Here is a 144,179-nt window from a genome sequence, read left to right on the forward strand (position 1 = left end):
CTTAGGCAGTGAATAGTTAAAAAGGTAAAGGTAGTCCCCTGTGCAAGCACCAGTTGTTTTCGACTCTGGGGTGACGTTGCTTTCACAATGTTTTCGCAGCAGACTTTTTACGGGGTGGTTTGTCATTGCCTTCCCCAGTCATCTACACTTTTCCCCCAGCAAGCTGTGTACTCATTTTACTGATCTTGGAAGGATGGAAGGCTGAGTCAACCTGGAGCCAGCTACCTGAACCACTTTCTGCTGGGATCGAACTCAGGTCATGAGCTCCGACTGCAGTACTGCAGCTTTACCATTCTATGCCACGGGGCTTTTCGACAGTGAATACTTAGGCAGTTTTAATTATTTTGCTCATTGTGTATAGCATACTGTTTTTGTTGCATTGTTCTTCAGTTTCTTAATCCTACTTTATTTGTCTGTATTATACCATTTTTCAAGTGCATTCTCTATTTTTTTGTAATCCAAAATTTTACCTGTATTATTTGTTCTAGATGTCATTGCATTATTTGTATGCTGTTCTTATTATATTGGGAGATATTTTTTTAAATCTTCTTGATCCTATTTAACTGTTCTTAAATTTGTGATTCATCTATCTCAGCGGAAAGGTAACTATCAATGAAGTAAATAAATAAAATTACTGCCCTGCTGTTCCATTATCATATACAGATTCACCTTCTGGATTTCATCCAGTATTTTATTTCCATGCAAATAAAAGCGCAGTTACAGTGGACATTTAAAAGAGGAATGAATTAATAAATGTTTGCTTCAAAAGATCAAGGTCATTGGTTAATATTAGTTTTCTGATAACCTAGGTTGCAGTTAATAATTATTAAGCTCATCTTCCAAAAAAGAAAAGTAAGAGTAGGTGATTTTGACCTATGTTAAGCCTTAATGTCAAAAACTATTTTCAGGGATTGGGCATGATGTTCCCCAAGAGATCTAACATGGGTGGTGAGAACTTGTGGTACAGCTGGTATACCTTTAGTGACTTACACGGTTTTAATTTGCATAATCACAGCAATTTTATGATCAGGATATTGATATTATTAGATTTGTTACAGTTTTGTAAGCTGTGTTCCCAGTTTTGACTAAAGGGAGAATCCAAATTATTGCAAATAAAGAAAGAACCATAAAGTTTTATTCCAAAGATTAATTCCAAGATCCAGTAGGGACTGCATTTGGCATACATTTGCTAACTCCTGAATTCTATAACTGCATCACTAGCAGCAGTTCTCAGAAACAGTCCTAGTTTTATGGCTAACTTAGATTTGGGATTCCATGAAGGATGATAGGCATACAAATCTGACCCATGGGTGAAATGCACAGGTAAGTTCTTCAGTGCAAGGTAAGTGGAATTAAACAGGGATAATGTGATGGACTGCTGGTGCAAGAGGCAGCCATTTATATTTTTCAGCTCAGGCACCAAAAATATATGGAGGCCACTACTTAAAAAAAATTCCTACAGAAAAATGATGTGGCCATTTATTGCCTGGTCTCTAATCTACCCTTTCTGGGCAAAGTGATTAAGAGAACAATAGCAAACCAACTCCAAGTCTTCTTGGATAACTCATCTGCTCTAGATGCTTTTCAGTCTGGTTTCAGGCCCAGCTATGAGACAGAGACAGCTCTTCTAGCTTCAGGTGATAACCTTCATCTGAACATAGACAAAGGCCAAGGCTCTGTGTTGCTCTTACTAGATTTGTCTGAAGCCTTTGATACAGTAGATCATGCCATCTTGTCGAGACATCTGGAGACAGAAGTAAGTATCAGGTGATGTGCATTGAACTGGTTCAAATAATTCCTCTGAGGCTTCACTTCTGGGTTTTAATATTGGTGCATGGGTGTTAGGGCTGTCATGTGCATATGTACTATCATATTGTCTGCCTAGAAACTGTGGTTTCAGCTGATTCCACAGGAGGTTGTTTTTCTATGGTGATCATGTTGCTAATGTGATTGTTGATCGATTTGCACTGGGAACTAAGATTCCTCATGTGTCTGGGCATGTGCAAAAGTTTCATTAAGTGCCATTAAGTTGCAGCTGACTTATGGCAACCCTAGCAAGAGGCTTTTAAGGCAAGAGAGAAGCAGAGACAATCTGCCATTGCCTTCCTCTGCAGTCTTCCTTGGTGGTCTCGCATCCAAGTAGCTTAACTTCTGAGATCTGAAGAGGCTGGGCTGCACCATGCTGCCTTCCCTTCCTGATTCCACATGACACAGGATAATTCAGTTTTCACTATTATTAGCTGTGGTTTTCCTTTCATGTCAGATGTGGATTGCAACCCCCTCCTCCTTGTCATACTGCTGTAATGATTCTCCACCCACCCTTTCAAAAAATGGTGTGTGCATGCTGCTGCTTAAGAATAATGCAATACTTGAATCCTTTGGTAATGCTAATTGCTGGAAGAGGCTGGGTGTCCCATTGTGGTCATTGACATTGAAAAAACTAATTGGCCTCCAAGGAGAAGGGGGAAAGAGCACTTCAGGGTCTTTTTGTTGTTGTTGCTCTGTTTAATGATAATCAAAAGAGGAGAGAGAAACACTTGCCCCTTCATCTCTGAAACAAGTACAACTTCTATCAACTATTCCTTTAGTGAGAAACCTACCCTTTTATGAAAAATTATACCCAGGCCATTAACTAATTTCTTCCTCACACTCCTAGAAGGCAATGGGACAGGGATCCCTTCTGGGCAGAAAGAAGGAGAAGTTTAATGTGTAATTAATGTGTTCCTCTGTGTTTTGGCTTCATTTCTGCCCTGGGCGAGACACTGCTGCTGACCACTCCCCCCATCTCTCTAGTTAATGAGTTTGTTCCTGTCTATGCAGCTCCCCCCCCCCCCTCTGCCCACCACTGCAATGGAGAGTGGGGAAGTCCCTAATGGATATTTTGACTATGATTGATGAAGTATTTTTTCAGGTTTGAAAGGTTAGGTCAGCAATGTATTTTGTATTTTGAATAGTTTTACTTTATGGTACATTTTAAGAATTTGTACTGCTGAGGAAGGCCATGTCTTCAAAACATGTGGAATCAAAACATTAATGGAATTTTTAAACTTTGTGTTTTCCAATATATGATGAAATATGCATAAAGGGTAGCTAAGACAGACCTACAGATACCCACGACATGGTCACCGTGCATGTCAGAATGCTGTGGTTTTATATTGCTGTAATGTAGTAACTCCTCTATGACATTGCTCTGATTCTCTCGTTAAAAAAATTAATCCCAGTTTTATTGGTGTCAGCAACAACTCCAAGGCCATTCACTAAAAATGCAAAGGGAATGAAGGGGGCATTTCCTTTAATTCATGCACAAGGTGTACTTTCCCTTCTAGACACATGAAAAAGATCTTCTTGACAATGCCATGGCAGGAAAGAATCTCCTCCCCACATAGGTTGTTATGGGTTTTTTTAAGCAGGTTCTTTTTAGCAGGAAAAAATAGGCTGGTTTGTATAGGCATGGAGGCTAATGTGTGGTAACAAAGGTACAAATAGAATTGCTGAAATGAAGAGAAACCTCTGTGCAATTTGGTCTCATCTACCCTATACCTTTCTCTCAATCCTTTCAGCACAACAAACACAAAAAAACACAAAAAACCATCTAGAACTGAGCTCTCTCCCCAGAAAGTTGACCCAGTAACTATAGGAGTTTTAGATCTCGATGGAGACAATATCTGCTGTAACTATCTCTCTCTGTATAAAAGGCAAGCCATGTTACTGATGATTCACCTTGCCTTCCGTTGGCTTAGCCTTGTGTTGCTCAATCTTGACAGAGAGTAACCCCACCCTCCATACCCAGGAGAGATGAGGATTGGGCCACTGGGGAAGCTGCCTTTGACAATAACTTACTTTTCCCTCAGTGGCTGTTGCTAGGCAACCATAGTATCCCAAGTTTGGTTCAGTAAAAGGCAAGGAGAGGAGGCCCTTTCCAGGCCTATTTTGGCCTTTGATGGAGAACTCATTGGGGCCAGTCCTGACTAGGGTTGTCCTGGTTGGTGGGAAATTTCTGGAGATTTGTAGTAGAGTCTAAGGAAGGCAGAGTTTGGGGAGGGGAGAAGCCTCAGCTGAATATAGTGCCATAGAGTCCATCCTCCAAAGAAGTTATTTTATCCAGGGGGAGAGAGATATGTTGTCTGGATTTCAGTTGTGATACCAGGAGATCTTAAAGCTCCACCTGGAGGTTGGTTACCCTAGGCCTGGCAGCACCATCTGGGTGACTTGATGCCACCTGACTGTTCAACAATAGGCCCCCTATGACAGCCAGTGTGGCGGAGCAGTTAGTACTTCAAAGCAGAGTCTGCCAGACCCAGGTTCTTGCTGCAGGAGCTGACTGGGTGATGTCGGACCAGTTAGTACTTCAAAGCAGAGTCTGCCAGACCCAGGTTCTTGCTGCAGGAGCTGACTGGGTGATGTCGGACCAGTCACATACTTTCAGCCTAACCTACCTTACAGGGTTGTTTTGCCGATCAAAAGGGGGAGAAGAGAATGCTTTGGTCCCCACTGGGGAGAAAGACTACTTTTCCTAGGTAGAGGCTTCAGGGAGGCAGGAGGATATTGAAAGCAGACGTCAGAGGGGCAGAAAAAAGGTGGGTTGGCTGGGAAGGTGATAGGGTTGCCAGCTTCAGGTTGGGAAATTCCTGGAGATTTGAGGGGTGGGGCTTTGAGAGGGTGGGGTTCGAAGAGGAGTCAGACAGGTACAATGCCATAGATTCCACCCTACAAACCAGCCATTTTCTCCTAGGAAACCATTGTTGCCAATCTCCAGGTGAGTGCTTTCCAGACGACAGAGATCACTTCTCCTGGATAAAATGGCTGTTTTGCAGGGTGGACTCTGTGTCATTATGCCTGCTGAAGTCACTTCCCTCCTGCTTTGGTCCTCACTGTGGAGAAAGACTGTACTTTTCCTAGGTGAAGACTGCAGGGAGTGGGGAGGAGATGGAAAACTAAAGTCAGATCACTTCCCCTACATAAAATGGCCTCCTTGAGGCACATACTCTATGGTATACCATAACACAACCATGCCAGGCCAGAAAAGACAGATCATGCCACAAGCACACACTGATGCTAAATGTCACAAGGCTGAATATGACAGGAAAAGGCAGTGACAACACACTGCAGATGAAAGGAATGCTGAGCTTCAATTAAAAAAAACTTTTGAAAGGTTACAGCCAGTCATGATACACGGCATCAAGATAGCTAGCCTACTGATCTGTCTCTATGTAGGGCAGTTTCAAGGGTTCACATAATGTGGTAAATGGTCTACTGTAGTCACAAAGTGTGCACACTAATAAAATGCAAGTATGAAAATGTTCTTTCTGGGCTGCGCAGAGGTATTTCAATTCTCTGCAAGAGGTGTCTTGTGTGAGCAAGTGTGCCTTTCATTCAACTTGCTTATGACAAGGTACATAAATGAAAGTGAGAGGACATTTCCCTTTTTCATATATTGCTGTAGAATAGTTGTGATTCCAGTGCAAGAAATCTCAGTTTCTCAACACTTGTCTCAAGATGTGAACTAGGTCTCTCCCCATCCGGTCTTAGCTGAGAGTACATAATGGCTAACAGAATGTGTCCTACTTCTGACTCTACCAGCAGAAGGATTTCTCCATCATGTATTCAACACAGCCTGTCCCTTTCTATCATCTTCTGTCAGATATTAAGAGGTACCGACTTGTTGTTTGCTTTAATGGTAGTCTTCCTTTTGTAATTTAATACCTTTTGTTCTTGAAAGGAACACTATTAATCTTAAGTTTTACAGTTCTGCCTTCAATGTTATCTACCCTCATACGCTGTTTTCTTTGAGTACATCTCCAATAGATACTCAGTGCCTTTTTACTATAGAATTTTCTTACTACCTGGTTTATTGTAGAGGTGACTATTCCCTCCAATCAAAGTGAACATTTAAAATAAAACTCTTACTTATCCTAGCCTGGCATGTAGCAAAATAAGTGTATAAAGCCACCTAACAAGGCTGGCCTCTGGCTCATAAAAATAATCCCTCACCATATGAAAACCAAATGCTTCATAAAACCATCATGCTGATTTGAAAAACAATTTTATAACTAAAGAGAGGAATGCCCAGCCAGTATAATTCATTACACTGAGGAGGCTTTAATAAGCCAGCCAAAAAGCACAAGGGAGTTCCCTTTTAGCTATAATCGAACGCAGATGCCATAATATGGCACATGAAACCTCTCACAATTCTAGTTGTTTCAATTCCAGTACAAAATTCTTCTCAGGGGTCATTCCTTTGCGTACCAAGTAGACAAACGCCTGTTACAGGGGTTGAGCTGAGCTGAGCCCTGGCTAGGCTCAGCCTGAGCACCAGGGCTAAGCGAACTTTGCCTAGTTCTGACACTAAAAATGACCCTGAGATGCAGTTTCAGCATATAATGGGATCTTCCTCCTTGACCCACAAACAAATCCAGGCATTAGTAGGGAGAAGGCCTGTGTTTCCAGCTCTTCAGCCGTGTTTGAGTTGATTCATTTTCATCCTTCTACTTTGGACAATTGTATTTAATTAATAAAAGCACCGCTTTTGTTCCCAATGGGGACTCAAAATGTTTTATAATGTTCTCTCCTCCTCAATTTTATCCTCGCAGCAATAGCTCCATGAGGTATGTTAGGCTGAGTGACTATGACTGGCTTAAGGCTACCCAGAAAGCTGCGGTGGCCAAGTGAAGATTCAGATCTGTGTCTCCTAGTTCCTACTCCAGCTGTATATAAGCACTTCACCACAATGACTTTTATCCTAGCAAAACCCTTGTGAAGTGGGTTAGGGTGGGAGTGACTAACCCAAGCCTGGATCTCCCAGATCCTGGTGAAGCACTCTAACCACCACACCACATAGGCTCTCACAAGAGGAGAGAAAGCAAGAAGATAGCAGAGAATTCAACAGACTTGCATACTGTTTGAAGTTTGTATGATCTGAACTCTATCAATATATGAACAGGTCTTGGAACAAAAATATGCTGAAAAATTTTATACAGGAGCCATGAGAAAGCACCTTTACTACAGATTTCCTATTTTCAGGAAACAGAACCCCAGATTATAATGCTTTTGTCGTTGTTCAGTTGCAAAGTTGATCCTGACTCTTTGTGATCCCATGGACAAAGTCACTCCAGGCCCTCCTGTCTTCCACCATCCTCCGAAGTCTGCTCAAATTCGTGTTAGTTACATCAATAATGCTGTCCAGCCATCTCATCTTTTGCCATCTCCATCTTTTTTTGCCTTCTCTCTTTCCCAGCATCAGGATCTTCTCCAGTGAGTGCTCCCCTCTCATTTGGTGGCCAAAGTATTGGAGCATCAGCATCTGACCTTCCAGGGAACAGTCTTTGTTGATTTCCCTTAGGACCGACTGATTGGATCTTTTTGCAGTTCAAGGGACTCTCAAGATTCTTCTCCAGCACCACAGCTCAAAAGCATCTATTCTTCTGTGCTCAGCCTTCCTTATGGTCCAGCTCTCAAAGCCATACATTATCACTGGGATATACCATCGCTTTGACTATACGGACCTTTGTTGGCAGGGTAAGGTCTCTACTTTTTATTATACTGCCAAGATTTGCCATTGCTGTCCTCCCAAGGAGCAAACGTCTTTTAATTTCATGGCCACAGTCACCATCTGCAGTGATCTTGGATCCCAGAAATGTGAACTGTCACGATTTTCATGTCTTCTCCTTCTATTTGCCAAGGACTGATGGGGCCAGATACCAAGATCTTAATTTTTTTAATGTTGAGTTTCAATCCTATTTTTGTGCTCTCCTTTTTTACCCTCAACAAGAGGTTTTTTAGATCCTCTTCACTTTCTGCCATTAGAGTGGTGTCATCTGCATATCTGAGGTTGTTGATGTTTTTCCCATCAATCTTAATTCCAGTTTGTGCTTCATCAAGGCTGGCATTCCGCATGATGTACTCTGCATATAAATTAAATAAGCAGGGTGACAATATACATCCTTGTTGAATCCCCTTTCCTATTTTAAACCAATCAGTTGCTCCACATCCCACTGACAGTTGCTTCTTGACCCTTACACAGGCTTCTCAGGAGACATGTGAGGTGGTCTGGTACTCCCAACTCTTTAAGAACTTGCCACGGTTTGTTGTGATCCACACAATCAAAGGCTTTAGTGTAGTCGATGAAACAGAAATGGACGTTTTTCTGGTACTCCCATGCTTTCTCCATAATCCAGCAAATGTTGGTAATTTGATCTCTAGTTCCTCAATCTCTCCAAAACCCAGCTTGAACTTCTGGTAGTTCCCAATCTACATACTGCTGAAGCCTAGCTTGCAGGATCTTTAACATGACCTTGCTGGCATGTGAAATGAGTGCAATGGTGCGATAGTTTGAACATTCCTTGGCATTACCCTTCTTTGGGATTGGAATATAAACTGACATTTTCCAATCCTGTGGCCACTGTTGCATTTTCCAAATTTGCTGACATAATGTGTGCATCACTTTAACAGCATCATCTTTTAGGACTTTGAATAGCTCAACTGGGATACCATCATCTCTGCTTGCTTTGTTGTTAATAATGCTTTCTAAGGGCCATTTGACTTCACACTCCAGGATGTCTGGCTCAAGATCAGTGATTTCATCATCATAGTTGTCAAGGACATTGAGATCCTTCTTGTATAATCCTTCTCTGTATTCTTGCCACTTCTTCCTAATCTCTTCTGCTTCTGTTAGGTCCCTACCATTTTTGTCCTTTATCATTGCCCTCTTTACACAAAACGTTTCCTTGATTTATCCAATTTTCTTGAAGAGATCTCTTGTCCTTCCCATTCTGTTATTTTCCTCTATTACTTTGCACTGTTCCTTCAGGAAGGCCTCCTTATCTCTCCTTGCTATTCTCTGAAAAATCTGTATTCAGTTGGGTGAATCTTTCCTTTTCACCTTTGCCTTTCGCTCTCCTTCTTTCCTCAGCTATTTGTAAAGCCTCAGACAGCCACTTTGCTTTCTTGCATTTCTTTTTCTTTGGGATGGTGCTGATTGCTGCCTTCTGTACAATGTCACGAACCTCCGTCTACAGTTCTTCAGATTATAATGCTACTGCCCTCAGATTTTATTATTGGTTCCTGAGGAAAATTTAGTGTGTATACTGAGAGGGAAAGTGGGTTGAATGAAGTTTGGAACACACAGCTGCATAGGTATACAAAGCACACTCTGGTTGTAAATGTATTTTTTTTCCCTGTGCTCACATTGGATGTTCTGCCATGGCAATTGATTTGATACTCTTTTACAATAGGAGGAAAAGTTCATGCTTTGTACATCACAAAATTCCTTGATATGGGTTGCAGCAGTGGCAAAACACAGCTGTGCTCATGACAACTGAGTCAGGTACACATTCACATTGGGAAGGAAGAGATCAAGAGCTTCTGAGGAACATGCCTCATTCCAAGGCCTCTGTCAAGGGCTGGCTTTGAGAGATTTTGCTCAGCGCTTTCTGTTTTCAGTGAGGTGATCTGAGGGTATGGTAAACTCCACAGAGTAAAGGGTTATGTTTGGGCCCAAGACATACCCAAAATACACATCTCCGCAAACATGTAGCCATAATGGGAGCTCTGGCAGCACTCAAACAACAGGGAAGCTAATGAAGGCAGTGACCTGTGTGTAAAAGAAGTTTCAAATGCATCTGTCCCACTTTTACTTTTAATGAAATTCAAGCATTTAAACTACAAAAACAAACAGATCCTGGGAGCCCAGAGCTCTCTGGCTGGCAGGATAAAATTCCTTATTCCCAAATCCGATCTCATCTGCAGTGAGAGAAGGCAGTTTAGAAAAGGCTGTAACATCTGGACAGCAGCTGACGATGACTCTGGGGACTCAGTCATAACATCCAGGAAGAATGTACTTTTGCAGAACTTGGGACAATATTATTGAATCCCAGACAGAAAGTGATCTTTCATGTGACAAAGGAATGGGGAAGCCACCACCGACGCCTTAACGGATCTTTCTATTTTCTCTCTCTCTCTCTCTCTCATTATATATATATATAATGATAAAAAATGCACATTCTTCTCTTTTGTTTGACTGTGGAAAAGAAGGCCATCCAAAATATCTCCATATTTAGATACAGCAATATTTCTCATGTGTGTGAGAGAGTGTCTGGCAGTTTTTCTTCTTTTGTTTTTCAGAACTAAAAACAGCTGCTTGAAGAACACTTTCTTTCACCAGATCTGATTAGTTTAGCACCTGCACGCAGAGCCCAGTGGAGTGATATACCCTTTTAACTAATTTACTGATGACATTTTTCTTCTCTGCTCAGTTCTACCATTTGGAGGTTCTGGACTGGATCCAGTTAGCTTTTCAACTCAGCCTCTCCTAATCTCCCTCCTTAGTACAGTCCCTGCCTTTCATCTAGGCAGGTCCCATCAACCCTATCATGGCCTTTTTGATGGTCAGAGGGAACTCTCCCCTCCCTTATTCACCAGCCAAAATGCTGGTTGGATCCAGTCCTCCTCCTGTGTCTGATATATTTCTGCCTTGAAAGTTTGGACAGAAACTGCTGTGGAAACAGCTAGCACTGCTTCTTCTGCTTTTGTGAGGTAAATAGTGTCAATGCATTGGCACTATATGGCGAGTTCTCAAAATCTGCGTCAAGAAAATTGGGGCAGATTTGTTATTCAGTTGCGCAGTCGAGTCCAACTCTTTGTGACCCCATGGACAAAGTCACGCCAGGCCTCCTGTCTTCTAACATTCTCCAAAGTCTGCTCAAATTCGTGTTTGTTACATCAGTAATGCTGTCCAGCCATCCCATCTTTTCCTGCCCCCTTCTTCTTTTGCCTTCTGTTTTTCCCAGCATCAGGATCTTCTCCAGTGAGTGCTCCCTTCTCATTTGGTGGCCAAAGTATTTGAGCTTTAGCTTCAGCATCTGACCTTCCAAGGAACAGTCTGGGTTGATTTCCCTTAGAACTGACTGATTGGATCTTTTTGCAGTCCCACGGACTCTCAAGATTCTTCTCCAGCACCACGGCTCAAAAGCATCTATTCTTCTGCGTACAGCCTTCCTTATGGTCCAACTCTCACAGCCATACATTACTTCTGGAAATACCATCGCTTTGACTATACGGACTTTTGTTGGCAGGGTGATGTCTCTACATTTTATTATATTGCCTAGGTTTGCTGTAGCTGTCCTCCCAAAGAGCAAACGTCTTTTAATTTCATGGCTACAGTCACCATCTGCAGTGATCTTGGATCCCAGAAATGTGAACTGTCACGATTTCCATGTCTTCCCCTTCTATTTGCCAAGGACTGAAGGGGCCAGATGCCATGATCTTAATTTTTTTAACGTTGAGTTTCAATCCTACTTTTGTGCTCTCCTCTTTCACCCTCAACAAGAGGTTCTTTAAGTCCTCCTCACTTTCTGCCATTAGAGTGGTGTCATTGGCATATATGAGGTTGTTGATGTTTTTCCCGGCAATCTTAATTCCAGTTTGTGCTTCGTCCAGGCCGGCATTCCGGATGATGTTACTCTGCATATAAATTAAATAAGCAGGGTGAATATACATCCTTGTTGAATCCCCTTTCCTATTCTAAACCAATCAGTTGCTCCATATCCCATTCTGAAAGTTGCTTTTTGACCTTTACACAGGTTTCTCAGGAGACATGTGAGGTGGTCTGGTACTCCCATCTCTTTAAGAATTTGCCACAGTTTGTTGTGATCCACACAATCAAAGGCTTTAGTGTAGTCGATGAAACAGAAATAGACGTTTTTCTGGTACTCCCGTGCTTTCTCCATAATCCAGCAAATGTTGGCAATTTGATCTCTAGTTCCTCAATCTCTCCAAAACCCAGCTTGAACTTCTGGTAGTTCCCAATCTACATACTGCTGAAGCCTAGCTTGCAGGATCTTTAACATGACCTTGCTGGCATGTGAAATGAGTGCAATGGTGCGATAGTTTGAACATTCCTTGGCATCACCCTTCTTTGGGATTGGAAAATAAACTGATCTTTTACAATCCTGTGGCCATTGTTGCATTTTCCAGATTTGCTGACATAATGTGTGCATCACTTTAACAATACATTAGATTAGATTAGATTAGATTAGATTAGATTAGATTAGGACACCATTTAGTGAGGTTTGGAGTAGGCACTCCCCTTTCAGAACCCTTCTATTTATTCTTCAGAAGTGTGCATTTATAACATGTATTAAATAAATTTTATTTATTTATTTCAAGCATCATAAACTTTAAAAATGCATATAAGTGCACCCACGTTGGTTCAATTCATAAATAAATTGTTTCAAAATCAAGGTAAACAAATACTTATTGGCTGTACTATTTGGGAGGTAAGGCAGCATGGTATAGCCTGTCATGAGATCTTGGAAGCTAAGCAGGGTCGGTACTTGGAAGGGAGACGTCCAAGGAAGATTCTACAGAGGAAAGCAAGGGCAAAGCACTTCTGCTTCTCACTTGCCTTGAAGCCCCCTTACTGGGGTTATCATCAGTTGACTGTGACTTGGTGGCACTCTACACAGACACATAATGCTGTCTAAAAGCAACTTCATCAGGCAATAGCATGGGATGGAATTAGTAGTCCTACATATATAGAGAGTGGGCAGTGAATTAGTATACAAAATAGTGAAAATGTTTTTAGCAAATTAAAAGAATGACAAGTTTGGGGTCTGGTAATCGTCGGTTTGGGTTGACTGGGTGGAAAATAACACAAATGTAATAAAAAGCACACAAAAGCTTACATTCATAATAAAACTTTGTTGGTTTTAAAGGTGGTACTGGATTGTTCTATTGTTTCAGACCAACACGACTGCCCATCTGGATCACACAACTGCTGTATTTTAGCTCTTACTCTTTCACTACCTTATCCAAATGGGGTTGCCAGGCCCTTACCAAGGGTGGGGGATCTCCTGCCCCAGAACCCTTCCCCTAATGCCAATCAGCTGGCCTGCAGCAAAAGAAGGCCTAGGCTTGTGTTGCTCGCAATGCTTTAATGTCACTTCTGGCACACACTGGAAGTGATGTCATTTTAATGCTGTTGACACAGTGACACTCTGGTATTTGGGCAAAAATCTATGGTAATGAGTTTTACCATAGAGTTTTTGCCAGATACCAGAGCATCCCCATGTCACAGGTGATGTGATGACATCACTACTGGTGCATACTAGAAGTGACATTACTGGCTGCCATGGGGTATTTGGCAAACCTGGATCCAAGTAAGCCATACTCATCCCACTATGGAGAAGAGATCAACGCCCTCCAAAACTAGCCTCACTACTGCTCAAGCTTCATGGAGTGAACACTCCTTGTATTTATTAGTAGTGTCATTTATGTTGTATTTATGTTGTGTTATTAATGTGGAATGCAAAAAGAAAATTCATTCCAACCAAAGTAAACATTACATTTGATCTACAGAGGGAGAAATTGCAAAAGGCTATTAAAGTATCACAGCATTCCAAGTGTGTCTCAAGGAAGCTGCACCCACACATAATTGAATATTGTGCTTTTGTTAGGCTATAGCAATAGCTTGCAACTGGACTGGCTTGTCCGCATAGGGAGTCAATTTATGAATGATTGCTTTGTTGCATTGATAGTGCAGCATTCAATGATGTGTGGACACAGTCAAAAAGCAACTTGTAGGATCACTTCAGTAATCCAGACGATGAACACAAAACATAATAAAGTACATTGGCTCCGCAATAGCTTTCCTAGGTTTACTTCTGTAGAGTCTTTGCAAAGAAAGCAGACCTCTATTCTAAAGGGCAGAATAAAAAACACTCAGAAAGCAAGTTATTTATCCTAAGAAGTTTTTAGATTTTGATAACAACTCCATTTATTTAAGACTGAGCAACCTCCTGTGGTCTCAAATACTTTCCCATACAGGACACCAGCACTTTGCTCTTGCAACATACGCCTCAGTAACTGCCATCAGCAACAGGAGAGAAGGAGAGGAGGAGAAAAAACAACTTTTCAATCACTTTAAGATTCCAAAGCAATCAAGCTTCATACTAATGCATGCCACTTATTATTCCAAGTGCTCCACAGGAGACAGATGAGAGCATTCCATAGTTAGCACAAATGATTCCTGTTGCAAAATTGCCACCCTTTACAAGGGAAACTGCCCCCCCTCAACTATTCTTTCTCTTGACTCCATTCAATACTATATTATAGATGTTAAAACTGAGAAAGCTGGAGCTCATGTTTACTTTTAGTATGGAAGACAAAAGACTTACCTACTCATAGTTAACACAACCTAAGAATGTATTTATGTTTTATTTGTGCATTTATTTTATTATATTTCTATCTCACCTTTCCTGCAAGGCAGGGCTGCTGAGGCTACCACAGTCTAAATCCCACCCCCACAACCCAAACCCAACATCAAATGAAAACTAAATGCTGTCAAGCATGCAGTTTTCAATGACGAGTCCAAGTAGCTGCCATGGTGACCACCCGTTCTAAATCAAAACAGCCCCCACGGACAGAGAAGTGTGTGTGTGGGGGGGGGGAACGCCTGGCCACAGAAACAGAAAACGAAGGGGAAGATTGGCTGGGTGAGGTGCAGAAAGGGGAGGACGGATTTTGGTACAAAGATGGCAAACCATATGTCCCCAAGAGCCTTCGTTCGGAGATTCTGCAGTTCTGCCATTCTAACAAACTGGCGGGGCATTTTGAATATGTGAAGATGCTGCACCTAATTAACAGGCAATTTTGGTGGCCCTCTATGAAAAAGGACATTTCAGAGTTTGTGGCTTCCTGCCCTATTTGCCTGATGGCCAAAAGGAGGGGAGGGAAACCACCAGGCCTATTGAAACCTCTGGAAACGGCCACCCGACCATGATCCGTAGTGTCCATGGACTTTATAGTAGAGCTACCAGCCTCACAAGGGAAAACTAATCCTGGTAGTAGTGGACACCTTTTCAAAACAGGCGCACTTCATCCCGTGTGCACAGTTGCCAACAGCCAAAAGGCTAGCCTATTTGTTTTTCCATCACATTGTGAAGATCCACTCGTTCCCAGACAAGATAATTAGTGACCTGGGCCCACAATTCATTGCCAACTTCTGGCGGGAGTTTTGCAAACTAATGGGTATGGAACAAGGTCTGAGCTTAGTGTACCATCCACAAACCGATGCTATGTGAATCACCAACAGTCCAATTGGGTGGATCTATTGCCATTTGCTGAGTATGGTTATAATAACAGTGTTCATAGCTCGACTAAAGCCTCCCCATTCCAAATCGTGAATGGGTATGAAGGCAAGCCCATCCCGTTGTTACCAGGGGGGAGCAAACCAGAGATCCCACAACATTTGAGCAATGGTGGGGATTAGAGAATCTACCACCGCTTCCTTCCTCACCATCGAGTGGAATTCTCGAGCTATCTCATCTTCTTTGTCCCCAGAACCAGTTGGTCCCTGGGCCCCGGCCGACTCTCCCTCGAGCAAGGGGGGGGGGGTCGGCTTCCGTGCAGGCCGCAGCGGTGCTCCCCTCCTCTCCGGGCTTGGACGCTTCACTGTTCCCCACCTTCATTCTCACCCGGTGCATGTGCCTGGTCAGGATGGCATCTCTGCGTGCTGAAGCCTCATCCATCGTTGTGGTGGACATGTGCAGCTGCCACTGACGGGGAGTGACTGAGAGTTGTTGAATGTGGAGAGGTGAGCCTTTCCTTGCGACTCTCCGGGCGTCCAGCACGTGCCACAGTAGTGTTGGTGCTTTCGCCCCTTCTTCGGGTTCTGGAAGTTCACTGCTCACTGGAATCTTTTCAGCCATCCGGTTACAAAGTTGCCAGGGCCGTTAAACTTCTTGAGGATTACTCTCAAAATGTCAAGCATGCAGTTTTCAATGACGAGTCAAGTGGATACAAAACTACGTTTATTGATAGACTGATATGCTCTCTGGATACAGGTTCTTGAGAGTAATGCCAAAAATACATTGCTACATTACTTTTAAGACATACTTCAAAAGATTCCCAAAGGTGGGGGCAAGCAGGGCGCTCTAACACATAAACTATCATAAATGTCTACATTCTCACAATGTTATCAGTATCTTGTCCTTGCTTTCCCCAGATGTCTCACACTCCTAGACAGGAATGTATGGGCAAGTGTTGATTACTCTTTCTCAAGTTAGTTTCATTTCTCTCTATTCTACTTCACAAGCAATAAAGCAAGAAGGGGGAGGGGGAAAGAATAACAGAGCTAACATACCTTGGTCCTCCATGATATTTCACAGACCAGCTTTATGGGGGACCCTAAAACAATTAATTACCAGTGAAATTCTACCATGCTTGACAAATGCATTACTTGGAGCTATTAATGGATCATATGCTCCCCATACTGTTCCTCACCTAGGGTTGTTAACTCGTTTGTGAAATTGCCAACAATTATAGGGGTAGAGCTTGTGGAGGGTGGGATTTGGGGAGGGGATGGACCTCAGTGGACTCCACCCTCTGAAGCATCAATTTCCTACAGGGTAACTGAACTCTGTATATGCAAGAGATTTTGGAGCTTGGGAACCATCTTTCTTCCAAGGAACTTATAGCACTGTACATAGTTCTCCTCCCCATATTATCATCACAACTACCCAGGGAAGTAGGTTAGGCTAAGACAGAGACTGTAAGCTATATATTTGGGGTACTTCTCCCTTCTTTCTCCCCTCAGTAAAGGGGCTAGTGAAATGTATAGCCGTCCACACCAGCAGCATCTTTTCTAGCTTCACAAACATCACCTAGGACAACCACAGCTCCACAAATGTCTCACCTTCATGGGCTTCTTCTAAGCAGCACAGAAAAGCAGTTTAGCTTGCTCTAATCTCTATGAGGGAGATTAATAGGATGCGAGCAAAATTAGGGTTGCCAGACCCCTCCCAGGGGTGGGGAAGCTCCACTATTGCAGGACACCTCCGCTGACTGGTAGGGGAAATCCTGCCAACTGGCTCCAAAAGTAATGTGATGATGTCACTCGGAAGTGACACTCTATATATTCAGCAGCTTGATTCAAGTCCAGTAGCAACTTAGAGACCAACAAGATTTTCGGGCTATGAGCTTTTGTTGACTCTTGAAAGCTTATACCCCAAAAATCTTGCTGGTCTCTAAGGTGCTACTGGACTTGAATTTAGCTTTTCTACTGTAGACAAGCTACCCTCTGAAATTACTGAATATACTGCTGAAGTCAGAAATAAGGACTGATTCTTCACCAGCAGTTGCTCTGCCCCCAGCCTTCTGCTTTCCCTAGCTCAAGCAATCGATTCCCTACCAGTTGCCACGCAGGTACCTTTTGATCCCCAGCTACCTCCCATTCCCCTTATGGTAACCGGATCGCCAAAAAACCAGATCTAGTTGCTGCAAGGGGAATGGGAGGTAGCTGGGGATCAAAAGGCACCAACGCAGCAACTGCTGGGGAATCAATCACTTGAGCTGGCTCAAGCAGAAGCCTGGGGATGGAGCACCTGCCAGTGAGGAATCAGTCAAGGTCTTTCTTCACAAGGGGGTTGCCCTGACCTGGATAGCCCAGGCAAACCTAATCTTATCAGATCTCAGAAGCTAAGCAGGGTTGGCTCTAGCACATAATTGGATGGGAGATGTCCTTGGAATGCCAGTAGTCAGGGGGCAGGCTTTATTCAGCCACCTCTGTGAATATCTTCCAGGCCCCCGGTAGGAGTCAGTTACCAGAGGTCACCATGACTTCCAAGTGCACACGCACGTACACACACACACACACAAATACAAGGGGGTTAACAAAAGTGTTTGTTCTCATCTGTGTCTTCTGCTGTCACAGAACACTTGTGATCATTAAGTACTTGAGCCTCTAATTTCCTAAGGGCAACATTAACTGTGGAAAGCCTGGCAAATGTGTGAGCTGTTATTTTACGGTGGCAAACTGTTTGGATACAATGTCAAGAGAGGTTATGTACTGTTCTCTCATTTCCTGGTAGCATGAGGTTATTGCATGATAATGTGGCTTCTTTTGGTCATTCCATTTGTCATGTTTCCGACTTAGAAAAACAATATAGTTTCAGCAGACTGTTAGCTACTTACTGGGAAACAGGATCAAATTAAAAAACACACACAAATAAAAACGGGTCATGAAGTACAGATGTGTGTGGGTAGAACACAAAAAAATTATAGGGCATAGGGATCTTTCTGCAAACTTTAGTAATCGTGTGTTCTGAGAATTTTATTACGCAACTGAGAATCAGCATAGCCCACTGGAGAGGGTGAGACATTCTGCATGGGAACAGCCAAGTTCCCACTTCCACTTTAGCCAAGAACTCACCAGGCAACTGACGTGTTTTTTTGGCATAGTACTGAAGGCTTCTGAGAGGACAGCCCTTCCCTCATTAATACTGAAGTGTCATTAAGAAAAATAGCAGCTGAGATGATGACATTGGCAGCCACCTGGAAAGAAGAAAAAGATAAAAGATCAATTTCTCATGTTTTATCCCTCCATTCCTCCAAGCAGCTCAGGGCAATGTACTTCGTTCTTCTTTGCCCCATTGCATCCACCCAACAAATCTGAAAAAACCCCAACCTGTTGCAACAGCAAAAGCAAGTGAGATGAAAAAGGGGGAGAAAAACACAACTCTACATGAGAAAGGTAACCGAAAAGGATGAGACAAAGAAAAAGAAATTAAAATATAGCTACACAGGTTGTACTAATGCACAAAATATCATATATGATTTAATAATACATTCAAAAGTGCTAAAATATCATTTTAAAACCACAATCCCATGGTTCTGCATTTGAGTATCTAATCCTACTATAAAGATAAAGGTACAAATTATATCCATATAAAAGAAACAATACCAAATGCATTTAGGCTAAAAGCCTTCCTCAATGGTAAAATTCAAACCGAACACTCCATAAATGTAACATAAATGTAACAAAAATGTAAAACTCATCATGCACAGAATTGACCTAAAATGAAATGGGGAGGGGAGGAGAAAAATAATTGTGTGTGTGTGTGTGTTGATTCTTAAAAACTGAAATATTTTGAAACATATGGAACTGGGATAACTACCTTACATTGAGATGTTGGAATGGAGTGGAATGAGTGATGATAAATATTACGGAGATGCAACATGGGCAACTCATTACTGGACAGAATAGTTGCAAATAATAATAATAAATTTTTATTTATATCCCGCCCTCCCCGCCAAGGCAGGCTCAGGGCGGTTCACAAGACATGGTACATCCTATGATTACAATAAAATACAGTTAATCAATAAAATACAGTTAAAATACAATTAAATTACAAATTCATAAAATAAGTTAAGAAAATAAATTAAAACCAGTATAAATTGAAGGTGCTACAGTTCAATACATATATATAAAGATGGCTAGATGTCATTACCAGGATTCCACCTTAAAAGCAAGTTGGAAGAGGACGGTTTTACAAGCCCTGCTGAACTGACTGAGGTCCCGCAGGGCTCGCACCTCCTCTGGCAGCTGATTCCACCATTGGGGAGCCATTATCGAGAAGACCTGCTGTCACGGCTGGGGCTGGGTCAGGCAAAGTCCAGGGGCAGTCCGAGGTCTGTAGCCAGAAAGCAGGAGGGTCCGAGGCGCCAAATCCGAATCACTGTACAAGTATCGCAGGTCCGAGGTCCAGAAGCCGAGATCAGGGAGTCCAGAAGTCACAAGCCAAAGTCAGGGAGTCCAGAAACCAAAGTCAAGCCGGAGTGGATGCTAGAACATCAGGGAGATGACTAGTTGCTTCCACAAAGCCTCCTCCCAAAGCCTACAGCTATATAGCCCTCTGCTGGCTGTTGCCCATTTGGGCTAATTGCTGGCTCAGAGAGGCAGCCAGGATCCTGTTACAACTCAAGCATCCTTGCTCTTAGAAGGGCCAGAATCCTCTCAAAACTCAGGGCTCAGGGAGCATCTTGCTTGTGAGCGTGCCGCCCTCCTCCGATCCCTGAGGTCCTGACAGAGGCGGTCACGCACACGCGCCACCCGAGAGGGCGAGGCAGGGGGGCTGGGATCTTCTCCAGCAGGAGGCAGGGGCACTGGTGCAGGTGGCAGGGGCACAGTTTCTTCTGCAGGCTCAACTTCCTCTGCAGGGTCCCCAGCACCCATGACACTATCCTCCCCCCAGGGCCCCCCTCCGTCGAGGGGCCTGGGAGGTCGGGGTGGTCGTTGTGGAACCGTTGCACCAAGTCCAGGGCATGAAGATTGTCCACGGGCTCCCAAGACCGGTCTTCAGGGCCGTATCCCTCCCAGTCCACAAGGTACTGGAGGCCTCCATGATGGTACCGGGAGTCCAGGATCTGGCGCACCTCGTATTCTTCTTCATCATCCACCAACACCGGCGGTGGTGGCGGTGGGCAAGGAGGCCGAGCTGGGTCAGGGGGTGCAGCTGGAACAAGGAGGGAGTGATGGAACACGGGGTGAATGCGGAGGTGGGGTGGCAACTGGAGCCTGAAGGCGACGGGGTTGATTTGTTCTATGACGGGGTAGAGTCCAATGAACTGCGCATCCAGCTTGTGAGACTGACCAGGCCGGCGCAGGTAGCGAGTTGAGAGCCACACCTGATCCCCCGGCTGGATTGGGGGGCCTTCCTGCCTCTTCCAGTCCGCAGCCAATTTATAGGCTTCCTTGGCCCGCTGTAGCTGCTCTCGGAGCAAGTCTTGGCTGGCGCGGAGTTCTTGCAGGTAGGCCTCGACGGTGGGAACATTCGTGGGTGGCAGGATCGCCGGGAAGAACCGAGGGTGGTACCCGTAGGTTGCAGCAAACGGGGTCATTTGGGTGGAGGAATGGACCGCGTTGTTGTATGCAAACTCCGCTAGAGGCAACAGAGTGGTCCAGTCGTCCTGCTGGTAGCAGGTGTAACAGTGGAGGTATTGCTCTAGCGTGGCATTGGTGTGCTCTGTCTGACCATCTGTCTGTGGGTGGTAGGCTGAGGACAGGTGCACTCGAGTCCCCAGGCTGGAATGGAGGGCTTGCCAGAACCGAGAGGAGAACTGGGGGCCCCGGTCTGAGATCAGGTGGGCTGGGAGTCCGTGCAGACGAAAGATGTGTTGCAGGTAGAGCTGGGCTGTCTCCTGAGCTGTGGGAAGTTTCGGCACGGAATGAAGTGGGCCATCTTGGTAAATAGGTCGACGACCACCAAGATGCAAGTCTGACCCTTGGATCGTGGAAGTTCTGTGATGAAGTCCATCGAGATGGTATCCCAGGGTCCTGAGGGTGTGGGCAAGGGCTGTAACAACCCCGAGGGTTTGGTCGGGACGTCTTTGGCCCGTCGGTAGACGTCACAGGAGCTGACATAACGGGCAACATCGGAGCGAACTCGTGGCCACCAGAATTCTCGCGTCAGCAAGTGGGTGGTCTTATGCTGTCCAAAGTGCCCGGCGGGTAACGAGTCATGGGTCAGACGTAGCACTTCTGCCCGCAAGGGCCCGGGCGGCACATAGAGGCGTTCGCGGTGTAGCAAGAGGCCGCCTCGAATCGTGAACTCGCCTGTCGAGTCATCTTGGAGTGCCTGGAGGTGTTGCTGGACCCAGGGATCATTGGCCTGGCTAGCACGAATGTCCTCCATGAGTGTGGGTGAAGTGGAGGTGGCTGCAAACACTGAGGGCGGCAGGATGGGAGCAGCGGGCACGGTCTCAGTTGAAGCAGGGGCGTATTCCAGTTTCCAGGAGAGCGCGTCTGCTTTCCGGTTCTGGGTATGGGGGATGTAGGAGATCCGGAAGTCAAAGCGGGAGAAGAAGAGGGACCACCGGATCTGGTGCTGGTTGAGACGGCGGGTGGTCTGGAGGTGCTCTAAGTTCCGGTGGTCAGTGAGCACTTTAACAGGGTGGCGAGCCCCTTCGAGGTAATGCCTCCAAACCTCAAAAGCCGCCTTGATCGCGAGCAACTCCCTCTCCCAGATGGTATAGTTCCTCTCTGCAGCAGTAAGCTGGCGCGAGTAATAGGCGCAGGGCTGGAGTGGCTGAGACGGCTCCTCGCGCTGGGACAGCACTGCCCCCAGGGCCACGTTGGAGGCATCAGCTTCCACCGTAAAGGGAAGCTGGGGGTCAGGGTATCTCAGGAGTGGCCCGGTGGCAAAGCGGGTCTTCAGGGTGGAGAAGATGTTATCGGCCTCTGGGGACCAGCGGAAGGGTTCTTTGGGGCGGAGTAGTTGAGTCAGGGGTGTTGTCAGGGATGCATAGGCCGGGATGAATTGCCGATAGTAGGTGGCAAAACCAAGGAATCGCTGCAGGTCTTTGTGATTCTGAGGAGCCTGCCTGGTCAGGACCGCTTCCACTTTTTTCGGGTCCATGAGGATCCCCTGCAGTGACACAATGTGACCGAGGAACTCGACAGAGTGCAGGTCGAAGTCGCACTTCTCCAGCTTGGCGTAGAGGCCATGGGTTCGTAGGCGCTGCAGGACCTGGCGGACGTGCTCGGCGTGCTGGGCAGGATCGCGGGAGTAAATTAGGGTGTCATCTAGGTATATGATTGCGAAGCGGTCGAGCAGGTCCCGGAAGATGTCATTAATGAACCTCTGGAAGACAGCGGGGGCGTTGGTCAATCCGAAGGGCATCACCAGGTGCTCGTACTGCCCGTATCGGGTCCCAAACGCGGTCTTCCACTCGTCTCCGGGCCAGATGTGCACCAAATTGTACACTCCACGGAGGTCCAGCTTGGTGTAGATTTGGGCCCTTTTTAAGCGATCCAAGAGTTCAGGGATCAGTGGTAGAGGGTACCGGTCGTGGATGGTGATCTTGTTCAGGGCCCGGTAATCATTGCACAGCCGGAGCTCCCCACTTTTCTTCTTCACGAAGAGGACTGGAGCAGACAGGGGAGAGGTTGAGGGTCGGATGAATCCGCGTTTCAGGTTCTTATCCAGGAAGTCTCGCAGAGCTGCCAACTCAGGCTCTGACATAGGGTACAGACGCCCCACCGGGAGTGGTGCCCCAGGTACCAAGTCAATGGCACAGTCATAGGGCCGGTGAGGAGGAAGCTGATCCGCTCCTGTCTCTTCGAAGACATCGGCGAAATCCGCATACTTCTGAGGGAGCTGAGGACCACCACTCAGGATGCCGGCTGCTAGAGTGGTGGGAGGAGTCAGATGAGGACATGGGTCTCGGAAACATAGTTCCTGCTGGGCCCAGTCCACAAGGGGGTTGTGCAGCTGCAGCCTTTAACAGACTGATTATGAAACACACCTTTGTTTTGTCATCGAGGAAGTCCTGTGCTCTCAGTTCGAAGTACAGCTGACACTGTGCTAGGAAAACAGGAAAGTCTTCCACGGCACCCCCAAATCTGTCATGTGGGGGAACTGGGCACTTGGCTGGAGCACTGGCCGCAGGTTGTTGCTGCAAGTGCACCACTGCCTGTGTTAGCTGCTGTACCTGGGCTTGGAGTGCAGCCAGTAGTCCTGTGGTTTCACTTGCTTCAGCATCCATCCTGTGGAGTGGGTGTTTGTCGGGTGGAAGCAATCTGTCATGGCTGGGGCCGGGTCAGGCAAAGTCCAGGGGCAGTCCGAGGTCTGTAGCCAGTAAGCAGGAGGGTCCGAGGCGCCAAATCCGAATCACTGTACAAGTATCGCAGGTCCGAGGTCCAGAAGCCGAGGTCAGGGAGTCCAGAAGTCACAAGCCAAAGTCAGGGAGTCCAGAAACCAAAGTCAAGCCGGAGTGGATGCTAGAATGTCAGGGAGATAACTAGTTGCTTCCACAAAGCCTCCTCCCAAAGCCTACAGCTATATAGCCCTCTGCTGGCTGTTGCCCATTTGGGCTAATTGCTGGCTCAGAGAGGCAGCCAGGATCCTGTTGCAACTCAAGCATCCTTGCTCTTAGAAGGGCCAGAATCCTCTCAAAACTCAGGGCTCAGGGAACGTCTTGCTTGTGAGCGTGCCGCCCTCCTCCGATCCCTGAGGTCCTGACGGAGGCGGTCACGCACACGCGCCACCCGAGAGGGCGAGGCAGGGGGGCTGGGATCTTCTCCAGCAGGAGGCAGGGGCACTGGTGCAGATGGCAGGGGCACAGTTTCTTCTGCAGGCTCAACTTCCTCTGCAGGGTCCCCAGCACCCATGACACTGTGTATGCAAGAAGTTGTTTTTAAACAGCCTGTTCATTTTGAAAGGAATCCTGTTAAACAAAGCTTCTGTCTGGATTGTGGAAGAGTTATGATGAGAGTTATGTGTGGCTCAATCCCTGCCATTTTCTGGTTGTCTCTGCATCCTGTGACAGCCATTTTGTAGTTGGCTCCACCATTCTCTGTGTCAGAATTCCAGTGGTGCCTGCAGACTTCAAACAGTTGGGGACCTCTGAGGTAGAGCGAGTGACAATTTATGTTGTTTCAACTCCATTTGAATTATGCAGTTGTTATGAGGTAATTATCCTCTCCATTGAATCATCCTAGTTTGGCGAGGATGGGCGAGGCAGGGGGGCTGGGATCTTCTCCAGCAGGAGGCAGGGGCACTGGTGCAGGTGGCAGGGGCACAGTTTCTTCTGCAGGCTCAACTTCCTCTGCAGGGTCCCCAGCACCCATGACACCTGCTCCCTTGCTGTTTTTAGCTTGGCCTCCCTTGGTCCAGGGATTTTCAGAAGATTTTGAGAACTAGATCTCAGTGCTCTCTGGGGAACATATGGAGAGAGGCAGTCCCTAAGGTAGGCAGGTCCCTAAGGTAGGCAGGCAAATGACTTCCACAGTGCAATGAGAGCATAAGATCCAATGAAGTGTGGCGACTGTCTTGCCTGTAAACAGGCCCTATTCCTTCTTCATTGTTTAACCACTAAGTGGCAGAGAACTGAAATACTGGCATTTCCTAACTGGCATTTCAGCTAGTAAAAGCAAAAGGTCATGAAAGAAGCTGATCATATTATAAACTCAGTTAATCTGAATGTATTTAATATGCATAGGCTCAGGCAACAGCCAAGGCAAACTATTTGAATAACTGGATAAGGACAACAACGTAGCTTTAAAGAATGGAAATATAGTCATGGGCCCAGGTGTGGAAAGGAAACCATATCAATCTTAAGGAAGTTCTCCCATCTGAACAAATACATGCCTACATGTGAATTAGGGGTGCGGAGTACAAGGCTACAAAGAAATGTAAAAAAGAGGGTAGAAAACCAGTATGGTGTAGTGGTTAAGAGTGGCAGACTCTAATCTGGAGAACCGGATTGATTCCCCACTCTTCCACATGCAGCAGCTAGGTGACATTGGGTCCATCACAAGTTATCTCAGAGCTATTCTCTAAAGACTAGTTCTCAAAAAAGCTCTCTCAGCCCCACCTACCTCAGAGGGTGCCTGTTGTGGAGAGAGGAAATGAAGGAGATTGTAAACCACTCTGAGTGAAGGGTGTGGGGTATAAATCCAATCTCCTCCTCCTAGAAACTACGATGGTTTATGAGAGGGAGCACCAGAATGAAGGGGTAACACAAGCTGGTGAAAGCACAGTAAAAATGAGCCCTTAACAGGAAAGTTCTTGGTGGGGCACTGAAGCAAGCCAAGCCCCAGCCACTCTGGCAGCACCAGAGGGGGCCACATACTCCGATCCTGCCATAACGATAATAGTTATTAGGCTTGTGGCCTGTCATTTCCTCTGGTACTTTCACCATCTGAATCCAGCCTGGACTGCTCTGTAACAATTCAACAGGCAACATTGGGTAAGAAAATGTCCATAATTGCCATAATGGGCTGAGCCCAGGATCAGTGTCTCTGTCGGGGCCATTCTTCTGCTTTTGGGGACCATTTAATGGGCCAGTCTTCCCATGCTGCTTTGAACAAAGATAGACTATCTACCCTTTTGAGGAAATCTGCCATAAATGCTAGGATAACGCTGTGGGGTCAAAAGAGGGAGGCACTAGTGACTAGTCGTTTAACCTGCCTTGGGTGTCTGTTGGCCAGATGGTAGGATGTCAATACGATTAACCAATTACAAATTGCTTTCATTATGACAAATGGGTGTGGAGGAAGGGCTTATAACTTGCCAGGATTGTGGGGATGCAGTATGTGTCTTAGTTAGGGGAGTTTGACATTATATCCCATTGTCACATACCTGTTGGAGGGCAAGGCCATAGAACAGAGGGCCCTCACCCACAACAGTCTCCCTTGTGCAATGCTCACTCCCTCTTTTGCATGGAAGAAATTAAAATGGTGGCCTCAGGGGTTTAGCTATTGCCAACAGGGCTGGAGAAGAATGTCCTGTTCCTTTAAATAGAGGCTTAATATGGAGAGTTGAAGCTTTTCATGGCATGGAGCTAAATAATTTCACCCAAAAGATAACATTACATTGAACCTCTGTTAAAGGCAGGATGTTTTTCAGGAACCAAAAGTCTGAACTACTAGAAAATAACCATTATTGCAATTCTTTGTTATTGGTTGTGCAACTTCACTTTGTTGCTGCATATTATGATTTGAGTTGTTAATGGTATCCTATGTACGTCATTTTTAACCCTAAGATTCTGTGCACTGTGTAATAAATATTTGCATTTTATTTTATTTTCTAGTACCTCAACCTTTTGGTTCCTGACTTGATTTTTAGGTCGGGTCCTCCCCCCCTTTTGTCTTTCTCTCTCACAGGACATTTTTCTCCAGGCCAGCAGGCAACCCTGCCCATGAGCCACAATCAAGCCCTTTCAGTGGTCAAAAAGCCCCCCCCCCTTTTGTATCAGTGGAAAAGGTGGTTGTGTCCAACCCCACAAATATATTTGTTATAGCTTGGCTGGGATCCTTACATGCCAAAAGAGACCTAGAATACAATAGCCTTGGAGAGCACCAGAAAAAAAAGCAGTACCATTAGGCAGCCTTCTGGAGATCAGAAGCTGTTTACCCCATACAAATCGATAAATGCTGAGACTCAAGTGCAGAAGCATCTGAGAATGGCAAATACAAGGATATAGTTCAAAGCAAAGATGTACAGAAGAAAAGATATAGTTCAAAGGTGGGGTGTATTGGTTGAGGGCCAAAAGATATTCATGTGTATGATAAAATTGCTATTTTAAAACATACTGTGTTAGGATAAAAAGTAACAGGAGTGAACTAACAGTTTTAATATGTCTGAAGAAGATATTTCAAGCATAGGTAACTTTGAGCCTGTAAGAAAGGAAGCCAGGGGACAATTTGTCCTTCATAAAATTATGTATTGAAATTATCTCTTCATTAATATTATGAAATAAAATTATAATCCCATCCCTGAGGAAATTCATGAAACAGGAAGTGGAATACCAGATGTCCTGTTGCACACACATTTTTAATGGGATCTGATGACATTGGAACATGCTTGCATACACTGAATCTACTGGAATCTACATGATTAATATGAACTGAGTATTTTATAATTGGACTGAGTTTCAATGGCTATATATTGAAGATTGTAGTATTTGCCTGTCTTTCTCGTAATAAATATACGTTTTGGTCATAGGAACACTTTGGGTTTATGTTGTTAGTCTCTCATTGTACTTTCTATCTGAATTGGGCCAGATCAGAAACATCCAGAACAATCCATACACTCTCCCCTCACGTGTAAGTACATTTCAGAGAGACACATGCAAGCCTCTTCCCCTCCTTCAGGATCACATGGTGTAACTTCTTGTGTGATCTGGACAGTCTGTAGTAGATACAGACTAGCCACTATTTCCAAGATTGAGGCTACCCCAAAAAATGCCACCAAGATTCAGCCTTAAGACTGTCCACAGCATCAATATGAAGCAATAACCTGGTTCATGTTTGGCTAAATACACATCTTTGCACTCATCTTTGTTCTTAGCCCCTGTAGGATGAGTGCTTTTCAGTGAAATCTTATAGTCCTCTAAATCCATCAACAGGCTTAAAACTCTGCTGAGGATGGTGCTGTAAATGAGTTAATGTGCCTCTTCTAGAATTAGAGGTGAGAAAAATTAACACTGAGCTCTTCCTTTTTTAATTCATGTGCAGTGAAGTTGGAAAGATTAGTAGTTTTTGTAAAGGAATCATGCCATTGTTAATCCTGGTTGTCAGAGATAAAGGTTCTCTGCCTTTCTAGTAAGAAGGCTCAGTGCTTTTCTCACTCAGACACTGTAAAGACACCAGCCAAGACATATTATTCCCTATTTGATTTCTGAAAATAAAGTATTTTACCTCTAACTTACTGGAAATAAGCTACTGAAACAGAATGGGTGAGAAAGGCAACTTGTCCTAAGCAGACACTGCATTACCATGAGAAAACCACAAAAAAGGATTTAAGTAAGCAAGCCATCACAATGTGTTAGACAGATCTTCATGCATAGTCAGCAGGTCTCTGTGCACCAAAAGGTAAATGGTCAGATGTATATATATTCTGGTTATTGCTGGTGGGGAGGGCAGGATTGTTATTCTTAAGGAAAATCTATATTCATAGCAACCCTGTCACTGCAGTCTTGGTTCATCTACACTGATCTCCTGTTTATTTCCAAGCCCAACTCAGGATGTTGATGTTGACCTTTAAAATCCTATATAGTCTGGGACCAGCACAATTAAGGACTGCCAGTTCCCATACTCCTTACTCCTACAGTAAGTACTGCTTTGGATGCCCCCACCTTCTGAGATCAGATAGACAGCAGCCTGACAAAAGGACCTTCTCAGTTGTGGCACCAAACTATGGAATGCCCTCCTCAGGGATACCTGTCTGTCCCCTTTTATCTATGTGTTCTGACAGCAGGTAAAGGCTACTTAGTTTTGTCTGGTGTTCCTTCAGTGACCCCTCCTTTCTTCCTGCGGTTTAATTGCTGTTTATGCATTTTTACAGATCTATTTATTTTTTGTTTTATTAGTGGTTTTTATAATGCTCTGCTTTTAATAGTTAGCCACCTTGGTGGCCCTGATTAGGCAGAAAGGTAAGAAACAAACTGTATAAATAAATATTTCTCTGGCAAATTCACTTTTGCTGAGATACTATCATATGTGTCCATGAGCTTCACAGACTGCAACTACTGAATGGTACCTGAAGAAGTGAGCAGTGAATCATGGAGGCTCCTCCCCTGCCACAAATTATATTAGTCTTTAAGCTGCTGCTGAACTGTTGCTCTTTTCTAGCACTCAACTAACAAAGCTACAGGAAGCTTGGAAACCCACAAGAAGCAGCAAGATTTCATTGAAGGATATGAACTTTAGAGACATACATTTCTAGATCTGTATTCCAGTAAACATTCTGTCCTTGGGCAAAGTAGCTGAGGTCTTAATTGCTTGGAGTACTATTCTAGAGCACTTGTCTAACATATTTTTTAAAAACCACAAGAAGAATTCAAATTATCTGTATCTATGGCAAGACAGGACCACAGCTAAACTGCAAGACAGATGCAGAAATTTACTCCAAGCAAATGCCAGGAGATGTGTGCCATTCGTGCAAAGATCAAACATAATTTAGTTCATGAGACCCACTTATATTCAACAAAATGACATTACTTTTAAAGGAGGGGGAGGAGGAGGGATAATTCATGCAATGTCTGAAGTAGGATGGACTCAAGCCAGCACATTCTCAAACTGTGGTTGCCAAATTGCTGTGTCCTATTAGCATTGCCAAGAGAAGTACTAGTGCTAAGGCAGCTGAAGGGATAGTAGAAAATGTTCTTAAATTCCAGAGCAGAAGTTGTGCAAGGGAGAGGTCATACATACTAGTTTTCACAGAAATGTCTAATCTCAGAGATATCTAAAGATCTTCCACAGGTAATGTGTGAAGTGCAGTCCCAGCTGCTATATCAGGGAAGCTTTCTGGGACCCAGGCTCAGGGAGACTGCTCGCTTCCTCCCACCATTTGGGGGGACATGGTGAGGCTGGACAGAACCCGCCCCTGCAGCTGTGGATGAAGAGGATGTGCAGTGGCTGCTGGGAGAGAGGAAGATGGGCAGCATCTTCCTGCCTCCCTGTGGTGTATGAGGAGATGGAGGGCTCAGTCCACCACCAAGAATGAGGAAGACAGACTTTTTCCCACATTCCCGTCATATGGAATAGGCAAGAAGGGAGGGAGCACCTTCCTGCCTCTTCATTGGTTGGCCTAGCTTCTCCAAGCAATGAAGCTTACCAGGGGGAAAACATAACAGGAGGCCTGGCAAATTTACCACGAGCTCCTATTCCACAATGAACAGATTCAGAGTCCCAGCCAAAAACTGTTTAGTCAAAATCAGACCTTTAAAAAAAGCAGGAACACACAGGAATGCAGTTTCAGCTGGCTTGGCATCAGGGGTATGGCCTAATATACAAATTAGTTCCTGCTGGGCTTTTTAAACCAAAAAAGCTCAGCAGGAACTAATTTGTATATTAGGCCACACCCCTGATGCCAAGCCAGCTGGAACTGCATTCCTGTGTGTTCCTGCTTTAAAAAAAAAAAAAAAGCCCTGATTTTGTCTAAACAGTTCTTGCCTGGGACTCTGAATCTGTTCATTGTGGAATAGGAGCTCGTGGTAAATTTGCCAGGCCTCCTGTTATGGCTTCCCCCGGTAAGCTTCATTGCTTGGAGCAGCAGCCAGGCCAACCAATGAAGAGGCAGGAAGGTGCTCCCTCCCTCCCTTGATATATACACCACATTCACACACTGCACGCACTGAAAGATTAGAAATTGGTTGATGATGGGAAGCAGAACTTCCATCGTTGCCCCTCTTTGTAGGGCTGATGACATCACAATGTCTCTGGCTCTTCTGTGCTCTTTCTTCACCTCTTTTGGGCCCTTAGTCTCCAAATGCAAGTGTGCCCAGTTCTCCGCAGCTGAGAACGAAACGTCTGGAAGGAAAACTTTCTCCAGTAGAACACGGCACTTGAGCCCGAAAGATTCTACAAACCCTAATGCCCAGTTCTTGCTCCATACCTGATATTCTTTCTGACAGTCTTATCAGTTACGCCAGGCCCATTCACTCCAACTGTCTTGGGCTTTTTTTCTGGGTTGTTTCTCATCATCTTGCCATGGTGGCTGATGGGGGAAGGAAGAGGCTGACTACATTGAGAGGTTTGAGCACATTGCAGTTGTCATGCTGAAACAAAGCAAGCTGTTCTACAGCCAGAGTATGGTGTCCTTGCTCTTCAACCCCCTTCTGTTTTTTACGCATTCTTGCAAGTATTCTCTCTTCCTAAATATGGATTAACAAATATGTAGCACTAGATGGCTGCATAGGAAATTTCATGCTAAAGGTGCTGAATGCACAGGGGATTTCAGGGACAGTTGCAGTGTCCAAATAAGCCGGGGAAATGACCACCTTAACAGGAGCAGCTGCAATTGTTGTATGAGACTATTGTATATGAAACTCCCTCCACAACAAAACCAATAAGAAATGTGGAAGAAATTTATAATTATCCAAATTTTTAAAAATGCAACTATGAGGGCCCCAGCCTCTTTACATTTCTTTCTAATTGCACTCAGAAGAGGAATGGTACAAAAATAACTGAGAACAGGACACCTAGGCAGCAAAAAGGAGGGCTAACTTCTAGTTCCCCATAATATATTCATCAACAGATAATATAAAAGACAAGGCACATTGAGCTACTATAGCTCTTCTTGTCTGAATGCCAAAATTCCTTGCAGATCTTGAGGCGTGCCAAAATCACGACATTTACATCATCATATGGTCAGCCTGGGAAAGGGTATGCAACAGAACTTAAACCCTTAGAGTGGAATGACATGTTTACAACCCAAAATGGAGTTCCCAGTCCTACATTTGCCTTGTAATGCTATTATGAGGAGTGAATTGCATGGAAGGGGGAGGGGATACAACCCTATGTCACTTACTCCACCTGCAGTTTTATTTGTCACCCCCCCCCCCAGTCACTCTCCCAGAGAAAAAAAACATTTAAACTCGGGAGGGGGAGATAGTTAAGGCAGGCTTGTAGGGCAACAGTGAGGGGAGGGTTAATTATCACTCCAACCCTCCCTACAGATCCAACCCCTCCCCCAATCCTGGATTCACCTTGCTTGGCAAAAGCAGGATTGGAAAGTGTGTTTACACCTCTCATTGGGAATTGGAACCTTTCTTCCAAAGAAATCCCTGCTGGGCTGTAGCTGTTCTTTATCCAGGAAGACCTGCTGATCTGTCTGCACCAAACTGGGACTCTGCCCAGGGCTCAAACCATGGCAGGCAAGCTCTGTTGTCAAACAGACTGATGGGCTGGCTATGGCTCAGGGGCTCCATGTTGTGCTCTGGCTGGAAGTCATTCTCTCTGTTCCCATGTTGTGGCTGCTTGTCTGAATCACATACTGACAGACAGCTCAGTTCATGATACAGCCCTTTCCCATCCTGTCCCTCACAAGAGAGTCAGATACCATCTTCCTCACTTTAAAAAAGTTAAGCAGACCATAAACTAAAAGAAAAATATCTGTGAACTCTAAACAATAGTCCATTATCCACATGCTGAAGTTAAAGGGGAAGGAGCAAAAACTGATGTGGCTTGACAATACCACTGATTGAGTTCTGAAAATAATCCTAAGGGTTTCTCCCTACTCTCCTCTAGTTTTTGTTATAATGAATAATCAGTGGGATTGCATTCAGGAATTAGAAATACCTCACCTTGGAAGCAAAGAAAGGCATAGAACGTCCACACAGCTAAGAAAAAGCAACTGAGATTTCTTCATAACTCTGAACTTACACTCTCCCACACCAACAGAAGCCAAGTCAGTAGTCGTTGGTGGGGATGGGGAGACATGGGAACAGTGGCAGACTGGCCAGGGTTTCAGCTTGCCCGATGGCAAGTGGGCCCTGTGGGCCCCTGATGAAGTGGGCCCCTTAAACATTATTAGACATAGGGTTGCTGTTAGCATCAGGCACTTTAAGATGAAAACTGCTGATGCAACAGTATGTAACTCCAACTATACTAGCTAATGAGAGGCATGTGAAGCTAGTTAAGTGGGGTGTAACATGATTGGCCAGCTGCACCATAAGAACAAGGAACCTAACTCTTAGTTTTTGTTGGGTTGATGAGGAGGAAGGACGTGTTGGAGAAGTGGAGAGCTATTGAATTCAGAGACTGTTACTCTGTCCGTTTGCCTGATGATGGTAATGACCCTGGTATGTGTAGACTATTCTCTGGATTTGTGACTGTGTACTCCTGACCTGGATGAACTGAACTAACTGTGCTTTGACTATCTTGGACTGCCTTTAACTACCCTTTTGCTGTAACCCCAATACAACTGTTTCAACCGGCTTACTGGAGTTGTGTCTTTGTAGACTTTTACTAGAGGCTGCACTTATCAGCATACTCATACTGCAGAACTCCCACGCACTACTGACATCGGTTGTGGGCCCAGCGTGGTCTACGGGAGAGTGAGCTCTGTCTGCTGCAGCACTCGCCGGAAGTTCTACTCATGAGTAAGGGAGCAGTTTGGGGCGTGGCACTTTGTTTGTGTTATAGGCAACAATGGAGTCCAGTGTTCATATCTCTGGCTTCTTGATAAAGAGGCTTAATGGAGAGAATTTTGGGACATGGTCAGAGAAGGTCACCCTATTGTTGAAGTTCCAGGGGCTGTGGGAATACGTGGCAACTCCGCCAGACATAACCACGCTACATGCAGAGGATGATGCTGAGGTGATAGCAAAGCATAAGAGTAATGACGAGAAGGCGTTCGCATTACTTGGCTTGACCTTGGAAGATTCACAACTCATCCATATTAAAGGGGCCGACACAGCCAAGTCGTGCTGGGATGCACTAAAGGCAATATATGAGAGAGAAAGTGTTGGGTCACACATATTCTTAATGAAAAAGCTCTTATCCACACGTCTGGAGGCAGGTGGTGATATGATGACTCATCTTGAGCACATGACTCGTATGTTACACCAGCTGCAGGACAAAAAGGTAATTTTTACTCCCCTGCAGCAAGCCTACATAATCCTATGTTCCCTGGACAGTACGTATGATCAATTTGTGGCCAACCTTGATATTGTTCCACAAGCTGAAATCACCGTGTCCAGCGTTACCCAACGCCTGTTAAATAAGGCTATGAGAAGGAAGGATGCAGCTCAATTCCATGAGGCTCCAGCCCATTCAACAATGAATGTTCCTGCCCGGGAGGTCTTTAAAGGGGCAGAGTGCAAGGCAGTAGTAGCAAAAACAAGTGCTGTGCACAAGTGTTACTTGTGTGGAAGTCACAAGCACCTACAGCGTCAGTGTTGTTTGTACAAGAAGAAACATTCTCCAGCTGTTACCAAAGGAGGTGGGTGCAATGTAATCATTAATGATTCCTCCTGCAGTAGCCAGCAATTTATGATTGACAGTGGTGCTACGGAGCACATTGCCAAGGACAGGAGGCTCTTTGAGACTTTTACTCCTACGCAAGGTCAGAGCGTGAAGCTCGCAAACGGGCTGTCTGCCAATGTAGCTGGGAATGGTCTTATCAACATCCCGAGCCTGGGGAGAAAGTTCCTTATGCTCAATGTTCCAAGTCTGAATTATAATTTGTTATCAGTTTCGGCTTTGACTGAACAAAATTATAAAGTTTGTTTTACAGCTACTGACTGCAATATATGTACAGAAGGAATGACTGCTAAAGCTAAAAGGAAAGGCGACCTCTATTTTCTGGAGAAGGAGCGAACGGTACAGCATGTGAGTACTAATGAACCACTGCATGATAATTGCATACATCTCTGGCACCGCAGGCTGGGGCACCTTAATTTCCAGGCAGTGAAGAAGACGCTTCAAGCGGCCGGAATTACTCCCAAGCCATGTGGGTGTTACATTGACTGTGAGGTATGCAAGGCTGTTAAGTCCAAAGCAACAGCCACAATATCTCCAAGCAAGTTTCAGACCGATGACATACTTGATTTAGTGTTCCTCGACCTGATAGGGCCGTTCCCAACGAGGAGTCTGGGCGGGGCAAAATATGCATTTTGTATCAAAGACCATTTTTCCAGGTATGGTTTCTGCTTCCTTCTTAGGTCTAAGTCAGAAACATTCCAGGCATTTCATAATTGGCTTCGCTTTGTGCACCGCAAGACAGGGAAATACCCTAAAACCATTCTGAGTGACAACGGTACTGAATTCTGCAACGAGAGAATGATTGCTTTGTGCAGGAGACACGGCATTGAAAGAAAATGTACAGCTCCTTACCGCCCCCAGCATAACGCTTTTTGCGAACGCAGAAATCAAACGCTAACCAATATGTGTATGAGCATGCTACAAGACAGCAATTTACCTATGTGTTACTGGGGGGAGAGCATAATGTGTGCTTCTCATGTATTAAATTTGTCTTGGTCGTCAGCTACAGGTATGATTCCTGCAGAGGCATGGTACGGCAAGAAACCTTCCTTAGAGCATGTCAGGATATTTGGGATTCCAGCGTATGTCCACATCCCAAAGGAGCTCAGGAGGAAAGGGAAAAACAAAGCTAAAAAATTGTTGTTTGTTGGTTATTCTAACAATCATCGAGCTTTCAGGTTTTGCCATGCTGGAGAGAAAAAGATAACGACTAGCGCATCGGCTAGCTTTCTTGAAAAATCTGTTGGCTGGCAACAAACGTCCTCAACTCTGATCATTCCGACAGTAGTGAAACAAGAGCCGCTTCCCGTTCCTCGGAGGGGGAGGAGGAGCCCGTCGCTCAGCAACGGAGGCATCAAGGAAGAACCGTTAACTCCTACATTCCCAGGGGCTGGTGTTTCTCTGCAGCCTGAGATGGCAACACAACAGACAGTGTCTGGTGAAGCTGTAGAACCAATTCTTCGGAGGTCCACTCGAGAAACGAGGCCACCAGATCACTACAGCCCAGGACAGACATGCGCTGTGATTGCTGAACCCTCGAGTTATGAGAGTATACAGCATCTATCAACAGATGAGCAGGCTGGATGGCGCGCTGCAATGAAGTCTGAGCTAGAGTCCCTGCAAAGCCAGCACGTCTATGAAGAAACGACTCTACCTCTCGGTCAGAGACTCATTGGGTGTAAATGGGTGTTTAAGCTGAAGGCTGGCATAGATGGTACTACTCAGTACAAGGCCAGACTTGTAGCCCAAGGTTTTTTACAGGGGGGGCAAGACTATGACGAAACCTTTGCCCCTACTCTAAAGGCTACATCACTGTATTGCGCTCTTACTATTGCAGCCAAACAGAAATGTTTAGTCAGGCATCTTGATGTGAAAACAGCCTACTTGCATGCACCACTGAGGCACTGTATATATATGCAAAAACCACCAGGTGTCTCAGATGATGATGATAATGCTAATACTTGTTGGTTGCTTAAGAAATCCTTGTATGGATTAAAGCAGTCTAGATTCGAATGGAACCAGCATTTGGTAGATAACCTTAAAATGTTGGGTTATAAGCAAGGCGTTGCAGATCCCTGTGTGTTCACGAAGGGAACAGGGGAGCAACGTTCTATCATATTAGTGTTTGTTGATTATCTGGCACTAATATGTAAATCTGCCAAAGTAATGAGTGATACTATTGATGCTCTAAAATCTAAATTTACTGTAAGAGATCTAGGAGAGATCAAGCAATATGTTGGATTGGAAATTGCAAAAGTAAATGATGGATACAGAGTATCACAGAGGGCAAAAATATCCCATTTGCTAAAACAGTTCAAGATGGAACAATGCAAAGGGGTACAAAATCCTATGCTATCAGGTAATGAATCTGACTGTGAACAGAGTCCACTGTTCGATCAAGGAATATACCAATCCCTGATTGGAAGTCTGTCATATCTCGCAAATTGGTCCAGGCCGGACATAGCCATGGCCACTAACGTTTTGGCTAGAGCTGTTAAAGATCCTAGGCAAAAGCACTGGCTAGCAGCCAAGCACATATTAAGATACCTAAAGCAAACCATAGACTTAAGTTTATTCATAACACCTACTGGTGAACTTACTATGTACGCCTATGCAGATGCTAGTTTTGCAAATGATCCTAAAACTAGGCAATCTACAACAGGAATGGCTATCTTTCTGGGTGGCACCTTAATTGGGTGGAGATCACTAAAGCAGAAACACGTGTCTCTGTCCACCTGCGAGGCAGAATACGCAGCATTAAGCGCAGTGTGTACTGAAATCATATGGTTCAAGCAACTGTTGTTAGATTTTGGTATATGTCATATGAATCCCATCATTGTGAGGGAAGACAATCAGGCAGCTATCCAGTTAGCAACCTCTCATGGAGTCAAGAGTAGATCTAAACATACAGATGTACGCTTTCATAATGTTAAGCAATGTTTAGAGGACAAACTGATAGTGCTGGAGTACTGGGAAACTAATGCTAATATCGCAGACTTGTTTACCAAGATTCAAACCCATGTAAGGCACAAGGAAAGTTGTATATCTTTGGGTCTTAGAAAATGAAACAGTAAAGTCATGCTGTATGAATGTTAAAATGAAATGTTTTATGGTGACAAAATGTATAGTCCATGTCGTTACACAAGGGGAGGATGTTAGCATCAGGCACTTTAAGATGAAAACTGCTGATGCAACAGTATGTAACTCCAACTATACTAGCTAATGAGAGGCATGTGAAGCTAGTTAAGTGGGGTGTAACATGATTGGCCAGCTGCACCATAAGAACAAGGAACCTAACTCTTAGTTTTTGTTGGGTTGATGAGGAGGAAGGACGTGTTGGAGAAGTGGAGAGCTATTGAATTCAGAGACTGTTACTCTGTCCGTTTGCCTGATGATGGTAATGACCCTGGTATGGGTAGACTATTCTCTGGATTTGTGACTGTGTACTCCTGACCTGGATGAACTGAACTAACTGTGCTTTGACTATCTTGGACTGCCTTTAACTACCCTTTTGCTGTAACCCCAATACAACTGTTTCAACCGGCTTACTGGAGTTGTGTCTTTGTAGACTTTTACTAGAGGCTGCACTTATCAGCATACTCATACTGCAGAACTCCCACGCACTACTGACAGTTGCCAAGTCCAATTCAAAAAATATCTGGGGACCTTGGGGGTAGAGCCAGGAGACATTGGGGGTGGAGCCAGGAACAAGGGTGTGACAAGCATAATTGAACTCCAAGGGAGTTCTGGCCGTCACATTTAAAGGGACAGCACACCTTTTTAAATGTCTTCCTTTCATAGGAAATAATGAAGGATAGGGGCACCTTCTTTTGGGGCTCATAGAATTGGACTCCCTGGTCCAATCGTTTTGAAACTTGGGGGGTACTTTGGGAGAAGCACTAGATACTATACTGAAAATTTGGTGCCTCTACCTCAAAAAACAGCCCCCCAGAGCCCCTGAAACCTCCAGATCAATTCCCCATTATACCCTATGAGAATTGATCTCCACATAGGGAATAATGAAGTGCTCACCAGACGTTTCCCTTCCCCCCCCCCCGCCCCATGCCAGTTTCTGGTGACTCTGAAGCGAGGGAGTGGCCTGTCTACTCACGAGTTGCTGCCAACTTATCCAACTTATCCAAATTAACACAGACACACCATCCCAAGAGGAAGCCTTTCAATCGGAGACTGAAGCCTCCGGAGGGAGAAAGGCACCGCTGGCCAGCTGACTGGGGGCGGGAAGGAGCCTGGGAAAGTGGAAGAACTCCCGCTGGGACCTGGGGATTGGCAAGCCTAATTAGACAATATATTTAAAATGTTAATGACCTTTTTGTAGCTTGAAAATATAATAGAAGTTATAATATGAGTTCTTTATCTCCTGGCAACCAGTATTTTTAGACCCAGTCTGCCACTGCATGGGAAAGTCCTTTCACAACTTGGGCCCTACTAGCTCTTCTCCTAGGGTTGCCACTTGCTAGCTCTGGGCTGGGAAATTCCTGGAGATTTGAGGGTGGAGCCTGGAAAGGGCAGAGTTCAGGGAGGGGAGGAACCCCAGCAGGCTATACTGTCAATGCTCCAAAGTAGGTAGGGTTGCCAATCCCCAGGTGGGGGCAGGGAATCCCCCGTTTTGGAGGCCCTCCCCCCGCTTCAGAGTCGTCAGAAAGTGGGGGGAGGGGAGGGAAATGTCTGCTGGGAATTCTATTATTCCCTATGGAGATTTATTCCCATAGAAAATCATGGAGAACTCATCTGCAGGTAACTGGGGCTCTGGGGGTCTGTTTTTTGGAGTAGAGGCACCAAATTTTCAGTATAGCATCTAGTGCATCTCCCCAAAATACCCCCCAAGTTTCAAAACGATTGGACCAGGGAGTCCAATTCTATGAGCCCCAAAAGAAGGTGCCCCTATCCTTCATTATTTCCTATGGAAGGAAGGAATTGAAAAGGTGTGCTGTCCCTTTAAATGTGATGGCAAGAACTCCCTTTGGACTTCAATTATGCTTGTCACAGCCTTGATCTTGACTCCACCCCTAATGTCTCCTGGCTGCACCCCCAAAGTCCCCAGATATTTCTTGAATTGGACTTGGCAACCCTTGTGCACTGATCTAGTAAACTTTACGTCAGTTGTAATTCTGGTGGCCGCTCCTGGAGTATAGCAACCCTATTTCAGGATCACCCTATTTCAGGTATCTGCTCTGTACCCAAAGCCCTGCTGATTGGCCAAAGTTTTGCCTCTAGCTCCTTCCCTGATCAAACTTGTACCTTGTTCAGAGCGCAGGTCCTCCACACACTTAATTCTCAGTCATGGCTCCTTTACCGCTTCATGAATAGGAAAGCTATGGGCAAAACAACAATAAGCTGCAGCCTTCTCCTAATTTCTTTTGCAAGGGCTGCTGGGAAGGTGGAGATCAATCAAATCAGTCCCTCAGCTGTATCTCAGTCCATGTCAGCAAGGCAAACAAATAGCAAGAAAAAGAGAAAGAATCCTCTTGGCCCCCCAGCCTATAGCATTGTGTGAGTCAGCCCAGGAGGACTTGGCTTACTGTATTGGATCCAACACACCCCACCCCCTTTATTTATTTACATTGGACTTTTGGTATATTTATAAGCTGCTTGTGAGGAGAAAAGCAGGATTAAAAAATTGTCTGAATGAAACCATTTTTTAAAAATCAGGACAATGCCACAGCTGCGGCAAAGAGGGCAAATTACATCACTGGACTCTGTCCCCATCTTCCATGACTTTGCATTAGACCTAGACAAAATGAGCGCTGTTTCAAAGCCTGATCTCCACAAACGACTTACCAGCCTGTGCTGCGTAATTCGTAGTTTGCCGAAGTGCTTTAAGATTCTCCAATGAAAGAGACCAGTGAAGTGTGCTTTAAAGGTTATTCCATTATTCACAATAGACCAGCCTGGAAAAAGCCATGAGATTTTAGATTAAAGTGGAGATTTTTGTGTGTGTTATATTATCCAATGTTTGGTGTGCTGGATGGAATACAGGACATTTCGGGGTGGCTGAAATTTCCTGGAGATGCACCAAGCGTCTTGCCACATGGAGCACAAAAGAAGGGTTTTGATGTGCTTGTGGAGAGTCTTCTACCCAAAGGCTACAGCTGTGTATTCCCTATGAAGTTACATGTATAATTCTTTGGGCACCCTGGCAATATTTCTCTTGCTTTTCAGCTTTTTTCCTTTCCATTTCCCTGATTCCTATTTTTTAAAAAATATTGCACATGCGGTCAAAGGGAATGTGCTGATCGTAGCACATTCCAAATGTGGCAAAAAAAGCTGTATGTGCGGAAAAAAAAAAGCACAAATTTACCCTGTTTCCTGCACTGGCACCATTTTTTTTGCACCTTCTGACACCTCCAGCTTTTATAGCACATGCAGTAGAATGAAAACACCCAATTCATAACACAGTTAATACAAAGCGACTTCAGGAGCATTCAGGCATGCATCATCAGCTGCCTTTCTTGCTTATGATGCTATAGGATTTGCAAGCATTCAGAATCACAGGTGTGTGCGTGCACACGTGAATGTGTGTGGAGAGTTCTATGAAAACTGGAAGGATCTGCTGGAATAAAAAGGCCACTGTAAAATATAGCAATTGCACACACCTGAGCGCATGCATATTTTCAGTTTCCCTGTGCAATGGTATAGTGGTTGGGAGTGGATTCTCTAGACCAGTCACTCCCAGCCTTTTCAGTATTGTGACTCACAAGTCCATATTTACTAGGTATGGTGATGCACCCAGGGCTGGCCCAAGGTTGTTTTACGTCCTACAAAACTGTGACCTTCACACATCTAGCCCATTTTCTACAGTAACCAACCAGATGTTTTTGAAAAAATACAAACATCACACAAAGGGCACAGCTGCCTCAACTATGAACCCCAACCAACAGGCATTCTGACACGCACAGCCTTTGCATATAGAGGTTACATTTCATCCTTTGACTGCCCTCTACTTCTTCATTACTTCCAATAGCTCCACCCAAGATTCTAAGAAACTCACTCTAGTAACCATCAGGACACTTTTTATATGATCAACATGTAGAAAGAAAAAATACCAAACACTAATATATGACATGGGAGGGAAGGCAGCATAACATAGTCTGACTTCGTCAGATCTTGGAAGCAAAGCAGGGTCAGTACTTGGGAAGGGAGACCACCAAGGAAGACTCTGCAAAGGATGGCAATGGCAAACCACCTCAGCTTCTCACTTGTCTTGAAAACTTCTTGCTAGGATTGCCATAAGTTGGCTCCAACTTGACAACACTTTACACACACACACATACACTCTTTTTCTCTCTCCACCCACCCACCCATCCATCATCTGACATGGAAGACACTACTTTCAAGGCCATATCTTGGTTTCCAAAATACAAAGCAGAACAGTGGAAAGGTCATAATGGCTGCCCCACGACCCACTTTCAGATTTTGTGACCTGATTCTGGGTTCTGACCCACAGGTTGGGAAGCACTGCTCTAGACCAGTGATTCCGAACCTTCTCAGTATAGTGACCCACAAGTCCAAATTTACTAGGTATTTACTAGGTACCCAGGGCTGGTCCAAGGTTGTTTTTATTTTTTTGGCACTCTAGGGAAATTGTGATCCATCTAGTCCATTTTCTACATTAGTCAATCAGATGTTTTTGAGACACCAACAAACATCGCAGGGAGCATGCAGATGCCCCCAATACGAACCCCAAGCAATTAGTATTTTGAAGTACACAGCCTTTATATGAAGAGGTTGCATTCCATATTTTGACCACCCTCTTCTTTTCTATCATCCCCTCTAGTCTCCCCTAAGATTTTAAGAAACTCACTGCGATAACTATCAGGACACATTGCACTTGATTCTTAATCAATATGCAGTGAAGAAAAAATACCAGGTAATATATGACATGGAAGGGGCTATGGCTCAGTGGCATAGCCTCATGTGGCATGCAGAAGATCCCAGGTTCAATCCCCAGCATCTCCAGTTGAAAGGGCCAGGCAGTAAAGAAGGTGCAAGAATTCCACCTGAGACCTGGGGGGCTGTTGCCAGTCTTGAATAGACAATACTGACCTTGATGAACCAATGGTCTGATTCGGTATAATGTGAGTTCATGGAAGATACAGTTTCTAGAGTCAGATCTTGAGTTCCAAAATATAGGTCAGATTCCACACTGCCTTGCCTCAGATTCTACACTGAAGTTGGTTCTTCTAGGAGCCATTTCACACATGATGATTTTCCTACAGAGATATTATTCTGCATAGGAAAATGTGTATCCCTATCCCCTGTAGTCAAATGTCCTGTTTTGCTTACTGAGATAGCACCTTTGGTTATATTCATCACATATTGCAGCATATCTTCTTTTTTCTACAAAGCAGAAATATCAGCGCAGGTAAATCACATAAAAATGGCCTCAGCAGGGGGTCCCACCTGGAGGCTGGCAAACCTGCTTTTCTGGGAAAGCAAGGTCACCAAGAACAAGTAAAAATGCCACATTACTCATATGAGTCAGCTGGTGCCAGAAAATCCAGAGGGATTTGGGCACCAGATTATTAGGGTGAACTGTGAAAACTTGCAATAAAGGGAATGCTGGACCCTTGGCCTGATTCAGCAGGACTCTCCTTATGGTTTGATTACTTTCTTGAAAGAAAGCAGATTTTTCTCTCACATTGTCTGTATTTCTTCAAACCTGCATCTGCTAGCACTCCTAAAAGGTTTCCAGGCAAGGGAGAAACTGTGGGCTGTTCCATTAGCAGCTACCAGCCAATCAGAACATTCCTAATCCTTTCTTCTCTCAACCCAAACCCCTTCCAGCAGATTGCCAAACTGCCAGTTCCCATTGACTGAGAATTGAAATCTAGTGTCCTTTGAGGGAATGCAGCTACTCTGGAACTAATCTTGAATTTGGCACAAAACCCCAGAATTCTTTTTGGTTACAGCAATATTTTATACTGCAAAGTATGTTTAAAAGCGCACTCCAAATGCTTTATTAAGATGTATGGAAAATAATTAGTGCGCAGACTTGGATTTTGTAATTTTAATCTCAGTTTCTCTTGGCCACAGCACATATTGAAGTTATTTGTACTTAACCTAGATTGTCTATAGAGTGCAAAAATCATTTATCCAGACCCAGAACTCCAGTCACAAACAAAACAGAAAGCAACATAGTTGTATGGATAGGATTATGAACGAATTTGTCTTTCTCAGGATTAAATTCTAATGGTTACTTTTGGAATCCCATTGGAATCCATGAGCTCTACAGCTAAAAACAGCCAATTGCAGATGTCAGCCTTTGACTACCCATAACAAGTTCTAAGGTTTCTTTCCTCATTTCCAAGAGACCTCCCAAGAATCAGCAACCCACAAGGACAGCATTAGTGACTTTTTTTTTTTTTGCTGAAAGCAAAGGGACCTGTTGTTGTTTAGTCCACTTTTACATGCTTGGTACCTGCAGAGATTTATAAAAGCTGTCTGAACAGTTGGAAATGGAGTCATTTTAGTATTTAGATTCCTTACCTAGATTTCTAATTTTCTTAAAGGTTAAATTCCCTGTTATCTGATGCAGTATCTATTAGCAAATAGCAACATATGCCCACCCAGAAGCATTTTTCATGTCATGCACAAATACACACACACACACATGAAACAATTTCCACTGGGGCTTTTTGCTTTTATGTACAACCTTACCAAATATGAAAAAAATGCAAAAAATTAATTCCATATGTACTCTGCAATAAAAGCTGGCATTTGTATCGCAGCTGATTAGATGAATTCAGTGTTTATAAATGTTCATTGTGTCTCATGGATTTTCTTTTCTTTTCAAAGCGAAAGCCTACGATTTATAGCCCTATCAGATCATAAATCACATTCTTTAACACAGGATGAACTCAAGAGCACCCTCTTGTGAGAAACAGCCAGTCACATGCCCAATCTTTAACAAGGAACTTGAACAAGTCAGCACTGGAGAACGTTAAATTTAGAGCTGAGCTCAAAATGGATTTGTTAAGTTTCATTTTCACATTAATTATTGTAAAGTCTGTTGGACTGATGCTGTGAAATTGCATCTATTTTTTGTCCACATTCTGCAAAAGTATGCAAACACCTTTCAAATAGTGGTTTGCAAGGCTTGAGGGGACTGTATGGTCTCTGAGCTTGACAGGACTGGGCTTCTCCTGGGAGTCAAGGCAATAATCGATTTCAAGAAGGAAACTGACTATGACTATGCTAAAGTTTGGGCAAAATTTCTTCATAGACCCTCTGAAAGCTTCCCCGTGCTCCTGTCAGCGCAGTCACATGGAAAGCTTACAAAGTAAATGAAAGGACTCTGCCTAATCTTTAACTGAGGCTGGGTTCCAATGTCTAGTGAGGCCTGGAGTTCTCCTGGAATTACAACTGCTCTCTTGACTACAGCGATCATTTCTTCTGGAGAAAATGGTTCTGTGGAATTACATCATAGCTGAGCTTCTGGTCCTCCACAAACTCTGCCTTCCCCAGGCACTATCTACAAATCTGCAAGAATTTCCAGCATTGGACTTGGCATCCTGAGGGTAGGAAAAGGTGATTTGGCTGTGGAAACAGCATCAAGAGTGAGGAAACTGGTAGGAATAGCATCTACCTTCACCACACCACTTGCTGCTGTCACTGTCTCCTACCTATGCCCCTCCCACTTTCAGCCCACCAGTCTTTTGGGGATTAAGCTTCAGTTTATTAGCTTTTATCTACTCCAAAACTACCTCCAGGCACTGGTTCAAAGTTTCTGCAGCCTCCCTAGAATCAGTTGGAAGTGCAAGCTAGAGCTGAACACCATCCACATATTGGTAACAGCCTAGCCCAAATCTCCAGCTGACCTCATGCAGCAGTTTCATGTAGATGTTAAAGAACACAGGGGACAAGTTAGAACCTTGCAGACCCCATAGGCCAAAGGCCAAGGAGCAGAAGAGCAGTCCTATATCACCACCTTTGGGAAACTACCCAAGCAGGTAGGACTTGGAACCACCACACAATAGTGCCTCCCAATCCTAGTCCAGATAGGTGGTACCATGATTGATGGTACCAAAAGCCATTGGGAGGTCCAGGAGAATCAACAAAGTCCCACTCGCTCTACCATCTCTTGGGGCAAGTTATCCATCAGGGTGACTAAGACTGTTTCAGTCCTATAACTCTGCCTAAAACCCAGACTGGAAGGGGTCTAAACAATTTGCCTCATTCAGGGAAGCTTGGAGTTCTCCAGCTACCACATATCTTAGTCTCCAGAATTTGAACAAAAAACAGCTACACTTTTAATTTCCCAGCCATTTTCTTTGCTTTTGAAAGACTCTTCCTCATCAAACATGCAAATGCCAAAATGGAAATCAGAACTCTTCTCACAGCTTTAATTAAATATCAAGCTGTGCAGGGGAGTCTTGAGCAAACAAGTGAATGACCACTTTAGATAGCTGCAGTTTTGGACCAGATGCAAATTGTTGTAATTGGTAAGGAAATTCAGGATTTATATTGTAAATCCTGTTAAATTCACATCCAGATATACTTTGATTTGGGTGCTTTAAATAAACAATGAGACCCCAATTAGAGGCTACTGCTGCAGAAGGCCAGATCAAAAGCATGACTAGAACCATCTAAAATTCCTACTACACTATCTCAGATCCAGGTTAGTCATATCTTCATGTTGATCAGTAGAAAACTCCATTAGGTAGTGCCTATAAATAGTGGGAATGTGCATTCAGAACCTAACTAGCCTTTGAAAACACATTGCTTGTTAAACTTACCGATTCCTCACAAGCAGTCACTCTGCCTCCAGGCTTCTGCAGCAAGCAACCAATTCCCACTAGTTTGACTTGTGGCTTTCTCCAATTTCTCTTGCAGCTTCTGGATCTCCAAAAAACAAGATCAAGTCACCACAGGGGAAATTAGAGGGAGCTGTGAGTCAAAATGCAACTGCACAGCGACTCACGGGGAATTGGTCACTTGCTCTGAGGAAACCAGAATCCTGGGGGCAAAGGGACTGCTAATGAAGAATCAGTATTAAAAGAGTAACTGATCCAAATGAAATTCTCTCTGACTTGCTGGTCTGAATAGATTTGGCCAAAACTGGCCATTTCCCCCCCCCCCAAGGAAGGGCCATGGCTCCCAGGTTCAATCACTGACATCTCCTCTACATATAATTGTTGATTTGAGCTGTTTGAACTCTTGGAAATCTGCTACCAGCTAGTGTAGATAATACTGACCTTGGGCTTAGTATAAGGCAGCTTTCATGTGATCCTGTAGTGACACTTTTGTGGCGACTCCTATGTTCTGGAATCAGTTTCCATTCCCCAGTGCTAAGTTTCCATTCCCTGGGGCTGGCAAAGGGTACAGGAAGAGGAGTGATGTGCCTAGCAGATGCCATCAGATCAGAACACTTAGTTTGTGCTTGCATTGCAATTGTCATCCTCATTGGTGTTTTGATGTATGGTGGTTTCCCCCCAGTTGCATTAGTATCTCACGGACAGCACTCATTCTATACAAAAAGAGGGCTCATTTCTGGAACTATTGCAGCTATAGGGTATTAGTCCAATCAGGCAAATGCCTTTCTTGTAGCAGTGATTATATTTATTGTATACATTACAGTGGAACAGTCTGCCTCCTCAACCCCCAAAATTTGTGAGTTCGCTTAGTCTCATGGGGTGGAGTCCCTGCTTAGTTCTGCTAGCTAGAAGTGCAAATGACAGGAGCTCTCCTGTTCTGAAACCAGTCGTTTACCATTGCCTGCCTCCGTGTCACAATTCTGGATTTACTGGGTGGTCTCCCATCCAAGTACTGACCAGGCCCAACCCTTCTTTAGCTTCTGAGATCTGATGAGATCAGGCTAGCCAGAGGCATCCAGGTCAGGGCATTCCTAATGTACTAATGTGTACCTATACACATTCAACTAGACCATTCACAATTCAGTCCATCTAAAGGATTTGTGTCATCAGTTTTAAACCCTTGGCTTCTTGGATGGCTAGACTGAAAGCTAAAATGTTGTTACACACTTCTATTATCAGTGTCACTGGATCCCAATGTATACTGAAGGGTTTTAAAAAAAAACCTGAGACCACCAAATTATTCTTAGGCATTCAGGACTTTATTTTTCACAGGTGAGTAGCCAAAAGCAGAGCTGAAACAAAACTCCATGTATTTATTAGATACTTTTTATACACAGTGTTCCACAGTTTTAATACTGGTAGCTGCCAATAACTTTGCTTTGGGTGGCTAGGGTTCTCCCTTTGAACTTGATGCTCTCATGCCTTTAAAAAAATGCCTCTTTTCATGAGAGCTATTTTGCAGTGTTCTAACCTGTTGCCACTGTTCACTGTTCTAGCCATGCCATACTAGATTACGGCCCCCCATCAATGACTGCTCATACAGCACAATCTCCAGAGGAACCAAAGTTAACCTCTTCTTCAGTAAGCACACTGTAAATTATTCTTTAAAAAAAAACAAAAACACAGACATGCACAGACATATATATAACCAGTCAGGTAGGACAATTGTAAAAAGTAGGATGGAGCGATATGAAAAAGTTAGAAAAAGACCTGCAAATGGTAGAAAATAATACCACCCAGAATTCTCAATTCAAAGGTGAAAGTACTAGAGTTCACATGTGGAATTCACCAGTTGTGGGCTACATCTCTCAAGTCCAACACATCATATTTCAAGACCTGATCAAAGCTCATCTTCCCGGTTTCTATTGGTCCAGGTCATATTTCCATGGAAATATACAGAACACACATACCATTCAGAAAACAGCATATGAAATGAGTGTGTGTTTGTCACAAGGATAAACTGATTTCAGTACAGAAAATGCAATTTTTCCACACAATATTTTACATAATTTACAGTTAAATGAGCAGGGGAAAGATGAGTATGGTAGGTACCATCTTTACTCTTTTTAGGGGAAGCACTCTCTCTCTCGATATATGAACACACAAACACTCCTCTTTGTAACCCAGCCACCATAAATGGTAAGAGCAATTTTTTTTTCAAAAGGTCTGCATGCACATTCTGTGCATGATATAACTGTATACATAAACTGTATACATAAACACTATTTTCTATTGACAAATGTGGCTTTTGTATATGAAAAGGCTATGTATATACCTAGGTTTCCATCTGCAATGAATCAAGTGAGATCATCGGCATGTTTTGGGCTTTGCAAATTAGATCTTTTGGGAATGTGGGTGATAACACTAACGTTAACAGCATGAAATGTTCACAAGGATATCAACATCTTCTGACTTTGGTCTTGAACAAACAAAAAAATTACAGTGGCTTGGATCTATCAATCTGAGAGCTGTGGGTTTTTGACCATTTCCACTCCCCCCCCCCCAGCAACCCCTTTCCCTCCCTCTTTTGCAAGCAAAGCTCTGCTGACAGAAGAGGGATGATTTTGCTCCCCCCCTCCCCACATCCTTCTCACAGCAGCCCATCCAGACCAATGCAGCTATATGTCCTGATCTTCCCAGGGCTTGAAAGGGACTGCTAGGGGGTGGGGGACATGGCAAAAATTTGTATCCATCAGCACCTACCACTGAGATCTCTGGATCCAAGCCACTGGTTTATCTCATAGCAAATGACCCATAAGGGAATTCAAGAGTTTAAAACAAATACATTCAAGAGTGGTTGACATGCCAAGAACACCAAGAGGTAACAGTAATATATGTCCTGAAACCAATGTTTGTTATGGAAAAAATATACTTTGAAGATTCATATTTTCTCCCGTGTAATATTTAGCACAGATGCAGCAAATAGGATATAGATGTTAGCAGCTTTGGATGCAAGAGTTTGCACACTGGTGATAAAAGAAAAATGCCAAATAAAAGAGAACCTTCACAGCTGTAGAGAGTGTATTCCAATAGCTGGTCCCCTGTGGCACATGAGGAGTTATGGAATACTGTGCTCCCTCTACTTACAGCACTTTACCTGTGGACTACCACAATATTTCATTATATTGTGGTACACATCTGGCAGCAAAGCACTGCCCAGGTGAAAAGCAATGATACTGTATTGTACAGATGTGGATTCCTACCTAACCAGCCACCTTTGTCACAACCCCACAAGACAGCTGCCAGAGAGACACACCAGCTAGGTGTGAGAGAATCTATGCGAACTACAAGCTAAATAACAGACGTGGCTTAAATTAGAAGATTTATTGTTTTCTTGGGAATTACCCAGTTTAGTGAACTTCATAATTAAATACTGTTTGATTATTTTTTTTGAGACAGGGGGACAGTACTGTAAAACTGACCCCATAAGCCAGTCAAAAATAGGCAGAGTAAGTTTGTATAAATGATTACACTTAACAAAAGAGCAACAAAAAGGAGAGACCCTAGCAATGCTGCCAAATAAGCTGTCTTCATAGGCTTCAGCAGAACCTTTCCTTTAAAATGGGGATCATTTCATTGCTGTTGGCCTATCAAAAGGAATCTGTCTGAAAAGCATGGTGTAGCTGAATAGATGAGAAAACATTTAAAAAACACTGAAGATACTGGCAATTATTATTTTTTAAGATGTAACCATATGGGCAGATGAAGCTATATATGCGTCTCTGGAATGGCAGACGCTGCTGTTATTGTATAATAGAATTTTATGAGCATCTGAGATGGAAGTGAACATGATGAACATTTGGTTCAGTTAGAAAAGGTACAGTTAACTGTATAAATCCACCAGTGCACACTTCAATACTTTATGACACCCTGCTGATTGTTTTTTTTTAAAGCAAAGTGCAAAAAGATTCAGCTGACTGATTGAGAACATGGGCAGAGAATCTTTCAACCAAAACATCCTGCTCAACAACAACAAAACGAGATATGAAACAGAGTTTTTGAGAACCCATCACAAAAGCAACTGAGCCAACCCCAGTGGCTGCCTGTTCATTTTGGGTTATCATCCTCAACTAAAGAAGGCATTTGCACTACCTGAACAAGATTAGAACACAAAGCCTTTTTTGTCTTAGTTCTGACTTGAGAGTCAAGTGCAGAAGAGGTTAAATTTAATCCAGTGAATGGCAAAGTGACAGCAGCTAATGATTTGCAATACACAGGTGAGCTCCATCTTAAACAAGGTTCTAGGCTTCTGGTTGCTGAAGATGTCATCCCCTTCCATCTCCTCCTCTTCTCTTGTCAACCTTCAAGCAGGTTATTCAGAACCAGACTCGGTTTAGTTTTCTTTGCTCTCAGGCACACTTCCGGAACAAATCTGGAAGCTGTCATTCTATCTCTTGCCAATCCCATTGGTCACTTTTGTTTTTGAATGCCGGTTCCTCCTCCTAGACGAATGGCCCTCACTGTTGCTGGCATATTTAGGTGGACTGTCTTCCATTCCTAGCAAGTGTACATGGAATTTGTTTTTGAAAAGGATCTTTTGCTTTTAAAAAACACAATAGCTGGGTCTGCTAATACATTTTGATACAATTTGCTTGAAACCAGCATGCCACCTAGTGGTTTAACTACTATCTTATCCCCCCCCCCCTTAATGGCAACTTGTTAATTGCAATGTAGTAATTATTAGTCTTCATGAACATAAAGCACTCCTTTCATTAACAAAAAGGGGCAGTTGGTGCTCAGATGTACTGGGACTCTCAAATGCAAGAAAGGAGAGACTATATGGGTCTCTATAGGGAAGGTTTCAACAAGAAAACCTCAATAGATGGAATAAAGATCTGGATTTAACTAAAACCATCCCAAACTGAAAAATATGCTAACTGGACACATGCGCAGGACAGCCTGAAGAATCAGAGGAAAAGGAGAGAGTTAAATTTCCTTAGCATTGCCCTTAGCTACAATTTATTCATAGCTACATGAGCCTATAAGATTAGAGTTCTAACGACAGTTAGGAACTGACAATTATGAAAATCAGCAGTTAGACTAGGGGGAAGAGAAAAGGTAGTTAGTAACAGACTTTGGTCTTAGGATTTTTTAGCAGAACTCTTCAGATTGGGAGGGAACAGGTTTTAGACAAATCAGACACATTTTCTAGGGCAATGCTCCCCAATGCCATGCCCATGGATACCATGGCACTTGCCAATAGATTCCCACTGACTTTTTCCTAAAGGCAATTCACCCCCAATGCAGAGAGCCAGTACTGACTTTCCTCCACTTCACTGGACTAGGAGGTGTTCTGGAAGAACCCAGGAGAGATCATCTTTGGATCTCTGGCAGAAACCATTTTGGATCTGTGGGAGAAACCATTTGGATCTGTGGGAGAAACCATTTAGAAAAAGCTGCCCCGCCCCTCATCATAGGATGATGCTTGACTGGAAATTCTTAAGTGCTGGCAGCTACAAGCATAGACAGCTTCAAAAGTGGATGGATAAGCATGTGAAGCAGAGGTCCATCAGTGGCTATTAGCCATGAGGCATAGAGGGAAACTGTATCCGGATCAATGATGCTCTGTATTCTTGGTGCTGGTGGGGGGGCAACAGTGGGAGGGCTTCTGGAGTTCTGACTCCATTAATGGACCTCCTGATAGGTTTTGGCCACTGTGTGACACAGAGTGTTGGACTGTATAGGCCATTGTACTGATCCAACATGGCTTCTCTTCCGTTCTTAATGTTCTGAAGAACCTCCCAACATTTTGTGATTGGGACTAGTGCCCATGGCAGCCATTTTGGGACTGCTCTTGCCTTTCCCACAGCAGTCATTTTGTGGTGACAACCACGTGTTTTCAAAATTCCAAAGGTGCCTACAGGTTCAACACAGGCATCTGGAGGAGGAAGAGGCTGACCTCCATCACTTAGGCCATGTTGCCACATTAAATGCACAAGGACATCCAATCACACTGACAAGAATGCTCAAGGGAAAACTGGAATGAAAGATAGGAACGATTCAGCTGAGAGTTCAGCTGAAGAAGAAACAAGGGGGGGAAACCCCATTCCACAGTCACCACAGCCGGCAGTCTGCCTGTATTCTAATGCTACAAGGATTCTTCAGAAATGAACAACTAAAAAGTGCATGAGCGCTACTGACAAAAAGGGACAGAATGTACCATACGAGATGGCAGTACCTCTAGTGAACTTAGAGTTTAGCCAGGAAGCATCTGGGATGTACGAACTGTCTTCGCTTTCCGACAGAGTCTGTGAAAACAAAGATGGCCATCAGTGAGGTCTGACTTTGCAATCAGTGTGTCTTGTATCCAGACCTACTTAGATATGCATGTTTATAATTGCTGGCAGTACTGAGTGAATACTAAAAGCCATGCAGCCCCCATGCAGGGTCAGTAGCTGAAAGGACAAGGAACCAGAGAGAGAGCAAAGTTAACTCTTGCACTCCACTGTGTAACACAAACCTTTCTCCCATGTTTGGGATACCCACATGCCCTTCCATCCAGGTATGGTGATGTTAATGGTTTACTAGCTATATTTCACATAACTGGAATTAATAATAGTTGTTGTCTATGTAATATAGAAGAATTTGGGCCTAACTGATCATTCTGCTAAAGTCAAAGAAACCTTCCTGCAAAAAAGTCAACCACTTTTTGTCCATATACGTTATATTTGATCCCATGATTACCAGCCACATGATGGAAAGGAGTGTGACTCCATGCTTTTTGGTGGAGCAACCCTTAGAGCACGGGTGGCCAACAGTAGCTCTCCAGATGTTTTTTGCCTACAGCTCCCATCAGCCCTAGCCAGCATGGCCAATGGCTGGGGCTGATGGGAGTTGTAGGCAAAAAAACATCTGGAGAGCTACCATTGCCCACCCCTGCCTTAGAAGGTCTATTCAAAAATGTCCCTTTTTAATCAGTGGCACTTACTCCCAGAGAAGCGTTCTCAGGATTGCAGCCATAGTTATCCACATCCTTGCATATAGAAAAAGGGCAGGATTTAGACTGGCACTGAATAGGCAAACGGACACTATTTAGGCAGGCCTAGGGAAGGCACTGCCCTCGTCTAGTGGTTTCCAAGTGCTTATTGGTGCTGCATTTCCCACTAAGCATACCTTTTCTCTCTGTCCATAGCGGTCTGCATACCAAACCATTCCATATAAACACAGGAAAGTTGTAATAGCCTGTAACAATGAAACAAGAAAAAGGAGAGAAAGGCGGGGAACTCAGTCAGTCAAAATTAAATGTGCTTTTGTAGAAAACTTGCAGGCTAAATTTTCATTACTATAATGCAACTCAAGGAAATAATTCTTTTTCTAACATAAGACACGGGGCCTTATTTCCACAGGAACACAGGGCAGTTTTATATCATTTTAACTGATGTGGATTCCCCCAAAGAACTAAAAAAATTCTGACAGAAATTCCCGGTCTTCTTTGCAAATGCAGATTGTTGTTGTTCAGTCGCACAGTCGAGTCCGACTCTTTGTGACCCCATGGATAAAGTCACGCCTGGCCGTCCTATCTTCCACCATCCTCCGAAGTCTGCTCAAATTCGTGTTTGTTACATCAGTAATACTGTCCAGCCATCTCATCTTTTGCCGTCCCCTTCTTCTTGTGCCTTCTGTCTTTCCCAGCATCAGGGTCTTCTCCAGGGAGCGCTTCTTTCTCATTTGGTGGCCAAAGTATTTGAGCTTCAGCATCTGACCATCCAGGGAACAGTCTGGGTTGATTTTCCTTAGGACTGACTGATTTGATCTTCTTACAGTCCAAGGGACTCTCAAGAGTCTTCTCCAGAACCACATCTCAAAAGAATCTGTTCTTCTGCGCTTGGCCTTCCTTATGGTCCACCTCTCGCAACCATACATTACTACTGGGAATATCATCGCTTTGACTATATGGACTTTTGTTGGCAGGATGATGTCTCTGCTTTTTATTATACTGACCAGGTTCACCATAGCTATCCTCCCAAGGAGCAAACGTCTTTTAATTTCATGGCTACAGTCACCATCTGCAGTGATCTTGGATCCCAGAAATGTGAAGTCTGTCACAACTTCCATGTCTTCCCCTTCTATTTGTCAAGGTGTGATGGGGCCAGATGCCATGATCTCAGTTTTTTTGATGTTGAGTTTCAAGCCTACTTTTGTGCTTTCCTCTTTCACTCTCAACAAGAGGTTCTTTAGGTTCTCCTCACTTTCTGCCATTAGAGTAGCGTCATCTGCATATCTGAGGTTGTTGATGTTTTTCCAGGCAAGTACTTTTTTCCCTTTCTCACAATACAAGAACTCGTAGGCATTCAATGAAATTGCTGAACAGTCAGATTAAATTGGATAAAAGGAAGTACCTCTTCACCCAAAGGGTGATTAACATGTGGAATTCACTGCCACAGGAGGTGGTGGCGGCTACAAGCATAGCCAGCTTCAAGAGGGAATTGGATTAAAATATGGAGCAGAGGTCCATCAGTGGCTATTAGCCACAGTATGTGTGTGTGTGTGTGTGTGTGTGTGAGTGTTGGACTGGATGGGCCATTGGCCTGATCCAATATGGCTTCTCTTATGTTCTTATGTTGTGATCCACACAATCAAAGGCTTTAGCATAGTCAATGAAGCAGAAATAGATGTTTTTCTGATACTCCATGCTTTCTCCATAATCCAGCGAATGTTGGCAGTTTGATCTCTAGTTCCTCTACCTCTCCGAAATCCAGCTTGAACTTCTGGTAGTTCCCGATCGACATACTGAAGCCTAGCTTGTAGGATCTTTAACATGACCTTGCTGGCATGTGAAATGAGTGCAATGGTGCAATAGTTTGAACATTCCTAGACATTACGCTTCTTTGGGATTGGAATATAAACCGATCTTTTCCAAGCCTGTGGCCACTGTTGTGTTTTCCAAATTTGTTGACACAATGTGTGCATCACTTTAACAGCATCACCTTTTAGGACTTTGAATAGGTCAACTGGGATACCATCATCTCCGCTCGCTTTGTTAGTAATGCTTTCTAAAGCCCATTTGACTTCACTCTCCAGAATGTCTGGCTCAAGGTCATCGATTTCACTGTCATGGTTGTCTGGGACATTGAGATCCTTCTTGTATAATTCTTCTGTGTATTCTTGCCACCTCTTCCTGACCTCTTCTGCTTCTGTTAGGTCCCTACCATTTTTGTCCTTTATCATGGCCATCTTTGCACGAAATGTTCCCTTGATTTCTCCAATTTTCTTGAAGAGATCTCTTGTCTTTCCCATTCTATTATTTTCCTCTATTGCTTTGCATTGTTCCTTCAGGAAGGCCTCCTTATCTCTCCTTGCTGTTCTCTGGAAATCTGCATTCAGTTGGGTGAATCTTTCCTTTTCACCTTTGCCCTAATCATTAGGCCCTAATCATTTAGATAAAGAGTACCAGGGCATCAGAAAACCCTTCCATGCTTATCTATAAGCCACTGTTCACATACAGTTTGCTAGTGACTTACTGAAACTCTTTGGGTTTTTTGATAATAAGTACTGAACCCACTGTGCTATGCTACTGATCTGAGCTGAGCAGTGGTCAATGCTTAGAGCTGACTCAGGATTGGGTGGCACACTGCCTGTGGTGCTCCAGCTGGCCTCAGTCCACCAAAGGACAGACAGATGTTTATCTCCCTTCAACTAGAGTCTATCATGCTCAAAGGCGCCAGTGTTATTACAAGCCACACCCCCAGGACATGTTGGCTTCTTAAAACTGCCCCATGTGCATTTAAAGGATGACAGGCAAAGACTTCTTACAATGCTGCTTCACATAAAAAGTCACTCTGCATATTATGAACTAGCCTGTGCTAACAGCCCTTGCTGGCAGAACTAATGACTGTTGTTCTGCTTGGCAAGAAACTTGCTCCCAGTTCCTCTGATCTCCATAGTACTGCAGCATTTAACAGGCCAAGCTTCTGAACCTGTGGCCATTTTGGGGTGCAATCAAAGAGAGCTTCCTGTTTGCCCTGCAGTGACAGAGGATGCACAGCAAGTGCATCCATGCAGCTAACCATTTAATTTCAGTGGGTTTCAGTCTAGAGGAATCTGCACTGAATTAAGCCGTTTGTTTTTTGTGGCATCAACTTGTCTCCAAGGGTAGTTTCCATATAAACCATGCTATGCTAGAAGTAGCCAGCAGCTGCTCTGGTAGATTTTGACTGACATCTAGCTATTGATAAATGATTTATTTATTCAAAATATTTATACCTCATCTTTCCATACTAGTATACTTGAGGCAGCCCACACAATATAAACAAGCAAGCAACACAATAAAATATAATATCAGCAATGAGGAATTAACAGCCAGTGGCAGATAATATTAAAATAAATAAATAATTTAATAGTATTAAAATAACAAATAAACTTCAAAAAAGCATCAAACAGCAAATAGTATATTTCAAATACATTTTTTAAAAAAATGTTGTAAGCTGCTTTGCGTCCTATCAGGAAGAAAAGCAAGTAATAAAAATTGTAAATAAGTGAAAAGCCTACTTTAAAAAATAACAACACAGCACCAGTTTGAAAAAAGCTTCATGGGGAGGGAAACTCTCTCTAAAAACTTGAGAGAACATCGTTGCTTGACACTGAAATGGTTGCTAAACTGGTATCAAGCAAGCCTCCTTGGGAAGGAAGCTCCACATTCCAGGTGCCACTACCAAAATGGTACTGATTATTCTGATGTTTCCTCCATCTTGTTTGTTTCAGTAGGGAAACAAAGAGCAACAAATGCCAGAAAGACACTTGCAACTCTATGGAAGTAGACCCAGCAACACTTGCTCAGTTTTGCAGCTGAGATGAAGAACATCACCACGTAAAAAGCAAAGTGCCACTTACCACACATATGAGCCACAGAATAACGTATAGTATTTGTGTTTTAGAGAAGAGGTCTTGACCGAATTTGATGCAGACAATCGCTTCAAGGAAACCGATTACCCTGGGGGGAAGAACAGAAGAAATATTGTTTAAGTTGAGCCACAGTAAAGAGTACCAAGTTAGATGGACCTGGGACTTGACTCTGTAAGAAGTAATTCCATTTGCTCAAATCAGCTTGGTGGGTTTGGCATCTGCAGTTGCCTCATGTTGAACGAGAAGGGAAGAGCTCAGTGGCAGAGGAAAGCACCATCACAGCCAACTTATGATGACTCCTTAGGGTTTCAAGGCAAGAGATGAACAGAAGACATTTGCCATGGCCTGCCTCTGCTTACCAACCCTGGACTTCCTCGCTCATCTCCCATCCAGAAACTAACCAGGCCCAACCCTACTTCACTTACAAAATCAGAACAAACTTGGGCTAAATCTGGGCCATCCAGGTCAAGGTAAAATGTGCAAGTATTAAAATAATCTTCCTCACTTCAAGGGCCTGGTATAACCCTTCAACAGAAAGGGGATTTTTTTTTCTTGAGTGCCTTAAATGTGAGTGTGGGTGGGGGGTGGGGAACCTTCATGACGTATGTAGAAACACTTTTGTTCCCTTCAACCAAGAAGAAAGGAGACATACAGCCATAATCAAGGCTATGAATGCATGATGAGGCTGGCAACAACCCATGGAATGTTGAGACCAGGTTTTCTGAGAATCTCATACTCCTTTTTTAAAAAGAGTAAGTTTCTGGCCCATACTATGTTGAAGATATTCTTGAGCATGTGTGGGCAACCGCCCAAATCTCAAATCCTAAAGGGGGCTGAATGCAGTTCCAGTGAATAGGAAAAGAGCAGGGGATAAGGACCCTGCACAGCTTCTTGCCTGCCCAAGACTGGTACATAGAATATAGCGGTCAAATCCAGCCTTTCACAATGCAGAGTTTGTACTGCAGGATTCAGAATGTCTGCTTTAGAGTGGGGCAGCAAACACATGGACTGGGCTGTTGCTTCCCTTGGAGCCTCTCCTTCTTGCTTGAAGTTTGTTTTGCAAGGAGAGGGATTTTACTGGATGTCTAAATTCATTTAACTTATGATCTGAGATTATGTTTAAAGAAGGAAGCCTAATCCTTCTTGTGAGACACTAAGCAGCTTTTAGGCAGATGAAAGCCTGTTTCTCTCTCTCACACACACACACATACAGCGCAGAGATGAATGTCATATTAATGTTCTCTGGGTCAGTTATTAGTAGGAGGGGCTCTTTAAACCAAAAAACAACTTGAACAGATACAGTATTTAAAAACCCCAGCTCCTTTCTTCATACATGGAGAACATCATGCAACTGAAGAATCTGCAAGTAGGAGCAGAAACAATTTTTTTTTGTTTCTTACATGTATTTATTGGTGAGAAGGAGGGAGGCTTTTGTCATTTAGTCATTTTTAGTTATTGCCCTCTGCCTTTACATAGTCTGCATACTGCTGTAGCTCAGCCTGGTGAGGTCAAGAATTTATCTCTTCCACTTGGATCCTCAGGTGCCTTTTCATAGAATCATAGAGTTGGAAGGGACTTCCAGAGTCATCTAGTCCAACACCTGCACAATGCAGGGAATTCACAAGTATTTCCCTGCACACACACACACACATCCCCAGTGCTCCAAGTCCAGAAGATGGCAAAAACCTCCAGGATCCCTTGCCAAACTGGCCTGGAGAAAAATGGCTGACTGACCCCAAAGTGGCAATCAGCATTTTCCTGGGCGTGTAAAAAAGGGCCACAAGAACTAAGCACTGATGCAACCCTTCCTGCCCTCCCTCTCATGACCGGCATAATTCACAGAATCAGCATTGCTGTCAGATGGTCACCTAGCCTCTGCTTAAAAACCTCCAAGGAAGGAGAGCCCACCGCCTCCCGAGGAAGCCTGTTCCACTGAGGAGCAGCTTTAATTGTCTGGAAGTTCTTCCCAATGTTTAGCCAAAAACTCTCTTGATTTAATTTCAACCCACTGGTTCTGGTCCAACCTTCTCGGGCAACAGAAAATATTGTTGTTCTCTTTCATCAGGCCAGGCAAAACTGTGGCTCTAATTATGTCAAAAAACCAAACCAGAAACATAAGCTGAAGGCATCCAAAGTTTTTCCACAGATCCCTGTTCCATTTCACTGAGACTCATGGAAGATTATTTCCTGGAAGACTGTGCCCAAGAGAATTAGTAGGAGCACCAGTGGAATGTATTGCTGAAGGCACCACAATGTCTGGGAGTTGCCCCTGATTATCTTTATTTCTAGTGATGCTGATAAACTCTGGAATGGAGGAGGATGAAAAGCAAACTGGCTGCTCAAAAAGTTTGCAACATTTTCATTTTGGATACATGCTGCTTCAAACTAGCACCCCAAATGCCCACTCTTTACTCAGCAGACTATTTACCCCTCCCTGCAGCCATGAATCTGACTTTTCCAAGGAGGCAGGGAGAGTAATTGACCACAGCAAATAGGCTCTGACTGGACAGTGTGACATCCTGCTGTGATTTATGGAAACTGTGGTTTTCTTGGTGACCTACCATATGTTTAGAGCTAGCCTCTATGTCCAGCCATTCTTCCATCCCCCTGAAACGTTTTGTGGTTCAGACATGCACTTTTTACAACTGTTCCCTTGCAAAAATATACATCAAACATTTTTGACCGATTGATGGGGCATGCTTGCAAAAACATGGGCAGTTTTGTGTTGAATTCTGGTGTGTTCTCCCATAATTACTCATTTTTGCAGTTTTAATAAATGTAGAAAAGATCACCAAGCAAGTCTCAGAAAAGGAGGTCTGCTCTTTTGCATGTGCCTTTTTTCTGGCCTGAAAAGGAACAACTGTAAACACCCATTAAGATTAGACTTTGAAGATAGATCGGGCATTGAGGAAATGATGACAGGGAAAATGTTCCTAACTAAGCCAAGTAAAGTAATTCAATTGGTCTGTTTATTTTTGCCAAAGGCCAAAAGCAGGAGTAAATAAGTCCCTCCATGCTTGTTATCTCCAGGCTGACCTTCTCTCCAAGGACAGACTTCACTGATCTAAATATTGCTATTTCTGTTACTTTGGGATCTGGACGTTTTCTTTTGAAAGGCAAGGATATTGTACACAAATTTGCTTCCTTTCCTCTGCTAAGCTTGGCAGAGTAGAATAACACACACTTGTGAAACCCGCAAGAAGATAGGAGGTCATCTAATTCACCTCAGACAAGATCCCTTTATGCAATATTCTTTCCCTGTCCCCAACCCAAGAATACATGTTATAGAGTGCTATCAGGAGAAAGCCATGCATACCAGGGTAAGCTATGCCATTAATAGGTACAGGCAAGAAAATCCTTCTGTAAACACCTGCTATAGTTTGAACCACTGAGACAAGAACATCTAATCAAATGACAGGTCTGTCTTCTAATACCCCAAGGATGGGTTTGGTATTTTGCAGAAATCTGGGAACATTTTAGGTGCCGGGAGGCCCCTTCATTGTTACTGCATCACTGTCGGAGCTGTAAAATGGCACCAAAGGGAAAAGCATAATCTTTTCTTTCTTGGTTAGTTATACATGAGTCACTGAACCTGAGTTCATTCAGTGGCTGAAGTCAATTTAGGGAGATTCTCACCCACAAATTTGGACCTAATTGTTCACAATAACCTTGAAAGGCACAATTCGTATTTTATTCAAGCTAAAGTACCATAAGAGATTTTGCCGTGTGCTGAGTTAAGATGTGGCACACGTAACACTTGTAAACCACTGGTCTTATTTACAATTTCTCAATTTTGTCTGTACTCTAAGCTCCATATATGGCTAGGCTAAGAACAAACAAATAAAAGTCATACTACATTATTGGGGGGGGCTTCCTGTTTCTCCTCTGCCCATTCTCCTTTTTTCCACAGGAAAAGACTGGGAGAGAAAAATGGAAGGAGGACTAACTTCCAATCAGGTTGCAGTAAGGATGGGCTTTTTTCTCCTCGTACCTCAAGAATTTATTTATTTATTTATTTATTTATTTATTTATTTATTTATTTATTTATTTATTTATATTTGGACTTATATCCCGCCCTTCTCACCGAAGTGTCTCAGGGCGGCTCATTTCCTTACTTGGGCAAATGGGGAGGTGACAGGAAGACTGTCTATTCTGTGTTATTTCTCCCTCCTCCCTATTCTCTTTTCAGAGTGAAATGAGTTGTTAATTTGAATTTAACAACTGAAGGAGCTTCGGGAGAGAGCGATCAACGAGGTATGCTAATCGCGTGGCGGAAAAAATGAAACTGAGTGGGTAGGCACTCTCCCTCAGCCTCAGGCATGCACACTGCTGCCTACTCCCCAGGGCAGAGTGAAAGCATCAACATTCTAAGACTGGAGCTTTGGAAACTCCAAGCTGAACTTCTGCACGAGCGCAGTACCCAAGTGTGGGACTGCACAGAGACCACGAAGAAGATCCAGAGGTTAATCACCAGCAACCATTCCACAAAAAAGGAACATTTCAGCTCTGTCTTGTTCCTAACACATGAGCTAAAGTCACAAGATGAAGAAAGTTTCCCAAAACTCAACATTTCTGGTCACTGCATGGACAGGAGACTACCTGCATGTTTCTGGGAGCACAGATTTTGTTTTCACTAAGACAGGCTGCAAAAGTTCTAATGTCTACTTTTTCAGCTACAACAAAAACTTACCCAAATACCCAGCACTGAGTTCCTACCCTTTTGCACTGTGTGTCTGTGAGGTAAGCATAGTATTGTCTGGAATGAGAAACAGAAACATTCTTCAGTGAAAAGAGAAATTACACATTTAGGATACAGCCAGCAAAACATCTGAATTTTACCCATTTTATGAGAAAAAAGTGCAATTTATTAAAACTAAGGCTGTCACTTGATTAGGGAAACAGCCAATTGATTGTGTGCCATTCTACAGTGTGATTCTAAGCAGTTATATCCCTTTAAGCCTTCTCAAATTCATAACTCGCCTTGGAATGGCATTGTTAGTCAATTACCGTAATTGCATTAAATCTGCATAAATCTGAATGAGAAAAAATAGAAAGAAAAAAGGTCACATATCAACTGGCATCAACTTAGGAGAGGCAGTATCCTACTATGCGAAGGAAGGAATACCTCTTCTGGGACTTGTGTTAAAAATAATTCCAAATATCTGTCGCATGATTAAAGTGGCAATTTTCTAGTCAATCAAAAAAATTAATTTAACCAATCAATCAACAAAACATTACAGCCTTAATTAACAGAGTTTGAATGCTTCTGGGATGGCTGCCAGCAGAATAAGACAAGCAATCATACTGAGTATTAAAAACAGAAGAGATATTCCCTGCCTGCCCTCTTCCCCTGCCCAAACAACTGAAAAAACATACCTACCTGTAATCTCATTTGCAAAGCAAAGATGTCTGCAACATCATACATATGTCTAGACTGAAATGTGGTTGACTAAGCAAAAAGGCATGTAGATACACAATAACAAAATACTGAACAGTTATACATTCCTAAGCCTACTGATGTCAATGTACTCACATCTTTCTAACTCTGTTCAGAATTGCACTATAAAAATGGGAAGGTAGACACTCTGGGGATTTGAGGCACAAAAGGCAGGTGCCCTGCCAACAAAACATCTTGCTTTGTGGTATTTTGATTAGATGATCTAAGGTTAAGACTGTGTCTACCTTGCCTACTCAAGTCTGCATTTTCTGTTAATGATTACTGTTTTAATTTTTAAAAAACAAGTTATGCAAAAACTGGTTTATATTCAAAAGGTTTCCATGCAATTCTTCAAGTGAGAAAGGAAAAGAAGCAAAATATTACCTCACAGTGGGTGCTGTGATAATACCAATGAAGAGGATTCTACCCCAGCTTAAAGGGTGGCTCGCTTGGAAAACAAATATGTGTTTCAAGAAAAATGTGTTCAATTCAGTCAGCTAAAAAGGAGAAGAAAGAGTCAGGTAACAAACTTTTATATCCTGGACAGACAAGACTAATTCTAACTTCCAGGTAACAAACTTTTATATCCTGGACAGACAAGACTAATTCTAACAATTATATAGATAGGAAGTAACCAATTTTGTATTTGCCAACAAAACTAATTTAAAACCAATGAGTTTTAAAAGGTCCCAATCGTGAAGCACCAATTGAGGCAGTGAGATAGCCAATGATGAGATGGTTCATTTAGGGGGTACCATTTAAAAAGCATTAAATTCATCAGTAATTTATTTATCACTATGGAACAAAGATTTGGGGAGGGGGGGTCACAAATGCCTGGGCTATCTTTTCAGCTTACTTTACATACCTCTCCCTTCTTCACCATAGGTCTACCTATGACATTCATAACTAAAATCACAGAGCTGTGAAGGTTTTTAAAGAATATGTAACAGAGACATTTATTTTTAGCATATAAAATTATTTATAATTTTGCCTTTTATCATTTCTGCAAATTAAGACCCTCAGTTATTTAGTAAGCGGGTACAAGTGATAAACAAGACATCTGAAGATGTTTAAGGCAAAGGTCATAACTAGAGTATTTTCAGACTACTACTAAGGACAATTCATACAACAAACTAGTGTGTGATTTTCAGCTAGCAAGGCTGAAATATCAAGCACTGGTACTGTGTAGCGTGATCTCTCACTCAAAGCCACACAGTCTGTCCATGATGATACTCCATGCTTGAGAGGAGATGGATGGAGTGTAACGGCAGGGTCTCAGTTAATTACTCTCAGCAGTCCACAATTGAGGATACATCAATCTTGAATTTAGACATATTTATTTCCTTAACTACGTTCCCTTCCCCAAATTGAACCCAAACAAATGGTAACCATATAAACTAAGCTTGTTATTCCTGAATCTGTTCAATATCTTCGTTATGTTGTATGCTAATTTAATGCTCATCCGCTACCTATATGTATGGACTGGTATTTTCCATTTCATTGTATCTGAAGAAATGTGCATGGACACTAACGCTCATATCTTGAATAAAACTTTGTTGGTCTTAAAGGTGCCATTGGACTCAAACTTTGATCACGATGAGCGAGACTAGGCAACTGAAACCAAAGTTCGGACTTCCTATCAATTTAACTCAACCCTACTTTTCTATCAGTTTCCCTCAACATACTGATGCTCATCAATCTCTATGCTATGTTCAGATTCAACATTTTCTGAAGGAAAAAAAAAAGACATCTGTAAATTTGTACCAGACATGGAAGACCCAATAGCTGCTTTAGCTATTTGATCAGCAAATGCCACATACTCAGACTTACGGTTTTAATTCCAATACATTTTATTTTCCACAAAGTGACGTATTTGATCACTTTGGGTACAGTCATCATGAAGGTAGACATATCCAGAATCTACAAATATATCAGAAACCCACAAACCTTAATTGGACTTAAGCATGCCTTGTTGTCTACTAAGAGACTTCAATTCTCAAAATAAACATAACATCACAGTGACTTGTTGGAATTTTGTCTCCCAAGAAGTCCCATGCAAAGATGAATTCTCATTTAAAACTGCCATGCATAAACAAATCAGAATGTTTTCAACACAATAATGATGGCCAAGATATTTCCTTTCACTGATGTGTTTTGCCTGATTCAGATTGTTGCCAGCTCCCAATGATCACATGCATGGCTGCCAGCAAGAAGACGATCTGTTTTTTATACCCTTTTCTCTACCTTAAGGAGTCTCAGAGCAGCTTACAATCACCATCCTTTCCTCTCTCCACAACAAGCACCTTGTGAGGTAGGTGTGGTTGAGAGAGTTCTAAGAAGACAGTGACTGGCCCAAGATCACCCAACAGGCTTCATGTGGAGGGGTGGGGAATCAAACTCAGTTCTCTAGATTAGAGTCTACTGCTCTTAACTACTGCACCATGCTGGCTTGAGACCCAGCAGAACCAAACCTCTCATAAATGGACTGGAATGTAGTTTCTTAAGACCTGCAGTCACGGCAGCCCACTTGTGAGCCCACATAATCATAAGCTGCAATTATGCTTATACGCTGCAAGTGGAGGTCCAGGTTCATACAACTGCCATCTACATGTGAAGCCATAGATGTCTTGTATGTGCAAGGTGGGGGGGGGGAGGAAGAATTAACAAGCACACAAACTAGGATGATTCAATGGAGAGGATAATTACCTTGTAACAACTGCATAATTCAAATGGAGTTGAAACAACATAAACTGTCACTCTCTCTACCTCAGAGGTCCCCAACAGTTTGGAGTCTGCAGGCACCACTGGAATTCTGACACAGAGAATGGTGGAGCCAACTACAAAATGGCTGTCACAGGATGCAGAGACAACCAGAAAATGGCAGGGACTAAGCCACACATAACTCTCATCATAACTCTTCCACAATCCAGACAGAAGCTTTGTTTAACAGGATTCCTTTCAAAATGAACAGGCTGTTTAAAAACAACCTCTTGCATACACAGTAACTCAGTAAAGATCCTTCTACTGTGGCTGCAGCAGCAGCAACCTTTAAAAAATCTTCACAGCCTATCAGATTTCCCAATGGCCAGTCAGAAGCCCTGCTGGGCAAAGCCCCACCTGGCTCCTCTTACTTTCTAAAAACACAGGAAAGGTGTTAGCGGGCACAATGGCGCCCACAGTCACCGCACCGGGGACCCCATCTCTAGCTTATGGTTTTCTTTGACATGTGCATACAACACACATAATTTCCTCTGGCCAAACAGAGCCAAGGCATCTAGTGAGAAATCCCTAGTTTGGATGTCACAGCGGTTTTGTTTTTGCTTTACCTGCCAGATAATCATGAAAAGATATACGCCAGCCACTCTTTGAAATGAAGACTTGGGATCAAACCAGCGAACATACGTCCAGCTTGCCGGAGTGAATTGTAATACAGCTCTTTTGATTTTCCCTGTGGTTGTGTGGATATCCCTGCAAGCAAGCCACAGTAAAACAAAAAAAGAAAATCAGAATTGCATTGCTCTGGTTCTGTACAATATAACATGGCTCTAAAATACTGCTACATACAACACGAGGCCAGACACATCTTGCCGGGAAAGATGCACTGAAGGCAAACTTTAGCACCCATTCTAGTTATGGAAGCAGCGGCTGGCTATTAAGAGGAGCCTGCTCTTGCACATGCATGCTTCACTCTTCTATGGCAGCAAAGCAGAAAACTGCAAAAAAAAATTCAGGATAGTTTCCTGTGCTATTCAAAGAGGCACTCTCAAACAGCAATACATTTTACTATTAAAAATCGTTCCTGAAGGAAAATACTGGAACAGAGTGATGTTCTGCAGGTCACAACCACTTTCTGCCGTTTTCAAGTTGACTGTAACAGTTAAGGATAAGTGAACTGGAAACCAATACAAGCTCATGAAAGTCAGTGACAGTATGATTTTCTTTTAGGAATTTGCATTCCATCCTATAGTTACAGTAGAAACAACCAATTTCACCAAATATAAGACATATGCCAGAACCCAAAGGACTGTATGTGATGGTTTCATGGTGTTCTGGGCTTTTCTACTGCCCTATATCTCCAGAACAGGGAGGGGGGGCACATCAGAGCAGCACTCAGTGTAGTAAAAGGGGTCTTATGCCTGCCACAGCACTAGTGAGTAGTGTTGTTTTTTTTTAGAATACATCATCATATCTGGAATGAAGCAGCAAATTGACAGGGCTTGTTAAGCTGCCCCACTGGAGACAAATTTTCCCATTGCTGACAAAGGGGCATAAATATCATTCTAGTTTATTCCTTTAAAAATGAGTACTTGTTTGCAAAAGATAACAAAAAGATCCTACAAAAAGCAACCTTTCCCCCCCTTTGAGGATTAGCAAACTGCATCAAATCTATTTTGATTCCCGTAGGATGGACTGTGGCCTGGATTTTATGCATCAATATGGTGTCATGTTTGTAATGTCCATCTGGAAGGATTATTATATAAGTTTATAATTTTACACTTCTGTGTTTTTACTTAAATTTTGTTATTATCTGCCCTGGCTTAATGCCATGGCCATCAAAACAGAAAGAGGGGAGGTGAAGAGCAGGCTATATACCTCAGAGTGGAAATATAAAAATCATTTCAGGAAAAAGTTCTTATAAATGGGAGGCAAGTAGGGAACTGGGGAAAGTGTACATTTAGAGTTCTGTACTTTGTTACCTGTCTGGTTTTGACACTTGACGAGATATTTCAGCTACAACTTCAAATCACAGTTTGGCATTGCATACTCAAGCTTCACAGTGCAATCCTAAGCAGAGTTATGTGTTTCTAAGTACATGGAAGTCAATAAGCTTAGAAGGATATAATTCCAGTTCAGGATTGCACAGTAAAATGTTTTAATGGTCTATATCTGAACAATTCTCTGCAATTTACGCACAGTTTTACACAACAGTATTATTAACACAATGCTTATTGGCTTGTACTTGAGACCTACTTGAAACTGGCCCAGTGATAGGTCCTCATCTCCAAGAAACGACAAACTACCATGCCCAACCAGATGCCACCCCCGTTACATAGCAGGATGTCCAAAATGACTTGATCCCACCAGCATTCAGCAAAATTAGGCAGCAGATGCATGAAGAACAGCTACAGAATACAGCAAAGAGATTTGGTGTGAGAAATCCATAGAGGTAAAAAGGTTTTCTTTTTAAACATAAGAACATGATTTTACACAACCACAGTTGCTGAAAATACAGAAAAATACTTTTAATAATTCAGCTGAATTTGACAAAAGTCTACCAGCTCATGATTTCAGAGAGCTCTGTATCAGTTGTATCTTTCGGTAGGAAAATGATAACTGCTTATTTTCTCATAACACAGTTGCATGTTTCCAAAAACATTATTATTCAGTGCTAAACTAGTTGCCTCACAATGTGCCAGCACCTTTCGCTAAACAGAATTGTTTTGTTTCTACTAATAGTTTAATATCTTTGCGCTGTTAAAGGCTTGCTCTAAATTATCATGCTTCAATGACTTAAATGAAGGGCTGCATTTGACATAAACTGAGCAGAAAAAAATTCCGAAAAATACCTTACCAGTTTATTTTGGTAAGCTGAATACAGATCAGAGAATCTACCAATATAGCTGAGCCCAAATAAAGCCATTTTTTTCCTGGCTTTTCATCTGGTATAATCAGCTATACCAAATGTCTGGCGTGATCCACTTGTAGCCTAGTTTAAACTGAGCTACAAGGAGCCAACCCAGGATTGGCTGTGGTGGCAAAAAGCTCTCTGATCCCGTCACCCCAGCAGATCCTCTCTTCCCTCGTTACACGCAGATCCTGGGGCTAGCTTCTCCCATGGCATAGTTTAAACCACACCCCAGGAGAAGCACAGTCTGCCCCAGGGACAGGATGGCTTTTGTTTTAATCCGTATTTTTCTTCTCGAGTCTACTGGACCTGAAAATTTTTTGGTATTTCTGAAAAATTCCAGATCCAAACACCATACTGGTATTGGGATCTGGGACTTTTTGGAAATATCAACATTTTTTCAGGACCAATAGATCCAAACTGAGAAATACCAGGGTTTTTTTTTCACGCCCATAAACTTAACCTAGAAAACAGCCGTGCAAAATTTGCCAGATTCACTGGCGTCTTAAGAATTTCTGTCTCCTTAAAAGTCTATCCATCTAAAACTGGGTTCTTGGCCTCTAGCAATTATTAATGGTGGTTTTATCAGATAGAACCTCCAGGCTGGTTCAAGAGGAAAGAAACTTTCAGTCAACACAGACTGAAATCACAGTGATAATGACAGCATCACCTCCTGAACTATCAACACACATTCTGTGCAATTCTAAGAACACCTTTCTGGGAATAAGCCTCACTGAACAGATCTGACTAGACTTCCAAGGAGACCTGTTTTGAGTTACCCTTATAGCAGCTTTCTCTTGTCATCTAAAGAGTAAAAAAATCCATTCTAACTTTTCCCTATTTAACAAGCATTCAAAAAGAAGCATCTGGCATTACAACACTGACTGAGACACAGCTTCCAAGCAAAAATGACCTTGTACTTTTCACTCCTGGAGTGGCGACTGGGAGTGCCAAATGGATATTTTTAAGTACAAGTTTGACTTACAGTTGGAAGCATATTGCTCCACTGCAATTATTCAGTTTTACAAAGGAAAAAAATCAATTAGAAAAAAAGAGAGGCAGACTTAACATCCTATCCTTTGCACTGACTCAGTTGAACTGTCTTAGAAGAACTGAGCAACATCCAGTTAGGTATCACCTTGCCCCAGGGTACCTACTGAGCATCGAACACTTGTAGTCTCTGGCACAGTTAAGACTCAGAATTGGGTTGAAGGGAACATACTGACTCTGAGAACCATGTTCAAGGAAACAGTTGTTTGAGATTCAGAGAGTTTTCTGTATTTTCTCAGGCACAAAAGGCTATTTACTGTCACCCAGTCCAGCCTTTATAACATTTTAATACAACAAAAAGCACAAGCAATTGACCTGCCAATTCACCAGATTATGCAGCAAGCACAATTTTAAGTGTTGAGAGCATGCCAAAGAAGATGCAACATGTCACAGACAAAGTGCGGCAAACTGCCTCACGAGACCATCAAGGAAAGGCACTGATAGTGTGCACTAGTAAGCTACATGGGATGGGATATTCCAGAGAGAACTGACTAAACTGTTTTGTACATTAAGCAGCTTATGATCCAAGGTTGCAGGGTTACGAGATCAATTTAACTTGAAGTAAAAATAGCCCAGTAGGTTGATTTGTCTCTTGAATCGGTGACATGCACTGGTTTCAGTCCATCAACAGAGATTTCAGTCCATCAGTAGAGATTTCATATCACCTTGTCAAAATATTTGGCTGGATCTAATGTGATGTGTGCTTAGGTTGAAGTACTAGGCTATAACACTGCAGATTCTTGAAAATAAAAGTTAACCTAGCCAGCTCTGGGATTGATGCTCAGTAATGTAGATCACAGGTAATACTAACATCCAAGCATCAAAATGTTATAGGAGCAAAAGAATTTCAACTTTATAATCACATAGGCCACACACTCCTGATATAGCCAATCCTCCAAGAGCTTATAGGGCTCTTAGTACTGGGCTTATTGTAGACTCCAGGAGCTTTGGTTACATCATGGGGGTGTGGTCTAATATGGAAAGGAGTTCTTGTTACAAAAAAAGCCCTGACAATACTTTATAATCACACAGGAAAATGCTGTCATCCTGATAACAATCTTTGGCTGCATCCATGACAGTTAACTTAAAATTCATTTGGTGCTAGACTGCATGGACTGTACATAGACTTTATATAGAAAGTTTCTATGTTCAAAGCACTTCAAATACACTATCACAGCTGCAGTCCTTAAAAGAAGGGCAGGTATTATCTCAGTGCTGCAGATGGGGTTGATTCCAAGAGGAAGAGACAGAGTGGTTGGTGAATGGCCACCTAATGTGCCTATAGTACAACCCCTGGACCAAAACACATTTTTGGGGGCACTATGCTATCCCAGCTCACTTCAGCTGTAACTAAAGAAAATGGGAGAAAATTCAAGGTTCCACCCATGCTGTCATCCCATTCTCTTCTATAAATGGAAGAGGTCCTTATATATATGAGGATTGCTTATGGCCAGGGATATAAATAGCTTGGGCAGCTGGAACCAGTTCACAAGCTGCCAATCAGCCACGCAGGTATTATTCCACACTTTGGAATAGATGGCACACAGAGGGATGCTTAGCTATATGGAGCTTGTGCTTTATGGGGCTGCCTCTGAAATCTCCAGTAGGTACAAAATGCAATAGAAAGGTCTCTTTCTGGGGTCACCTGCTCAGAACACTTATTTCCAATCTGTATCAACTGTCCTGGCTACCTGTTTGCTTCTGGACCCAATTCACAGTGCAAGTTACTGCTATTCAAGCCCTTCGTGGACCAGGGCTTTTTTTGTAGCAGGAACTCTTTTGTATATTAGGTCAAACCCTCCTGATGTAGCCAATCCTCCTGGAGTTACTGTAGGCCCTGTACTAAGAGCCCTGTGGAGGATTGGTTACATTGGGGTGTGGCCTAATATGCAAAGGAATTCCTGTTAAAAAAAAAAGCCCCGCCTAGACCTTCATACTTATTGGGGCTCATCTCCCAGTAAACACTCCTATGCCAGTTACATTCTGCAGACAGCTTCCTTGTCAAGGTGCCCTCTCTTAGGACTGTCTATATGGCTACAGTGGAGATCACAAGACTTTTTATATGGTGGCCCCAGTCCTTTGGAACAGCCTGACAGAGAGAGTAAGGACAACTGCTTCACTTGCTACAAGAAGGAAGATATATACGGTAGTCTTAGAGAGCATTTGGTAGAAGGTAAACTCTTCCAGCAGATTTGCCTTTGTTGTTCCTGTGTGTTTTAACTCTGAATGCTTTTAAATTGGTACCGTGAATCTTAATCTGTTTTAAGTTTGTTAACTGGACTATTGTTTATGTCCTTACAACTTGGTTACTGCACTGTTCAGAAGTTCAAGAAGCTAAGGTGGGACAGAAATATTTTAAATAAATTATGTGCTTCAAGAGGAGCCAAATGGTGCAAAATGATATAACGGGCCCAAATGAGGCAATCTGCCCATACAGCACATAAACATTAAAGTCTACATTCATCCACTGTATTTCCAAATAATTTTGAGTTCAATAATATGTTTGGATATACTATTCTAAACATACACACTGCATATGACTCACGTGCACTAAATATCTGACTCATGTACATTGAATGTTAGTGTGCAACAAGAACAATTTCAAAGAATACTTAGTGTGTGTATCAAATCAATGGGGTAAGTAATTTACTTGAGTTATGTAAATTATTATGCCTGCAGTGGTGATAAGCTGCCAACAAAGCCACATCAGTGGCTGGATAAGACACATCCAACCTCAAGGATACTCATATCTTCCTGAAACAAAGACACCTGTGAGGCTTCAGAGGTGTACAGCTCTCAGCCCAATCTACCACAAGCAAGGCAGGTGCCTCAAAGAGCATTATCTGCCTCATATGTTCGCATTTCCTCACAGTGAACCACCTACCTCTGTGAGTTCCCAAGTGATGCTAATAGTCCAACAAAGCCCATAGCTGCGGATCAGCAATGCTTTCATTGCCCAGCCCCAGAAATGCCCAAAAGCAAATATATCAAAATGGCTCAGGATTCTCTCCCAAGTGATAACATGGCAGTTCACAGCATACTCCTGGGGAGAGGGAAGAGACAACGTAAGATCAGCAATGTTCAGAAACATTTCCAAGAGAAATAAATTCCAAACTACTCTGTGACCAGAGAATATTCTGCTCCCAACTCATTCTCTTGCACAGGGGCTAACCACACCTAATGCTGGGTAACAATCATCGACATACCTATCTTCCATTAATAGCAATGGCTTTTTAATGCATTCTATGCTACTGGTTCTAAGTACATCACATAAACATTTATTCATAATCTAGAAAAATATTTTTGTCCATGTTTGAGGGGTAATTTTAAGGTCATACTCACAAGTCAAGAAAACCCAAATTCTTTGTCAGGGAATCCAGATTTTGCAAGCCCCTCCCCCCCCCCCAAATTCTTTTACCAAGTTAGCACACTGTCCTGCAGTGATACAGAACACCAATACCCTCAAGGCATTGCTTTATTTCTCCCCATAGCCAAATCTGATTATTTAATTATTAATATTACTTAAAGGAAGAGCTGTTTTTAAAAAAAAAAATTATAGCACTATTGTAGCTGATAAGGCTTCTGAAAAGGCTGCTGCCCGAACATGTCCAGCAGTATGACCTTTTCTTTGCAGCACACCATCCCCTGTGGAAAACTGCCCCCAAAAGGCCTACCACATGGGGTGAAAATGTTCATGAAATATATACCCTTGTCTTAGTATAGTCTTTTCATAAAGTTTCAAATGCTTTAGCATTTCCAGTTAGGAAAGGATCATATTGTAATAAAGGATTCATTTTAGTCTCCTCTTGTATGGAAGATAGTTTACATCCAATAAATGTTTTATATTTTAAGCTATTTCTGTTATCCTTTCCTATACCTATGGAAAACTCAAAATTATGTTTTATATTTTTCCAAAGAGTTTGTCTATGCGGCTTTGTTTCTTTCAAGGGGACAAAGGTGGTGAAACTTCTAGAGTGCTAAGAATACACACCATGATGTCTGCTTCTCTTGTGGCATATCGGAGATTGGGGTCCAGCCAGTACATCACAGATTTTACCTGCTCAAAGTTCAGAAATAGCAGGAATACCAGAAACAGAAAATAGAGAACACTCAAGCCTGCAGAAGAACAAATTCAGAGGGGGTGGTTTACTGATGAATTTTTTTGGGTGGGCTAGATACTTAAAATGTTTGTTCAAAGAACAAAACCCTAAAAATCACACACAAGCAATTAATTTATGTATCAATACTACAGTTGTCACCACACACACCCACGCCAATGTGTGCATAAGCTACAAATGTTGGAAGTTTCCCTCTATGTTGGAAGTTTCCCTCAACTAGACTGCAAATCCTAGAAAGTACTTATGTAAACAACCATATTAACAGCTTCACAGTACAATGCTGGCCAGCAGCTCAGATAGCTTAAGAGGGAGAACAAATTTACCAGTGGCTATAATGGCAAAACAGAACCTCCTCGTTTGGAGCCAGTGTACTTTTCAATACCAGTTGTTGGGAAGCAACAAAAGGGCACCCACAAGGCCTTGGACTCCATGTGCTACTTCTAGGTTTCCCAGTGACACATGGTTGGCTTTGGTGGGAAGCAAGATACTGGACTGCAGAGACCTTTCGTCTGATCCAGCAAAGCTTATTGGTTGCACTAACTGGCAATCAGAACAAGCCACCAATGAAACCCTTATTTCCCCCTCAATAAGGTGCAAATGACTTTACACTGGCTTTTGTGATGCAAATAAATTAAAGATCAAATTATGAGCTATAATCAAAGTATTCTTAATGTCTGATTATCACAGTCTACTCCTGACTCTCGTTTTGGTATGTTGTTAGCATGGACAGGTTCAGTGGAGTTCCAGGATTTCGAACAAAAATGGAACAGCAGTCTAAAAGGTGTAATCCATTATTTTTGGAGCATATGTGTCTTTGCTTAGGTTTGTGAAGGGCATCCAAAGGTTTCTTCATTATGAAAGCTGCAACCTTAATAGCAGAACAGAAGCAGATACTTGGAGGTCTGCAGATTATAACTATACAGGGTGACATTTTTGAAACTATCTCAATGCGTTAGGAGGCCAGGCTCCTATTTTCCAAAGTATCTCAGGAACTTTTGGAAACTTTCCCCAAATCTTTCAACAGACTAAAGCCTATCCCTGGCTTTAAACGTTCACAGAGGTGGCAGAAATGGGAAGGCTTTTTGCACCCCACCCCCATGCTACTCTGAACACCATAGTAGTCAGGAATGAGAGATGACTGGGTACAGCTGTGTGTTCCAGTCTTCCACTCCTTTTTGTCTGAAACTCAATGCCTATTTTTAAAAGTCCAGTGAACTCACTCACAAGTAGTAATCTTAGGGAACAAGAACATCTGAACTGGCTTTGTGCTACACCCCTGAAAGCTCAAAAAAATACTCCACTAAATGGTAGGCATGAAGGCATTTGATGAGTAAAACAAATAAGAGTCAGTGCACTTCAAACATGTCAACTCTTACATCAATCAATACCAGAAAAGTTTTATTTATTTATATATTCACTAAGAAAATGTATGTTCTGCATTTCAAAAGCAAGCACTTGAGGCAGCTGACAAGAAAAATTTTAATCATACAAAAAACAATAAACACAACATTCATCCCACCCAATAATTAAGAAACTAGCAAAGCTGGGATGGAAAGATCTCAACAAATCTTGATGAAAAGAGCAGCACAGGAGAACTAAAGTGACTCACAAAGAAGCTTGTAAAAAATAGCATTTATAGTTTGGGTCCTCAACTGAGTTGTGCAAATTCCCTTCCATTAACCTTTGCATTGATATTTTGAATGTTGTTACAAAGATAAGATAAATCACTCCACTAGATGTATTCACTAATTTAAGAACAGAATTCCAACTCAATAGATTGCATCTTAAGTATATCTGATTTTTTGTTTATCCTACCATCCCCATCTATCAACAACTGACAGCAACCCTCACCCACTCCGAATGGACTTATTTGATTGGAGTTTGTTTTAACCTGGCCTCTCTTTGAAAGTCTCCCCCAGCATAAACACACAAACATGCACACACACAAAACCTCTATCAGTTGTTGCAGCTTTTAATATCAACATCTGCCTAATGAATGAACTGATGCATACATCTGAGGCAGTGAGAGCTGACTCATTGAAAGATTATGCATTAGGAATAGATATCATTCCTCTTTAAGGTGCCACTGGACTCCTAGATTATTGTTTGGAATAACACAAAGACTTACCAAAAACCATGCGCCATATTGCAGGGTGTGGGCGAGTAAAAGGCCCTGTAAGAAGAAATGACCATTGAAGGAAAATGAACTGATACACAAAAAAAGGGCAATAATATACCTGAAAGTAATTTAACGAAGCTTAGAGCAACCAAAGACACAGTTCTATACCAGCTCTGCAACAAACTGAGGTTCTTACCTAAATCCATTACAGAGGATGTTGAACCTAGATTGCTAATGTTTGGACAGAAACATGTATTCTTGGAATTTAACATCCCTTCTCAAGACTGTGGCTCATTTGTTTTGTGGGACTCAGTGAAAGCCCCAAAGCTGACCCTTCCCATCTCTAGAGCTCTGGGAAAATGGTTTTTTACAGATATCGCTATGGATGCTGCTTGCAGAACATCATAGCATTTACCCATAATATTGCCTACATTGAGGAAGCAGCAAAACTCACAGGTCACTGGAGACTGCCTTCAAGACAACGCTAAACTTTATTCCTAAACCAAATAACTTTGACATTTGAATTAATCCAAAAACTTTAATTACCTTATCAAGTTTTTTAGGGAGCAGCCATCCTTATTTATTTATTTAGATATTCATACATTGCTCCCTTCCTCCACAGGAGACCCAAAGCAGCTTTTCTGTTTATTTAGATATTTATACCCCCTTTCCCCATCATTCTCCATTCCTCCAGTTTATCCTTTCAACAGCAAACTTATGAGGTAGGTTAGGCTGAGAGAGACTGACTTGGCCAAGGTCACCTAGAGACTTTCCATGGCAGAGTGGAGGTTCAAACCTCTGTCTCTCGGTTCCTACTCCAATACTCTAACCACCACACAAGAGTTGCTTTTATTGTGACAAAAACCCTGTGACGGGGGTTAGGCAGAAAGTGATTAGCCCAAAGTCATCCAGCAACCTTCCATAGCAAAATCTGGATCTTCCAGACCCTAGTACAATTCTTGAACCACTATACCATGCTATACCATTCCACAGAAATGATTTGAACTTGTGAAGGGCTACAGAGAAGCAGCATGCCTTTTGTGTACTTCACAGTGATGTGGGTTATCTGGGAAAACAATGACTCAGGAAAATTTCTGATTTAAAGTTACATCATTTAAATGATGTTAACAAAAGAAGGCAAATACACCATGTACAAGCCTGGGGCATGTACAAGCACTGGGGTTTGTCCGTGTTTTATATCCCACATTTAGCCCACGTAGTGCAGCAGTACAATAGCTCTGACAACTATAGACGACCTATATTTACATACGTGGGGTGGAAATTTTTTCAACGGAAAATATAGCACCAGGAAATTTCCTGTCCCACATCATTGGTAGCTGTCCTGCTCAAAGCATGTAACTCCTCTGTGATCCCCTAAGGATGCAAGCTTCTTGTTATGCCTTCCCACATTCTTTTTAAGAATCATTTCTGTCTCAAGCACTCATTTTTCTTTCCTCAGTTTCTGAGGATTACTTTCAGTTCATTCTGAATGTACTAGTTTTCTGTTATGTACTTTATTTCAGATACAGTGCTTACATTTACACATTCCTACAGCAAAGGTACTCTCCTGCACTGTCGTCATAAAATGCTGCCAGACAGGCCACCTAAAACGTCCTGTAAGCCAGACATTAGATAGCATCCAGTATATCAAATACCACAGACACAGGTTGAATTCGCGTGGAAAATCGGTCCTCTCGGCTACACAACTGAAACAGATACCTTTCAGAGGTACCAGCTAAGATCAAATACAAATCCAGATTATATGGCTCAAAGTACTTTATTTTGAGGCGTCTGAAGCCTCTCTAACCCTCAATGCCCTGTGCTGCCGAAGGGGCACATCTGCTGTGTTTCATGGCCTTCCAATTAGAGTGATTTAGGCCCACATTTATTGGGTGCCTGGCTTCATAATGTATAGTTTGAGTGTCCTCAGTATAAAGAAACAACTCAGCAGTGCAATCTCAATTACTCCTATGGGATACTAGACACGGTCTGATAACCATCAGTGGATGATGGAGTGAATGCTTCCTGGAAGCCCCCAGCAACGGCATCACTCTGGGGAGCTATTGTGGCTGCTGCTCACTGCTTATCCTGTAGCCTGGTTACTCCAGACAGTTCTGGCAATTGTAGGCAGGGAAACTAGCTGGTCCTGGGGGAAGTTATAAAGTGCTCTTATCAGCAGCTATATCTCCCCATCTGAGTGTTCCCTGGTATTCAGTCACCTGCTAAGAACACCCAGGACTGAATATAACAACTGCTTCAGAGAGTGCAATACCCTCCATTTATATACATGATTACTAGACATCGTTGACTTACCTTGGCAGGAGCAAGGGACCATTTGCTACAGATAACGACCCTAGCTACCATGCTTCCCCAGATACAATGCGATCCCACAAAAATTTTCAGTAGGAGATGGAAGCAGGATTGAACACTAAACAGTGGGCTTCAGTTCACCAAGATTTATTGGGTTTTACTTCCTTTCTATATCAGAGCATTTACCTAAAGCTGCACACTGTAAACCACACTCTTAATCTAGTGCTAACAATGGCAATAACAAGGTAACAAACAGCCTCGGTAGTCTTTTTTTATGATGACAGATATCTAGACAAATTTTTACATCTAAGAATATGAAATTCATGGGATAAGCTAAGTGGCAAATCAGCCTAACCCACTAATCTCAATTTAAAGCAAAACTATACTTAATTCAAAACAAAGGAGAAAAAGCTTCTTAAGCTGAACACCTATGCAAACAATGTGGGAGTAAACCTTATGGACCTTAGTGAGATTTGCTTCAGAGTAAATACACAAAGGACAAAGCCAATAGCATTTCAAGCCTAATAAGAACTTGACCTGAATCTTTTTCAATTACAACACACAGCTCACTGCTAGAGCACATGCCTTGAATGTTAAAAGTCCACTCTAATCCCTGACATTTTCAGTTATAGCATCAGGAGGTCTTGGGAAGGACTTCTGTCTGAGACTTGAGGGAGAGTGGTATATAAATAAGAAGAATGAATGAGATCTCAGAGAGCTGCCTGATAACCTATGTGCATCAGTGGTCTGACTCAGCATATGGAACTTTTCCCGTTAGATAGCAGGAAAAAAACACATTCTTACTCTGATCCTAAGCATATTTACTTAGCAATAAATCTCACAGACGTTAATGGGACTTGCACAAGGGGCCACACTTAGGATCATAGCCTTTATCTTTAACTTCCATTATTCTATTTTAACTTATTCCATTAACTTCCCTTCCTCTTTTGGGGGACATCTCATGGATTATTTAAAATAATAACACTATTTTTTCCCATTTCAATGTTTTTGATGGAGAGGTAAATTGGATCATGCTATTTTAAATGCATAATCACAAGAAGAAGAGCAAAGAAATCTGATTTTATTGGCCACATTTTAAAAGCACAAGTCTCTAATTGAAAACCTTAAGATTGCATAGCCTGCTTTTTATTTCAATTCCTGTTCAGTGTTGTCTCTGCTACAAACAACAACAACAAACCTGGCATTTACACAGTGCTTTCAGTGTTGCTTCCCATGTATTACAAAAGCAACCCTGACAAAAGCCCAGTAGTGTAGGCCAGTGTATTAACCCCATATTGAAGCTAAAAAACTAAGACTTAGATATGGTGGCTTACTTAAAGTCACTGGTGAGATCATGGCAGGGATTAGATTTGAAATGGTGATCTCACAGATCCATTCTCTTAGCTATTACACAAATATATTTTTACATATCTGACATATCATGGAATACATTTTTTGGCCTGGCATGGTTGTGTTATGGTACACCACAGAGTAAGTGCTTCAAGGCGGCTGCTTTCTGTAGGGGAAGTGATCTGATCCATGGAAGGCTGAGGGTCCCTTAACACTGTGGCCCCAGGAAGACTCCAAATAACATTCATACATAGAAGAAAGCTGCAAGAAGGAAGGAGACTGGTGCTTCCTCTTTAAGGACCTGACTCTGCCAGCAACAGGATAATAACAACAATATGTAAATCAACTAAAATGCATCAGCAGGGGACCATCGGGAGGGGGGTTCTGTTCCCTCCACCAGGAGTCTTCTTCACCCAAAACTTCAGAGACAAAACAGGAGAATTACAGCGTGCACAACAGAACAAAGTTGGAGTCCGCATCATTTTTGCATACCTTTTCAGATACACATTGAGGTCATTACTGGCCTGTTGTGCAGCTTTGCCAGATGGCTTTGCAGGAACCCATCTAAGTGCCAGCTTATAAATCCAGTAGAATCAAGATGGACTGTACCATTTCAGGCCACAAATGGGAGATCATATTTCTGGGCATTCCTCCGAGAAAGAAAAGAGGGAGGGAACCCACCTTTCTGTGTACCGAAAATAGCAAGTTAGGACTGAAACTTTCTTCCTGAAATGCTGGGGTTTTTTTACTGTGGGATACTGTTCAAGCATATAACCTGCCTCCACCTGAATTAGTGCAGTCCAGGAAAAGCTTTATCACTTGACTAGGAATAAGGCCCATTGTGAGAATAAATACAATGGGCTCTAGAAAGAAACTCTGGGCAACCGCCCTGGCCTTGGGCACTCAGTGTCAATTGTCTGTGTCATTGTACCATGACGATCATACCAGACAATGAAACTCAGAATTTCTTTCATTTGCAGTGCATTGTTGCCACCTTTTCCTGTTATATTTGGCCTTGCTTGTGGTGTGCTTGTGGTGTGATCTTTCTTTTTTGGCCTGGCCTGGTTGTGTTATTGTATACCATAGAGTATGTGCTTCAAGGCAGCCATTTTCTTTATGGGAAGTGATCTGACTTCAGCTTTCCATCTCCTCCCCCCTCCCTGCAGACTCTACCTAGGAAAAGTAGTCTTTCTCCCCAGTGGGGATCAAAGCAGCTTACATTAGGTAGGTTAGGTTGAAAGTCTGTGACTGGTGTGAAATCACTCAGTCAGCTTCCACAGCAAGAAGCTGGGTCTGGCAGACCCTGCTCTGAAGCACTAACTGGTATGCCACACTGAGGAGCTGCTGCTGAACAGTAGCAAGCAGTCAGGCCTAGTTAAGTCATGCCAGTCAGGTGGCATCAAGTCACCCAGAGGGTGCTGCCAGGCCTAGGGTAGCCAACCTCCATGTGGAGCCTAAGAATCTCCTGGTATCACAACTGAACTCCAAACGACAAATCGGTCTCTCCCTAGGGAAAATAACTGCTTTGGAGGGCGGACTCTATGGCATTATATTCAGCTGAGGCTTCTCCCCTCCCTAAACTCTGGCTTCTGTTGACTCCACCACAAAATCTCCAGGTATTTCCCAAACTGGAGCTGGCAACCCTAGCCAGGACTGGTCCCAAAGAGTTCTCCCTCAAAGGTCAAAATAGGCCTGGAAAGGTCCTCCTCTCCCTGCCTTTTACTGACAGAATCAAGTTTAGAATACTATAGTTACCCAACAACAGCCACTGAGGAAAAATGGAGGACCCAGTGGGATGGGCCAACAGGATGCAAAGGAAGATCCCCCAGTTGTCCAATCCTCGCCTGTCCTGGGGCTGGAAGGATTGAGTGACACACAGCTCAGCCAAAAGGAGGGTAGGTGAGTCATCATGAGTATGGCTTGGCTTTTCTATCTACAGGATTCTACTGAATTTATAAACTTGCCTCAAGTGAGACTCTCCCCATCCCTGGTGACAATTTAAGGAACCAGACTGAAAGACTGACTTATCCCAAATCAAACCATTCTGTTTGCTTAAAACAAACAGACTATTACTCTAAGGTAGTTCTGAAACATACTGCCTAAGAACCTTTCATGTGCTGTAGACCAGAGCAAACCCCTATTTTTAAAAAAAAGTGTCTGAGACACATAATAAAAGAAGAAAAATGTACATAAATATACATGAAATTACTTACCATTTGGAAAAGCTAATACACTGATTATTAGAAAGAAGAAAATCACAGAGAGGATGCCTTTCCAAATATTATCTTCCGGAGTAGAATCATCCCTATAAGAGAAAGTTAGTAGTTTTAAAAACAGTCCAAAGAGATCAAACGCCAGATTTTTCATCTCAGCCTCCCAAAGCTAATTCAGATTTATTTAACTCCATTTAGTTACATCAACTGATACTTTTGCTTCTCAGTTCACATAATGGAAAAGCAAAGTACGAAATCAACACAAATATCTGTAAACTTCTAGGCTTTGTTAGACTCTAATGTAAAATGAGAGCCCCATGGCGCAGAGTGGTAAAGCTGCAGTCCTGCAGTCTGAACCTGAGTTCGATCCCAGCAGAAGCTAGTTCAGGTAGCTGGCTCAGGTTGACTCAGCCTTCCATCCTTCCGAAGTCATTAAAATGAGTACCCAGCTTGCTGGGGGGAAAGTGTAGATGACTGGGGAAGGCAATGGCAAACCACCCCGTAAAAAGTCTGCCGTGAAAACACTGTGAAAGCAACGTCACCCCAGAGTCGGAAACGACTGGTGCTTACACAGGGGACTACCTTTTTATCTTTTTTAATGTAAAATGAGGACACTTAATGAACATGCGGCTAGTCAATCATCCAGTCCAAAATATAGCATTCCTCTATCAAACATGTTAATAATTACAAATTGCTGTCATAAGAGACTGAGCTATACAAAAATTCAGGGCTTTTTTTTAGCAGGAATCCACAGGAACAGAGTTCCAGCTGGCTTGGCATTAGGGGTGTAGTCTAATATGCAAATGAGTTCCTGCTGGGCTTTTTCTACAAAAAAAGCCCTGCAAAAATTATACCACTCTTTCTTACTACAGAGGAAAGAAAACTGTTTGCTAAATGGGGGATTATTAGTTTAAGGGTATGGTGAGACAAGCACTGTGATCCATTGCATTGCTTCTCCCAAACGTATTTAAAGTGCTTGTCCATACAGCCACATCTGTCCTCCGTTCCCCACTCGTTGGCCACCCATCCTCACTCCCAACTTTCTCAGCAGCACTGGTTCAAGTTCAGTGTTTTTTGCCCTTTAGGAGGTCTGACTTCCAGTCCCTGGCCGCCATTTTTCCCCCACTGATAGCAATGTGCACATAACTGCATATTTGCCCAGTGGCAAGTAGTTATGTTGTCAAAGGCTTTCATGGCCGGAGTCCATTGGTTGTAGATTTTCTGGGCTCCGGGTATACCTCTAAGGATGCCAATCAGTTACTGGCAAAACATCAGGTCTCACAGTGCCAAGACCACAGCCACACAGCCCGGAAAATCTACAACTATAAAGTGGTTATATGCACACGCAAACTTTTTTTTTTAAACAAGGCTGCCCATCCACGCTCTTTGTGGTGACTGCGCGGTAGCAATCTGATCACTCCAATCCAGCCCTATCATAAAATGGAGCTCTTTATACACCTCCCCCCAATTATTCAGAGGAAATTAGATGTGAAGAGGGACAGCACCAAGATCTTTTCTGTAATAAACCCTTGGCTATACAATAGCCATATTTATGTGGCTCATTTTTAAAAAAAGAATACAAGATGTTGATTTGTTGCTCCTGCGCTGCTGGTGTATCCTCCACTAGGTTTTAAAGATGCTGATTAGGAATATGCTTTGACTTTCTAAGTCTCTTCAATTATCATTACTTATATTATCACTTATCAGTGCATTTGCAATTCTCACTGTGATTTAACAGTGACCAAGTAAGACCAATTCAGCCAGTGAATATGAAAAAGGAAAGACCCATTTGGTTCTCTCAGCCAGAAGTAGTCAAGACTTTTATATTTTTTTGACCACGGTTTTTTGTCATAATCAGGGCAACATCTTCACTTCTTCCTGAAACTTTCACTTTATTTGCTTGTTTGTTAAGACACAATTAAACAAAGTACTGGGATGTCTGCTATCACAATTGTAGCCAACAGTTTCTCCAATGCACGTGAAAGATTAAAAAGGTATTCGGAGGCAGTCTAAAAGCAGCAGCTGGACAAACACTTCCCAGGGTTGTGATCCCTTCATTGAGCAGGGGGTTGGACTAGGCGGCCTGTATGGTCCCTGTATGGTCTTGTGATTCTAGGCAAGCTAAATGTTACACATAGTTGCGTTTAGCATTTACCAGACCTTTTAAAAAACCACACTCCCCAAACCTGTCTTAGCAGGCAGCAATTGGGAGTGGAAGATGCCTGGGGGGGCAGATCTCAGTCCTTATACACAATTCTTCCCCAGAAATGCTTTCTGCCTGTCTTCAGGCCCCATGCGGGGGGACAGTTAAATCCTCCACTAAATGCCGCCAAAATGTTACAAACCCTAGCTGGCCTGCTTTGCAACAGGCATTACAAAAAGCAGCAGCCCTATCTGTCAAACAGTAGATTCCACTGGGGTCATAGCCAAACCAGAAAATATGATAAACCATCAAATGTCTAACTTAAAGTGTGTGCCCCACGTATCCTTTTTACTGATTCTTTTCCAAGTCTGCTGTCTAACTGGGGTGGGGGTGGAGTGAAGGACAAGAGAAGGAGAATATTTGTGATAGCGGTTTCCTATTTCACAAACTTGCTGCCAAAACACTCTGAAAAAAACTAGCATTGTTACTGAGCTCTAAATTTAATCGGGCTGGATACTAACCTTAAAATTAAAAAAAAAAATAGCCCTCACTCTTCTACCTCTTCCAGTTGAAACACAACCTAAGACAGTTCCAGAGAGAGGATAATGTGATCTGTTGAACACTCAGGAGGGCACATTTATTTATTTATTTTATCAAATTTATATCCCACCCTCCCCTAACGGGTTCAGGGCGGCTAACAACAGTTAAAAACCACAAAAACAATATATAATAAAATCAATCCACACATTTTAACCATAAAATCCAAGATGCACATCGATGTTTCTGAATATCTATATTTGTCCAGTGGGATTGTCAGTGCTGTGGGACATTTGCTACTTCCCCTTAACTACTGAAGGCATGCTTAAATAGTTCGGTCTTACAGGCCCAGCAGAACTGTGGCAGGTCCCTCAGGGCTCTGATGTTTTCAGGGAGGACATTCCACAGAGTGGGGGCTATTGTCAAAAATGCTCTGGCTCTAGTGGTGGATAATTGAACTTCTTTCAGTCCAGGAATCTGAAGAAGATTTTGGGACCCTGAATGTAGTGCTGTCTGGGGCACATATGGAGAGAAGCAGTCCTGAAGGTAGACAGGTCCCAGGCTATATAGGGCTTTATATGTGCATGTCAGAGAAGAACCTCAAGATTTGTACAAAGCCAGATACAGTCCCTTGCGGCCTTTGTGTCCAGAGATTTGTTCTCCCCTACAAGGTCTGGGGAGTATGCTTCACAAGACGTGCTTTGGTGCAACAGCTGCCTCACAGAGAAGAGCTACACAACCTAGCAGATGTGAGCTTCCCTTGGCTTTTGTGTTCCTCTGGACCCGGAATACAAAAGCCAAGCCAGGGCCTGTTTGTAAGGGAGGCTTGGCAGCAGAGTGCTTAAACCTCTCCACATTCCAGTTCTTTCTTGTGTGTCCTTCCAGTTTGTTATACAAGTCAAGTTTATTTCAAGCCCAGATCTGGGTGGGGTAAAAAGTAAAAAGGGTGACATTTTCCAGGGAGAACTGACAGACTGAGGGAAAGCATTAAGTGTCTCCTGCCATTTCCTTTCCAGCCTATCAAATGCCATTTAGCAAACATGAAACTCCCCCCCTCCCATATGGCCTGCAATGTATAATGTTCCACCTTTAGTAGACATCTACCAAGCTTTCTAGTTGCTACATAGGCAGAAGACGTAAATAAAGAGGACAGGAGAGCTAGGTGAACTCCCTTCCTTCAGCTTGGTTTTATCTAAGACCTGCTAAGGGTCCATGCAATCCAGAGCTTCACCCAACATTACTGAACACTATGGTGTTGTTGTACAACAACAACAACTACTTGCAACTGGATTGTCCTACGTGGATAAGCCAACCCAGCTGCAATCATTGCTACAGTGCAACATCCAGCAACGTACACGAGCAGCACAAAAGTCTGCTCCCTGTATCCACCAGTTAGATCCTTTTGGAGGAAACTCACAGTTCACCCCTTCCCAGTAGCTCCGCCCAAATTAAATTAAAGTAAGTTTGCTCTAAGTTTCAGTTATAAAGAAAAATAAACAGAAGTTAGCTATCACTGCAATAAATATTAAATAGTAACAAACAAGAGCAACTAAGTCATTCACCCTGTACATGGAATCAGCAGCTAGTAGTGTCAGATGGGCGTCGGGGTGCAGACCATGTATCAAATGGGTGAGGACACAGCTATAAACATCATGGTGTGACCTTTGGTCAGCCTTTCTCAGCCTAGCTATCTTACAGGGCTGTCGTGAAGATAAAATACAGGAGAGCAACAATGAAAAAGCACGCTATTTGGAAAGGAGCACAAAACAGTTTGGCTCTTTAAATAGAAGATGTGGAAAATTGGAAAATTCACATGAATTTTAAAAATACTGCTTGAATTGTTTCTAACAACAGCTCTGTACTGCCTACTGTCCGTGTCTTGGTTATCTTCAGATGGCAATTACAGTTTGCTTTCTTCAAGGCTTGCACTTGTGACTCACCTCTGCTGCAACAGAAATGCTCTTTTTGTGGGGGCTTATCTGGTCACAGACACAGGGCTGGCTCAAAGGTTTGTGACTTTGTGGCACAATTGTGACTTTGCTGGTCCAGTTCAATAACAAGCAAAGTGAGAAGTCTAGAATAAACTTACAAGCGTATACCCCAAATTAAACTTTGTTGGTCTTAAAGGTGCCACTGGACTCAAACTGCGTAAAAACAGAAATTGTATTGATTTTTTTTAAAAAAAACCTTTTCATTACTGGCCAACACTGGGTTACAGAAAATGACTCAACTGCCGTACTCATCCAGAAGCAGCAAACCTAGACAGCACTTTTTATGCCTTGACATGTTTTAACTGTAGTTGCATAGGGAGCTGTGCTCCCACAATGGGAAAGAAATAACTTAACTCCTGACATGCTGTTGATGCACTGTTTCACAAGTATGATATTGGATACTTTTCTTTATAAGAGATATCTTAATTTTTTTTTAAAAAAAGAGAGAGAGAAGAAAACACAGAAGAAAACAGTGCCTTCCTGAAAACTTCCCATCCAAGTCAAATGTACTACTGTTTCACATCAATTTCGAATCTTTATCAAAATCATAAAGGTTTTATAAGCATTATAATGCATTTGCCAGAAAAGCTAGCATGAGAGACCATGGATATGAATTTTCTTCTGATTTGCACCTGCTTCTCCCTCCCTTTCCCTTATCCATTTTCAGATATAAAACACTAACAAAGCTAACATGGTTACCTTTATCATTAAAACTACATTTTACTTAGCAAAGACAAAATTAGCACAATCATGTTACTGTTTTAAATATATGGAGAAAATATTGGGGAAAAGAATTGTGTTTAAACAGGCAAACATAACAATAAGCAATGTCTACTCATGATGACAGAACACCCCCAACCTCCAAGTAGCCCTTTGCTGATAATGAGGCACATCTACCTGTTCAAATGCCTAGGGTCATTCCTTAAGGAGGAAAGGTATTATATTTACAATAAAGACCAGAGGCTTTAGCAGGAAAGGTGTTGGTGGGCACAATGTTACAGGGACAACAGAGCATCCACACAGCAGTTTTGCCAGTGCTTTTCTTGTCTCAGCCCTTTGAACTTAATTTTCAAAATCAGGAATTGCTACATGGCAATAGATCAGTGTAACATTATAGCAATCCACTGCTGTGATCTACTAGGTCTTAGCTTTCATCTTTTTAAAAAAATATTAAGTGTCTAGCCCTTTTCATTGCAGAGTTGTAAGGAAATTCGTGCTGCCTGCGCTTTCATCGATAACTCTGCAAGAGAAAGGTTAGAGACTCGTGGCAATAGCACTACAGGGATCCGTCAATTCCAGTTTTTTTAAGGGACCCCCAAGAAACACACCAGCGGGGGGGGGGGAATGGAGGCTAGGGTGAAGCAACAAAAATGAAAACAATGTAGATTGTTCTCTACAAAAATGCACACCTTCCCACCCAAATGACATTTGAAATCACTTTGACTGAAATCTTTAAAAAAAAAATTGTACTGAACCAGATTTGAGAGACTGCAGCAAAGCAAGAGGGAAAAAAGAAACAGGATGAATGGATGACATCATGTTGATGCTCCCCCAACCACTAGTGCTGTAATGAAGCCAAGATAGAGAAGAATATCTACATGGAAACTGCTCAAATGACATTTTTAGTCAACACAAGTTTCTGACAAGAGGCTAAAGATGAAATTCCAACATATTCAGGACCACAGCTACAGAATATTTGAAAAGCTTCAGCTCTGTAACTGGTGCCCACATCCCAGCTAATTTGAATGGTTGTTATTAAGTCAGCACACTGAATCACAAAAGATTTCTATGGTTCTGGAACAATTGTTTCTTATGTTTCTCTGTTTAAGAAGAAGGAAATTGTTTATTGATTCTTGTAAAAAATTAATTTGATGAAGACAGCAGTTGATGATCCCATTCTGATCACCAGGTCAAACTTATTGAGAGGGCAGTGGCGAGGCAGTTACAGACTTTCCTGGATGACGCTTCCATCCTTGACCCACTTCAGTCCGGCTTTTGCCCGGGCCATGGGATGGAGACGGTGTTGGTTGCCATGGTAGATGATCTTCAACGGCATCTGGATCGGGGTGGCTCGGCAGTGCTGATGCTGTTGGACCTATCGGCGGCGTTCGATACGGTCGACCATTGGTTACTGACTTGCTGCCTCGCCGACACGGGGATTCAGGGGCTGGCCTTGCAGTGGCTTTCCTCTTTCCTTGAAGGTCGGGGACAAAGGGTCTCGATTGGGGGGGAACTATCCCGGAGGCGCACACTTAATTGTGGAGTGCCCCAGGGAGCGGTTCTCTCCCCGATGTTATTCAACATCTATATGCGACCCCTTGCCCAGATTGCCCGAAGGTATGGGCTGGGGTGTCACCAGTATGCTGATGACACCCAGCTCTATCTACTCATGGACGGCCGACCGGTCTGCGCCCCAGAAAATCTGGACCGGGCACTACAGGCCATGGCTGAGTGGCTCAGACTGAGTGGACTGAGATTGAATCCTGCGAAGACAGAGGTCCTTTGTTTGGGTCGTCGGGGACCGGGGGGGGGGGGAAATCCCCTTGCCAGCTTTTGACGGTGCGCCGCTGACGGCGGCGGATAGGGTCAAGAGCCTGGGGGTACTATTGGAGCCTTCCCTAAAGATGGAGGCTCAGATAGCAACCACTGCCAAGTCCGCGTTTTTTCATCTTAGACAGGCAAGGCAGTTGGCTCCCTTCCTGGACCGCGACGACCTAGCAACAGTGATCCATGCTACGGTCACCTCGAGGTTGGACTACTGCAATGCCCTCTACATGGGGCTGCCCCTGTGCCGGACCCGGAAATTGCAGCTGGTGCAGAATGCCGCGGCCCGGCTGTTACTGGGCCTCCCAAGATGGGGGCACATTCGGCCGGGTCTTCGGGCTCTGCACTGGCTCCCAATAATATACCGAGTCTGGTACAAGGTGCTGGTCATTACCTTTAAAGCCCTATATGGCCTGGGACCTGCCTACCTGAAGGACTGTCTCTCCCCACATGTTCCCCAGAGAGTACTGAGGTCTGGGACTCAAAACCTTCTCACCATCCCCGGGCCTAAGGAAGTCCGTCTTAAGACAACTAGAGACAGGGCCTTTTCCACAATGGCCCCTATATGGTGGAACCAGCTGCCGGAAGAGGTGAGGGCCCTGCGGGACCTTGCTCAGTTCCGCAGGGCCTGTAAGACAACCCTCTTCCGGCTAGCCTACGCCTGACTGGGAAATAAATGTAGCTTATTAGACTTCTGTGAATCATACTGTATAGATGTGATGTTAAGATTTTAAGGTTTAGGTTTTTAAATGTTCTGACTTTTTTAAATGTTTATATATGTAATAATATTTTAAACTCTGTTTTATTGCTGTTGTGAGCCGCCCTGAGCCATTTATGGGAAGGGCGGGATATAAGTCATAGAATAAATAAATAAAATAAAAGGTCTTCTTTGATTAAAACTAAGTAATTTCAAATGTATTTCTTTGTGATTTGAGAAAATATCTTAAGTGATGCAGTATAACCTGCTTCACACACTGATCTTGCCAACAACGGATCGCTGGTTAAAGTGGTCCAAAAACTTCACCTGGAAAGTGCAAAATGCAGCGTATAATTGAGCAATTTGACAAGGCAAAACATTATCCAAGAGTTAACCTATGTCTTTTTTCTATATTACAGTCAACATTATATGTATTCTTATCCACAAGCCTACAAGATTAGCAATGGAAGCCACAAGAAATGGCAAATGCCATCTGCAGTCACTTTCCCCCCATTTCAACAACTGTCCACCAAAAACTCATTTTTATACTTGAGGAAGTTTAAAGAGCAATTGAAAGTTATGGGAAATGACTGATGAAGACACAGATATGGAAACCTATTAGTGTCCCCTGGCTAACTGAGGCCCTCCTTCACAGTGCCAAAAAGGATCCCATGGAGCAAGGCTGGGATTTGGTCACCAGAGACCAAACACTGCCAATTAACCAGCCAGTTGGCTGCTGGGTATTTCACCACAGTCAATTACAGTTAAATATTCCCTGAAAGCAAAAATGCTTTTGCTTACACCATGATTAAATCTCTCTATCATGTTTAAGCTCTCAAATACTGTTCACAAATATTTACTGACATACAGTTAATGACATTGTGATTACACTGAATGCAACTGTTCAGAATGTCATACAATAGCTATCCAGCCTAGTTTTGATTAATCAACACAAACTAAGTTATAGTGCCTTGTATCTTACTGTCTGCTTCTGACCAGAGGAAAGGAGAAAGCGATATCTGCTGATTCCTTTCTCGCCCTCCAGATCTCCACTTTATCTCCTATGCGATTCATGAGGGTTCACTAACTCCTAGGAACAAAAATTCAGGAAGCTCACTATGTATAGCAGGAGAGGGGGGATTGTTCTGTTCACAGACCATACAGGAAACAAGTCAATATGTTTCAGGCCTAGAACACTAAGCCATTACTTGACAATATTTGATTGATCAATGGCCAGCCCTACTATGAAAGAAATCTGGAACTGGAGACAGAACTGGCTTGCTGAAAATCTCAGTCTTTTAAAGAAAGACACTGACAGCCATAATGAGAAACTAACAGATAGTAACCCATTCCAGTCGAGTTGTATGGGTTCACCTGCAACAGAGCCCATCCAATGGAATTTCTGGGGGCATTTTTCCTCCTGCAGTTGTTCTTGTACTAGATGCTAACACCTTTTTATACTGAGGGAAGTGGGAAAAGATACTTGGACACAGAGAACTTCTGCAAGGATATCTAACACACACATGCACTCATCAGTTGGTTATAATCACTGATTTCAGTCTGGTCAAGCCCACTGATAGTTGTGGGGCATCTGAGGAAATAGTGTATGGTGCATGTTGTAAAATCTCTTAAAGGACCAGGGTTGGCCCTAAACTATCTGGCACCCTAGGCAAGGTTAACTTCTGGTGTCCCCCCCCCCACTGATAACATCACCGAGTCACATGGGGTTCCCCCCCCATTTCGGTACCCACAGAAGGCTGGCACTCTAGGCAATCACCTAGTTTGCTTAGTGGCAAGGCTGGCCCTGTTAAAGACCAACAAAAGACTCTCAAAAGCTTATACTCTGGAAAACTTATTAGTTTTTAAGGTGCTACTGGACTCAAATCTTGCTCTTCTACTGCAGACCAACATAGCTACCCACCTGCAACTACAATAAATAAGTCAGCCTTGAAGTACTTAGGCTTTTGCTGTTTTCTACTGTTTTCGTAGCAATGTGATATCTTTTACAAATAACTGTCAGTTGTTGTAACATCTACATCATGACAAAAAGGAAGTGTTGTGATTAGCACCTCTCATTGCTAACCATTGGTAGCCATTTCTCTCAATAGCTTAAGACTACTTTGTAATATTACAAAGTTGTTAACAGTGCAAAACTTAGCACAATACGCATGCATAGATCACATGCTGCACAGCCTTTTCACTGCATTACATGCAGTGGAAAACTGCACTTGGTCAAGTGACCTCCATGCACATGCAGTACGTGTATGCAAAGAAACTCTCATGTGACCAATCATGTGCTATAATACACATTGTGCTATATACACACTGTCTTTCATGTTCATTCATACACAATATAATTTCTGTGCAGGAACTTTGTAACTCTGAAGTGGCCCCAGAACTCACTGCAAGTGTAAAGATCTCATTCATCAAGCCCAACAAACTGATTTAAATCTACGTTTTTTTGAACATATACGCACTGGACAACTGAACCAATATTTCATACAATAGTATCAGATGTTCTTTTCCCAGGGGAAAAGTATCAAAACACCAGCCAGCTGATACTACCAGGTACTTTCCAGAAACAATGCTCTCTTTTCCACAGATATACTTATGAACCCCAGAGAGAAATATTTTTTTAGCAAGCTCACTCTGACAAAAACTGCAGAGGGGATTAAAAATTTCACATCACTTCTTCTTTACTTACCTTTCTAACACCCCAGATTTACAACACTAGAGGAACACTAAGCCACTCACCCAGATATAAAAGAGAAAAGCATCTCTAAGAGTGTGGTCCTAAGTACACATTCCTGGAAGTCCCATCAAGTCACACCTGACTTACAGCCCCATAAAGTTTTCAAGGCAAGAAAGGTGGTTTGCCATTGCCTGCCTCTGTGAAGCGAATCCACCTGGATCTTCTAGGTGGTCTCCCACCCAAGCAGTAACCAGGGCTGACCCTGCTTAGCAGCCTAGATCTGGGCTATCCAGGTCAGACCTTCCTAGAAGTAAGCCCCTTTAAACAGACTTGAGTAGGATTTTGCATAGATCTGCTTAGGATAGCATCGTCTATGAATCCTTAGACCACTAGCCCACCTAAGTACTTTTGCTATGTCCACCTTTGTTTCCCCCCATTCACTTCAGTATGTGCCAGAACTGTCTGTGTGTCTGTATCCTCTCCACCTATAATATGAATAAGAATAATAGGAAGAAAAATACACTCATTGAGTTGCTGGGTATGGCACAGCCATTGTTCTACAAATTCAGTTTGCAACTGGCTTTTTCTCCACAGACAAGACAATGCAGTTGTAAACATCTTCGTTATGTTGTATGCTAATTTACTGCTTATCCTCTATCTATATATATGAACTGTTAACTTCCATTTCTTGGTATCTAAAGAAGTGTGTGTGCACATGAAAGCTTATGCCCAGAATAAAACTCTGTAGATCTTAAAGGTGCCACTGGACTCAAGCTTTGTTCTGGTGCTTCAGACCAACACGACTGCTCACCTGAATCTAACTACATGACACATGGACAGCATAACAGCCAACAATGGTTGCAGCCTCAGTCTTCAGGAGGTGGGCCAGGGCAATGGGGAGATCTAGAATGAGATCCGCAAACAGCCTATGCAACCGAGTCAAGGCTCTGAGACTGTGATCACAGATGCTAAATAATGCAGTTTCAATCCATTTTCAGTGCACTTTCCAACTGGATTTTGTCAGTCCACACCGTAAAATCCAGTTGGAAAGCGCACTGAAAGTGAAATGAAACTATTATTTAGCATCTGTGATCTCAGCCTCAGAGAAGCAACCTAAAGGCCCGATTGAATGCACGTTCCCTCTGTGGGAGGGTCCCCATTAAATCCACAGGGCTCTTCCTCCAGAGTGAGCCTCTCAGAGAAACCCATTCCTGCACTGCTGCTTCTGGGCGGCTGAACATCCCAAATATCACCGCCCGCCCCTCCACCCCGTCCCTTCCTCCTTGCGGCGGCCGAGGCGCGGGCACCTGGTGAATGCGAAGGCCATGAGGCTGAGGGTGGTGAAGCTGAGCAGGGTGATGGTGTGAGGCCGGTAGAAGAACTCCAGCGTGATGTCCTCCACCTGCTGCTCGTTGATCATGCGGAAGTGCAGACGGTAGTTCACATCGTCCTTGCTCAGGGTCCGGCTCCCCACGCACGACGCCATCCTCGCCCGGCCTCTCCCCTCCTCCTCCCCGGGCGCTGCGGCCCGCTTCCCCCCCTCGCCTCCACCCGCCCGCGGCTGAAAGAGAGCGAAGGAAGCCGAGGCAGGAGAGAAGGGAAGGCTGGCCACACAGCGCCGCCGCCGCCCCGCGAGGGCATGGCAGGGGAGGCGCCGCCGCGGGCTGGGCGGGGTTGGGCTGGAGGCCGGCCATCGCCTCTTCGCTCCACCGCCTGGTTGCCTCGCAGCTGCTGAGGCCTTCAATTCGGTGGACTGCGTCGGTTGGCGTTCCGGCACCGACGCAGGCCGAGCTGCCAGCGGGGAATCGAAGGGACGACCCGGGCTGTTTCTTGCCGCCTTGATGGCAGGTAAAAAGCCTCCCCCGCCCGCCTTTCCTGAATCTATTTGCCGGTGGGTTTCACCGAGCAAGGCCTCAGCCCCGGAGTAGAGTTATTAGCCCATCCCCGGCCCCCGCCAGGTAAAGAAGCTCCGTTGACGGCGCTCTTTGCCTCCTTCAGTTACAATCCTCGGTGGGGGGTTGGTGTGGGCAGACAAACGAATGCGGTTTTATTCGCAAGTCAGTCCTGCTGCGGTGTTTCTGTCCCGGGGGGGGGGGGGGATGAATTCCTCGTGGTAGTTGGTGGCAGGGAAATAAAACAGGCTGCTTGCAGGCTGGCAACATTTATTCCAGCAGGAGCTTTCCTGAGTCAAAACTCAGTTCATCAAATGCATGTGGCGCCCAGTGTTCCTAAGCTGAGTTAGTGTGAGCTAGCTCACAGTTTTTTAGCCTCTGGCGAACATTTTTGTCTTACCTCGGGAAAAATGGCCCCAGAGCAAACTAATTTGTGCAGTAGCTCACAACTTTAATGCCAGAAGCACACAAAGCAGAGTTTTTGCTTAGAGGGAGTATTGGTGGTGCCCATTTAAAGCTAAATTTAAACTAGTGCTCAAGCAACAAATAGCGGATGGGGGAAAGCTACAAGGAGAGGGGGTAATTCTGTACCAGATGGTCCTCTTATTTTGCAAGAAAAGTGTGATAAAATTTATGTTTAGTTAACAGTCATTGTTCTGTTTCTGGGGGTATGTAGGAACCTCTTATCTTACCTTGTCCTAGAACAGCCCTGTTTCTGCTCATTTGGTTACTTATAAGGACAGGGAACAGATAGATTGTTCTTAGAAGTGGTGGATCTGAAATAGATTGTAAACAATAATGAGAAGGCCATGAAATGCACAAGGTGTGGTCTAAGATTGCAGGTAGTCTTGTTGGTCTTAACAAAAGACCTGTAATGTCTTTTATTAAAACCTACAAAATGATACATAAGCTTTTGAGTGCCCTGGAGTATTACATCAAATTGGAGTGGGGGGCGGAATAATGTTTCAGGTTGTGATCTTAAAACCTGTCTTCATTTTGTGTAGAATGCAAGTCATCTTTGAATAGAACATGAAACTAGTGTTAGGTTGCATCTTCAACCTTTAGTAAGAAGAAAGGGCAATGGTAGGCTCCAATTACAAATATAAAAAACGGCAGTTAATAAAACGTCTCTGTAACAATTTCCTCTGTTTGAGAGTTGCATAGCAGTTAAGCATCATGAATGTTTAAGAGGAAACGTGATAGAGGCCTAAATGAAGAGTATAAAACCTGGTGAATTCTAAATCAACAATTTAAATTCAGGGTCTCTCTTTGAAGTTTTTTTGTGGAATGGTGGTGACTGATCAAGGATAAAATGTCATGGGATATTGCCAGGAGGTTCACATGAACGTATCAGACCCTTGGTCCATCACAGTCAGTATTGTCTACTCAGACTGGCAACTGCTTTCCAAGGTCTCAGGTCAAGGTCTTTCACATCACCTAATGCCAGATCTTTTTAAATAGAGATACAAGGGATTGAATTTGGGACTTCTGTATGCCAAGCCACAGCCCAAACTCTTTTCACATCCCAAACTCTTACCTCATCCGCCAACATGATCTATGAACTACCAGAAATATCATCCTTGATGTTATTACACCCGCTTTATCACTTTGTCATCACTCACAATTACTTTGATTTTGGGAAAGAAACTGTTTCTTCAGGTTATTAGTGCTGCATGGCTCTACAGACACATCAGCATATTCATAGCTTATTTAGGGCTACTTTTCCTTGTCCCTAAATTATTTTTCCTTGAATAGAATCTATTCTTTCTGTTATGCTATCCAGAATATACTACACCAGGGGCGTCGCTAATCTGTTATGAGGGATGGATCTTACAGAAATGAGACCTTGTTGGGCCGGACTATGTGTTTCAGAAAATATAATGCCAAGTAGCAGAGATATAAACTTTATAAAGGATACAAACACAATTAAATATGTTTTAAAACTTAAAATAAAACATATTTAAAAGATTAGCACTCTTGCAATGTTTTGTTTATTTAACAGTTTCTGATTACTGACACCTCTTGCTCTGAATTATTGCATCAAAATCTGGAGACAGTCTATGCTATAGAAATCTTGAGTAGGCTGTTCAGGTGTGTATCTGTAAATTGCAAACCCACTTTGTCATTCATTATAGAAATCTCATGGTCAAGGCTTTGAGCCTAAGATCCAGGGGAAAACATGGGCATTGTGAGCTTTTGTACATAAATTGCTTTGTGTGCTGGTCAGCTTTGCTCTGTAGCTCCTGTGTGATTGAGCAAGCTTGGCAAAGTAAGCTGTGATGCAGAAAGGAGCGAGAGAGAAAGAAAGAAGCAGATGACAGTTAGTTGCTTATGGGCCTGATTAGCCCTTGGGCCGCATGTTTGACATCCCTATACTACACAAACCATTGTCTACATCCAAGTGCTTGCATACATATAGGCCCCTAATCTAAAACTATTTCTACATAACCACGACAGGCAACTTTATAGGAAAACTAGATCTTTGACAAGCTCTGATGCAAAGTCGGACCCTGTACCCTGCTCAGCTTAATGCCATTATGTCAGCCATGCTCTTAGCAACTCATTTCCTTGTTCATCCTTCAGTGCAGTGTATTCCCTACACTCATTGAACTGGATGGTCCTGATGCAAAACAATAAAAGGAGATACAACTGGCATAAAAATTGACAGTGTTCAAAACCCACTGAGATTAAGTCTCCAGAATGTTCTGCTGCTGACTTGAAAACTACTGTTGCAGGGAAACTCCTATATGAAATTGCTAAATTAGTGTCAAACTTCCTGCTAATTTAGACCTCAATCACAATGATGATTTCCTATCAAACTATGGGTGTTAGATTGGCTTAGTAAGTGTAGGGACAAAAATCAGAATAGTAGCTGTGTTACCCTACTGCACCAGAACAAGGAAAACTCTTATGATAGGTTCAGAACTAACAAATGTATAATGTCATAAATAAGCTTCTGAAGCATGTGCTGAATCTAGCCCACAAAATCTAACACAGTGGTAAACTTGCTAATATTTACTGTCAAGAAGACTTGGTTGTTTGGGAAGGTTTTGATGTTACTGATTTTCTGAACTATCATATCTGAAGTGAGCAGTGACTCACACTACCTCATACTCTTCCACAAATGTTGTTAGTCTTTAAGGTGCTATTGGACTCTTGCTGTTTTCTACTACTACAAGCAAACATGTCTACCCATCTTAATATATTCTTGAAGCATCTTATTAAGGTTATATTGTTTCTGCATCTCCAGTATTACTATACCTAATGCCATAGAACTTCACTTGTTTCACAGTTGAGAAACTGAAATAGTAACACTGCAGAATGATATTGCATGTTCTTCAGCTTTCCTTTAGTATTGTGTTTTTCCATACAGTTTTCCATGAGCATGATAAACATTTTTCTTCAATGATCTTTTATTACAGAATACCATTGTAAGATGGCTTTGTTAACTCGACAGATATCCAGATGCTATTGCTTGCTGAAGAAAAGCAACATTGTAAACAGTAGAAAACTAAGAAGACAATCAATCAAAACATGGACATTTCCTCTAAAGCGACCAGATTTGCCATTGTTGTGGCATCACAGATATTTCCACCAGCCAATATTAAAGAACTCTAGAACTCTTATTTTTGATAACCTCAGACAATTTTGCAGTTCAAGTGCTGCCCCAAATCCAAGTCATGAAACTAGTTCACTTTCTCTGGTTTATAAACAAACTGAACCAAGATCAAGTTCTGACTCCGAAGTATTGGATGATGGTAGGTAATGAATGAAATCTACATGAAGGACTTTTGGAGTGGGAATTCTCATAATACTGTATCTAAAATTCTGATTAAAATCTTATTATTATTTGTATTGTAAGAAATGGCTTGGCGTAGTTGAATTGTCTTTACTTGATAAGTTCCACTTCCAACAAGTGTTATAAAACCTTGTTAGAGATTCAGTGTTGTCTGAGGACTGAATCTCATATTTTCAGACATTAGGGTGCAATGGAGGGGGGGGGGATGGCAAGAAAGTTTTGCCCTACAGATGAAAATCCTTCCAGTGGAGGAGTGGGGAATCAAACCCGGTTCCCCAGATAAGAGTTCGTACATTTAACCACTACATCAAACTGCCTCTCCCAGAGAAACCTCTTCTTAGATCTGAGCCATACTGATCCATATATATGCCGTTACGAAGGTATGTAGATACTTTAGTGGAAGAGTGATTGTACCAGTGATGAGAGCCGGTGTGGTGTAGTGGCCATGGTACAGTACTTAGCCTGGGAAGATCCAGGTATAAGTCTCCTGTTACTTGGGGCCCTGCTGCTTTCTCTAAGCCTAATTGCCTCGCAGGTTGGCTGTAAGGAGAAAGGGGGGGGGGACATGTATGCTGTCTAGAGCTCCTTGGAAGGGCAGAGTAAAAAGAAAATGAATATATAAAATATCTGCCATAGCAACTGGAAGGAGTGGGTTGCTGCAAACCAATCTAAGTTTTGCAGGCTCTTCTCTGGCTTCTGTTGCCTGTTTGCCACAATTCAAATGCTGGTTTTGAACTATAAGTCCTTTAATGATTTTGGCATGTTGCTGACAAGAAGGTCTTCTTCCTTATGCCCCATTAGAATCTCTTGTCGAGGCTGGGAGTGCTGTCTGAGCAGTACCATCTGTGTGGTTTGAATGACAGAAGGGAGGCTTTCTGGCTAGCTGCTCTGTAACACATCTCCCTAATCTTTATAAATTTGGATTTAGTTTAGTTTTACTGCTTGGGATCATGTACATGCAGCTAAAGCTGCTTTATACTGAATCAGACTATCAGTCCATCAAGGGCCATATTGTGTACTCAGACTGGCAGTAGCTCTCCAGAGTCTCACATAGAGCTCTTTCACATCATCTGCTACCTAATCCTTTAACTGGAGCTGCTGGGAATTGAACTTGGGACCTTCTGCAAGCCACCTGGTGGTACTGGAGTTAATATTAATAATGTTTCATCTATTGAATGGGGGGGGGGTTGTATTGTTACTTCCTGTTAATCTGGTGTCTTCTGGGATCAGTTAATTAGTCTGGCATAGGTTGAGCAATGTAAAACATCCTTGCTCAGCGGCTTCAACTCTGAGCCATTTACTTGGACATATGATCTGTTGAAATCAATAAAACTAACTTCCACAGTGTAGTTAAGGAATGGTGTCTGTAAGACTCCACTGGAGTCCTGTATTTGCAGTCTAGGGCAAGAGATTAAAAAGTGTTACTGAATGATAAAAGGATGATTTTTTTCTGTGTGTGTAACTTGAGAACAGGACTGCTCAATAATCAGGCAGTATCTGTTTCAAGGGCTGCACTTACTACTGTTGTGCAAGTTTTATCAACTACAATTTGTTCACTTTTTGTATTAGAAGTCACACTTAGATGAAGCTAAAAGCAGCTGATGAAAGCTTACAGATAGTCCTATCAAAACATGAAGTAATTGGTATGGGTCCCCTCCCCCCGTATAACATGACAATAACTTGAGGAATTAAAACCTTTTGTTTAGCAAGCAAGAGAATATTTATTTATTTATTTTTATTTATTTATATTTCGATTTATATCCCACCCTTCCCACCGAAGTGGCTCAGGGCGGCTTACAACATATAAAATTTACACAGGTTTGGCTTAAAAACAATTACATAGCAACAGTTAAAACAATAAATTAATAAAACATAGGACATAAAAACCAGCGGTCTGTCAGAATGCATTCTAGCTCCATCCAAAAATTCTCAGTGTCAATTAGTTGTAGGCCAGCCGGAAGAGGACTGTCTTGCAGGCCCTGCGGAACTGTCCTAGGTCCCGCAGGGCCCTCACCTCTTCCGGCAGCTGGTTCCACCAGTAAGGCGCCGTTACCGAGAAGGCCCGATCCCTGGTGGGATAGCTGTGTGTACACTGAATTGGAATGTAGGAGAGAATAAAACACTGGTAGTATTTAGGTTGATTCCTTAATTTCTGTGTTTTCTCATCTTTAAATCACTTTTCCTAGGTTATAAAAGATATTCCAGTATGGTTTAAGCATTTTCTCAGTTTGTTCTTCAGTAACATGCATGAACTCTTATTTCTGCTCATAACCTACCCCCCCTCTCTCTTTAAAGAAAAGCTTTGGACTCCTTTGTTTATACTGATGCTAATTTAGAACTGCCATAATTGCCTTCTGTACTTCAGTGGAAACATTTCCTCTTCTTTCTGTTAAGATGAACTTGCTTCTCCCCACTCTGCCATTTGAGGAGGGCAAGCTGAAGCAGGGATTTAAGCTGTTTGTTCCAGGACAAGCAGAAATCAGTGTTTGATTGGTGCATTGGTCAACTGATTTCTGAAATGCTGTTAGTGCTTAAAATTAGAGAACGTACAGAAAGCTATACTGGATGGGATCCTTGACTTGTGGCAGGGCTAGGATCAGAGTGTTTTGAACACATTGTCCTGAAATTTCCTTTCTCTCATGGATAATTGTTCAGCTGATAGTTGAATAAGAAGTAGAAATACGTTTCATAGCCTGCATCAGAAGAAAGCTACTAGCATTGCTAATGAGTCGATCACCCTGAATAATGTAGTGTACAAGTGTATTTGTGCGTTTTTTCAGTTTATTTTTGTTTTTTCCTCCCACTGTAATGGCCTTTTAGGATGGGAAGAGTCATTGCCTTCATCAGCCTTGGAGGAGATTTCAGAAGATGAAGCTGTTCAGATTGCAGCTGTGCCACCACTTCCTTTTGAGTCTTTTACACTTCAGGATTATGTTGATCATTCAGAAACTCTACAGAAGTTGGTGCTTCTAGGTATGCACACCTAGATTGGTAGGCACTGTATGTGTTGGAATCTCTAACAGTCTGATAGAAGTGCCGCAGAGGGGGCAGGGGGGACCATGGCATGTTGAATACAGTATGGAAAGTAGTCTAGTGCTTCTTTAGTGCTCAAATGTATGTTTTTCTTAAAATGAGGGGAAGGTGCTGTACCATTGTAAAGGCAATCCACTGTACTTTCCAAGTGTACAAAGCTACTTTAATTTAGCAGCTTCTCTCTTTTTGACATGTGTTCATGAATATGAGCAGCAGTTTAGGAGCTAAGCAAGACTGGTCACAGCCAGTATTTGGATGGGATATCTCAAAGGAAGGATGGGGGTGTTATTTGGAGGGAGGCAATGGCAAATAACTACTTTTCATTCTCTTGCTTGGAACACCTCGTGGAGGGAGGTCACTATGAGTCACTGGCAACTTAACAGCACATTCTTCATGAGTGTGAAGAATAAGAACATAAGAGAAGCCATGTTGGATCAGGCCAATGGCCCATCCAGTCCAACACTCAGTATCACACAGTGGCCAAAATTTTTTTGTCTATATATATATATACACATATATATACACACTGTGGCTAATAGCCACTGATGGACCTCTGCTCCATATTTTTATTTTATCTTCCTGTGGCAGTGAATTCCACATGTTAATCACCCTTTGGGTGAAGAAGTACCTCCTTTTATCCGTTCTAACCCGACTGCTCAGCAATTTCATTGAATGCCCACGAGTTCTTGTATTGTGAGAAAGGGAGAAAAGGACTTCTTTCTCTACTTTCTCCATCCCATGCATAATCTTGTAAACCTCTATCATGTCACCCCGCAGTTGACATTTCTCCAAGCTAAAGAGCCCCAAGTGTTTTAACCTTTCTTCATAGGGAAAGTGTTCCAAACCTTTAATCATTCTAGTTGCCCTTTTCTGCACTTTTTCCAATGCTATAATATCCTTTTTTGAGGTGCGGTGACCAGAATTGTACACAGTATTCCAAATGATACCGCACCATTGATTTATACAGGGGCATTATGATACTGGCTGATTTGTTTTCAATTCCCTTCCTAATAATTCCCAGCATGGCATTGGTCTTTTTTATTGCAATCGCACACTGTCTTGACATTTTCAGTGAGTTATCTACCACGACCCCAAGATCTCTCTCTTGGTCAGTCTTGGCCAGTTCACACCCCATCAACTTGTATTTGTAGCTGGGATTCTTGCCCCCAATGTGCATTACTTAGCCACATTGAACCTCATCTGCCACGTTGACGCCCACTCACCCAGCCTCAACAGATCCCTTTGGAGTCCCTTACAATCCTCTCTGGTTCTTACCACCCTGAACAAACTTGGCCACTTCACTGCCTACTCTCAACTCCAAATCATTTATGAACAAGTTAAAGAGCATGGGACCCAGTACTGAGCCCTGCGGCACTCCACTGCTTACCGTCCTCCACTGCGAAGACTGCCCATTTACACTCACTCTCTGCTTCCTATTAATTAGCCAGTTTTTGATCCACAAGAGGACCTGTCGTTTTACTCCATGACTCTCGAGCTTACTAAGGAGCCTTTGATGAGGAATTTTATCAAAAGCTTTCTGGAAGTCAAGGTAAACAATATCTATCGGGTCTCCTTTGTCCACATGTTTGTTCACCCCCTCAAAGAAATGTAACAGGTTGGTGAGGCAAGATCTTCCCTTACAGAACCCATGCTGAGACTTCCTCAATAACTCATATTCATCAATGTGCCTACTCATTCTGTCCTTGATAATGGTTTCTGCCAACTTTCCCGGTATTGAAGTCAGACTGACTGGCCTGTAATTACCCGGATCTCCTTTGGAACCCTTTTTAAAGATGGGGGTGACATTTGCTACCTTCCAGTCCTCAGGAATGGAGGCAAATTTCAATGAAAGATTACATATTTTTGCCAGAAGATCCACAAGTTCAACTTTGAGTTCTTTCAGAACTCTTGGATGTATGCCATCTGGACCTGGTGACTTATTAGTTTTTAATTTGTCTATCAGTTGTAGGACCTCCTCTCTTGTCACCTCAATCTGACTCAGGTCTTTCAACACCCCTTCCAATATAAGTGGTTCTGGAGCAGGCAAACACTTCTCATCTTCCACAGTGAAGACGGAGGCAAAAAATGCATTCAGCTTCTCAGTCATTTCCCTATCCTCCTTCAGTAAACCTTTGACCTCTTGGTCATCCAAGGGCTCCACTGCCTCCCCAGCTGGTTTCCTGCTTCTAATATATTTGAAGAAATTTTTATTGTTGGTCTTTATGTTTTTTGCAATATGCTCCTCATAGTCCCTTTTTGCCTGCCTGATCACAGTCTTGCATTTGATTTGCCACTGCCTGTGTTCCCTTTTTATTAATTTCACTTGGACTAGCTTTCCACTGCTTAAAGGAGTCCTTCTTACCTTTTACAGCTTCCATTACTTTGTTTGTGAACCATGCAGGCCTTCTCTTATACCTGTTTGTACCTTTCCTAACTTGTGGTATATATTTTATCTGAGCTTCTAGGATTGTAGTTTTAAATAGCCTCCCAGCTTCCCCAAGGGTTTTGACTGTATTTACCTTTCCTTTCAATTTCCTCTTCACATGCCTCCTCATCTCAGAGAATTTACCCCTTTTAAAGTTAAACATGGTTGTGCCGGTCTTTTGGAATAACTCTCTATTTATACAAACAGTGAAATCAATAACGTTATGGTCACTGTTCCCAAGCGGTGCGATCACTTTTCCATCTCTCACCAAGTCTTGGGCATTACTTAGGACCAAATCCAGGATCACCCCACCCCTGGTAGGTTCAGAAACCATCTGCTCCATAGCACAGTCATTGAGAGCATCTAGAAACTCAATCTCTTTCTCTCAACCAGAACACATATTGACCCAATCAATCTGCGGGTAGTTAAAATCACCTATGGCAACACAGTTTTTACGTCTAGCCGTCATCTTTAAGCCTTCCATCATATTATAGTTGTCCTCTATCTTTTGATTTGGTGGGCGATAACAAACTCCCAAAGTTAAATTGCCTTTTGGGCCCTCTATTTCAACCCAAAGCATTTTTAGAAGGGAATCTAATTCTCTGACCTCAGTCTTACTGGACCGTATGCCCTCTCTGACATACAGAGCCACCCCACCTCCAACCCTTCCCTCCCTATCTTTCCTGTATAACTTATATCCAGGAATCACCATGTCCCACTGATTCTCCTCATTCCACCAAGTTTCTGAAATTCCCACAGTGTCTATGTTTTCTCCCAACACTAAACATTCCAACTTACCAATTTTACTTTGAAGACTTCTAGCATTTGTGTACAAACATCTATAATTTCCCAGGCAAGCTAGGCCCGCCACCTTCCTCCTGCCGCCTCGAGACTCTGGCAGGCAGTCCATTCTGTTTGTCGCCATCTCATTGGACAACTCTGATCCATTACCCGGTAGAAAAACCCTTCATCTCTTTGAGATGAGTCTTCCCAAACCAGAGACATTTCATCTCTTGTCGGCTTTCCCCCAAGATTTAGTTTAAAAACTGCTCTGCCACCTTTTTGATTTTAAGCGCCAGCAGCCTGGTTCCATCCAGGGACAAGTAAAGACCGTCTTTTTTGTACAGCTCCTGCTTGTTCCAGAAAGCATCCCAGTGCCTAACAAACTTAAACCCTTCCTCCTTACACCATCGTCTCATCCACACATTGAAACTTCTAATTTGTGCCTGTCTCTCCTGCCCTGCACGTGGAACAGGTAGCACTTCTGAGAAGGCTACCTTGGAGGTCCTGGCCTTAAGTCTCCCGCCTAGCAGCCTAAATTTTTCCTCCAGGACCTCACGACTGCATTTCCCCACATCGTTGGTGCCAACATGCACCACGACCACCGGCTCCTCCCCAGCACTGTCTATCAGCCTATCTACTACACGCGTAATGTCCGCTACCTTCGCACCAGGCAGGCAAGTCACCATATGGTCAGTACACGATTTTGCCACCCAGCTGTCTACTTGCCTAAAAATCGAATCACCAACTACCAAGACCCCACCCCCCCTCTCCCTGCCCATGGATGGTTCCTTGACGCGAAAGGATTCCCGCTCACCAACCGAAGAAGTGGTCCCTTCTGAGGGCGCATTCCCCTTATCCTCAGCCCGGTGCCCTGTTCCCTCTTGACCCTCACGCTCCCTGGCAGCAACGGGGCTGCCACGTTCAGAGCAGGGCTCATCTAACATGTCCCCGAGAGTCTTCTGTGAATGCCTAACTGACTTTCTCTGCTTCTCCAGGTCAGTCACCTCAGCCTCAAGGGTACAAACTCATTCCCTGCGAATCCATGAACAAGTCAAGAAAGATACTGCTTTGAACTGTTTGAGATGTTACTTTTTATCCAAAAACCTTAAGATTTATATGTTAAGGTGTACAGAGGAATCATATTTGAATGGTCAGGTGCTGATGAGCAGTAGCATTCTGCTAGAGGACTTCTTCTGAGGAATAAAAATGATACATTTAAGCTTTCCAAAGATACATGAAACTTAAGGCACAGGCCTTAAGTGCCTGCAGGTGAAGAATTACCATCTGAAGCATCCTTTGGGATCTGCTGATTTTACCTTTAACATCATAGGAACCACTGCAGTTTTAGCTGCTGTCTGTTGTACTTGGTAAGATCTGTAATCCAAGGCTGATCACAGCAGAAAGTACATACTGAAGTTCCTTTTCATGCTGATGCTATTCCAGTGCGGACTTCTTCACTTGACTTAAAGTTACCATGTGGGACAGACAGAAGCCATGTTGCGGGGACTCCCATGCTGCTAAATGTACCATTGAAAGGGGCCTCTCTGCATCTGAAAATTCTGCCTGGACTGGGTGTTTCATGCTTTCACAGTGGCACACTCTTGTCGGGAGATGAAAAGAAACCTAGTTCTGAAAATCTTCAGTTCTTCAAGAAAAAAATTCTGGGAAATGAAGACTGGGCAGGAAATAGAAATGGAATGTGCAAAAATACAAAGAGCAAAACTGAGTGTCTCTTCTGTTAGTGGCAACCAATGGTAGTTGTAGTGCTAACTTAGGAGTTTTACATTTCATTCCTGCACATAGTTGAAATTACACTGCCATTGTTTCCAGTAGACTTTAAGGAGACTAACAGCACAGTCCTATGCACTCCTGAATCAGTGGGTTTAAGCTGGAGTAACTTTGCATCAGATTGCATTGTAACTGCAGAGTTTAGAATAATGATTTCCTGCACAAGAATCTCACTGTGCCAGATTGCTGAGGGCCTTTCCTGGATTCCTGAAGAAAATTATGCCTTTACATGTTAAAGAGTTGGCTGTGACTGACTATAATGAAAATTACTATTTTTTTTTTATAAAACATAGGCTAGAATTGTTAAAACTGCTGTCATGATTTTTTAATTTCCTTCTAAGCATATATTCTGAATTCTGAGCAGCTAAAGAATGCTGGCTGCAGTCCAGAACATGCATCAAAGGAACTGTATACAAAGTTCAGTGATTACTTACAAATGCTTGGGTCATAAACAAACTAAAAGGTTGACAAGCTGTATTTTCTGATAAATTTATTGCAGGAGTTGATTTGTCTAAAGTGGAAAAACGTCCAGCTGCAGCTCAGTTTCTCCTGAAGTTAGACTTTGAAAAAGATATTACAAAAACACTTCTGTTCCTTAAGGATGTTGGTGTGGAAGATAATCATCTTGGAGCATTCCTCACTAAAAACCCTTATATTCTCAGAGAAGAAGTGGAAGATCTAGAGACCAGGTAAAATGACTCCTATAAATGGCAACCCAAAATATTGACCATACATAATACAATCTTTATTCTTCAGGTTTTTTCCATATGAACTATTTTATAGTCTCCTTAAACTGTGTAAACACATCTTATGGGTGCGAGGGACTTGATACTCTTCCAAAGTTTTAAATGTTAAGGATAGCAAATGCAGCACATGTATCCAGAAACAGGCCAGAGTCTGTACATTACTGTATGTGATTATTTCCAAATTTAAAGTTTTATTGAATTTTCTATTCACAAATACAGAAAAACCAAAATAACATTAATTTCTTCAAAGGTATCTAAACTAACGTGTTGTAATATGTACAGTTGGAGTACTGTGTATGATTATTTCCAAAAGGAGTCCAGCATGAACATGCATATATCATTTCTGCTCTTTGCTTTTCCTGGGGTCTTTCCTAAGGATAGGGTAGGGAAGGAAATTTGGAAGATCTGTGCATGAGATCTGAGCACAGGTTTTCTTTGTGTGTGTTTGTGTGCTTTTCTAAGCACAGCAAGTGCAAAAAGAGTTTGACTTTGCTGATGTAACTGTTTAAGCTAGTGGCTATTTGTCTCAAGGAAGGAGAATTCAAATTAATCTTGTAGGGATGAAATAAGATGTAGGAACAACTGCACAGAGACTTAAAAGCTGGAAGTCTTTTGTTGGAAGTATTCTTGGAGCCTGCTAGACATAGCAAAGCCAGGAAAACAGACAGAGAAAATAGGCGGGTAGCTGAGAATACATTTCACTTGCCTCACCCTTCTGCTTAGTGGTTTGGTATTAATCCAGCATTTTGGTTTAAAGAAAAACACCAATTTCTTTACTGATAAAGAGAAGGTGAGCATATCCTAAGCATAATTAACTAAAACAGGAAATAGGTCTATTTATCTGAATCTGTTTGTGCAAGATTAAGACTGACCTTCTTGCAATTGTCTGAGAGAAAATGCAGAGCTGAGCCAAATAAAATTGATTATTCAAGACAAAGCTGAGTAATTAAATTCATCTTGCATAGGCCTTGTATGATAACCTGTTCAGACAATCTGGTAGAGGGAAATAACTTTTCCATAAACTCGATAATCTATCCCTGTCAATCACAGTTCTCTCAGAGCTCTCTCAGCCCCACCTACCTCACAGGTTGTCTGTTGTGGGGAGAGGAAGGGAAGGAAGGTAAGCCTCCCCAAGACTCCTTCAGATAGTGTGTGGGGGGGAGAATAAAACCAACTCCCTTCTCTCACAGTACTGCACTTTCAAGCATACCCTTGGTTCTATTCCCTTCACCTCCCTTCTTCTACTCCCTTTTGAGTACCCTCCCTGTACACATAACATCTTTTGACAAGCCATATTGGGTCCTTAAATAGCTGCTGCATGCTGGTCCCAGCCAGTGAAAGAGTTGACCATAGGGGCACTCTTATTTCTCTGTCCGTTCCTCTCACAGGACAGTTGGCAATCTAGATTGCAGTCTTTGTCATCTCAAATGCAAAATATTTTCCCTTAGCTTTGATTTTAAACTAGGCTACTAACAAACATGGATTACTTCCACTATTCTCCACCTTTCTTCCCAATTGGGACCCAAAGTGGCTTACATCATTCTTCCCTCCTCCATTTTTTCCTCACAACAACCCTATGTGGTAGGTTAGGCTGAGAGTGCGTGACTGGCCCAAAGTCACCCAGTGAGTTCCCATGGCAGAGCAGGGAATTGAGCCTGGATTACCCAGATCCTGGTGCATCACTCTAGCCACTATACCACACTAGTTCTCAATGTATATATACTTATGGTGTGGTTCAGATAATTTTTTTCTCCACCAGGAGTCTTTCAGCTCAGGAATGGGTCTACCCCATTCCCTTTACTTCAGGGAGCATTTATCAAATGAGCCAGGAAGCTGCCACACTGCTTGAGTGTGCAGTTTCCTTAAGAGTGCAAGATGACACCAACTAGAAACATTTCAGTAAAAGTACTTCCCAGAGCACAAAGTAGAAGCAGAAGTCCTAGGGTGGGTTTGACTGTATCTATCTAATTGCACCAAATTTCCAGCCTGCTTTAAACAGCAAAGGGTCTTACAAAGTTTTATGTTGAGTAAATATACTGCCTTAAATTTGCAGTGATCAGCTCCTAAGAGGAACAGAGGGCTCCAGCTGGAAAGAATTGTAATGTGCCAAAGGGCTGTTCTCTTACATAATTTGGTTAATGTCAGAATTATTTATATGTTGTGTACATGTCATCATTGGTGGAGGTATTGACAAGGGGTGCAGCTTGGAAATGGGATACAGATAAATTATCTGTGCCTAAACACTCCTGCGCAGATTGAGACAATATGGATAACTGCTGCCTGGAATATCTTGCTGTTTTGGATCCTCACTGCCAGAGAACACAACGTCTGTTTCAATAAATATGGCATTTATTACTTGAGATAAACACTGCAAACTTAGCAGTCCAATACTCATAACTGTCCTGACAGTTGCAAAATATCCATACGACAGCTTCGCTACAAGAGTTTATTTTGAAATATTGCTAATTCATAGGTTAGTGGTGTTAACATGCTTTTTATTTGTAATGAAAGGTTTCTTACTGTTGTCTAGCAATGGAGTAGGAAAGAATAACAGCATTTACATTATTTCAGTGTTGGGCAAAGAGAGGGACCGAGAAAAGCTTGTTTGCCATCTGTTTTTGCATAATTGTGGAGATTTGCACTGTTTAATTGAAAACAGATTGGAATGTTGTTTATAGTTTTTCCTATTCCTCACAGTCAGTGAAGGCTCAAGAAAATGTTATTTTCTTATGATTCCTCTTCCCAGTAGTTGATTCTTTATTACTCTTGCTGTATCATTGCAGGAGGAGAGGTCCATCAGTAGTTACTGGCCAAGATGACTAAAGGGTACTTCATCATCCAAACCTCTGAATACTTGGGCTAGGAGACAACATCAGGGGAAGGTCTCTGTCCCCTGTTTGGCCCTCCCAGGCAAATGGGATGTGGGTAATTTTGCTGGTTGGTCATTGTGCAGAACAGGATGCTGGATTAGATGGGCAGCTGGTCTAAGCCAGGAGGGCACTTCTTATGTAGAAGTGCAATGTAGAGATAACTGTTTGCCAAAAGCTACAAAATATATCCCTACTCAACTGGGATTTGGGGCTGGTTTATTTTGAGCTCTGAGTTCATTGCTATACCCACAAACCATGGTGCTTAGACAAAGAACAACTACAAAATTGTTAGTGGTAATAGTGTGGTATTTACTTTGAGAAAATATCCTATAAAGAGATTCCAATGCAGCTATTATTTTTTTATTTTATTTATTTATCTGGGATTTATATCCCGCCCTTCCCATCGAGTGGCTCAGGGCGGCTTACAACATTAATAATAATCTGCCTTTCTCACTGGGACCTAACATATATGATGGTGGTCACTACCCTAGAAATGGAAGGACTTGTGGTGACAGAAGTCCTTTGTCCTGCTTCAATGCTTTTATGTGCAGAATCCATCCATTCCAAGGGGCATGTCCAGGAGAAATTCCTGGTGGATTGTGTCTAATGTCATTCTGTTAGTAGGCAGAGCAGGACAGAAATTTTTCCATGGAAAAAGATTGTTTCATGAAATGAGAATTCATGGATGCCATTGCTAATTGCACATAAAACAAGCTTTGCAGTTGCAAAGTTGTAATTAACTTTTTTCAGGTGATTATTCCTAGGATTTCTATAAGAGGTTATGTATATTTTATCCATTTGTAAACCCTGGGGTAGAGGTGAATAAAACCACAAACATTTGTGCTAATTCAAAGGGGAAGGGAGGAGGAATCAGGTTATGAATACAAATCAGATCAAAGCTAAAATTAAAATTATTTAGACCTATCTATGTAAGAGGAGGAAGGGATATTACAGCACCAATCTGGCATGAAACAAACCAGTAATGCAAATGATAAGATGCCCCAGTGACATCCTTGGATGAGAATTAAATTCTGTTGAAACAGATGTGTGGACAACCATGTCCATTGCACGTTGTGTATGGTTCTTTGGTGTGTTAAAATTAGTGTGACAACATTTTTAAGTGCCTTTTGGAGGGGGATTGTTAAGTTCAAACAATGTAAGCAACGTACATGCTATGTTGTGTTTAAATTGTATAGACATTATTACAGTAAAATAATTTCCACATAAAGCTTTGAATTTGTTTGAATGTAATATTTAACCCGATTTCTTCCCCCCGCCTCCTCCCCTGCCATCAAGTATTTGAGTTCAGGCATTTGTTACTATTGGGGCATAACATTGACATGGAGTACTTTTTAAATAAATATGCAGAATACTTTCATGCTCTGCTTTTTTCTGAAAACCTTACATTGGTTGGGAACAAGGGAAATACAGATCTTTAGCATTGTTGCCTTGGCTACTCTGATTTTTTTTAAAGGAAGAGACCTTTTGGTTGTGTAAGTCTCTTATTTGAAAATATTTAAAAAATCAACTTTCAGTTGTAGAAGCAATCATGTTTTAGTATTTTCCTTAGGGATAGGAATATTATTTCCCTGAGCTGGTTGGTACTGACTTTTGATTTAAATACAGCTGGAAATCATTACAATCATAATGTTTTGTGCTGGAGTATTTATTTTTCTTTTCTCATTAAGGCATGGATTTTTGCTTTTGTCATACCTGCAGGCTTTTCCACCCTTCCTTTTGGCAGCTTTGCTTATTAATATTATTTCAAATCTGTCAATTTGATTGACACTGTTGAAGAATTGGCACAGCTGGATAAGAGATGACAGTTTTATTTTCTTCATTTTCCTTTGGATCTGTCTTCTCTTCCAGGGTGGCTTATCTAGCATCAAAAAAATTCAGCAAGGAAGCAATTGCACGGCTTGTCTCAGAGGCTCCATATTTACTTCTCTTCTCTGTGGAAAGGCTGGATAATAGGCTGGGTTTCTTCCAGAAAGAACTTGGATTGAGTGTGAAAAAGGTACCTTATTCTTCCACTTGGGTTATTTTGATGATCTTCTTTGAAGATTTCCAAACAGAGTGATGGGGATGAATTCATGAGGAACAAAACAAGGTCCACAAGCAGGTAGCAGGAATTCTTGGCAATACAAGTGGGGGGGTGGGGAGCATGGCTTCTGAAGCCTGCTATCTTAGAATAGTATTTGAGGCTAGAACGACTATGTAGCCTTGTTTATCTAGATGGCCAAGAGGCATCCAGAATGTTTGAATGTTTAATTATTATGCTGGAAGGTTTGTTTTCCTGTTCTATGGAGTAAAATGGGTATTATAAGAAAATGCCCTGACTTGGAATTTCAAATGACTGAAGTTCCTGAAATGGCAGACCAGCAAACACAGGGTGGAGACTGCTGAGCGAGAAGTTGTCCTGCTTAATCCCTCTTGGAACAAATGGAAGTCATGTGCATGCTGCATAATTACATTTTTTTCTTATAATTCCTCCTAAAAGCAAACTTGATAGCCCCATGCCTATCAGGAGGATGATGAACTGCAACCACCACAGGCCCATCCTGGTACACAGAAGAATAAAAATTTAAAAACAAAACAATGCAATGAAAAGAAAAGAAAAGAAACTGTCTCATTGCCCCGGGGTTTTGGACTCTTGAAAGCTGTTAATACGTTGGAAACAGAAGATAAATCAATGGTGCAGTTGGCCTGATCAAGTTCCTAACAATTTTAAATATTCTGGAAGTGGGAATATGTTTAATATCCCCCCTCTCTTTCTGATACTACATGTTTTTAAGGCTGTGCCACCTTTGAAGCTAACAAGTTTAGGGTAAGATGAATAGGTTCCTACTTACTAAACTTCAGAGTTCAGCATAGTGGAAAATTTCTTTTGTAGTTTTGGACTACTGATGCTCTGGATTATGTAAATAGGAAGCAACTCATTTTGTTCCGGAGCTCAGGAGGCTCAAGCTATTGCTCAATGGGGAGATAACCCGATTGGTTATTTCCCCCCACACACATGCCATGGCCCCTCACCTTGTGCAGACTTAATAGGGGAACACAATTGTTTGAAGTAGTACTGAAACTGAGGCTGCTTTTACAGAGATGTTCTGCTCTTCCTTTGCTCCTTAATGCAGTGTTGGTTTTTTGGAGCACCCATGTAATTACATCCTCTGTTTCTCCTGTTCCATGATACTCAACTTTACTGTGATTTTTCCCAAAGCTGGTTGGGTATGTTTTTGGAAAGATCAGTCTGTGTGCTTTTGGGTGAAGAGGTTGTTTGTGTTGTAGGCCCCATCTATATCCCTCACAAATTCCGTCCCCTCCTCCAGCACACTTTTGAGGGCTTTTTACAGCCTTTAAAAAATGGTAATTGACAGATTCACATAATGAACCAATACCCAGCTCTTCATTTTTAAAAAGATCAATTCTAGCCATTTTCATTGCAGAGTTAGATATAGGCTGCACATTTCCCCTTATACTTTTGCAGCAAAAGGGACTAAGGACTTTCTTTTTTACATGAAACCTTGGAACTAGTACATTGTTGTAGCAGATCACAGTGGAGTTATTTTCCCCCAAAAAAAGCATGGGGAGGGGGAAAATAGCAGCCACAGCAGGCTGAAGCAAGAAAAGTATAAGAGAACTCCATATGGATGCTCCATTGCCACTGCAGGTGCCTTTGCATTCACAGCAACAGCAGGAGCTATGAGAATAGTCTCCATGTGGAAGCAGCCTGAGAGACAATGACCTATTCATAAGCCCTCACTGAATACAAGAAAAACCATGTCCTGATGGCACAGGTATTTATTTTGCTGTGTGTTTGGAAGTGGTATGTACATATAATTGCATTAAAGTACGCAGTATCTTCATATGTGATGCATATTACTCTGTGTAGGAAAAATATTTACACAATGTAGGAAAAAGTGTCAGATGTCTCTTGTATGTGTGCAAAGTGCCATCAGGTTGCAGCCAACTTATGGTGACTTCCTTGGGTTTTTCAGACAAGTGATTCACCAAGTGATTCCTTGGTGGTCTCCCAGCCAAGTACCAACCCTGCTAGGCTTCCAAGATCTGGTAGGGTCAGGCTACCATTCCACATCCCCCCAAATGTCCTTTGCTCATTAAATTAAAAAGTATGCTTTCTGAAGTCCATACACAGGAAAATAATTTAGCAAAGAAAATTAAGAATAATATGTAGTCAAAGGCTTTCACGGGCAGAGTTCATTAGTTGCTGTGGATTTTCCGGGTTGAATGGTTGTGGTCTTGGCATTGTGAGACCTGACATTTCGCCAGCAGCTGTGACTGGCATCCTCAGAGGTGTAACCCAGAAAACTGGAGTTCTCTCTGGGTCAAAGCCCAGAGAGAACTTCAGTTTTCTGGGTTATACCTCCGAGGATGCCAATCACAGTTGCTAGTGAAATGTCAGATCTCACAATGGCAAGACCACAGCCATATAGTCCAGAAAATCTACAACTAAAAATTAAGAACAGATTTATCTCACCTTAAGGAGATGTCACTTAATGCTGATGACTTCAACATTTTTGCCTTCTCTTTAAACTACAGACCAGAGATTTAGTAACTCGTCTTCCAAAGTTACTGACCAGCAGTCTTGAACCTATTAAAGAAAATCTGAAGGTAAGTCTGCTAGTATTAGACCAGGCTTTAGGAGTCCTTAGCCATTCCACTGTAAAAAGGTATTTTTTTTCTTTTCACACTGCACAGAAACTGTGTAGCACAGACTTGGGTGGCAGGCAGCAGCTCTAACTCTTCAAGTATGGATGAGAATGACTTATGCCTATTCTTATGAGTTGCTGCATGAGCATTATAGAATTGTTTGGTAGTATTCTGGAGTGAGGCTGCTACTAGTTCCTCTGCATGCAGGGATCCCAATTCAAAATGAGTGCTTTCCTGCCTGTTTTCAGAAAGCCGTTTACTTATCGCAATGATTTGCAGTGGGTTTTTGCAGGAGAATCCCATTATTAATAGAGTGCTTGCAGATGTCTGGTATCACTTTCATTGTGGTCAGTGAATGGCTTTTTAAAAACTTGGACCCAAGCAGTGAATTTTAAAAACATGCTTTTCACGTTAAGTAAAAATTGTGTGATAGTTGTATACTCAGGTGAAAAACAAGAATTGAGATTCTATAAATACTAATTATATTGGTTTTACAATCAATTTGTTTCATTTTATAATCTTATTGGATGTTTGTTTATATAATGATCAGAAAAACTCCCTCCCCCATTTAGTTTTAGGTCTTTAATGTTGGCAAAATACATCCCTAAAGTGTTCCGAAGTGTATTAATAGATTTCATAATGTCTGTTCTTTTTCAGGTGTATGAACTTGAACTTGGCTTTAGTCAGAAGGAAATTAGGGACATGGTATACAGAATCCCCAAGAATTTGGGCATGAACAAAAGGAAACTAACACAGATATTTGATTACTTGCACAATGTAATGGACATTCCTCACAACATCATTGGTCATTTCCCTCAGGTGAAACTCTTGTATGTTACCTGTATACCACAGTTGTTATAGAGAGAAGTTTAAAACATGGTTTAAGCAACCAATATTAAAGGCAAAACTGTAGATTTCTGGTTTTATACAACACATGCAGGTGTTTTAATGCATTTAAAAATGGTATTTATCTGCTTTATAAAATTATTTGCAAATTTTTCCTACTTCAACAATATAAACAGTTAACTTTACATTTGTATTTTTTTTTTAATTTGCAGGTTTTTAATTCAAAGTTATTACGAATTAAAGAAAGGCATTTGTTTCTTAAATTCCTGGGAAGAGCACAGTATGATCCAAAGGAACCCAGCTACATTGCCTTGGACAAGCTAGCAGCCATTCCTGATGATGTGTTCTGTACAGAAGTTGCCAAAACATCCATAGAAGACTTCCAAAGATTTCTGAAAACACTGTAAAAAGTTCATTTTTGAAACAGTCACAATGAAAATTAATACAGTTAATTTATTAACATAAATGTGGCATTTTCTCACTGCTAATTTGAAGCAAAAAATTTTTATAACTCATAAGGCCATTTGAGTGAATAAAAATGAGATCCAGTTCAACACTTTAAAAAATGCACTGCCTAATTAGAAGTGTGAGACCACAACTCATGCCTAGGTGTTGAGTTTGCCTAGGACAGGTGCAACAACAGATGGTGACAGTGCACCAAGAAATATGGTATTACAAAACAATAAGATGAGAAATTATTGGCATCTTTTCCCATTCAAGTTTGGTCAAACTTGGCCAGTGTAATGGAACAATGTTGGATCTGTGGCAGATCATTGCTAACAGTGGTTGAGATGTCCTGTCCTAAACATGCTGTGCTTTGTACTATCATACCTATCCAGGCAACTCTTCCCAACCATGTTCTGCTATTTTTGGGATCCCACCTCACAGTCAGTTACATTTTGCACAGCTTGGTGCAGTATACAGTCAAAAAACTTCCTGTGTAGCACAAAAACTGGATTCTTAAGTGCTGATATAGACTGTCAGCTTTAAGGCCTACAGCAGTTGTTTCTTGTATTGATGGTTGCTAGGATAGGCAGAGTCTCCTGAAGCCTCAGATACCAAAATGGCTTTTGATTTCAATTGACGAGATAGATGTAGCAGCAGGCTGTTAGCTTGATTCTCTCAATAAGGGGACCCCAGCATGGTCCTCAATGCTGATAACTTTGCTGGGCTCCTCCAGTTGTTTTTAGAAAATGGGTGGGGCCGGATGGGGCTTTTATGCAGCTAGGCTTTTGATTGGCCATTAGAAATTAGATTGGTTTTTAAAAGGGTTATTTTCACAGAAATTGCTACCATAGCACCAGGCTTTGTATGGTGTGACTAAAGGAGGCAGTAGTCATTTTATGGCTGGCTATGCCTTCTGCAAGCACTGTTTTGTGGAAGCCATTTTGCAGCTGTGCCCACCATGCTGTGTCAGAATTCCAAAGGTGTCCACAGGCTCAAAAAAGTTGGGGACCATTGCTCTGTGTCTTTATACCAGCAAAGCAGTTGTCAATACCCTACCAGAACTGTATTTGCGCAGTATGAAGGCTGTGATGTGATGCCTAATTGTCAAAAAATTCTTGTTGTTGCACTGGAAGATTATCAGTAAACCAAAGTCAATCACTATATCTGGAAATGGATTTATAAGCAACATTGTGCAATACAGAATTGGCAAGCCTAGGAATTATTTGCTTGCTCACTGTTTTAAAGATTTTCGGTAGCCTTTGAGCTAGTTCTCTTTGTATAAAGGAAGTATATAACGGTAACACAAAATTTCATCTGAAGTATTCCTGTGAGACAGACATGCCACATCTATCTAATGCAGGATATGACTGCCGTGTGTGTCACTACAGCTGTGCATGTCTTCAAAACACTAGTATACCTTTAGCCTCTGTATGGGCCATCATTTGATTCAGAAGAGAGATCCTGAAGATTTCTCTCTATTCATGCTAGAACTCAAGCCAGGAACTCTTCCTGTCTACCTGAGAAAGATCAGAAATGCTTTCCACGTATTATGAAACACTTTTACTAGTGTTAGATATTGAAAAAACAGACCAAATAACTGGGGTCCTTGATTTGCTGAACTTACAAAATTATTAGGTTTCCTAACCCCCAGGTCCCAGTGAGGATTCACCCACTTTTCAGGGCTTTGATCTGCCACCAGCCAGCTGCTGGCCAGTGGGGGAAGCTGCACCCCTGATGATGTCACCCAAAAGCAGGAGTGGCCAATCTTGCTTAATGTAAGAGCCACATAGAATAAACATCAGATGTTTGAGAGCCACAAGTCAGGAAGAAAGGAAGGCAAATAGATGGGTAAAGGGGAGAGAGGTGGAAAGAAAGTAACTTTAAAAATGCATTCTCCAAGCCACTGGCTGGCTTGGCAAAGTGATTTAAAGAGGCAAATGCCTTATCCAAACCAACTGACGTGGTGGGAACCTTGAGAGCCACAGTTTGGTCACCCCTGCCTGAAAGTGATGTCTTCACCCACCTCAAAAACTAGTTTCTGGGCAAGCTCTATGGTTTTGAAGGCTTTGTGTGCACAGCAGAAGATCTAAGGAAGAACCCTGGAGCCTCTCACTGGAAGCAGATAGGACCTGGCAACCCTAGAAATTATTACATTGTGGCTAATTTGGCAAATATTGTGAAGAGGTTACATAAGAATCCTATAGAGCTTTTTGGCACCAAGGACCGGTTTTGTGGAAGACAATTTTTCAACGGACTGGTGGGGGTGCTGGGGATTTTGCTGTCCCAAGCCCACACCCCATCCCTGCCCCTCCATGGGTGTCTTTAAATAAGGAGTAGGTGAAGATCTCTGCCTCACTCTACAGGCCATGAAGCAGTATCAGCCCAAGGGTTGGGGACCCCTGCTATAGAGGGCTGGATCCAAATAAAACAAGCCCTTGTAAATCTGATTCTTCTCGAAGATATACTTTGGCCTAAACCCCATAACAGGGTACCTCAGATAAAAGATAATATGTTCTTCTATAACTCAATGAAGATTTGGGATGCCAAGCATGGGAAACTAGCACCTTGATACTGTCATTTTAAAATCAAGAATGGTTCCAGCCAGGCAAAGAAAATAATGCATTTAAAAAATGGCAACAAGTGGGTTCTACTAGCTTAAGTGACCTAACTAATAAAGGTGTGAAAGGAAAGGAAAGGTCCCCTGTGCAAGCACCGGTCATTTCCGACTCTGGGGTGACGGTGCTTTCACAACGTATTCCCGGCAGACTTTTTACGGGGTGGTTTGCCATTGCCTTCCCCACTCATCTGCACTTTCCCCCCAGCAAGTTGGGTACTCATTTTACTGACTTCAGAAGGATGGCTGAGTCAACCTCAAGCCGGCTACCTGAAAACCGAGTTTCCGCCAGGGATTGAACTCAGGTCGTGAGCAGAGCTTAGGACTGCAGTACTGCAGCTTTGGCACTCTGTGCCACGGAGCTCTTTCTTAATAAAGGTGTACTGTTAGATAAATTGCTACTGGAATGCCAACTGAATGATGCCATTCCTTGGTTTCAATACCTTCAATTAAAACGTGCTAGAACATTTAAAGACACCAGGAACACTGTCAAGGCCATTAACAGACTTTGAAATGCTAATTAAAAACAATGAGGGTATAGTATCAAAAACATGAAATTTTAGCTGAATTAGATAGTACCAAACCCCTAAGGTGCAAGAAGATTTCAAGATTGAAATACCAAGATCTAATGGGAAAATCACCTAATTGCAGATCAAAAGTATTTAACATCAGATTTCAATTTTTTAAAAACTATTAATACAATGGCATCTCACACCAATAAAATTTCACTGAGTCATTCAATTCAGCCAAGATGCTGGAAAAACTGGCTAGTTTGGGAATTACTTCCGTTGCTGGTGGAGATGTGTTCACGTAAACAACTTTGGGCAAGAAATAATGGCCAGTTCAATAAGATCACAAGTCTACAGATACCTTTCACACAAGAATCACTTTTATTAAATTACTGGCCTGACTTACTAATAGACAAATCAAAATTATATCTGATCTTTATATTATTAGTAGCAGTCCGCATAACAGTAGCTTCCAAATGAAAGGATAAATCGGCACCTTCCTTATTCACACCTATTTGCCAGGTGTGACTTTGTTTAATAAAGCCTGGAATTAATTTAGAATGGGCAAGATCACAAATGTCTTAGTTCAGGGGTGGCCAAATTGCGGCTTGGGAGCCACATGTAGCTCTTTCATACATATTGCGCGGCTCCCGAAGCCTGTGAGCACTGACACATAGCTAACTATTTCTGCTAGGGGGAAATAGGCAAGCTCCCAAGCTCTTCTTCTCCACTGCAGACCTAGAGTAGAGCTGAGGGAGCCACTGGAAGAAGGGACAGAATTAAAGCGGATGGTGCAGGGGTTTCCCTTAGTTTCATAGCTCTTGTTGGAGCTGTATTTACTAACCTTGGTGTCAAAACAAAGAGATGTATAATGATACAAGCGATGGTCAGTGATTTATATGGTGCATGTGTGTTTCCTTCTCCCACGGGCGCCAAAAAACCAATTCCCTAACCTTTCCCCATGCTGGGCTTATGGTGTCTGTTATTGCTAGATTTGGGGTTTTTTTAAGTTTCCTTCCAGCATGGTCCAGCATGGAAGAGCGTGTTACAAGTTAGTGAACCATACAAGCTACGTACAAAATATGAGGGGAGGTTAACTACTCGATAGCATTTCTGGGTACTTTAAATGTGCAACAGAGGCAAAGTCCCATTAGATGTTCCTATGTAACACACACTACACTAATTTATGTGGTTCATTAGCTTGTAGGGTGCTCTTCCAGTCTGGAACTGCAGTGTTAACAAACAACATTTCAGAATATCCAAAGCACATGCTCTCTCAGCCCTCCCTCCTCTCCCCACTGGCCTGCACTGCAGGACTGTCGTTCACCCCTCTGTCTGCAACAGTCACTTTCTCTCCACAGTGGAACTAGGAAGGGACGGAACCCTGTTTTAAAAATCGTTTCGTGCAGAAAATGATTTCTTGTAAAGTCCTAGACTGATTTCTCCTTTTTCGTGGCACGAACTGTGACAGACAGGGCAGGATCTTCATTCAAAGCGACAATGAAATCCTAGCCTCGTTCTCCGCTAGCAGCACCCGTTACTTCTACCTCGGACTCGAAATAGTTAAAAGGTGGCCAAAGTAAACAGGAAGTCCCACCTCTAGGCGACGAAGTCTTTACCCTCCGCTAAGCGTCACGTGACCCACGGGATCCTGTCGATTTACCCGAAAGGCATTGCGCGCATGTTTCGCGGAGGTCAAGATGGCGGGGAGGGCACCTGGTAAGTGGTTAGTGGAGAGCATTGGCGAGGCCGCCAGTGGTGGGTCTGTGGGGAGGGATGGGGCGAAGACAATTCACCAAATCTCCCTCGTTGTGGATTGGGAATGAATGGGATTTGTAGGAAGAAGAATCGTGATGATGGAGGAGGAGGACGGCAACGGGTGAAGCGGAGATGGCTCCGAAGGGTCGTGGAAGAAATGGCTTGGTCAAAGGGACTCTTGGCTTGCTTCGTAACCGCGGGAATAGAGGTGTTAGTTTGATGTAGCAGAATTCAGCAGGTTTCCAGTGGCACTCTGAAGAAGATTAGCGCTTGACTCAAGAAGGATTATGGAGAATGCCTCTTCGATAGCCTTCAAGGTGCCACTGCTCTCCTGTTTAGTTTAGCGTTTTTAAAAATTGCTATATGACGAAGGCAGTTTTGACTCCTGAAAACTTGATCTCCCCCAAATCGTTGGTTTCTAAGATGCCACTGGAGCCGAATCTAGGTGTTACCCAGCAAACCAACAGGGCTATCCTCTGAAACTGTTTAATTTTCTGTAACTGGTACCTTTGTACAGAATTCGCTATGGAGGAGGAGGGTGGAATTCTCGCTGGTTAAGTTCTGGGCAATAATCATGTTAGGCTGCTGTGGCCAAAAAATGTGAAAGAGCCTCACAGTACCTTAAATACTAGTAAAAGGTGTTGTACCATAATTGGTATATGTGAGCCAGAGCCTATGTTTTCAGATGCTCTAGTCTAAATAGTCTTTAGAGTACAACTCTATTTTGCTGCCTAGATAAAGCAGTAGTCAAATCACTTTGAGCTCAGTGTGACTGACACGGCATTAGGCATAGGATTGAGTTGAATTTTGAATTCTACTTTGGAAATATAAAACATGTTTTAGGAGTTTAATTATGTCCATCTTGCTTCCCTTAGATAAAGCTGGGTAAGAAAACAAAGCTGTAGACAGATCTCTGGGATAGCAATAAATGATAGTTATGAAAAGTGGCATTTATCAGAATGCTAATAACTTTTATATACACTGATCCATTTGGGTGATCTTATGAACTAGGTGTAGGTAAATATGTATTGATCCTATTGACACTTTTAACCTGATGCATCTTTAAAAGATGCTTTCTGTGCTCAGTACATAGTTCACCGTGTAGAAAAATTCTTTACACTCTTCTAGAAATTCAGATGAGAAAAAGCATAAATGTGTAATATACGTATTTTTGTTTGCAGGCATTTGAAACAGATACAGATTCTTTTTTAAAATAGGTAGAATTTGTGGCCCCTAAAAATTGTTCTCATACTGTTTGCTTCAATTCCAATAGGCTAGTCAAGTTAATCTGACATGGAATTGTGCAGAAAGAACCTTTTGACACCTAAATGACTAAACTGTTGTGGGTCAAATGATGAAGTGGGCTCCTGTCCTTGAAAGCATATTCTATAATAAACCTGATATTTTTAAAGACATCCTTAGATTCTGTATTTGCTTCATTTTAATCTCATCTTTCTGCTTAATCAGGGACCCTAATTTACGGTACATCATTCTCTATTTTTGTTGTTATTCTGTTTAATAAATGTGTCTAATGAATGTGTCTAACAAATTATTCTGTGCAGGTTTACTTGGAAATCCTTCCTGCTGTGTTCAGTGAGACTTATTCTCACAAGTTTGCATAGGACTGCAACCTTATTAGTCAGCAGCTTTTAAATAACAATTAAAGAGCATTTTATGGTAAATGTGGTAGTGCAGATTTGTATTGGTAAGAATGTACATGTTTAACTCTTATCTACTAGATTCTTTTATACAAAAATGTCAGCTGAAGCTAGGTTTTGAAGACTGCTTACATGAGCACAAATGTAACTAGAAGGCCTTTACGTTTTAAAGTCACCAGTTCAAAAATGCCTTAGATTACTTTCGTGGTAATTTGAGTTCACCTTTTGTTTGTTCTCTCGCTGCCCATTTACTTTTAGTAATGGCTCAGAATCTGTGGGATTGATCTTCCTTCTCTCAAAAGAAATTGTAAAGGCAATTGCCCTGAAGCCAAGTACTTGGCCCTTTATTTTGTAACAAAATGCTGCATATCTATATTGGCAAAAGGAAACATGTATTAAAATACTTGCAGATTTGAGTCCCGTTTACCATGCTTTGTTCTGCTCTTGAACTAATAGTGGTGATTGTCACTTTCAGCTGCAGCTGGTGGACGTCTGCTTGATGGTCTCCGCAAATGGTATTACAATGCTTCTGGATTCAATAAGCTTGGTAGGTGTCTTAATTTTACAGATAAGCTAATGGACAGTTGAAAGAGACCCTGTAGAAAAGGTGTTGCCCAGTTAAAACTAAGCATATGTTGCTATAATTACTTGTAGTGACTATTGAAGTGTAATTTCCATTTTAGATGTCCTGTGAGGATTGCCCTTGTCGTCTTTGTTCATTTTTTTATATTGTTGAAGACGTAATGAAGTAGAAATATAAAGTGTGAACCAGCCAAAATTAAGCAATTCCAAGTCCTTTTGACTTCAGCTGAAAGAATTCAAGTAAATATATTGGTGAACAGCTCAATTGTTTTGCTCTTCAGCCAGTCTGTAAATGTTCTGTTTGGTTAGCTGTAGTAAGAATTTTCTAGGTAACCAAAGAGGGAAGCTACACAGAAGCTGATACTTTCCTTTTAGGGAAATGAATTGATGATTGGTGGCCTGCAGAAGTATTCATCCTCCAAAACAATTCATCAGCCTTGATGCCCATTTGCCATACCAAATAATGACCAAGATATAGTAATAAGAGTCCAGAATGTTCACGAAGCAAAGTCACTTGTTTTCAAAACTTGGAGAATACACACCCCACATTTAAATGTCACTGTTTTTGTTATACCCTGATCATGCCTCCTCAGCCAGACATTCCATAACATTTACCACTGGATTGTGTCAGCTTTATTATGGAGTCTGACTATTGAAAATAAGTTGTTTGGAAAAGGCACTTACAAATTGTAGTCGTTTGGACAAAATTGTGGTACCTGACAAAGAATTAGCTGTTCCTGCTGTAAGTTACAAAGGACTAAAATGTGTGTGGGTAATTGGGCAAGTGTGCATCTGAAGGCTTACTTTGCCATGGTGATTTGTTAAGCATATTTAAGTTTAAATGCTTATGATGCTAAAGTTTTAAAGTACAGTGTATTGCAATATTTAGGATTATATAATATGTACGTTTTAGAAATAGTTACCCAAATTCATTAGAAGGATAAGGCTGGCAACCTAAAACCTTGGGAGGGGGAAAAACTACCCAAATTTATGGTGAAATTCAAAGTCTTATAAGTCAGGAAAAAAAACTAGAAAAGTTCAGGTAAAAAGGTTTTACATTTTTGAGGATATTCTTCAATTTTTCCAATAGAAAAATTGGGGAAATTTGGGGAACACTGTAATTTAATTTTATTTTATTTTTAATTTATTTTGCAATGAGTAAAATGTCTCATTAAAAGTGCCTTTGGATGTATGTTCCAGTATGAACTAATAGAGGGGTGTTTTGGTAGTGAACTGTTGCAAACACTGGTCCAAAGTTTGTTTCCAGACACTTTTACCAATGCAGCAACTTATAAAGTAGATGGAATAAATTGGAGTTTGACATTCTTTCAAACAGGGCTTGATGAATCTCAGGTGCCAGGTTACCTTGGAACCTAGTATTTTCAGCAATTATGTTTTTGTAGCATCTGTCAGTGATTCTCAGAGGAAGTAGAAAGTGCTGGATCTGATCAGTTTTCCACTTGTGAAGAATAGATGTCATTCCCTTTGGCCATTAAAAACCTGCGCTTTGAATTCTGGGACCTGCATGACCAGAAGCCATTTGGAATGGGAGCTATAACAAAGAGGGGAATTGGCCAAGATAGAATGGAAAAACAGGCTGAATCCATCCCAGAACTTATTTGAGATCAGAATGTTTTTGTATGACATAAAAATAGATGTCTGTGAAGTTCTTGTAATTGCTTGTTTTATAAAGCTTAAAGTTGTAAAGTTAAACTTAACTTTACGTAGTTCTGTTGTGGTGATGACAGTATACTACTATGTAAGGGTAACCTCTGTTGAACATTGCCCTGCTGTAGCAGGGATGGGCAATTCATAAATCTAATAATAAAATAAAAATTAAAAATATATACAGTAATAAAATTACGAGAAACTGAGAAGCAGTTAGGTTTTGTGTACAAACAGAAATTTTGAGAGTTAAAATACAAAACCCTAAAGGCTGAAAAATGAATATGGCTCCTATAACCAAAGAAAACTTGTCAAAGCCTGCCCTAAAATTCTAACTTTCCTCAGCTTTGCTGAAGTTTGACTGGCAATTTTGTTATTATGAGAAACATCTTGTTACAGGTCTTTTGAGAGATGATACAATGTATGAAGATGATGATGTGAAGGAGGCACTAAAGAGGCTTCCTGAAGATATGTATAATGAGAGATTATTTCGCATCAAGAGAGCATTAGACTTGTCCATGAGACAACAAATTCTTCCCAAAGAACAGTGGGGAAAATATGAAGAGGTATGAGATTGTTGATACAGGGTTTTTTTTAAAAAAATAAAGCTTTATAGTAAACCAACTGAAGTGTTTTATCCATACTTAACCTTTGCCAACCAGTGATGGTGATGAATGGTATAAAAGCAGAATTCCACTGATTACTTCAGGGCCTAGAGCTCAGACTTCTCTGATGCTCATGGTCCAAGACAGGTGAAAGAAGTCCTTGTAGGGTACCTTTTCTGCAGCAGACAAATAACTCTAAGCTGAGTTAGTGTGAGGTAGCCTCCAGTTCACACATTTTTATCTTAGCTCAGGAAAAATGGTCCCAGAGCAAGCTGATTTATGCAGTAGCTCACACAATAGAATTTTTTGCTCATAAGACTCCACAGCTTAGAGGGAATATTGACTGGGAGATAAGATTACAATGCCTGTGCTGAATCTGCCCACATTCTCTGAGCGCACCCTCTGCCATTGGGTTAGGGTGAGAAGTGAACTTGTACTGCATACAGCTGCCCTGGTTGCATGTGCTCCTTACTACATGCATGTATGATTGGAAAATCCTAGCCATAGAAAACAGTTTCTTTTATCGTCTCCGAGAGAGAGAGAGAGAGAGAGTATGGTTTGCTATATTAACTTCCCTGTATTAAGAGTGTGCTGTAAAATGTATGTCAGTAAAACAGCTATGGTGAAACAGCCCTCTGGTATTAATGGCTTTCTCTTTAAACCAGGGCCTTAGCCAGAAATTTTTAGTTGGTGGGGCTGGGGCACTGGGGCAGTGTAGTGGGGAACTTAGATTAATAATTAGATTAGTTTATAAGATAAAGTGGTCATCTAACTATTTACCTGTCAGGCTTGACCTGCCCATCAGAACTGGGAGTAATGTAATGTAATGTAATGTAAAATTTTATTTATATCCCGCCCTCCCCCGCCGAAGCAGGCTCAGGGCGGCTAACAACACTTCAAGTAAACAATACAGTAATAAAAACATTAAATTCACATTAAAATTCACATTAAAATCAGTCAATAATCGATAATTAATTAAAACATTCCTAACTCAACACTGGCGGTAAACGTTATTAATCTGGCGGTAAACATTAATTCAGTTATTGGTGAACGCCTGTTTGAAGAGGGCGGTCTTGCAGGCCCTGCGGAACTGGTCTAAGTTCCGCAGGGCCCGCACCTCCTCTGGGAGTTGGTTCCAGAGTTGTGGGGCCGCAACGGAAAAGGCCCGAGTGCGGGTGCTTTGAAGTTTAACTTCTTTTGGCCCAGGGATATTCAGTCTGCTTTTCCCCACTGACCTCAGTGCTCTCTGGGGCTCATATGGGGAGAGACGGTCCCTCAGGTAGGTCGGTCCTTGGCCATATAGGGCTTTAAAGGTTATGACCAGCACTTTGTACTGGATCCGGTATACGATTGGCAGCCAGTGCAGTCCGCGCAGCCCCGGCCGTATATGCTCCCATCTTGGGAGACCGAGTAACAGCCTGGCCGCCGCGTTCTGCACTAGCTGCAGCTCCCGGGTCCGGTACAGAGGCAGCCCCATGTAGAGAGCGTTACAGTAGTCCAGTCTTGAGGTGACCGTCGCGTGGATCACCATTGCTAGGTCCTGACGCTCTAGGAAAGGGGCCAGTTGCCTCGCCCGCCTCAGGTGGAAGAAGGCTGATTTGGCAGTGGCTGTTATCTGGGCCTCCATTGATAATGAAGGCTCCAGTAAGACGCCCAGGCTCTTTACCCGCTGCGCCGTCTTTAGCGGCGCCTCGTCAAAGGCCGGGAGAGATATTTCCTTCCCCAGAGTGCCACGACCCACATGGAGAACCTCTGTCTTCGCTGGATTTAACTTCAGCCCACTCAGTCTAAGCCACGTTGCAACAGCCCGCAGAGCCCGGTCCAGGTTCCCCGGGGCGGAGGCGGGCCGGCCGTCCATTAGTAGATAGAGCTGGGTGTCATCTGCGTATTGATGGCAACCCAGCCCAAATCTCCGGGCAATCTGGGTGAGGGGGCGCATATAGATGTTGAATAACATCGGGGAGAGAACTTCTCCCTGGGGCACCCCACAGTCTAGTGTGCGCCTCTGGGATCGCTCACCCCCAATCGCCACCCTCTGTCCCCGACCCATGAGGAAGGAGGAAAGCCATTGTAAGGCTAGCCCCTCAACCCCTATGTCGGCGAGGCGGTGGATCAGCAACCGATGGTCGACTGTATCAAACGCAGCCGACAGATCTAATAACATCAGTATTGCCGTGCCGCCTCGATCCAGTTGCCGCTGGAGGTCATCCACCAAGGCGACCAGGACCGTCTCCGTCCCGTGGCCCGGTCGGAAGCCAGACTGGCACGGGTCTAAGACAGAAGCGTCATCTAGAAATCTCTGTAGCTGTAACGCCACTGCCCTCTCGATAATTTTACCTAAAAATGGTAAATTGGACACCGGTCGGTAGTTTGCCAATTCGGCCGGGTCTGCTGTAGGTTTTTTCAAGAGGGGGCGGACCAAGGCCTCTTTCAGAGGCGTTGGAAAATGCCCCTCTAGGAGGGATCTATTTATGATGTCCCGTAAAGGACATCTAAGCTCCCTCTGGCAGGATTTAATCAGCCAAGAGGGGCAAGGGTCCAAATCACATGTTGTTGGGCGAGCAGCAGAGAGAATTCCATCAACTTCCTCCAAGCTGAGTGGGTCGAAGTGGTCCAGTACTAAATCTGAAGACAGGCGCGGAGCCTCAGTTTCACTTACTGTGTCTAATGTGATAGGCAGGTCTTGGCGGAGCGATGAGATTTTATCTGCAAAATATTTCGCGAATGCCTCACAGCCTATTTCTAATTCCCTAATATTTGGTTTGCCTTGTGGCAGTGTTATAAGATCTCCAATTACTCTAAACAATTGTGCTGGGCGCGATTTTGCAGATGCAATCTTGGCTGCGAAGTATTCTTTCTTTGCAGCCTTGACTGCCATCTCATAAGACCTCATAAGCGTTTTATAGGATGTTCTCGTCGCTTCGTCCCGAGTATGCCTCCACCGTCTCTCTAGTCGTCTGAGCCCTTGTTTCAGCTGGCGTAACTCCAAGGTATACCATGGTGCCAGCCTCTTGCGAGGGCGCCGAGGTGCAATTTCATCGATAGCCCTGGATAGCTGGGAGTGGGGGAGAGGAGAGAACCATTGATGCTGCACTTTCATTATCAGTTATTGACATTTCAGGGCTGGCTCTTTGAGCTCCTGCTATTCTTCCACCATCACATCAAGACTGACTGAGAGCCAGTTTGCTGTAGTGATCAAGTGCTCAGACTCTTATCTGGGAGAACCAGGTTTGATTCCCCACTCGTCCACATGCAACTGCTGGAGTGACCTTGGGTCAGTTATAGAGCTGTTCTCTGTCAGAGCTCTCTCAGCCCCACCTTCCTCACAGGTTGTCTGTTGTGGGGAGGGGAAGGGAAAGGAGATTGTAAGCTGCTCTGAAACTCCTTCAGGTAGTGAAGGGCAGGGTACAAATCCAATCTCTCCTTCCCTGAAAGAGAAGCTGTTTTTGACCTCCAGCCCAACATCTCCACCTCAAACTCACTGTGCTCCCAAGCCTCTGCCTCCATTGCCTGCTGTAAAAAAGACTTTTCTATCCCCCTGCCTCTCACTGAGGCAAGCCCCTGACTCCTCCCTGATGCAGGCCTGCCCGCTAGCTGCTTCCCCCACTTCTTGTCCCTATTTCTAGCATGGCACTTGATTGGCTTCCCTCTTTCAATGCACCTGCCAACTTTCCCTCACTTTTTGCTGCTTTCCTGGGCCAAACATCTGATGCTCTCATTGACCTTTCAGTCCCCACTGCCTGTGGTCTGTCTAGGGAAAGGTTAATGCTTCAGTTTTTATTTATCTATTTCATAGGCTTATATTCCACCTTTTCCCATAAACAGGCTAACTTTTGCTGCCAGTTGCAGGCCTATAGCTGTGGTGGGGCAGCAGAGCTCACTGCTGGCCTTTTCAAATGGGGCAGAGGTGGTGGGGCATCACCCCAAAATGTCCACCGTAGTTATGTGCCTACTCTAAGCATAGTTTTATTAATCCTCAAGAGACAAAAGACTTGGAATAGTGTATCTGAAAGCTAACTTGGCTCTCAGTATTCTGTCAGACACTTGTTCAGATCAGCAGAACTCTGGGCCACAGTATACCTTAGAAAGGTTCTGGCAAAGAAAATGCACAGGAGAAAAAAGCAATATACTAGGATGGTGATAATTTCAACTTAATGAATCGCCCCATCCCAGCCAGTGGCAGGCTCCGGGCGACGTACAACACAAGAATAAAATACATACATTTAAATCAGTAAAACCAGTTACATTAAAAAGAAGTTATAAACCCCGATGGCATCTCATTTAAAGTGCTATTGTTCCATTCCCAGTCATTACATTGCAGGTGGAGGAATCCCCCCAGTGGAGGTAGGGAGAAAAAGGGGCCAGCATGCTGTCCTTATGCAAAGGCTTGGTGGAACATCTCTGCAAAACTGTAAAAGATTCCTCAGGGCCCTGATGTCCTCTGGCAGAGTGTTCCACCAAGCATTCCACAAAGTTTGGGAGCAGTCATTTTAAATGTAATCCTAAATTTGTTCACTGATGATTTCAGGAGTTAATTTGTGGTAGAAAAATTGTAACCTAATAAGATAGGTTGTTAGGCCAGAATTACTGATGAGAGGATCACACCAATGTGCTGAAGATACCCTGATAGGTTTGTGGTAGAGAGAAATCTTGGGGAACACAATGTAGCTCAGTTGGTGAATTCTGAGTTAAGTATTTGACCTTGGATACCAGTGTTTTCTGTTTAAAATTTAGCAGTCTTTGGTGTGATGGCTCTATGGCACGTTGCTTGCCAGTGCTGCTCTTAAACAAAAAGGCTCGCACTTTCCAGCTCAGCTTCTTCTTTGTTTCTCATCCTTTCCAGGAGAACTATTATCTGCAGCCGTACCTGAAAGAAGTCATTCGTGAAAGACTTGAGAAGGAGGCATGGGAAAAGAAGTAACTTTCTTGCACAAATGCTTTTCTAAAGTTCTTAAATATCTGGGTGCCGAGAAATCTCACATAACATTATGATCGCTCAAGATTTTGTTCATCCAACTGAAACATTACTAAACTAGCTTGGAATCCTTTCTCCTAAGTTGCAAGGAATTGGTTCAAGTCCTTTTCAGCTACATTGGATGCTGGCGGGGTAATCTGTGATCTTCATTCCAGCTGTTTGAGTAATTCTTTTTGTCATAATACAGCTGTTTCCTGCAGCTGGGAGCGTGGATAAGCAACAGAATTTGCTGTTTTTTGTCCCCACTCTTTGGGCTCCCTTCTTTACAAGGGATACCCATCTGCACTGTGTCTGCACACATCCATCATCACCTCTTGTCTCTGGAGATGGGGATGCAGGCGCAGACTTCAGCATTCAGCAGCAGCCCTAGACGGGTTATGTAACCTGTCACGTCTACCCAAACAAACGGAATGGCACATTAATAGAACCTTTTGGAATGTTTGTGTTTCCTGCCAATCTTGAAATAAAATTGCCTCATTTAACCCAAATTAATCATGTGGACTTATTTACTGAATTACTAAAGCCCTACAGTCCTGATTATACTTGGGAGTAATGTCCCATGACAAACAAGAGGACCTACTTCTGAGTGTAAAAGTTTTTAATTGGGTAGTAAATGTTAAAACATGGTCCCAAAAGGATACTTAGATGTCTGTCGTTTGTAGTGTTACATAAGGCATTTCAACTGTCTACAATCTAAAAGGGAACATTTGTCGTATTTTTGGTTCATGTTAGCGGGAAGTAGGGAAATGCGAACCTGTCGTCGGTTGCTGGTAATGCCTAAATGGGCAAGGGGCCAGAATGTAATCATGGAGTTGCAGATGGCCCTTGAGTCCTGTGCTCTGCCCAAGAGCAGAATAAATTGGTCTTCCTTCATGTGTTACATTGGAATCTGGCAGTGCCTCTGCTTTCCCTGCTTTTCCATAGCACACAAGTTGGCCCTGGTGTGTTCCACCTGTGTAGAGAGCGCCTTCAGTGAGAGCTGTACAGGCATATTTAGTGTGCTTATTTAACCTTTGCAAGAGGTGGCTCTTGTGAACACACTGAAAAAGAGGACTGTGTGGTTCATGGGGTTGATAGAAATTGATCCATTGTAATACCTACTGCAAATTCTTTTCATTATATATATATATATTTAAAGTGGCCAAATAGTCTCCCATGAAGAAAAGTATGCATGATCTGGATAAACCAATGTTAATAGTCCTGAATGCAGAGTAACTGGTTCAAAAGGCAACATTTCAGGAATTAATAGGATTGTAAACTGCCTTCTGTCTGCAAAATCAGAACTGGGAGAAGATGGAGAAGATATTGGATTTACATCCCACCTTATAGTCTGAATCTCAGTCTCAGAGCTGTCACAATCTCCTTTACCTCTTTCTGGGAGGTGGAGGCAGGCTCTATCAAGCCACTTCTCTGAATGCCCTCCATGCCCCAGTAGGAGTTGCCAGAAGTTGCCATGACTTCCAAGCATGCACATGTACACACACAAATCGCATGGAGTTTCTTGGGAGACCGCTGCTTTTGTACTGCTGGATCTGATTTCTCTCAAGATCAATTGTTAAGCTTTAAAAATCTGTTCCATGGGCATATGCAAGGATTACAAACATTGTTGTGGAATAGTTTGGCCCTACAACGTATTATATACCAGTATAGCTTCGCAGATATGTGCAGGTCCAAGCACATTTGCCACCTTCCCACTGTTGATAACTGCATAGAAATCATTGTTGAGTAGTGGTCAAAGTCTCAGGCTAGGTCTCTGGAAACTTGGTTTCAGGTCGTTTGCTCAGCCATCAAGTCAACAGGGTGATCTTGGGCCAATCACTGTCTCAGCCTCTCCTACCTCACAGAGTTGTTGGGGGTCTAACGTGGGAGAGGATTACATGTGCTGCCTTGAGCTATACCTGTCAAAGCTCTCTTCTTCAGGTGCACGAAGTACACAACCACTGGGAAGTACACCAGTGTTGGGCCTGACTTTATATTCTGGGGAGAGGGGATGTTACAAAGGAAACAGTGTAAACATCCACTCTACCACTTCAAAATCATTTTGAACGTTGTAGGCTTTTTTAGACCACTTCTGTTCACAAGCAGAATTTTGTATCACTCATTCTCTGCCTTGAGTTACCAACTGATTTGAGACAAAGGCAGTTTTGCAAATATTTTAGAATAGTGATAGTGACAGAACCAGCTTGCTGTAGTGCCTTGAGTGTCAGACTTGGCTTTCAGATCTTTGCTATGAAGCTCTAAATGACCCAGGAACAATGTACTCCCCCTCAGCATCACCCACCTCCAAGGGTTTTTCCTGAGATAAAATGAAGCAAGGATAACTGTACGGTTCTGTGAGCTCCTTGGGAAAAGGACAAGATGAAATGCCCTGAGCCTTTCATTCGAATGTCATCGTTGCTGCTTGTCAATGAATTTCTCATCTCAGCACTAGGTGGGGGTGAGGCATCAGTTTTCAAGGCCGTCCTTTAGCTGTCATGACCCTTTAAAAAAAATCATGACTGCACCTTTAAAGGATTGTGGCCCACAGGAGAATCGATTACTAAGTCATGTTTTGTTGTAATGTGATGTAATATATACTGTGTAAAATGAATTATGAGATGCTGTTTAGTTTTGTGGTTTTATTACTTCAGTCACTTGTAGCTGTGTTTCCCTTTATGTTATTTCTCAGTATTTAAACAGACCAGATGACTGTATAAAGAACACTTAATAAAATCTGGAGATGTTAAAACATAAAATGTTAACTATTTTAACATGCTTTGCTGTAGTTCTTAAAGCAGTGTTTGCTTTCAGATCACAAGTGTTCATGCCATAACTCTGAAGAAGAATATACGACACAGTGCTCATGTTTTTAGGGATCACCATAATCTCCTCTTGGCATTTCAGGTGTCCTTTTGTGATATGCCTGAATTTTATTATTTGGAAAATTGGGGTACCTGCAATTGTTGTCTTTGTGATGCCAGCCAGCATTAACAGAATGCTGAAAGGTCAAAATAAAGTCCACACAATGCAGGAGTGGTTTCTGCCCACCAGGCTGCCTCAGTTCAACCATGTGTCACAAGTGCAAAATGCTATAAAAGAGTACAAAGAACTCCAGATTCCTCTACAGTGTGAGCCAACCCATGAGTTGCAGAAGAAGCGTTTGAGCAAATGCACCTAACAGAGTCACTCATCTGATGTGGAGGGGCCTTTTACACAAACAATTCCCCTACACAGGTAATCTAAGGCAATCTGTGTGTTTCTTTTGGGACCTTTATGCCTGTGTATACATGGAAGGAAGCAGATAATATTTAAATGATACTTTTATTTAGCATTAAAAAGACAGCATAAAGAAATGCAGAGGCATAGAGCTGATTTAAAACTAAGCAGTTGGTTGAGCAGAATATCAAATACACCTGGAGGAAGCTAGTATACTGTCTCATCCTACATAAAGCTACTGGGGAGGATTGTGCTGCCTGAATGGGGAATAAAAGGAAGAATGTAAAATATACTCTGTCTAATAAGAGAAAAAAGAGGGAAGTTTGTGGTCTTGGATTTCTTGAAGATAGTATTGGGGGGAGGTCCATGGGAATGACAGAATTCTTGCCTGGTTTCAAGTTGATGTCTGAGTCCCTAGGGTGGCTAAATCCAAATTGCTGGATGAAAGAAATCCCCTTTAAATATATTTTTGGCTGTTTGGTCACTGAGGTTTGAACTTGGGAGGGGGGAATTCAGTTTTGGGTAGAACTATGAAGGGCTGCTGCCAGAGAGCATGAAGAACGTCATTGAATTTAAAAGGGCAGTGGTACGAATTGGTCTTGTTTGGTAGTTTGGGTGGTGTAAGGTTGCCAGGTCTGACTCAGGAAATATCTGGGGACTTTGGGGGTGGAGCCTGGAGACTTTTCCTTTCCCTAAATAAATAAAAATACAGTAGTGAAGTTCCCTTGAATGATTTTTTGTCCACCCTGGCAGCTGTACTTCCAGTAGAAGTGAAATTTGTCATACCCCTACAAGTCACCCCATCAGACTTTGGTAGCATTTCCAAGCATGGCTTTTTAAAGGGACACACAAAGCAGCCAAAATAAACAGTTTGCAAACACACACTTTTGTTATCTCACTAGGACAATTTATTAATGGGAGTTGCTGAATGTAACCATTTACTGTATTTTAGCCAGCTTCTTCAGACAGGAACACAAAAGGAAAGCAGCCTGGGAGTGGAGTGTTTTTCTAGAGACAGCGAGAGTTTCTTTGTTCTTAAATCTAGCTCCCTTGAGCCAAAAGGAAAGGTGAGGTTCAGCTATTTTAATAAATGAAGTGTTTTCTGACCTACATTTCAGCTTTATTTATTTAACATTTATATTCTGCCCTGCCACACAAACAGGTTCAGGGCAGATCACAACAATCAGACAATTAAAATGGATACATTAAAACCAATAAACAGTATATTAAAATAATTAAACCTCCCAGTTGTATATCAGGAGACAAAGTATGTCATATCATGCAACTTCCAGCTGGCCAGTAAGTCAGTGATGTCATATTTCAGATGGGCCATCAGTGGTAAAGCACCCTAGGCTTGCCAGTCTCCAGGTCCCAACGGAGGATCCCCTGATTTTGCAGGCCTCTCAACACTGCCAGCCAACTGGCCAGCAGAGAAAAGCCCTGCCCCAACAGCTACCATGTGCCTTTAAACTTTGGCAGGCTTAGAAGTCACTTGTAACTTTGTGTTTTGGAAGGGGGGTATGTGCCTTTAAATCTCAGATCCCAAGTCTGCCTTTTTACTAACCCAGAGGACGTCTGGATTAAGTTTCATCTTGTCAACCCTGATCCAGCCTTCGGTCATGCCAAAGTGTGACTCCTGGAAACACTTCTATATGCAAATGTCTGGCATAATCTACTACATTTCTATCCTGCCTTTCCTCCAAGGAGCACTGGGTGGCACACGCAGTTTAACTCCACAACAGTTGTTATGAGAGAGCAAATGGCCCAAGGTCACTTAGTATGCTTTACGAGGAAGTGATGGATTTGAATCAACTGGATGCTAGTGTGACACTCTGCTACTACACTATGTTGGCATAAATGGATATATGAGGCCCAAATCTGGTCTGTATTGGCAGAAGCGTGTGAAACCTTTCACAGAGATTCATCCGTTCCATGCTTGGCTGCAAGCCAGCTTGTCATCCAGAAGGGGAGTCTTTTTTAGGAAAATCAATCCAGCATTTGAAAACCATTATTGCAGTTTGCATCAACTGTGTTTTCCAGCCTAGAAAAAAAAAATATCTATGATTGCAAAGGGAGAATAGCCAGCTGAACAAAGAGAAACAGTACATTTTATCAGTTAAATATCAACATCAGTAAAAGGTTGGTTTGTGTTCCTAAGGATGGCCTGTTTCCATCTCTTGCTGCAGTAGGGTGGCTGGTGGGGTTTGGAGCAGTGTCCTAGGCAAACAGTACTGAGTTCTCATCAGTTAAAATCTAGGCAGGGAACAATGATCTCAGGGTTTTGTATTTTATCATTGAATTTTGCCAGTAGAGTTGCCTAAGATAGCAAACTTGAAACACATTTCAGAGCCAAAAACTTGCAGAATTTAATCTGATCTTAAACCTTGCCCAAACCCTTCGCATATATTTTTCTAAATTTCCTTGGATTCAGCACATCTCCCGAGCCTATCACTCTGCTGAAAGTTGGGCCCCAAGATTACCATTACAATGGAAATGATTATTTGCCCACCCTGAAAACAAACCCAACTGCTTAGACACAGGTGCAATCCAGCAAAAACATATATTGTTGATCTCCCTGGCACATATTCCAATAATTGTTGGCTGTAATTATTTGGCATATTTACAGAGAAAGAACCTCTGTAAATGGCAGCTTCTCTACTGACCTTGATTTGATCGATTGGCTGCTTTAATTCTAGAAACTAAGCAGAACAATGATATCCAAGGAATAGAATGGCCTGATTTTATGATTTTGTGGAATTTGGGGAAATGGACCCTATGGGAGTTCATTCCAAGATGAGTTGTGGTGACCCCTGGTAAGTATTTTTAATTTTGATTTTATCCTATGGAAGTATACAGCGGTTTACTAAATAAAAGCAAAATTCTATTGTTTTAGATAAGATGTTATGTTTTTAATAAGATGTTATATAGAATATACGGATGATAAACCACCCAATTAAATGTAGCACCTCATTTCTCATGCTTCATTTTTAAAAATCACATTGTTTCCAGAAGCAGCATCAGTATGGAGCATGTCAGACCATCAGGAAAACATGGACAAGTGTTCAGAATGTGTGAAGGGGGAGGAGTCAACTATTTATTTATTTTATTTATTTATTACTTAGTTTTCTTTCTTAGTTGGGGAGGGACAGTGGCTCAGTGGTAGAGCATCTGCTTGGGAAGCAGAAGGTCCCAGGTTCAATCCCTGGCATCTCCAAAAAAGGGTCCAGGCAAATAGGTGTGAAAAACCTCAGCTTGAGACCCTGGAGAGCCGCTGCCAGTCTGAGAAGACAATACTGACTTTGATGGACCAAAGGTCTGATTCAGTATAAGGCAGCTTCATATGTTCATATGTTCTTTCCCGCCCTCTCCGCAAGCGAACTCAGGGCGGCTAAAAGTCAATTTAAAAAACAATTTAAGGTTACAATTTAAATACATTTCATGGTGCTTCTCAAAGCTTCAGTATAGGCAGGATCATAACTTTCTTTCTTCTGACAGTGGTCCTATGGTGATCATAATTCCTCATGAATGATGTCACTCAGCAGTGTAAGGTGACAGTCCCCTCCCATTTAGGTATTAAAGGCCTGTCGAAATAATTCCGTTTTACAGGCCCTGCAGAATTTGGGAGGGTGTTCCACATTGTGGTGCTGCCACTGAGAAGGCACTAGCCTGTGTAGAGCACAGTCTGGCCTCCCTTGGACCAGGGACAGGTAGCAGGTTTTGTGTCCCTGAACTAAACTCTTTGACATGGTTTGGGTGATTATCTGCTATGATCCATAGAAGTAATTCTGCTGTTGTGCCATCATTCTGTCCATTTCACTAGGATTGCCAGCTCCAGGTTGGGAAGTGCCTGGAGATTCTGGGTATGAAACCTGAAGAGGTCAGGGATTGGGGAGAAGAAGGATTTCAATAGAGTATAATGCCCTAGACTCCACTTTCCAAAGTGAACATTGTCTCCAGGTGAAGTAATCTCTATTGCCTGGAAATCAGTTATAATCCCAGGAGATCTCCAGCCACCACATGGAGGTTGTCAGTCCTACCAATTCACTCACACAATCAGTTAAGAATTAAGCAACAGTTGTTGTCTTCCTTTCTTTAAATGCCTTTCTTTAGTTGCCCTCAGGCCTGATGCCAGCACCTTGAGAACTGGCAGAGTCCTACCAATTCTAGAACACAGTAAACACCATCCATGACATATCCATGTCTGCACAGCTTATATTGCACAGAGAGACATGATGACTGTTCAGTCCCATTAAAATAGCTCTTAGATGAGTCACAGTTCATCTTTCTATCTGACTCTCATCAACAGTATGGGGGGGGGGGGAACGGAAGCTAAGCGTGGAACTCCTCAAAGCTCCATTTCCTCAGAGACCACAAACTCCTAGATTCTGGTCACTCTATTCCTTGGTGTCATTTTTTGCTTAGTTTGTAGCGCTGGATTATCAGCTATTTTCTCCTAGTATTAGCCTTATCATTACGCTTAGGATTGTCTTCTTCTTCTTCTCTGTCAAGTTGCAAGGTGACCCCATAGGATTTTCAAGGCAAGAGATGTTCAGAGGTGATTGCATACCTCTGTGTAGAGACCCTGGTCTTCCTTGGTGGTGTCCCATCAGGGCCAACCCAGTTTAGCTTCCAAGATCTGGTGAGATCAGGTTATGTAGGGGTATCCAAGTCAAAGTGGATTGTTGACTACACAGTTTTAAACCTTCTTGGCTGGGTTATTCCTCAGCATTAGCCTTGTGTTCATTTACAGATGAACAAAACAAGGGCTACTTTGCAAAGTTGCTTGCTTCTCCATCGTACCATCACAACCCGCAATGCCCTACCATGCATCTAGATAAGGGAGCTGCCTCAGCAGGCAAGTTGGAAGAATCATTAAAGTTTTTGACAGATCTGCCTAATGGCACACTTCAGAGCCTGAGTCTGGCTTTGATGGAACCTGGGCAGAAAGTGCTCCGGCCCCTTCCCCTCCTATCCACACTACTGGGACCCCTGCTCACATGCCCCTTCCTGTCCCTGCCTCATACCTCCCACCTGCCTGCATATCTTCCCCCTACCTACTGATACCTTTTGTCAATGGCACTGGGAGGTGCGTGCTGCTAGAAGTGCTGCTGCAACCAGGAAGGTAGCCCAGGTAGCTAGGGGCACAGGTGGCAGAGCACATGGGAGCAAGTGAGTGAGAGAAGAGCATGCAGGCAGGTGGCACAGGAGTTGTGTTGATGGGGGTTGGGGCAATGGCCCCCACCATATGCTGTGGACTCTGCCTGATGCCCACCCCAGCTAATGTGCCAGTCTGTTCACTTACACTTGTCCTCCATGACCTGTGTGGTGCACAAGAGCATTGCTCTTTGAAGCTTATTTTCTAACAATGAAGTAATGTTTCTAACCTGCAGTTAGAAACAAGAATCCCACCAACAAGCTGCTGGCATAGAAAGGTAAAGCAGGGCTTTTAAGCAAATTCCTTATCTTGCATGTTCAGTCATTTTCCTAGGGAGAAGGGAGGTATCCTGTAATGATCAGCTCCATTGACTCCAAATAGTTATGTAACAATTCATTCTTAGTAGGTAAGGTTTTTCTTTTTGTCTTCTAAGCATGTGGACATTTGCTTTTGTTACACATATATCATAGAAATATCCATTTTACCTCCAGGATATCATAATTGCATAGGATTAAGTGCAAAAGATTCAAGTTCAGAGGCAAAGTAATGTGATAAGTAAAAAATATGTTTACTGTCAGATCACTTGGAATTAAAATCATGCCTGATCTGATCCATGATACCAGTTAGCTACATTCCATTGGTCTGAGAAAGAAACCATTTTTGGCTAGTGTCTCATTATCATACTGAGGTTGTACCCGGTCTGCTGCTGCTGCACCCTGCGATGAAGACAATTGCTTTCATGCCTGTTATGTATGGCATTTCCTTTTGAATGCTTGATTCAAATCAAATTCAGGACTTGTTTTACATGCTTTTTAAGTTAGAACGAAATTTGTACCTTGTGTCTTCCACCCTAGCCAAAAATATCTGACTAAATTGCCCCGTTAGGAATTTAGCTAAATGCTTGCCCCCTTTTCTGTCAGTCATTAGAAGTGGCCTGTCCCGCTCTTCCCTACAATTTTAATGTGTTTTGTAAGCACATGGCAAAGATTTTAGCCCAACAGGAGTGGTGTTTCTGCATACATGCAGCTCTTTGCATGCTGGTGTCATAATACGCTATTGTGTGATAATGTTTTACCAGTGTTCTGTTTCATCCCAAGAAAACCTAAGTTATATTTAGGGAGTATGGCATCTAATTTTTGCAAAAGAAAAAATCCCTTTGTTTCCACTTTCCTTGAGCTGAAATAAAATATTGATATTGAAATACTGTGTGTCTCTAGAGCCTAGCAGCTCATTCCACAATTAGTTACACATTGAGTAAAGAAGTACTCTTTCCTGAATCTATTGCCCATCAACTTGTTTGGGTGCCCCAAGTTCTAGCATTATGGGCATAAAGTTCTTTCTATCCATTTTACCCACCCGATAAAGAATTGTATAAATTATTTTATAATTTAAATTTTATACCATTTTGTGTGAGTCTGTGCACAAACCACTGCCAAGACAAGTCTCCCCCATCTTATAATTATGCATATCTTCAGTATGTTAGTTGATAAAGAGGAAGAAAAAACTAGTGATACTTCAATACATAATAAACTCAATCTTGGGAGTTCAGTCAGCAATAGAATCTTATTTAGAGACGATTCCCTGCTTAGTTAGAAACAATTTCTCCTCTTAATTTTAACTATCTAAGGCTTATTGTGATAATAAAATCCTACTTCTGACCATCTGCTACATTTTTGGGCCCCAAAAATACAGGTTCTGATTTATGACCAGGGCTTTTTTTTTTTTTTTACAGGAACATAGTTCCAGCTAGTTTGATGCCAGAGGTGTATGACTTAATATGGAAATGAGTTCCTGCTTGACTTTTCCCACAAAAAAGCCCTGTGCTAAGCAATGATGACATCAGGGGCTGTGGCCTAATATGCAAATGAGTTCCTGTGGGGCTTTTTCTACAAAAAAAAAAGCCCAGTGTATGACCAACAATAAGCTACAATTATCCACCAGAAAGTTATTTTACACTCACACCATGCGTGTGTATACATACATCTGTATGTATGTGTGTATACATATAGGGCTTCTGGTGTCCTGGCCCCACTGATGGACCTCCTGATGGCACCTGCTTTTTTTTGGCCACTGTGTGACACAGAGTTTTGGATTGGATGGGCCATTGGTCTGATCCAACATGGCTTCTCTTATGTTCTTATTTATATTATGTAAAGACAATAAATCACCCATTCACAAATCAGTATATAACATACATAACAGCATGGTGCAAGTGTAAAATGTTTTTCCGGTGGATGATTGTAGCTAATTGTTGGTCATACATTGGAATCTGTATTTTTGGGGCCAAAAAATGTAGCAGATGGTCAGAAGCAGGACTTTATTATCACAATAAGCCTTAGATAGTTTAAATTAAGAGGAGGAATAGTTTCTAACAAAGCAGGGAATATTAGGGTTTGTAGAATCTTTCAGGCTCAAGTGCCGTGTTCTACTGGAGAAAGTTTATCTTCCAGACGTTTCGTTCTCAGCTGCGGAGAACATCCTTAGTGGCGTTGCAGCCGGAGCAGGCGCTCTGACCTTCTTGGCTGAGTGGGGCCAGGGCTGCTGGAGAGCTGCTATTTCTAGGCTGGAGGGGGTGTGGTGAAAGGGCAATTGGTTTGTGGATGTGTCCATTGTTTGGTGGGGCTTCCTGGAAGGGTAGTGATAAGGAAACTGGCTGTTGAATGTGACCATTGTTCTGTGTTAATTGCTGGGAGGGTTGGAAGGGGTGTGAAGATAAGGAAGATGGTCTTCACACCCCTTCCAACCCTCCCAGCAATTAACACATAACAATGGTCACATTCAACAGCCAGTTTCCTTATCACTACCCTTCCAGGAAGCCCCACCAAACAATGGACACATCCACAAACCAATTGCCCTTTCACCACATCCCCTCCAGCCTAGAAATAGCAGCTCTCCAGCAGCCCTGGCCCCACTCAATGCACAGCAGCCAAGAAGGTCTGAGCGCCTGCTCCGGCTGCAACGCCACTGAGGATGTTCTCCGCAGCTGAGAACGAAACATCTGGAAGAAAAACTTTCTCCAGTAGAACACGGCACTTGAGCCCGAAAGATTCTACAAACCCTAATGATGTTACCAGCCGTGAAAACCTGAAATCTTTGCTAAAGCAGGGAATAGTCTTTAAGTAAGATTCTATTGCCGACTGAACTCCCAAGATTGAGTTTATTATGTATTGAAGTATCACTAGCTTTCTCTTCCTCTTTATCAACATAGTGAAGATATGCATAATTACAGGATGGGAGAGACTTGTCTTGGCAGTGGTTTGTGCAAACAGGATCTAGGGGTCAGCAGTGTGATGAGTAACTAAAGAGGCAAATGTAATTTTGGGCTGTGTCAACAGGAGTATATTGTCCAAATCATGCAAAGTGATGGTATCGCTTCACTCTGCTCCGGTTAGACCTCACCTAGAGTATTGTGTTCAGTTTTGGGCACCACAATTTAAGAAGGATATAGACATGCTGGAATGTGTCCAGGGGAGGGCTACAAAGATGGTGAGGGGTCTGGAGACCAAGTCCTAGGAGGAAAGGCTGAAGGAGCTGGGTATACTTAGCCTCGAGAGGAAATGAATGAGAAGTGATATGATCACCATCTTCAGCTGCTTGAAGAACCAGAACCAATGGGCTGAAATTAAATTAAAAGAATTTTTGGCTAAACATTAGGGAGAACTTCCTGATAGAGCATTTCCTCAGTGGAACAGGCTTCCTTGGGAGATGGTGGGCTCTCCTTCTTCGGAGGTTTTAAACAGCAATATGGATTCTGTGAACTTAAGCAGATCATGAGAAGGGAGGCAGGGGGGGTACTGGTGATTTCCCTGCTTTGTGCATGGGGTTGGACTAGATGACCCTGGAGGTTCCTCCCAACTCTATGATTCTATGGTATTCATGTTCTTATTTACATTAACATCTCCTCTGAAGAAAAAGGCACCTTAAAGACAAATTGATCCCCCCCTAGGATTTTATTCTTGACTTTTGTGGTCTGTTCTAGAATAAAAAATGATATTTTTTAAGTGCTACAAGATTCCTGTTTATTTTTGAAAGAACAAACTCATAGAGCTATTCCTCCAGAACCTCTGAAGAAAACGGTTGTCTCTCTTCTGTCCACAAGGTGGTGCTGTGAACCCACCTGTCTCAAATCATCATCTTGGACTGTGCAAACTTGTGACCCAACAGATGTTGCATAATAAAATGAAAAAAATTATTATATCCAGATGTGACACACTTTGCAAATTCCCCTTGAACCTTGGGAACCAGCCGTGGAACAGACCCGTGGAACACTTTTCTAGCTGGAAAGTCAACATGAATCAATATGCTGTCATTAGCTTGGGACATAGCTGAAAGCACTAGTAATGCAAATGAGAACAAAGGTTGTAGAAGCGTAGCTCAAGCAGAGTGTTACGTTTAGCTTGATCATGGAGTTTCTCATAACAGCTAGTATTCATAACACTGGTAAGGGAAGGCCACAACAAACAATTTAAAAAAGAGGTGCAACATTCCTGTGAGCCTGCTAAGATGCAATTGAAAGATCAAGATAAATGCTGTCCCTGAGATGTCTAACAGAAATTGGTAGAGGGTTAGACAAAGATAGGTCTATCGATGGCTATTAGACATGATGGTTAACTGGAGCGTCCATATTCAGAGGTAATGTATCGTTAAGTACCAGTTGTTGGGGCACAACAACAGAGGAGGGTTTGGGGCTACATGCCCCTTGCTGAGCAGTGTGGACCCAGGATAAGGGACTAGATTGGTCTGATCCAGTAGTTGGTTCTTATATTCTTGTGACTGGAATCCTGACTGGTGTGCCTTGCACAAATCCACATATTAATTCAGTGCAGAGGGCTGGGTTATCAGAACCAATCATGATGCCCGAGTGTTCTGGAGTCTAGGGTCACATAGCAGTTCATCAGTATTTTGTTAGCATAGAGCAAGAGTCCCTAACATGGTGCCTGCAAACACCTCCCCAGGAGCTCACCATGTGTGCTTAGAATGTAGATGGCGACAGATGGGCCTCTTGCCCAGCTGGGCTTCTGATTGGCCACAGGAGATCTATGCAGACTGAAATGGCATCACTTCAGCAGCAGCTGCCATCACAGCATTCATTTTATTCTCTCACTCGTTTTTCCCAGTGAATTTTTAAAACTGCCCCTCTTCTCCTCTGCACTTGGGCTTTCTCTGTGAGATTGGCTCTGCCTCTAGCAGCAGCCACCTTGTGGTCTCATCCACTTCCCTGTGTCAAAATTCCAAAGGCTCAGAAAGGTTGGGGCAAAAAGGTCTGCCAAGGACCACTGTTCTAATAGGCAGGCATTGATACATATTTCAAAACAGCTCATTAGAAATATAGCTTAGTGAAGCCACCAGGGCTTTTTTTGTAGCAGGAACTCCTTTGTGTGTTAGGCCACACACCCCTGATATAGCCAATCCTCCAAGAGCTTACAGGGCTCTTGGTATAGGGCCTATTGTAAACTCCAGGAGGACTGGCTACATCAGGGGTGTGTAGCCTAATATGCAAAGGAGTTCCTGCTACAAAAAAAGCCCTGGAAGCCACCCTAATAGTGAGCGCAGCAAACCACCTGGAACCACAACCCAGTTCTGTGTCAAAGAAAAGGAGATATTTAAAGGAAAGCACACAATAATCAGATATTCTTTAGAAAGAGAAAGATGTCTTTGTTCACAGCAAAGCAAGACTGGGCTGACAGTAGACTACAGTGGTCTGGTTTCTGACAGACTGCTCTCATGTCTTCTAGTTGCTAAGGTTCTTTTGGTCCAATCCAAATAAGGTTGTGGTCTTTGTTATGCCTTCCTTCTTAAGAGATCCTGATTATTGACCCTTGTTTATATAAAGTAGACACAGATGGTAGTCCACCTCAGCTGTTGGCTATGGGCTCCTAAGAAATTGTTAAGACTTCTAGGACTCAAACTTTAGTCTATGTAAACTCATTAGGTCAGACCAACGATACTCCTTTTACTTATGGGGAAATCTTCTATTCACAGAAGAAGACTTGTCATCACAGCAGGACTCCTTCCATTAGTGGGAAACGCTTTCCCTAAATTGATGATTCTTTCGTCAATACAATACAAATGTCATATTTAGATGAGTTTAGATGTTATTCTGTTGTATATTTCCTTGTCCTTGCTACACTTCATCAACTGTTGCTTGTGGGACTAAGGAAACATTCCAATGCTTCAAACATTTTGCAGAAGTAAAATGGTACTAGAGGGGGCAGCAGGGGAAAGAGGAAGATTGGCTATAGAATCTATTTATCAGAAAAAGACAATACCCTTGTTTGTGAGTTTGCTCCCTAAAATAGCAAGCCTTATCTTTGATCTGGTAAAGTCTAGCTGTTGTTAATTATTATTTTCATGCTGAAAATCTCTCACATCATGCAATAATGTGTTCTTTCAGAAATTAGACAGGATGTCCTGGAGGAACTGCGCATATATGTTTACACCCAACAATTTCCAATCTAAAGCACATTTGTGTCTTGTAACTTCCTCACCACTGTGCCCTGCCAAGAACAAAAGATCTTAAAACAAAAACATGTCTAAACTGGAAGGTTGATCAATCACCCACATCTCAGGTTAACAGTGCTGTGTTGAGTTTTGTTTTTAAATGTGACATTTAAA

At 42.6% G+C, this 144,179-nt stretch overlaps 3 protein-coding genes across 3 annotated transcripts; 2 read left to right on the forward strand and 1 right to left on the reverse strand.

Annotated features, from left to right (window-relative positions):
* Nucleotides 1-49,188: 49,188 nt before the first annotated feature.
* On the reverse strand, nt 49,189-93,148 carry PTDSS1 (phosphatidylserine synthase 1). The gene is made up of 13 exons (XM_060243467.1): nt 92,856-93,148; nt 80,945-81,036; nt 75,081-75,125; nt 72,826-72,950; nt 71,719-71,877; nt 67,130-67,281; nt 65,485-65,626; nt 62,543-62,655; nt 61,412-61,477; nt 56,710-56,809; nt 52,993-53,061; nt 52,058-52,127; nt 49,189-50,376 (listed from the first exon to the last, which is right to left on the reverse strand). The coding sequence occupies exons 1-13, from the start codon at nt 93,032-93,034 to the stop codon at nt 50,267-50,269; spliced, it is 1,422 nt and encodes a 473-aa protein (XP_060099450.1). The 5' UTR covers nt 93,035-93,148; the 3' UTR covers nt 49,189-50,266.
* Nucleotides 93,149-93,163: 15 nt separating this feature from the next.
* On the forward strand, nt 93,164-114,867 carry MTERF3 (mitochondrial transcription termination factor 3). Its single transcript, XM_060243470.1, has 8 exons — nt 93,164-93,396; nt 96,863-97,198; nt 100,060-100,212; nt 105,768-105,957; nt 110,754-110,901; nt 113,445-113,516; nt 114,213-114,374; nt 114,614-114,867. The coding sequence occupies exons 1-8, from the start codon at nt 93,390-93,392 to the stop codon at nt 114,806-114,808; spliced, it is 1,263 nt and encodes a 420-aa protein (XP_060099453.1). The 5' UTR covers nt 93,164-93,389; the 3' UTR covers nt 114,809-114,867.
* A 4,697-nt stretch (nt 114,868-119,564) lies between these two features.
* Nucleotides 119,565-129,702, forward strand: LOC132575057 (cytochrome b-c1 complex subunit 7). The gene is made up of 4 exons (XM_060243471.1): nt 119,565-119,690; nt 121,863-121,934; nt 124,034-124,200; nt 129,083-129,702. Exons 1-4 carry the CDS (start codon nt 119,672-119,674, stop codon nt 129,158-129,160), a joined length of 336 nt encoding a protein of 111 aa, XP_060099454.1. The 5' UTR covers nt 119,565-119,671; the 3' UTR covers nt 129,161-129,702.
* Nucleotides 129,703-144,179: the final 14,477 nt, after the last annotated feature.

Source organism: Heteronotia binoei, chromosome 7 (assembly GCF_032191835.1).
Source record: "Heteronotia binoei isolate CCM8104 ecotype False Entrance Well chromosome 7, APGP_CSIRO_Hbin_v1, whole genome shotgun sequence".
Lineage (NCBI taxonomy): Eukaryota > Metazoa > Chordata > Lepidosauria > Squamata > Gekkonidae > Heteronotia > Heteronotia binoei.

Bases quoted from the DNA above. Each gene is read 5' to 3' on its own strand.
- LOC132575057 (XM_060243471.1), top strand. The intron at 121,935-124,033 runs GTAGGTGTCTTA...ATCTTGTTACAG, and splicing joins TTCTGGATTCAATAAGCTTG to GTCTTTTGAGAGATGATACA. The intron at 124,201-129,082 runs GTATGAGATTGT...CATCCTTTCCAG, and splicing joins AGTGGGGAAAATATGAAGAG to GAGAACTATTATCTGCAGCC.
- PTDSS1 (XM_060243467.1), bottom strand. From the start codon at position 93,034: ATGGCGTCGTGCGTGGGGAGCCGGACCCTGAGCAAGGACGATGTGAAC. The intron at 65,627-67,129 runs GTAGGTCTCAAG...GCTTGCTTGCAG, and splicing joins TATCACTGGGCCAGTTTCAA to GGATATCCACACAACCACAG. The intron at 56,810-61,411 runs GTAAGTTTTTGT...TCTTCCCCCCAG, and splicing joins ACTCAGTGCTGGGTATTTGG to GGTAATCGGTTTCCTTGAAG.
- MTERF3 (XM_060243470.1), top strand. The intron at 100,213-105,767 runs GTATGCACACCT...AATTTATTGCAG, and splicing joins ACAGAAGTTGGTGCTTCTAG to GAGTTGATTTGTCTAAAGTG. The intron at 114,375-114,613 runs GTGAAACTCTTG...TTTAATTTGCAG, and splicing joins TCATTGGTCATTTCCCTCAG to GTTTTTAATTCAAAGTTATT.